The 144179-nt window shown below is 37.7% G+C and overlaps 1 protein-coding gene across 12 annotated transcripts; it reads right to left on the reverse strand.

Annotated features, from left to right (window-relative positions):
• Positions 1 to 1180: 1180 nt before the first annotated feature.
• On the reverse strand, positions 1181 to 88095 carry LCORL (ligand dependent nuclear receptor corepressor like). Of its 12 annotated transcripts, none has more exons than XM_087736681.1 (10): positions 87866 to 88095; positions 57372 to 57437; positions 57025 to 57084; positions 50634 to 50713; positions 50253 to 50382; positions 40861 to 41115; positions 30723 to 30813; positions 16755 to 21640; positions 2313 to 2381; positions 1240 to 1372 (listed from the first exon to the last, which is right to left on the reverse strand). In XM_087736681.1, the coding sequence occupies exons 1-9, from the start codon at positions 88011 to 88013 to the stop codon at positions 2344 to 2346; spliced, it is 5754 nt and encodes a 1917-aa protein (XP_087592807.1). In that variant the 5' UTR covers positions 88014 to 88095; the 3' UTR covers positions 1240 to 1372; positions 2313 to 2343. The 12 variants fall into 12 exon arrangements, with proteins under 12 accessions (XP_087592818.1, XP_087592809.1, XP_087592807.1 ...); XM_087736689.1 differs by having other exon boundaries at positions 87870 to 87983; XM_087736683.1 differs by lacking the exon at positions 2313 to 2381 and having other exon boundaries at positions 1224 to 1372.
• Between the last annotated feature and the right edge of the window lie 56084 nt (positions 88096 to 144179).

Genomic DNA, 144179 nt, shown 5'->3' on the forward strand with positions numbered 1-144179 from the left:
CAGGCTTTTTATTTCAGTTACTGGCTTGGACTTGCAAACCAACAAACTTCTGTAAAGAAGAACTGCATCTTCATTTCATTAAGTAAGATGATAATTTAAAGTTTAAAACCTTTGTTTTATAAAATACAGCGTCTTCTAAGGAAATGTCCTTCTGGAAAATTAGTCCTTGGCAAGTATGGGACAGACACCTTCTTAAGAAGTTGAATTAAGAAACCTCTACTCTAGCTATTGAATGTATGACTCCAGAAAAGAGAAATGTGTCATATGGTTTTATTCTAACACTTTTGTTTATAGCTCTGTTAATAATAAAGTTTTTATGAATGAAGTACATGAACCTTGCTAAAGCTGATCTAAGCATGGAATGTCTACAATGTAGTCAGCTACAACCATTTACTACTTCTTTGAGTAGAGCTTAAAATTTTGATGTTTACATTGAATTTCCAAAGTACACAGAAAAAAAATGAAATAGGAAGAGCATTTACATCCATTTTAATTGGTGGCAGGCATATATTCATAAAAACAAAAGGGGAAGAAAGACCATTTAGCAGAAACCTCAAAAAGTGCAGATACAGCTTCGTTGAATGACAATCTTTCAAGAGATTCTCCTGCAGGCTTGGCCTTTCTTTTCGACATTACGGTCATTAAACACTGTCACACAAAAGTTCTCAAGATAAATGAAGATGAAAGCATACTGCAGGAACAAACTGGCTCTTCGATACGTTTCAATCCGTTTGTGAAGGAGATCTCCTTAGATAATTTACCTTTTCTTTTTACTGCTTTGCTTCGAGGTAGTCGGTCTCCACCTGTTACAGATTTGTTTGAATTGTTATTACCATAAATCTTTACATGGTGACCTATGCCACAAATTACATAATATATTAGCTTTCGTGCACAAAAATAAAATTGGCAAATAATAATTAAACTTAAAGAACATAGAAAAATCACAATACTATTAAAGGGGAACATCTGATTCTGATATAAATTTGTACTGCAAGAATTTCATGATGGTCAGATGTGAAACTTTATATTTAAAAAAAGAAAAAGTACATCGAAATGAATAATGCTAGTAGTAATATAAAGCCAAATCACACAAGATCATTTCAAGATCAATGTAATAAATGCTTATTATTCAGCAGAAAAAAAAATCAGGAACAATGTACAAAATAATAGTGCAAGAACAGCTGCAACCTATTTGTTCTCATCAGTTTTGAGATTTTGGTTAAAAACTTTACAGCTGGCGAGAGATGCTGCTGAAAAACTCAGATTCCACTCAGTGGGCTGATTAAGGCACATCTTTATGGACTTCAAATGTTCATTTTCTGTGTTCATGTCTATTGAATTCTGCGGCTCCGAGACTTTCACTTGTAGTGTGCTGTGAGAAAAGAAGTGGGGGTGGGAGAGGGGAAAAAAATGAGAAACAGTTTAGTATGCTTTCCTCTTCCCCCGCAAACAAGCAAACTGGTAAGAGGCAAGATGAGGTGGTGGCAGATTGCGTATACTGTTGGGGTTTTTTTGTTGTTTTACTGCACTATGTTCCAGAAACACCGAGATCTAACCTGACCGTGCTGTGCTCTCCGTGTCGTAAAAGCAGATTGGGCTTGTTTGTTTGTGTTGAAATAGCTGAGGTCCCGTTAATTCGCAGAGACTGGCCTAGGTCAGCCTGCTGCCCTGCGCAGGCTGAGGTGTGGTCGGCAGGCTGGCCTTTCCTAAGCCGTGTCCAGCTGACTACTGTAAAAACATAGAGCAGGAACTGGGCAAGAATTTGGGGTTTGGTTTTTTGCTGACATTGTTAATTTAGTACAGCCATGAAAGGACTGATATAGAGACAGTTTTTGTTTTGTTTCAAATCTAGGAAAATAAGTAATACAAGAAGGGAAAGAAACCAGTGTGCGGATTGCTAAGCAAACTAGGACATAAGTGTGGATTGAATCACGCTCTCGTTGTTGCCATATAGAGTCATACAATAGAATCGTAGAATGCTTTGGGATGGAAGGGACCTTTAAAGGTCATCTAGTCCTACCCTTCTGCAATTGGCAGGGACATCTTCAACGAGATCAGGTTGCTCAGAGCCCCATCCAGCCTGGCCTTGAATGTTTCCAGGGATGGGACATCTACCACCTCTCTGGGCAACCTGATCCAGTGCCTCACCACCCTCATCGTAAAAAAATTTCTTCCTTAATATATAAAGCGCTGTAATTGTGCCCACTCAGAAGACAAGAAGGTAGAGTTTGGAAATCCTAATTTCAAACCTCTCCATCCCTAGTATTTTTCTTTCTTTTTTTTTTTCTTTTTTTTTTTTTTTTACTGCCTACCTCCTGCAGTGATCTGTGTCCTAAGTGCAATTCATTGCTTCGCACCATCCTTTTCAAAGATTTCAAGAACTGCAAGAATGATACAAAGTTGGAAATATTTCTAATTACTGAGATAAAAAACCCAAAGTTCTATGTATGTAATCAAGGCTAGGAGGTAACGATCATGCTATAAACTATCTGCACACAGTTTCTTCTGTCAAAAGGATCCGTAAGTAACAAGAATATATCTTAATGGCTCTTACTTGCTGCATTTCAGGAAACCAGGTCCACCACAGGACTTAGGTGCAAATTGTCAAGGACTGAATCTGCTGGAGTACAGTGTTCACACAGGTGAACAGTCTAGCTGAGGGCATTCAGGAATTGCAAGACTATAACCTAAAACATATCAGCTTCTGTTACTGAACTACTATTGACTGACTTTGATTAAACTTTTTCCTGCATCATGGCAAGAGGGAAAGACCGCTTGTGTTAACAGCTAAAGTGACAATTCATTGTTATTCTTCACAGATCATCTGAAACACAATTTTCGTTCTTTTACATTTTTATGCAAGCTCTCTAGAAGGCTGTGTGCCTTTCTGACATGGAAATGAAACCGGCATTTCTAATTCACTAACCCTAGTTCCTAATCCTCCGTAACTGGGGTACTGGTCCCATGACCTGCATTTCCTTGTGTCCTTATTCTTCTGCCTCTACCTTTTGTCTTGTTTTTGCCTTGTACGCTTTTCCTTCATTCTGTTCTGGTTTGCACACGCTCTTGTTGCTCTGATCTTTTCCTTCCCATGGGAAACATGCAGTGTGAGTGTAGGTGACAGAGAAGACTTTAGCCAGCAAGGTTACTTTCTTGAATTTACAACCTCTTCAGACTCGAACCTTTGCCCTCTCTTGCTTTGAGGAAAGTCAAAGCCTTTTCTTGTGACCACGGGATTAAGTGTACATACGCGAGGGTGCTAGGGCTGACTGCTGAAGTCTTGCAGCTTTCCTCACCCCTACTGCTTATGTGCTTTCCAGGCCTGGCCAGGTAGCAAAACTTAAACTCTTAGCGATGAACAGAAATAATCACCAGCTAAATGAGGAGAGAGGGCTGGGACGTTGTTTGTTTTAGGGTTTGATGTTTGGGTTTTTTTGTTGTTGTTACCTGAAAGAAACATAAATGCCTTGAGAATCAAGAAATTGCAAACTATGCACAGTGCTTTAAAGAACAGTATTTCTACTGTCTTTAGAGCAGTAGATACATGAGCCTTATTTAATGCTGGGCCAGTGCCAGGCAGAAAAAGCTAAAGGTTCAGTCTTCTCAAATGATTTGGCATGTTACTTCTGTGTATAAACTAGGAATTGTACTAAAGCGTTATGGCCCGTTCTCCAAACACCACTGCTGGCAATATTTGGGTTTATTCATTTGGGATTGCTGCAGTTAATCAGCTTCCGTGCATGTGATTTGTGGAAGTCAGCTACAGGTGCTTCGGTAGCATGGAACATAAATTCCAGGCATGGCATTCAATAGTTCTGCTTTCACTAGTGAATTCAAAGATAGGCCAACAGTGCTAAAAGCCCAGTGAAAAAGATGAAAAGAGTCTTTATTTTTTTAAAATTCTTTGTATGATAAACTAGTGATATTTCTTGAAAATTCAGATGCTTTTCTTCATCTTTAATTACACTACCCTCTACCAGCCCTTGCCCTCAACTACTCTTGAAGTGCTGGTTACTTATTTACTGCTTAATTTAAAAGATTTCATATTTCAGAGTGTACAATAACTGATCCTGATCACTCTTGTCTCCTCTTAGAAAGTAAAAATAAAAAAAAAGTCTATGGAAATGAACTATACCTTTTTCATCTGAAAAAATTTAAAAAAAAATAGCTCCCTGAGATGTAAGTTGTGTGTTTCTGCAGTCCTTCAGCACATGCTGTATCACTGCTCTGTGTAAGGAGCATGTTCAGTCTTACACAGATTTTTGACTCTTCTCTGTAAGTGAGCATATGTGAACTAGTGGAGAGGCAGAAGGCACCAGGTGCTGTGCTGAGGATGTGGACCCACGAGGGTCGTGTACGGTGCCAGGACGCACTGGTTTGGCCGTCCAAGCTGAGGCTGCCTTCACCTGCTCTTGGCTTTCTGTGGATGCTGCTGCGCACAGAACCAATGGGTCTAGAAAACGGCCAGTGATGACTCCGGGATTTTTTTTTTTTTCACATGTTGCAACTCTCAGTTCCCAAACCACCATTACTGAATCATCTCTGAATTTACTAGCTTTCAACAGCGTTGGAAAAAGAGCAATTGCCTATGTTATTCTGACAAATCGCAGCAGCCACATCGGAATAATGCTGATGGACTCTGAAGTCCAATCTAGTCTCCCCTGGCTAAGCAGACAGCCCTGTGCGTTGTGAAGGCTCCAAGCCTGCTATGACCTAAAAGGATCATCTCTCTCCACAAAAATTTCCTCCTATCATTAAAGCAAAATGAATTAGATAGATAGATAGAAAGGTCTTTGAATTCAACCTTCTACTAAAGCAAGCAACAAGGGGCCTCCCCATGCTCCTAAGAGCTATAGAAAACCCTGCTCTTTCCCACACTTCCAGTTAAAACTGCCTGAATACAAGTATTTCTTTGTGAAATTTTGTGTTTATTTCTTTAGTTTTACCCAAATCATTGTTATGATAACAGAAGTACTGATTTTCAATGGGAGCACGTGAGAGCGCTACTGTATAAGTTGATAGGCTGCCAAGCACAAAAAGAAAATAATATTCTTTCTTTGAGCTTATTTGCTGTGCAGTTTGGAACTGCGTTCTTCAGAAAAAAGAGGAATTTGATGCCTGTTGTATGAAAATGACAAAGTTAACAAAAATCTAGCTAGGCTAGCTCAAGTCTGTACATTTGCTGAGGTAATCTGTGTCTACAACATGTCAAGGCCATGCACAAGAAGTAGGAATAAGGATAAATGTTTCTTATCTGTTAGGTGACTCCTCAGCATTTCCTATCAAAGAGATTACCATCAAATGCTGTGTGGTTGTATGCTGTAAAATGACTATGAAAGCATTACTGTGGGGCTACGTTTCTCCAAATCTTTTGCAACACTTATTTCATAGATAAAAACATCTCCTTCCCAAGCAGCTGAGAGCAAACTGGTTTTTACCCTATAGTCTGACAAAAATTCTGCAAACTGCGCTTGTTAGACACCACCATCGATGATGTGCAAACTGATAGCTTGGAAAGCGTAAGAGCATTCATGATATATAGCACTGATTTGAGGCTTTTACAGAAAGGTTTCAAAAATACTGAGTAGAAATAGTAAAACTTAAGCGGCGTAAAAAAATTTTCTCTGTACAAACTACTCAAACGCTTCCCAGAAAAGGAAATAGTGGAATATATTAGGTTAAAATCTACAATAATAGCCTCAGCATCCTTTCCAACAGAAGTTCATATTTTAATGCAACATACATTGAAATTAAAGTAAACCAAGCATGCACAGTCAGATTTATTGTCTCTAAAATTTAAACTCATCTTTCCACAATGCCAAAATGCAACAACAAAGAAATCTACAAAGAAATTTTTTAATGTCTCATTTCCATTTATCAAATGGATTCTCGTTGTAATAAGAAATAATATTTTTCAGCTGAGTGGATGAAATCCCATTTGGGAATCAGAGAGAGAGAAAGAAATGCCCTGGAAATAGATGGCATACTCAACTAGATCAAAGCAAGCTGGGGAGATAGGCAAGAGCCAGGGAGTCTTTTAAAAATTAAACATAAGGGCTGGGTTTAACACAGCTGGAGTACTAAGACAAATAAAACAGTACACAAGACAGAACCAAGTCTGGAGGTGAACTGAATGGAGACAAAAAGAGAGGGTAAGAAGTCAGAAGCAGCCATAGGGCCAGACTGAAATTATGGTGGAAAATTTTCTTTTGCTCTTCACACTAACTCAGAAATGTTTTCTTGGTTTGAGGAAAAAAAAAGGGCAGGAAGAAGAAAGGAAATAGGAATGAAATATATGCGAAATATATGAGAAAGATAACTAAAAGAGGCTAGTAGGAATTTGCTGAGCACTTGTGGCACATCAGTGAAAGAGGATTACTTACTGGTAGCTATTTCCTGAAGCTATACCTTGAAAAATCCACACACTGTTCAGGCTTTAAATTTAACTTGCAGAGAGATAAAATTATATAGCAGTGGATGTTTTTACATCACTAATTCATCTTTCAAGAACACAGCACAATAGTAAAACCAAACAGCATATTGTATGCGTTTTCAGGTAAAAATTTGGCAAGTGGAATAGATGACAACAGTTTCCGAGTGCAGTGACAGAAATAACATGACTTTCTCCCCAAAACCAGTCAGCTACAGAAAATGTTCTCACTCCCTTAAACATAACGGATCATAGGCAACATAAAAGGTTTAAATTGCAACTTCATTGCAGAAATTGGGAACTGAAACAAGTATTAAAAAATAAATTAATTAATCAGACTTGTGCGGCCATGGAAGTACAGAGCTCAGTCCCGATGGCTCCCCGAAATACGGGACAGATCTGAATGTATGTTGACAATTTTAAATACAGACAACATTCCTGCCCCCTGTTTAAGCTATAATTATTTAAAGCAGCCTGACGTAGAAAGTTATTTAGAACTGTGATCTTTTTGACAAGACTCACTGTGTTTTGTGGTAAAACAGATTATTTAGCAGTCCACAGAAGGCACTGGGTTCTTAAAGAATGGGGAAGCAAAATATTAATGTAAGCTGTCACTGAAATGGGCATGAAGAAGTGATGATGTTTTAGGGCATAATTTACTAGTGATGATAGTATTAAACCTGTTACAGAAAAAAATAGTCCTATGATCTCAAATTGTTCATAGCATACTGTCTTCAAAGATCTTGGAAACAAAAAGCAGCTAAGAAGCTAACAGTTGCAAGAAAGCATCATTAATTTTATGATGAACGTAGTTAATTCTTAGCATCTAGGCACTGCCGTGAAACAAGTCTGCCTCTGATCATCAGTTCCGTGAAAGAAAGCTGCGGAATTTCTAGGCATTATTAGAAGTTAGTAGCATGCAAATAAATTAAACAACGCCTAAACACCTGTTGTGCAGATGAGTACTGTTGCATTTGCCTTAGAAACATACTATAGCAGATAAAAGTTTTTGCTATTTTTATTCTACTTAATCATAATTGAAAATGGTTTTGAATGAGGTACAATAAGGCTAAGGCTTGGAGGTTCAGAACTACGTATGCTGGTTTGGGCTGTTCTCAGAGGGAACAGAATGCCGCCGTCTCAATGCTGTGATGAACGCAGCTATGTAAATCTTGTCATTTGAGCTGGATTAATCGCAAATCTTTAATTCATAAGAGTTTTTTGGCATTACAAATGCAATTATGTTATGGAGGGAGATCATCTCAGAAATACGATGAGACGGTCCCTGGGTGGTTTATAACCCAGCAGACTTCTGAATTAAGGAAGGTCAAACAATAATTTGCAAATAAGTCATTTCCTTTTCTGCAATTTCTACTACTTAAATATAATTTAAAAACAGCTGTGAGTAGTAAACTGATAAATATGAAACGTCTCAGCAACAAATACGATATACAAAAGAACTTCTTCAAACACACATCTCTAGAACTTTAAACTAGAAAGACAGGTAACAGCAACCACTACAATTTTAAGAATAGATACCTTCAGTATAGCTCTTAAATCTTTACTTGCATTGTAAATAAATTTCTTAAATTTTAAACATAAACTATTGTAACTGTTTTGAAATTTATGATAAGTGCCCCAGTGAAAACACTGAAACCTAACTTAAAGTACTTTTGTTTTTTCCAAAATTTAGCCTCCATTCCAAATGGAAAATATGATCCATAGATAAAAGAGCACCATCTAAATGAGAATAAGAATATTTTTTTGTATTAAGAAAAATATCACATGGCATTCTTACAGCGTCTAGACGAGAATTTTTAGCTAGGCTTCCATTTTATGTACAGGAAAATAATCCATTATTTGAAGAAAATAATCAAGATTTCAATAGTTTGAAATAGACAACTTTGAGGGCAAGCCTGTGTCCGTAAAATATCAAGTATAATCTCTGCATATTTGTGAAACCCACACCTTAGATAATAGGAGCCTGTGACAAGATCCATCTGAAAAGACTGATTTCCCTAAGCATCTTAATTTTTATGTGTGCATGTATTTTAATATTAAATGTGAAAGCCGTCTTATTCTAATTCCTAGCAGGACCACAATTTAGAAATATTCTACCCTGACCTGCAAAGTGAAAACAAAGAATAAGAATACCTACATAAGACCTGCTTGGAAAAACATGAATGTAGTCACATCACTCGCTAACGGCCTGACAACTGATATAAAACATTCAAAACCAAGTAGAAATGCATAGGCTTATGCTTTTGAAAGGATTTTAAGTCCTAAGCTAATGTTAAATTAAGGCCATTTCTACTGGTAGGCATGCAGTGAGAAAAGCGGGTCTAAAGCCAATCATCACTGAAGAAAGAGCTACAGCCAAGTTAAGATACCTGCCCCACTTACGGATAAACCATGACAGAAGAGAGAAGCACAGGTTCCTTTTATGTATGCCTAGAAGTGGAGACAGTCAGGAGCACGTGGCAGTAAGTAGAGGACAGAGAGTAGGTGAGCTGGCACAGCCATTGAAAGAAAAGTTTGTGAAACTCCTGTTTAAATTTAATTTGTGGTAAGGAACCAATAAAGCTGAATGCAGACATAAGTCAGGTGAGTTTCTGCTGTTGAAAGACCAAATCAGACAGTAAAATCTGTCAGATTGACAAAACCAAACAAAAGAATACAGAAAAAAGGCCTAGGTCTCCATAAAGCATGACGTTTCTCACTAAAGATTTATATCCTCTTAATAGAGCAAGAGATGCCATTATCTGTACTCCAAAGAACACTGAAGAACAACCTAAGCAGCCTTTACTGATGTCCAGAATATGAGAGGAATCAGCATCAGAAAAAGGTCCCCTTCCTTCAGTTATGAAAACATGGAAAGAGAAATATAAATTGCTCGACCTGTTCCACATGAACAGAATGTGCAATTTGCCACGAGAATGGGAGCAGAAACAGTAACTTTTCTAGAATTATAGAGCGTCCAGAGCTGTTGGCCCAAAAGCGTGGAGCTAGGAAGACAAAGCCTGTTTGCACATCCTGATTTTGGAAAAGACATTTACACTGCAGCGAAAAAAATAAAAGTTGCCTGGTCTTCAGTAAGAAAAAGTGGATTAAAAAGTAGGCATAGCTATTTAGAAAAGATTTTCCACACCTGGGTTTGAAGAAATCTATGACAAAGGCTGACTGACATCTTCCTCATATGATATTCTAAATCTCTTATCGGGTGTAAGAGATAGTATGGACCAGCAGAAGCACACAATGCCACATATGCGTTAAAAATAAAACAGGGAGTGCAACTGGGCTACACTTATTTGGCAGTGCTCCTGAGAGTATGCTTTGGCACTCACAAACATCCAGCTTGGCAAAAAAGAAGCCAATGCATGATCTGAGAATCAGTTAAAGTTTGGTACTAAAGCAGAGCAAAGTATAAAGAGAGAATGCAGGTGAATGTGGAACAACCAGAGTGGAATGGTCCGAATGGCCTGAACGAGGGTCCAGACATGGGTCTGAATAAAAGAAACGAATAAAAGCAATGGTGTGAAATAAACAACGGTTCAGCAGGGCCCATGGCAAATGCGGGTTAGGCAGTTCTTTAACAAAGGTATAGGCAGGATCACATATGAAGCACAAGTTGACGCTATATTACTGTAAAAATACAAGTAAGTATCATGACAAAGAAAAAGCAGTGGGATAGCTAACATTGGAAGAGAGTGCCAGTGACCATGGTGTAATTTTCACGATGGGAGCTGAGCCGTTATGAGGAGCGGTTAGACGTTCTGTCGGGGCTCATCAGCCTCCCGGGGAAAGTGTGCACACTTTCTATGCCTCTGTGAGAGAGGGGAAGAAAGGTAGAAAGCTGCAAGGAAAACACAGGTAGTCTGACTTATTAAAGTGAGTAATATAATGTGGACAAAAATCACACATTGAGGGAAAAAAATGAAGTGAGCATTTAGATGAGAAAACAAGTCAGTGAGCTGAAAGCTGGCAATCCAATAAGGAAGAAAAAGAAATAACAGATGGAGGACATATGAGAACTGAAGTAATTCAAGATGGTACCTTATGCATTGAAAGGAGATGGTGGAGAGAGGTGTGTCTCAAGAACAGCGTTATTTTACCAAGGTACACTGCAACCAATCAAAACATTATTTTGAGTTGTAACCTGTTTAGGAACCTGATAAAAATGTGTGGAGTACATTTTAATTATTGCTCGATTACAATAACTTCAATATTTTATTTGACTATCGGTGAAAGAATTTCTATTTTCTTTTCTAGCTTTTAAATAAAGCACTGTTAAAAAAATCCTTGCAAACAACAAAGTAATTAAAAATGCCAATTAACTTCTAAATTGGGACCTCAATCTAGGTTCTGTTTGCAGTATTTCAAAGAAGTGATTTTCTCTTAAAATGGTACATTGGAAATGTTCTCAGTTCATAGGTAGCACATATCAACTGCACAAAACACTGCTCTTAAAATCTTGGGCTTCCCATATAAAACAATTTCCATTCAGGTACATCCATCTAATTAGTTGTTGGTCATTGTAAAAATATCTGGCTTAATTAGAACCTGAAGGCTGTCAACAGCTTTCAGAAACACTCAGTATGCTAGGGAACACTCAAGATTCAAGGCCATTTTAAAGGGCAGGGTCTTTCTTTTTCATGTTGACCATAGGAAACACCAGAGAAAAAAAGCTTCATGGTAAGAAAATGCTGTCCTTAAAATATGGCAAAAATCTTATTTGTATTAAATAATATCCAGTTACCAAATGAATACAAGGAAGAAGGAACATAAAAAAATGAAATATAATTTCTAACAGCTACCAAATGTTTACCTACATTCAAAACAAAATTTTGGATAAGTTCATAAGATTTAGCACCACTCTGTAAAGCCCTGCAAACAAATGTTTAGGCTTTCTCCTGAAATATATTAAAATAATGAAAACATTTCTATTAGTCTCAAATCTTGCTTAAACAATGTCTTTAAGGCACAACTGTGTAATTATAGCAAAACAAAAGGACACCGCTAGCAAAAGGATAAAGAGTGAATAAATGCAGCACTATATTTGCCTTGAAAAGCTGAAGGAGGTGTTGAATCATCAAAGGACAGACTACAACTATCTTTTGATTGAGTGAAAGAGGAATTAGGGAAGGAAAAGCTACCCAAGAATACATACAAATAACAGCCCAGTCATCTCACACCGTTTTAAATCTTCCCCTCGATTCTGGAACCAGAATCTGCACTTTTTGAATGTAACTAAGTGAAGATTCCAGTAAAAGACACTTTACAAAAATTTGGTGAACCCCCCCCCCCACACTAGCTTTAGCATAGAAACAATAGAGGAATGCAACCTAAGACACAGTACACATGCATGACCTAAAGCATCTTTCTTGAGCAGAAGTATTTTCCCAGAGCTCAACACCAACATATGGAATTGTCTCAGTATAATTAACCTGCTTTGTGATGGGTCAGACTACATAAATACTTTATTTACAAGTTACATCATCACAGGCTGTGTTGATTCACCTTTATCCTTTTCTATCATCAGCCGAAGCTCTGCTTTAAGGTAGTAAACTCTTAAGAGAAGAGAGGATTTTAAAAAGGATACGTACTTGTCATATTTTCAAAAGCATTAGGCAGGCCTGGGAAAACCACTATTTTCTCTTCTAGAGAAAGGCTTAAGCAGACAGGCAGAAGCCTGCCTGTATTTATATAGCGTTATCAGTTCACTAAAGAAAGCTGAAAAATTTAACCATTTCCTCAGGGCTGAGAACAATAGGAAAGCATGAGTATGAGTTTCTCGGGTTTTGAGGAAATAAAATTTCAAAGAGATAACAAAACAATACTGAATAAAATGATTAAACTCCCCACCACCACCACTTACGTATAAAACTGGGTATATAAATCCTACACAAAGGCTTAATGATCATGACACTAAACTACAGAAATTTCCTTGCAGGTAAAGGAAATGAAAGACTTCAGAGTTGAGTTCTTCGAAAGAAGTCTACTATTCAAATAAGCAAAAGTAAAAATCCTTAGCTCAGAACCCTCAAAAGAACGTGAGGAACAGCATACCCCAAGGCAAGGAACAGCACCCAAAATTTATATACGTCACACTAGATCACATGATGACAGAGAAAGACACGGGAAGGACAGACTATATAATTGCATTTGGCAAGTGGAATTCCAGAGTGTAGAACAAGACGGAGTATTGCCCTGTGGTATTAGAGCTGCTGTTGTTGCATTTAGGGGAATGAGGCAGAGACCATTAAGTTCATTAAATGAGTCAGGATTTATTACACATGTATAATCAACTATATATCAAGTCTACCTTTCTGCTTTCATACTTCTGCATTAAAAATGGCCCACTTACTGAGAACAGTCATTCATCTCAATATTGTTTCTACATTTTCTATTAACTTTCTTACTTTGTTTTATGGCTGTCTGTGAAAAAGTAACTTCTTGTCTGGCAATTACAGTTATGAAAATTTCTATCTACTTAGTCTGCATCACAGGTGAAACTTATTCTGAAGCCAAGTAACCTGCTGATGAAAAGCCTTTGCGGAAAGAGCTAAGACGTGGCTGTTGAAAAGGATTTCTCAAAATCAACAGATATAATGACTGTTACGCTATGTCTCTTTTGCGTTTTACATAACCCAGTATTTCAAATTTTTTCCGCATTAGGAGTGTAGAACGTGCTCCTTCATGAAAGCAAAAGCTGAAGAGACTTGCTAAAAACAATCTTTTTTGTCACTACATCATTGGTGTGAGACTAATGTCTTCCACAGTAGTAGGAAAGTGAGTCATACTGCGTAACCTTATCGCTACTGGATTGCACTACCATAAGACAATTAAGCAACAATACTGGAATATTAATCCCATACTAATATAGATGTGTAAAAAGAGTTCATAAAATTCTCCCTCCCAATTTTAAAAAAATGTATGGTAACGGAAGTCAAGTTTAAGAAGAGTTTTGTCTGTTGTCATATTAATATAGGTGTTATTTTACATGCACAATCAAGAGACCAATTAGACTCATAAAAATACCAAGTTTTCATAGTTAGATTCCTCACTCTTGTAGTCAACTTTCAAATGCTTACAAAGATTAGCAAATTCTCATTTTAAATACTGCACTAACTTGATCTCATTAAGATAGAATTTAAAAACAGCATTCAAATATAATAAAAATTAGAACTGAAAATTTATATTCTCTGCCAACAAATACAATAGATTTTCTTCTAAAACTCCAGACTACTTGAAGAAAACCCAAATTATGAGGGAGAAAATGAAAAAAGTTCACTTCAGATGAAGAAAATATCCTAGCTTCAAGTGATCGGAATTGATTTTTAAAAGCTTTTCTATGTGACCTCCCACCCTGATAAGAAGGGTAAGTAGACAGGTATGTCATGTCATCACAGTACTGCCTGCTGCTGTAGTAGGTCCACAGCCTCCTTTGCATCTGTGATAAATCCACACCCTCTGAAGTAGATTTTTAAAATATTCAGTACATTGCAAGTTCCTAAAATGGGGTCTTTTATTGTGTCCCATTTAATTGCTGGATGATAGTTTCTCTTATTTTAGCTTGGCTCTCTTGAAGCCTTTTTGGATCTAGTTTGGCCAAGTCCAAAGCACGTGAATGTGGTCTTCAGTGTTATAAAGAAACACACTGAACCACCTCATGGAAAGAAACATAAATATTTTCCTAAAAACATGCTTATGTAATTTTCTTTGCCACCACAGACAGTAATAATGTTTCAGTGCTGCTAAAGAAATTAAAATGGTCAGAACATAGATATACAGTAAAAGGGAACTGCCCCTCAACACATCAAATGCATTGTTGAAGCAACAGTTCAGAAATCAAGTAGTAACAAACAGCATATGGACCAATGTATCTACCATCCACCTTATCTTGAATAAAACAGGCAATATGAAATAGCGATCAACTCTCTTCTGTTGCTACAATGAGCACATGGCTAGTTATAGTTGCTTGATACTACCTTCAGCTGTAAGAACTCAATTGCTTTATTCTCACTTGCACATTCTAACAAAAATTGAGTATACATGAAAATCCAATAACAACATTCTGCCTACCTGCCACAATGCTTCACAACAAAACAGCATCACAACACCTCTCTCTTTCAAGAATATTCGGTAAGACACCAAGATCAGTAAAACTTGAAGAAAAACTTTAAATATTGACCATAAATGCGTGTATAAGAACATTTCAAGCATGACAATAGAACGATGATATAATTTATGATACCACATCAACAAAAATACAGTCTAAAGAACATATGAATGAATAATGATGCTTTCATGTGCATTAAACTTCCAGATGCAGGAATTATGTTTGAAAACACATGCATGCACAGCTAGAAATCATGTTCCTTCTTTTTAGCCAGTAGCTATACTCTAGACTAAAAATGTTTCTATGATTTCCTTGGGTAGTACAGACAGTACACAATGTTGAATCGACATGCCAAAACAAGACATCCTTTTCTATATCAGACAATCCTCTGATACTGCAACAGTACCCCTAAAAAAGAATTGGGGTTACAAGTGTGGAGAAAATTCCAGAATCGTAATTCTTTGTCTTTTACCATTCCCTTTATCAATGAACTTTCTGTCATATCCTTTCTAAAGACAACGATTGATATGAGAAACTATGAGTAAAAGGGAAAATAACAAAAATTGTAAATGAAATAATGTAAAATATCAAAACAGTTATCAGATTTCCTAAAGATCCAAAACTAAAGGAGGAAAGTTATCAGGTAAATAAAATTGAGTCCCAATTAAAACTAACATGAGACCATATCACAGTAATAGGTCTTACATTATCATAGCAAGAAAAAGCTTAAAGATAAATATAATTCGAATGCAAAATTTTCTCAACTACAGTCAAAACTATGAAAGAAAAGTGTGAGAGAGCTCTTTCTTCATTTGCAAAAAAGAAACAGATAGATGTTACCCTTTCCTTTTCTAGTTTGGGCTTTTTTACAACAACCTTGTCTCAAGGTTTGAAGTTCTTAAAACCAAGTTTTTTATGTTGAGTTTGGCCCCAAATCAGTGAATTAAAATACAAAATAATAGCCTACAGATAAAAAATGCTGTACTTTGGAAAAGCAAGGTTACACTGAATGAGCTTAATATGAAGAATTTTATATATCACATAAAGCACAAAAGAAATAAAGTATACAAGAGCCATAATTCTGTTTATATTACAACTTAAATTAACTTTTCAGTTTATTATCAGGGATAGTTTTCTACAATATAGAATACAAAGAGGGACATTAGATCTTGCTCTGATATTTTGAATAGTTTTTTTTATTCTTTGGGCAATATAATCAGATTAGCTAATACAATATTGTTTCTACAAATGAATACTTCTGCAGTAATTCAATTCCTATTGCAGAACTCTTTTTTTTACTTGGCTAGTATTTCACACCTTAGTCATTTTATTGAAACGAGTTGAGACTTCTGTCTAAGGAGATCTCTTCACCCAACAGAAGAAATAATTTCACAAGTGTACCCTTTTTGTAAGTGATATAATGGCTTTTCTGAGATTACAGTTGTATTACAATGTATTATAAATATCTAGCTTTAAAAATGGATTTTAATTTTACACTAGCCTAAAAAGATTCCAATCCAATGCATTTAGCATAGTAACTGTATAGCGTACTTGTCTAGAGTAATTCTGCATTTTAAATTGTTCTGTAAGGATTCAATGCGCAAACCCTTTAGAGTCAGCAGATTTCATTTGGCATTGAATGGATACTAAAACGGATCTCTGAATGAATACTTCTCAGAAGTACATAGTACTGGTTTTTACTGTATAATTATAAAACCGTTACAGATTTATATTAGAAATCATTCAATGACCCTTTTTTTAAACAACTATATGTTAATATACTGAATTTCTGCTTCATTTTATAATTTACCCTTCCTCACAATATGAGAAACTACACAGTGGAATGAAATTCTGTTTCTTTTGAAATCAATAACCAGTTGAGACTGACTTCAGACATGTCAGAACTTGATTTGCTTCTGTTTGAACACATTAGTTAGCTCTTTTTCTTTTACCTTGGTGTGTTATAGCCGTAATAGAATGTAACACACCTATTAGAGCTGAAAGATTTGTGTAAAACATTACATACATTTTAAAATTGCGCTTTCGGCATTATTCTGATGCTGTATAATGTTTAATTTCATGACTTCTCTGAAATTAAAATGAATATCATGCAAGAAAAAAAAAAAATCCAAAGTGCTTAGTTGTTTGACTTCTCCAATTCTTTAAGATTGCAATTTTAAGATGAAGCGGGGAACAGGAACTTACCTACTTGGTACTTTGGGTAATAAGTTGCCATTTGTCCACTACTGCATGATTGTCTCTTATGCCTTTTTCTTATATTTGTATCAGTGGTCTCCCATTGTGGACTTTTTCTTTTGTTTATTCTGATAAGAACTTCAGAACTACCAGCAGGATTATCATCATGGTTTACACCACTACTTAATTTTCTGCTGTGAAACTGGTCATCCAGCCTTTCAGTCACTTTAGAAGAATTAGATCCTTTAGATGTTTCCATTTCATTTTCTTGTTTCTTTAACGCATTTTGCTTAGTAGAATGGGACCTTAAAAGAGGATGTCTTTTTTCTTCCATATAGGCCTGATTGGTTTTACTTTCAACAGCTTCAGGAGAATAAATGACATTATTTAATTTAAATGAATTGTGCTGCTCAATATGGTTGATTTTTCTCAAAAATATCCTACAATCTTTAAAGGTTTTGGCTTTCCAAGTATTTTGAAACAGTTTATCTTGGCCTTGTTCTTTTCTACCATTTTGTTGGCAACAAATTGTTCCATTTGTCTCTGCATGTGACTTAAGTATATTTGCTAAACCAGGATGTGGATTAAAGTCAGAAGATCCCATCATCTGTTGAACAAATGCATCTCTGGCTTCATTTTCAGTTGGCAAGAGGCTACTCTGAGATTCTACCAAAGTCTGAGTGGGCTGGATTTCTACTGTATTTTTTTCCTGGAGCTTGGGCATTTCATCATTGGTTTCCCCACTTGTACTTTTAAACAACTGGCTTTGGCAAAAGAACTGCAAATTTTTCTTTTTTGATTTCCAGCCTCCGGGAGCCTGATTATAGAGCTTTTTCGTTTGTCCCCACCTATCACGCTGTAACTTCTTAAATTCATTTCTTTTTAATCTGGCTAATGTGAAATTACTTTTCATGCTTAAGACTGGAGACCTCACCATGTTATGTAATATTTGTAATTTCCCTGCTGGTTTTGAAGGAGAGGATAGTGCAAACTTTTTAAAGTGCTTTCTGAAAGGGCAAGTACTAAGATCAGATTGTTTAGTTTCCATCTTTATCTCTCTAGTACTAACTACTTCTAAAGGATTGCGAGCATTTGCCTTTCTCACTAGAGAGAGAGACTGTGTTTCTGTAGTTTGCATAAACCAGGTGCAGAGTTCATTCATATTACACTTTTTCTGAAAAAGCATTTTTATAGGTGATGTTTCAAGTTCTACAAGGCAGGAGTCTAAAGGGTTTGACATTTCAGTATTACAGTCTTGTTCAATGGGATCCCTTTTTTCACATACACATTTATCAAACTCATTTCCCCCCACTCGCAACCAGGTATTAGTTATCTGTTCAAATCTATTATTTAGTTCTTCCAACAAAGTGTCACTTGACGTGGAAGTAGCCCACCACCTGAGAGAGGGATTCGATGAAAAAATGGGATCCGATGATACTTCATTAATGGGCCCAAATTCACCATCCTTAAGATCCTTTTTTGCATTTCCTGAATTTCTCAGTTCTGAGGTATCTTTGGATGCTGTGCTCTGATTTGATTGCCTACGTTTTTCCTTTCGATCTTTAGCTTTTTTCAAATGGAGTTTGTAAGATTTATGTAGTAAGGCACTTCTACAAGTAAATGCACTGGAAGATGCTAATGAATGTAAAAAATGCAGCGACGGCTTTCTGTCTCTAGCAGAATGTCTCAATGGAATTTCACGTTTTCTTGACACTGTTGTAATAACGTTGTTTGATCCTTCCTCTCTAGAATCTTTCTGCATGCTCTTTACTTGACCCATATTATTGCACAGTTGATTTTTTCTCTCCTGTGGTATGTTTTTTTCTAACACATTCTGCTGTTGTAAAGGAGGCAAGCAGTTGCTAATACTCACTTTTCTTTCCTGAGGTGAAACTCTATTAACAGTCACTGATATGCCGGAGATTTTTACTTTTGCTGGCCTACCAGGTTTTCGAATGGTGGTTAACGGTTTCTTAACTGGCCGTATAATATTGCTGCAAGGATGTGGTGATGCTAGGTTACTCTTGATAGGTCTGACATAGTCATAACCAGAGACCTCGTTTTCAGTAGAAGAATTCTGTAAGGCTTTTACTATTTCAGTCAAAGCATTTTCAGTTTCTGCACTGTGCCTCACTTTGCTGTGGTCCTTGGCAAAATTAGAATCGATGTGTTGTGTGGGCAGAATGCTGATTACGTTTAGATTACCTTCAGAAACATGTCTCTTAGTTCTTCTTGACCTCCCAAAAACAACTGTCACAGTAATATTTTTGTTGCTCTTAACTTCTTCCATTACTGCTGCATCAGATTTGGCACTTTTACCATCACTGCTAAGTTCAGGTCTAGGTTCTGTGCTTTCAGTCACATCTATTTTTGGTTTTGGAGGCCGTCCAATAGGTCTCTTAACCTGCTTAACAACTTGAGGACCTATTTTCTTTGGTCTACCAGGTTTTCTTTTTAAAACTGATTCACTGCTACTGCTTGATTTCTCCACAACTTCGTCATTTTGTTTCAAGTCATTTAAGTTAGTTTGACCAGCTGGACAAGAGCTTGTAATTGCTTCCGCATAAACACTACTTGACTCCTCCTTGGTATCATTTTCACTGTAATCACAATCCTTGACACAGATTGCATGAGAAAGGTCTCGGGTGGCCTGTTTGTCTAACAAAGTGTTTGTGTGCCCCTGAAACAAACAAATATCCGTGCTTCCTTTAGAAGATGCAGCTGCAGATGTCAAAGTATATTTGACTCCTTCACTACTATTAACCTCTGAGACAAACATAAGCTTAATAGGACTAGAGTAGTTTAAGGGAGATGAGATCTCCCCAGCTTCAGAAGTTGTATTCAAGTCCCCGTTACTGGAAGTTGAACTGGATGAATCAAAGGTCAGAGATTTCAAAAGGCTGTCATCAATTTCTTGATCTATAAGCATTTCTTGTTTGTTTGTTGTCACACACATCGTTTTGATTTTACTGCTGCTTGGCACGTGCGAATGTGGAGGGAAGCTTTGTCCTGTGCATCCCATTTCACTCAGAGTGAAAGGTAAGCCTCTTCTAGCAGCTGGGTTCATAACCTGTTCATAAGTATTATCTTTTAATTTTTGGCTTATTTTGTAACTATCCAGCAATGAGCTGTTAGTCTTTCTGGCTAAGTTTATTGTATCTTCTAAACGTTCTACAACAACTTGCAGATTTGTGTCTCTCACAATTTTGCTTATATTTATGTCACTGCATCTTTCAGCATGAACATCTTTATTTATTTTCATTTTTTCCAAACTTTCTAAAGACTTTTTTGCATTGGATGACTTTCTAAACACAATATTGTTTGTTACATACACGGAGTACCATCCAGGAGGCACAACGTTACGTTTAGTTCTGCCCAAGATTCCATTACTGTCATCTTTCAGAGGAATCTGATTAGTCTCCTTTAAGGCTGTGCAATCTCCGTGTGTTTTTGCGAGTTTTGCCTGGCTGGCTGCAATAGCACTGTTTTCTGAAAGAACTAGAAAGCCGGAGCTGGTTTGAAAATTAGTAAGAGGTAGTTTGAAAGCCTCTGTTTGGTGTACTGGAAAGCACATTGTTTTGGTTTGACAATTCATGCATGGATTACTTTCAAGATGTTGCAAAGCCTCGTCTTCTGTCACAGTAAAACTGTGTCTTTTATTTGGATACATTCTATCGATTTTTTTTGTAGATTTCTTTGCATTTCTCTCAGAAATTGACTTTTTTCTTACAAGAGTTTCATCAAGGCTTGCAAGCTCCCTCTTGATTTGCAAAGACTGTCGTCGAATGAATGGTGAATCAGGAGAATTATACATTGCAAATAAAGTTTCCTGACGCTTGCGAAATCTTGTTTGGATAATTTTATTTTCCACTTGTTTATCATGTTGGCGAAGTAATTCCATAAAGCTGTAATCACTTGCCTTAGCATTATGTAAAAGAGAGGTTATGAAGTCTCCTAATTTGACATCATTTTCTGGTGCCCTGTCACTGCTAGAAAGTTTTACAAGATTTGTTGCTATATCTGTAGTGTCTATTGATTTTAACTTTTCATTAATACGGTCCATTAAATCTTGAAAAATAGCAGAATGTTCACCTTTCTCAGCCTTCTCAGAATTTATATAATAATCGTTGCTTTCTTGGTCTGTTGATAGCAACGTTCCATCTGAATATTCAGTCTCTTTTCCTCTGCATGTTTTACCTTCATATTCAAATTCTCCTTTGCTTCCTTCAGCTGGCAAGAGAGACGGAGGCTGGTTGATGGATATTTCAAGCTTGTTATCATCTAAAGTTGGAAAATCTATAACCAATCCTTCCGATGATTCAAATTCTTTACACTGTACAGGTGACAGTGGAGGCGGTGATGGGCTGCGAGATCTACTAGAATTTTTAATGCTGTTCAAGAGATCACAGTCCTTAGTTGAATATGTACATGCTGCTGCTTTCACAGAATGCCTGTTATAATTTTGCAATTGTTCAGCACAATACTTATGAGAACTACATGCTTTGTTCACCATTGTCTTAAGGCATCCAATTGCTACAGCTTGGCACGACAAAGGATGGAAATCTTTAATACAGACAGACAGAGGTGGTAAACAAGTGTTTGGTCTTTGATTTTGTAAACAGCACCTTTTTGTCAGCATATGTCCATTGCAATTGCAAAATGAAATGTGAACATCCTCTTCAGTAAGGGAACTGGGAGTTTCAGAGTGGACCAAATGTGTTTGCTTGCAACTGCAAACTATAGGAACATTTTCATCTTGTATTAAAAATTTTAACATAGCCAAAGTCTGTTGCCAGTGATATGAACAAAAAGACTCCAAAACTTTGTTTAATGTTGATTTTCCTTTTTCCAAATAAGCTGTTTCCTCTGAATTTGCATCAGCTGTTGAGCTTGAACTGAAAATGAAAACAAATCAAAACAAAATATAAATTACTGTAAAACACCATATCTAATGTTTGTTATAATGGTTAAACTCAAGCCTAAAAACCTGATGTTTGCAAAACAGTTCTGTTGTATTTGCACTATTCAGTCATACTTGCAACTGTCACTAGCAATGATGTGCATCTTATCTATAGCAGTGATAGCCCTACCATAAGAAAAATAATCAGGAAGAAATTAAGGGACAAAAATAGTTTGAAACATAGCTTCTCGTATCTAAATGTAATTACAATAATATTGACTTTCTGATATTTCAAACTACCTTAGTCATTAATGAAGAAAAACCTCACCAAGAACCTGGGGAGCTTCATATTACTCCCAGTTCACAAACTGAGACACAAAGAAGGTAAATGACTTGCCTAAGGTCACAATTCAAGGTTGTGGCAGAGGCAAAAATGGATCTGCCTCTCCTGAATCCCAGCCTAAGGTATTCAGATACCAAAGTGTATCGAATGCTCTTCAGGATACTCTTAAAGATCCTTCTAAAGACATTTTAATATTTATTTTTAAAGAACACTTAATAGGCTAACAGAAAATGGAAAAAATAGCCACTTGCTATTGTTACTGTTGTTTGCAGATAAAAGTTTCCCTTCTAGTTTTTAAATAAATTGCAGTGGTGTATCACAGGCTCTTCATTGCAATATATTAGACACAGATATACACACATGTGCGTGTGCACACACACGTGCGCATGCACACACACGCGGATTCCTTCATTAAACAGAAACAGAGATATTCACCACTGGAATAAATAACTTCTGTGATAAAGGTTAATATCCTTTAAATCTCAAATACAGGGTAGGCCTATATCTAAATAAGACTTCTGAGCAGTTGTTCTCAAGTGTATTAGTTCAAAATAAAATCACTTATAAAATACTACCTTAACTATTTAATTTATTTCTTATAAATTATTAAAACTAATGTCACTACTTACCTAATCAATCATTTATATTGAAAAGCTGAAAATTTTCCATGGCAGAAATTAATACAGATATTTCTTCAATTAAATACAAAATCCTTATGCTGGATAGCAACTATCAGCAGATAGTTAACACCTAATTCAAATGTTTTACTGAAACCAATTGCATGAGCAGAAAATGTTAGAAGAATTCTGTTTTAGAAAAGTATGTATTCTTTAAACATATCACCAAACTCTGAACATGACACTAACTTTTTGACCTACTATTACCTCCTTTAATTTTTTGCATTTAGGCCTGTACGTTGGAAAAATTTCATTTTGATTGGGTTTACAACTGTATTGGTCAAGGAACAAGCATATTTAAAATTTAATGTGTTATATTTATATAAAGTTACCTATTCATTAATTAGCTCATACCCATTGTTATTAGCATCAATAATAACTTTCAGCTTCAGGTTTCTTACTGGAAGTTATACATACAAATGTGTATTTTTATTGTTCCACTCGGATTTTAAAGTTTAGAGCTTAAAAATAGCCAACTATGCTTAATAATTCCTCATGTTGTTTCCTTCTCCTGTAATATTTAGTATGAATAACTGAAGTCTTAAAAGAAAAAAACCCTCTTTGCACTTGCAATCTAAAGTAAAAACAGCATTATTCAAGGGCATGTCATTGTCAGGATTTAACTGGTTTTGAAACGCCACTTCACTGAGAAGAGTCTGAGTGTTACTCAGTCCAACAAACTCAGCACAAGGTGTTGAAATGTATCACTACACTTGTGAACTATGGATAAAAACTAATTGCCCTCCCTACCACCATGACTTTAATTAAATAATGTCTGAAACGCCAGATAGAAAAAAGAACGAACATGGCACTAGGTCTTCAATATTTTGTTTGCAAATCACAGTAAATTTGTTAAGTACTACTTTGCTAAAAAGATGGCTGTAGTACAGTCTTTTTAGACTGAATCTCTAGACATATATTTCTGTCTGTCTAGGCTTGCAAGGTATGTCTAATGGAGTTTCACTGGAGAGCTTTAACTGTAGAGGACCTGTATCCATAACTGCTATTTAAAATATGCTCACTGGTGGAAGAAACTTCCAGAGCCTTAAAGCCTTCTCAAAGTCAGTCATCAAAATTTCCAAAGGCCTCAAAACCGCTTTGAAATTGCTATGTGGAGATCAACCTGTTGTATCAAGTAATATCCTGGTTATCACAGACACATTGGACATTCTTCGAATACGATTTCTTTCCTGGTTATCTACCCTTGTGTAACGCCTATAACCTGCTTTCCCTTAGCGTGTGTTAGTTTCTAAAGTTAAGACAACTTAACTTCATCTATTCTATTGTAATAGTACCACACTCCAAATGATTTTCCAAATTTGTGAAAACACATCGACCCCTTACTCGGTCGCCATTTGGGAACAGAGCTTACTACGCAAACAAATTAAAGCATTAAAGCAACACATTTTCTTTAAAGTGTCTCTCTGTAGAGATGTCCATATATTTAAACAAACTCATTTTTAGTAGCCTTTCAATACAATTATGGAATTATATTTTAGTTTCCTGTAATTCCTTCCTATAGTCCTTTAAATTTGTCTTGTCACACAGTAGTTCAGACTATCCTCAAGATAAAAGGCTTAAACAATAATTTCATAGAAGGAAGAGCTATCACTGTCACAATTGCATACTCCTTCACAGAACAGCCTTACACTTCCTACAAATCACACACAAAAAGACTGCAAGAGAGCGGGTAGGAAATGTAGGGCTTGAGAGGATCAATGCACGCTGCTCCCCCAGTACCTCTCTGCGCAATACCTCTGAAGACAAAAGTTAAGCATAGAATCACATTATTTCCTTGCTGAAGGGCAGGGGCAGTTAATACCATGGAGTGGGGACTGACTGGAGTCCAAAATTGGCACAAAGGCAGAGATGTGATAGGGCTAAGTACTAGCCTTTCAGCATATTATTTTATGTATAAAAAAGTAAACCTTTGCCTCCTCTACAAATCCAAAAAACTATCAGGAAAGACTATCAGAGGACTCCCAAAAATGTCCCTCCCTAGCGTTCTATCCTCTGTTGCCTGAGCCACAGACAAGATACCAATCTACCAACTTCTTTGCAGACTGGGAAGAGGAATAAAACTGGGAACAGAACGTACTTTCAAGTACTCATATAAAAAGCATAGAACTATTATAGAAATATAAATTTGTCTTACAGGAATGTTTGTTTTCTGACTTTACTAAGTAAATAAATCCCTCAAAAAAGCTATATATTATCTGTAATATATAATTTTTAGCTGCAAACTGAAGGATGTAACTGCTATAAAATTAGTTTTCTGAATTTCGTCTCATTTATGAGTAACGCATCAGTTCTGAGAAATCATCCTTCCTTAAGGCTACTATTTCTGATACATAAAATTCTCATAGTACATTAGTCATTATGTGCTTAATTTGTGAAGTTCTTGATCTTATGCCACTGCTAATAAACTTGTGCCTCAGGAGTAAGTCAAATGAGTCAGTGTACAGGTTTTTGTTTCTTTCTTTTTTTTTTTACTGAATGAGCAAATCAATCACACATCAGTGTTGTAAATTTATGTGCAAAAGCATTGAAGTGCTTTACTACAAATTACAACGTAGAAACACGTTAACTAAACAATTAAATTCATACAATCAGATTTAGGAATATAACAACACAAAGAAGAAACAGAATTACAGTACATTTACAACACAAGACAAATACATGGAATTCATTAGAAAATATTGTAATAAATAATTAATGAATTATAGTGCAATTGATTTATGCATAAATATAACTAATTGCCTAAAAATCAGTTGTTAACAAAAATCTGTCAAAAATCAAGGCAGCCACAGAGTTTTACTAAATTACTGCGACAATGGAAATACTGCAATTAAAAAACAAATACAAGTATTTGTACTGTAAACAACTAAAAAATCAGTCTCACTAAAGTTAATATACAATTTAATATAAAATTGTCATTAGCTACCAGAAATGGTTTAAACAGCTTTACTGAGCAGTAGTTCTAAAAACAGAGGCACTGTTTTTTAATATAAAATACTTGAGAAACATTCAAATAAGTAGAAAGCATGTAGGGCTTGCTTTCGCCTTCATTTAAAATTCTGCTGAAACAGGAATTTTCAGAAATTGTCAATTACTAAGTAGTGACTGGTAACTGAATTTATAAAACAGTTCAAAATGTGTAATTTAAATGACATTTAATGGAATACATAGGGGTTGGGGAAGGAGAATCTACACATTTCCCTGCCTTTCCTTATTTGTGTAATCAAAGGTTAGCCTAATAATTAGAAACAAATAATTCTGTTCCTTTAAACACTTACAGGTTGAGTATCATCTATAAACTATCAAAAAATATTTTAATATACTATTTCTGACCAAAAAATAAATACAAGTACTAAAATGTTGAAAATTAATTATAATATTACATACAAAACTACTGAGTACTGTTAAGTCAATAGTAAAATGATCCCTGATTTTATGAATCCTGTTAATTTTTTGGTCAGGTCATCTTTTAAATGATACAAAAAGAGTACTGTAACTTGCCTTCAATATAAACTTCTGACTCAAATTTTTAACATTGTCTGAGGAGTAGAAAACATCAGTATGGTACAAATACTAGGCAATGTATTGAAGCCAAAAATTTTTGCAAGTAAAACTGTATAAAGACAGATCTTGAAACATTTAAGGTTTTTCAACTTCATTTTTCAGTGGGGAAATATTCACAAATTAATCCTTCTGGCCCTCACAAAATATGGCTTAATTCTTTTAAAATGAAAGATGACCCTGACATCTGCTTTTTCGTGACCTCCTTGTTATCAGGTACAGTTCTGCTTAAAAAAAGGATTCATTCTGTAATATGCAAGTAAACCTTAATCACTGAAGAAGATTCAGTATAGATCTGAGAGACCAAAGAACTGAGCCACTGGTTGTGCAGTTTCAAAATGGAAGTTGTTATTTTTTAGTAGCATTAATATGGGCCAGACTTTGCCATCAATATTGCAGTATGCTCTCCACTGAGTTTAATGGCAAGTTTATCTATAAATCAAATTACCTGATGTGGCCCATATGTATTTAATGTCCCGTTTCATTTGTATAATTAAACCTATACACATGCAAATTTAAGTGGGGGAAAAAATGTATGCATGTGCCCCAAATGTATAAGAGTTGGAGAAAAGTCTTTTTCTATGCCAAATTAGATGCATACAGAAAAAAAATACATTTTGAGAGGAAAAGGGCACTGATGTTCAGTATTAAATGTATGAAGCAAGCCCCCATTCTTCATATGTAGACAGATACTTTGCGATATTACACAAAAAAATCAAGTATGATATAAAGTCCAATGTGAATACTCTGAAATTCATGTAAAAACTGCAATATGAATGCAATTGGTCTCCCCTAAATTCTATTAAAAGTTACGTATTTAAAGTGAACTGCCTAACTTCTAACTACCAAATTTATAAAGAATTTATATTATTGAAAGTTCAAAACAGCTTCACTGTTTAATATTTGTATTTCTATCAAGACCCTGAACTGCAAATTTGGTTATTAGCAAAATGATAATGTAACTTGGTATTCATTTTGATAAACTGAAAATGTTTTGAAATGTCACAGCAGCAAATACATTACAGTTACAGTGAGGTTTTTCAATAGGAGTGTGACACAATCCTTAAATAAATTTTAAGTAGTCATATAACATCAACTAACCAGCACGTTTAAACAAAAAACCCAAACAAACCCAAACCATTCTCAAGCTCATTCTGTGCACATTATGAACATGCTCTAAGTTGCATTCCCACTTTCTTTTTAAACCTTACAAGTTACCTTATTTGTCAAACTAAAAAGGAAAATTATGTTAAAGTTTAAATTATTTTATGCTCTTAGTATTCCATCTTATTTCATATTTAATAATTCTATAACTACAGTAATTTCTCAGGTTTCATAAGTGTACACTTTGTAAACACCAATTTCTTTCTAAACCAACAACAAAATTTTCTTAAAATGATAAAAAAATGCAGTTTATGCCTGCTAAACACACATTTTTAGTAATGAAATATTTTTCTTACTTGTATTGGATATTTAAGTAACGATGAACTTTTTTCTTTCACAGAATGTACTATATCCTACTAATACTTCACAAATCCACTTCCTTGTAAGGAACTAGCTTTTTAAAAAAATCCCTTGATTTGTATAATCTGAGTTACTTACAATTTATTGCAAGTATTCTGTGAAGTATAAAAGTCTGCTAACCCTTGGTTGTGTATTTCCGTAATAAGATGGATTATTGAATGGGTAGAGTGGTTCTTCACCAATTAAAAATTATGCTTCACATGACAAATACTTGTTTTCCCAAAACATCTTTATGCTATTGACTACTAAATAAAACCTGAATCTTTTCACCTATTTATACAAGGATTATATTAAATACACACTATCAGAATTAAGTGAGCAACTCTATAATTCTGTCCACAGTGAAAACCCTGAATAAAACTATTTTTCAAAAGGCATGTATGTGGTGTTTGAACTGTATAATTTCACGTCTTCTGTCAGAGTGAGCATATGTATTTCTCACACAGTGTGTGTATACAGACATACATACACACACACAAAACAATTCGCTAACAATTATTCTACACAGGCTTGCTACTATTTTTGCAGCTGCCAGTCCCTGAATCTGTCATATTAAATAAGCCAGTATCTGGTAATCGGAGTTTCTTCTTCGGCGGAGTCTTCAATGTTCCAGATCTTTCTTTTACTTTATATTCTAAAGTGCTGTGAGGTACCCCATAAATTCCTTGTGCTTTGGAAACACTCATTTTCCCACTCATTACCATTGCAATTGCTTCTTCCATTATTTCATGATCGTACTGCCGATAGCGGCCACGTTTTTTTCTTGGTTGCTTATTATCTTTACGATCCAAACTATCTTCTGTATTTTCTGAGGTTCCATCTACTGTCCCATTCTTAGCATTAAGACACAAAGGAGAGAGGTCCCCATGCAGAAAGTAGGAGTCAACACTTGAGTGAGTTACAGGTCCAGAACATTCAATTTTGTTCTGTTTAGGGAGTATATTTTTCAATTTTTGAAGAGCTGATCCTTCTAAGACTGAGGAGGTTTTAGAAACGTGGTACATAACATCCAGAAGACCAGCAGTATCAGACTGTGGTTTGGACACAGAACTTATTCTTAGCTGAGGAATTTTTAATTGTACAGTAGGACTTGAAGTTTCATATTGTAGATTTTCACTTTTTTCTTTAAATTGAGTGACCATTCTCTGTAGAGTTAACTGGTGGAGGTAACTGGAAGCTGTTGGGAATTTTAATTCTGAGGTTTCAAGTAGACTGAGCTTACTTTTTTCTGTGCGCTCTGCTTGAGCTCTTGCCCACAAGGCTACTTTTTGTAGGACTGCACAAGTTTCTTTACTGTCTTTAAATGAATAACTATCATTGAAATCTCGAGTTTTGTTTTTAAAAGGTGCAGGCTTTCCTGCTGGTAAGGCTTCTAAGTGGAGAAGTAAAGTTTTTTGAGGTATGCCATAAAGTATGCCTGCTTTATTTATGTCCAGTGCTCCAGACTGAATGTCTTTCAAAGCTTTTGAGAGCAAACCATCTGCAAACTCAGCACTTCTTTCCACATAGTCCTCTCTGTGTCTGTGTAGTCTCCTGGATGGATGGAATGAAACGATGGTAAACTGATGTATGAGAGACTCTCACACAGCTATGGAAGGGAAGGGTCCACTCCTTTATTATACTCCTTGCTTCGGTAACATCACTGCTTCTGATACTTTTAAGCCTTTGAGATGTGGTAGTTAAATGATTATCCTAGCAAAATGTTACAGTTCTGGTAGGACAGTGAGTCAAAAATCATACGGTGGCTTCTACAGCAGCCCTTCCAAGAACTTTATATCCTAGCTCAGTATTTGATAATATTCTCATGTGCTTGCTATATTCCCTTGTTCGCATGCTTGCAGAGCAACACTGTTATAATTTTAATTATACAATTAACGTTCCGTTAAATACCCAAATCCTGAAGGAGTTTTTGTTAGTAGAAACGTGACGTTACCGCTAAACAAGTAATAAAAGAGTCAACCCCCTCATAGAAAATTTGCAGCAATAAGTACATAACTACACACAAACATCCCAGACTTACACAAAACTAGGCTTTCTACAACAATAAGATAAAGTGCTGTAGTTAACAATCAAGTCCATTTTGGTAAAATAAAACACACTGTTAAAAACTTCTAGCCACTATTTACAGCTCTCTAATTACAAAGTCATATTCATTTTAAAACTTCTTCATATCAGCAAATTAATAAAATGCAATTTTACATCATTCAACAAATACTGCTATTGTAGTCCTATTTGTAATAAGTTATTTGGTAAGACGTACAGGTGACAAAAAGGGTCCTGCTATGGCTAGTGGATGGGAGGATGCCAAGATCATAACAAAATCCAACAAAACAATGTGTTTCACTAGTTTTGTGGTAGCTTTCAGCAGATGCAATAACGTTTTTCTTGCTGAATAAAGAAATTTAACCATTTGCCACCACACACCATAGTCAGAACCATGATGTAAGTAGAAGTACGATGATTAAGAGCTCTCTCTCGCGCGCTTGCTCTCTCTCTCTCTTATTGAGGAATATTATAGATAATAGTCATTTAATTTGTTCATGTTAGTTGAAGAATATTTTAAATCTAAATATTAACATGGTCATTTTTGTCCAAAATTGAAGTTTCCTAAATAAACTCTGAAAGAATATATTTACATTTTCTTCTACTATCCTGTTATTTTTAATGTGTTATGGAATCAATTTTCAGTTCATTTTTAGTAACATGAACTAAAGTTTGGTGATTGTTCTGATAACTTTTCTTTAAACAGAAAAAAAGGAAAAAGACAAATGAAACATATGATATATACATAGACACACACTTATGAGTGACAAGAATTCTTCTGAAAGCAAAATAGGAACCACATGTGTGTGTCAGTATATACAAATATGTTATGAACATAAAACCTGACTTCAGAGAAAAGAAACCTGGATTGCCTTTTATAAAAGCCAAAGAGAATCCTAAACGTTGCTTACCCAGACACTGAGTTTTCAGAACACAATGGATCATATTTTGGTTCTTCCAACCTTGCGCTTTTCTTTGTAGAGAGATCTAGCACTCCATCCCCTGCAAAGAACAAGTAGTGATGATAGCAGTTGTTTAAGGATGATCTCAGAAATTTTGTTAGCAAATGTTTGTACCTATGGCACAATTTTTAAGCAGTTACTTTATCTTGTAAAATTTCTGACATCTTATTCCTTTAACAATGTCAGCCATCAGCAAATGGTTTTATATATTTGATTTGTAACAAAACTTTTTAAAATTAAGAAGAAATAAAAAATAAACCCATTCAGAAATAATAAAATTTAAAAGAAGAATCTGTCTTAAAAAGAAACATGTGACTGCTTTCCTAAAAATCACGTATGCATATATACTGCACTGTTGACTTTCAAGGCAACCAAAGCAATACGCTTGATATTATTATTATTATTCATATATTCATATTTACATACTGTAAACAAACAAGCCTGATACTGAAGTTAAAATTGATATAACTAAATCATAGGCTTACAGGATAATTCAGGCTACTAGGGATCTCAGGAGGTCTCTAGACCAACCTGCTGCTCAGAGCAGGGTCAACTGTGAGACCAGACCAGGTTACTGGATGAGAAAGTAGTACCCCAGTAACTGGGAAGAGAGCTCGAGCCCAATATAGAGTTTTAAGCATATGAGACCTATGTCATTAAAGGTTCTAACAGTTTGTTTATACATATTCCTCTTGCCACTCCCACATATATGTAATAATGAAACTAAAGAAACGGAAAGACCTAAACTGGGGTGGGAGTCTGCTCTGTTAAGTCAGTGACAAATGTTAAATTCAAGATTTATAGTTGGCTATTGAAGCCTATGAAGTATTGAAATAGAAAACCACATTTTTTTAAAATCAATATTTAAGAACATTGAAAATTAACAAAATTAATTAGCACCTGAAATACTCCTCCTAGTTTAAGTTTTTTGTTTTTAAAAAAATCACATTTAAATTATAGATAAATCCTCTAAATATATTTAATTTCATACCTTTCTTCCTTGGTTCTCTGTTTCAAACTTGGGCTGTTTTGTGTGCCTGAGCTCTGCAAATTCTATTTTGAGTTTCAATGTGTAGCTCAACATTCAACTCTAGAACAACCTTACGCTAGCCCTTTTTACATTAGTGTCATTTTCATGTTACTGCACATTATTTCTAACACATCAATCAACTGTATATATTTTCCCATGGCTTCACACAGACACGAAGCATTGGCTGAATAGTCCAAATGCCAACACTCAAATAAGAAGTCAAAAAAATTGTTAGGGTAACTGTGCTTTACAGCAATACTGCAAAGAAAGAGAGTTTCACGTAATAATCAAATCCAGGTATTAGTTCTGGACTGTTTTTAACAATTTTTGACTGTTTTTCCCCAACTATTTTGTATTATTTGAAAAAGGGTAAAGAGAGAAAAAAAGTAGCATTGTAAGTCAGCATAAGGAGAAAAAATTTTTATAAATATGCCACTTGTCAAAGATGCTCCTCTTCTCCTGAATATATTCCTTTCAAAGTCTTCCTTAACCCGAAGAAAGTTCAATGAAGGACTAGTTAAATTAATTAACCTTTCTGAGGCAGTGATATTCCAGAAGGAAAAGACAATTAAAAACACCACAGAAATATTCTACAGGGACTATTTGGCCTACCCAGCTGTAAAGTATCCCGAATATCTGAGCTCGCAATGTCCCTGAGCCCTGTGCAACAGACAGATTTCATCTGTTGTGTTCTGTCAGTCGTACAAAGTACGTCTCCCTTTCTTAAGTGTTTGTGTGTTCCCTTTCACAACAGTTTCTCCATCTTCAGTTGATATTCATAGGCACTATGATAAAAAAAGTTTAGAAGAGATCACTGGACACAGTCACTGGAGAAAAAACTACTTCAAAAGTTCACAGCTAACCAAATTATAAAGAGCTAATAATCTCTCTCTATTCAATCTACAAAAAAATTGAAGCTAACTAGATTTTTTGGGGAAAAAAAGTAAACAAAACCCAAAGACTCTTACAAGATTCCACAATGAAATCTAACCAAAAGAATTTTCACTTCCAATCTTTCAGAATTGGCTTTGATAACACAAGGCCACCAATAAGTTGAAAAATTACTAAAAAGACACAGTACTGAAAATGCAGACTCCTGAAACAAAAAATTAGATACATTTTGGGGCTCTAATGGGTAAGCAGAACTGAAGATTCATTTCAGGTTCAAGATAGTTGGTTCCTCCAACACAGCAAATGTATTAATTAAGTATATGACACCTCCCTGAAGACAATGCTTTATAGGAAGATGATTCTCAGTAAAAAGAGCGTAAGAGAACCATGCAAGAAATTTGATATACGTACAAAACGCTAGATAAAGTCACCACACACCAGGCTTTTATTCAATTATTTAACTCCAATTTAAAAAAAAACAAACAAAAACGAACAAAACAACAAACCAAACAACACAAGCCCCCCCAGATTGATGCAGAAAGGGCTGATAAGTCAAAAAGATTCATTAAAAATACATGGTAGCTCCCAGTTTTGGTAGATCTTCCTGCTTTGTAGTAGTGTCAATTATTATTGTTATAACAAAGGAGCACCTACAATTAGTAGGAAAGTGAGAGCATTTGATATAAAGCTTTAAGACATATGAAACGCTACCTAATGAAATGAATGCATGCATAAATCCACAGTAGAAATGTTCACTTTGGTTCATTAGGTACAAGACCAAGAAGTTTTCAGAGGCATCCTACAGGTAGACAATGAACCTTGAAAAACCGTTACTTGCAAGGTAGGAAGAGGGTTTTTTTAAACTGAGCCAGAGCTTTCTATTATTTCTATCAAATCACTCAAAACAGGTATTTAAGCAAGAATTCAGGACAAGAAATGAATGACATCAGGAAGAGAAAAACCACTCTGTAAAGTGGTTTTAATAAAAGACATGGAATTACTTCCGCTCTTGAGCTGAAGCCATGACTACCAAGACAACAGTCTTCATAAACAATACTACGGAACACTGAATAATATAGAAAAAAAATTAGTAGAAGTTTTTCGGGTCTGCTGTTCATGGTCTTCTGATTAAGTTACTTCTGTGCAAATTAAATGATTTTGATCTTCAAAGAAACGGCTCAACCTCTAGCCTTTGCTTCTCAGCACCAGATCATCAGGGCTGCAGGGAGATCTTATTGCAGCCTTTTAATACTTAAAGGGGGCTTATAAGAAAGATGGGGACAGACTTTTTAGCAGGGCCAGTAGCGATAGGACAAGGGGTAATGGTTTTAAACTAAAAGAGGATAGATTCAGACTAGATATAAAGAAGAAATTTTTTACCATGAGGGTAGTGAAACACTGGAACAGGTTGCCCAGAGAGGTGGTAGATGCCCCATCCTTGGAAACATTCAAGGCCAGGCTGGATGGGGCTCTGAGCAACCTGATCTCGTTGAAGATGTCCCTGCCAATTGCAGGGGGGCTGGACTAGATGACCTTTAAAGGTCCCTTCCATCCCAAAGCATTCTATGATCAGGTGCAGCAATACCGAGATATAACTAAGTGTGATCAAATGTCATCTTCAAAATAATCAGGACCGCAATCAGTTGAAACTGCTCCAGACTAGTGATGTTAGAGAAATGGGGGGGTAGGGGGTAAAAGCAAGTAACAGAAACTGTATGGGTCACCCTTGAGTTCCTACAACTGGTATTGCTGTATTGATTCTAGCAAACTTCTCTTGTTTTTTTCTGGGTTTCAGAAAACCTTTCACTAGGTATTATGAACTGCCTTACTAGGTCAAACAACCTACTCTACCCAGTCTTCAGTCTCCAGGCATGGGAAAAACTCCACTCCTAGCGTAGAAGAGCATATGAGCCTGGCCACTACCTGCAGCTCATTCCTCTCCTGCTCTCCCAGTAGCTGCTACCATTGGATTAGGGATCCAAGAGATACATCCCCGCCTACTCTAGCTTTAGTTTCTGGCCTTGGTTCTGTTAGCTGGGAAGCTGCCTAAGGCCTTTTTTGAACCCAGTGACACTGTCCATCTCCACAACCTCCTGTCACAGCAGTTCCTGATGTTCACAAACTGCTGTGCAGAAGCTGCCCCTTATCTGTTTTTCCCTTCTTAGAAGTTTCAGCGAGCCCTGCTTAGTTCTCATATTGTGAGATTCAGTAATTAACAACTCTCTCTTTACCTTATCCATCATACTGTGGTAAACCTCGATAAGGTTTTTCATACCAACATCATGACACTGTCTTGTCTTCAGTACCTTTCCTGATGATGCCTTGCCTTTTGCAATGTGCAGCAGCACAGAAAATAACCAGCAAAACAATGTTTTCAGAGAACTGTCAGTAAGTAATTCTTAACTACTGCTTTGACTAGCCCCTTTTTGCTGACCTGATGCGCCACTCTGTAAAATGGAAAATTGCCAGATGAAAAGTATATGGCTATATATTGGGTGTCCATGGCAAGGTCTTGCCAGCATCTGTGGGGAGAGGCCAGGGGCTGCCCTGTGCTAGACACAGACGGTTCTAGCCAGTTCCAACAGACCCACTGCAGGACACAGCTGAGCCCAGCAGCCATTTGGGCAAACCTCTGGGAAACCATATTTAAGAAAGGGCAAAAAGTGCTGGAGGGAGAGAGAAAAAGGGAACAAAAAGAATGATGAAACAGCAGAGGGAAGCCCAATGGCAGAGAGAAACCATTAGGCACAGACTGTGGACACCCCACGCCCATGACCCTTGTACCACAGGGGTGGTGGTGGTCACAAGGGAATCTGGAGTGAAGCTGAGCCTGGAAAAGGGGGAAGGAAAGGTGGTGTTCTAATGTGTCTTTTTGTTTCCACTACCTGAATTAATAAGTGTTTATTTTAATAGGCAATAATTTAAGTTGATTTTCCCCAAGCAAAGTTTGTTTTGCCTATGATGGCAAGTGGTAAACGATGACCATGTCCTTATCTCAACTCTCGAGCTTTCCCGTTCTTCCCATTTTCTCCCTGTGCCATTGAGAGGGAAGCAAGCAAGCGAGTGTCTGACAAGGAGCTTAGCTGTTAGCCACTATGGCTGCCAAGGAAGAAATAAACACCTACTCCCCCTTTAGGGTGACCTTTTTATTAAGCAAGTTGTTTCTTTAATATATTTACAGTTCATACAATCTATCTTTGGGAACATAGCATGTGTACCTTCAAAAAGCATAGTATTTTCCCCAATGCATATGGTAAGAACAGTATATTAAGAAAATAAAAGGTTATTTTCAGTAATGTTTGGAATTCTTTCAACAGCCCTGAACACACCAATCAAGAGGCCACACGTGCTGTGATCCCAGATGCCATACTAACTTCAGCGTGGATTTTTCAAGAAATATGAAACCACTTTTCAAAAATTAAGAATAGTTTCCAAATTCTGGTCCATTATTCAGAAATCTTTATTTTGCTACATATTTTGGTAAAATCACATGCACATTGTAGACTGGATAATAAAATGCTATTTAAAATAATTTAAACAGAATTTTTGACTTGGATTATCCTTATTTTTCCTACTTCTTCAATAATAGCCAACAACAATGACAAAGCTCAGGATAGCTGTAAAAAGTTCATGCAGCAAAATGTCACACATTGCCAGCTACCTTCTGATGTCTTCCAGTCTATGATGGATCAATGAAACAAGGAAATCTATGCAAATTCTCTTGCATTTTTCTGCTATGTTTCCACACTATCATTGCTCCTAGAAGATACAGCAACAAGAATATGCTTGTGTAGCTAAACTAACAGATTATTTATTTGTACAGCTTATACTTCTGCCTCTTGTAAGTCACTTTGCTTAGCAGCTTGAGAGTGATCAACTCTCCCATACCTACCAATGGAAAGAAGCCTTTGCATCAAAGTAGAGCTGCTGCTGGGAACACTCCCCAAAGAGCTCAACATCAGGGCTGCACAAGAAAACAGTGAGTTGCTGCAGGATATTCCAAGACTGTTCCTCACTCAATGTTTTACTCTGCAAGGGTGCTGCTTTTTCATTGGCTTAGTTTGGAGGACAAATAATATTGCAAAAATACACAATACCACCTTATTTTTGTTAGATGCAGTGCACGCAAAACAGATTTTCTTTCACTATACGGAGTATTTTTTTCAAGGCCTGGACAGTCTTCGAGTTACATGGATTAGGAAAAAAAAAGCAAGATACAGGTATTTCTGCTTCTAATTGACTGACAGTGAAGTAATTGCCTGATTAGTTACCAGCAAGGAGCACAGGAATTAAAGCACTCTTAAGTTACTACACTGCCACAAGTAGAAGAAAGCTATCTGCTTTCAGATAGAACTCTGCTATCAGTCAGGCACCAGCTGGACATACCTGGATCCCCGTGCTTAAATACTCAGTACTGAATGATTCAGTTCCAGGGGTGCAATGGGTTGGCCTTGGCCAGTAGCTAGATCCCCACCCAGCCTCTCTCCCCCCCTCCTCAATGAGGGGGCAGGGAGAAATAAGATGAAAAGTGTCATCAAGATAAATACAGGGAGATCACTTACCACCACAGGCAAAACAGACTTGGGGAAAATTAATCTATTGCAGATTAAAATAGATTTGGAAAATGAGAAAAAGACAAATATTAAAGCACCTCCCCACCCCACCTTTTCCCAGACTCAACTTCACTCCCAGCTCCTCCACCTCTCTCCCCCGTCCCCAGGTGGCACAGGCAGGATTGGGAACAGGGGTTACAGTCAGTACAATTCCCCGCTACAGCTCCTTCCTCCTCACACCTTTCCCCTGCTCCATTGTGGGTTCTCCACAGGCCACAGTTCCTTCAGGAAATATCCAGCTGCTCCAATGTGGGGTGTTTCATGGGCTGCAGTGGAATATCTGTTCCAGAGTGGTCTCTTCCATGAGTTGCAGGGGAACACCTGCTCCACCGTGGTCCTCTCCATGAGTTGCAGGGGAACACCTCCTCTGGTGCCTAGAGCGCCTCCTCCCCCTCCTTCTCCGACCTTGTTCACCCTGCTGTTTCTCACTCCTCTGCCTGCCAAGCATTTTTGCTCTTCCTTAAATACGTTTTCACAGAGGCACCACAAACCTCACTGATGCGCTCCACTTCAGCCTGTTGCGAGTCTGTTGCAGAGTTGGCTGTGCCTAGCACAGGGCAGCCCCTGACCTATTCTCATAGATGCCACCCTTGCAGCCCTCCCCAACTAGCAAAACCTTGCCATGTAAACCCGATACACGAGGGTACCAGGTCTGGAAGTGTCAGACCTGAATATTTTGGAAGTACTTCAGAGATGGCCTGCAGATATTGGAGGAAAGTAAGAAGCTTTCTTAAATGAAGATAAGATCATCCAGACATCTTCAGTGGCAGAATCTTTTTTCTGTATTGAGCTAGCACTTAGCTTGGATCTGCTCAGCGCAAAAACAATGCTTCTAGTGATCCGGAAAATAAACCCTACTCCTTCCTCTCAACTTAAGACCAAGAATCATTGACACAGTAAAGGAACAAAACTGTCTGTTTTGTTATTCAGATCATTCATTTTAAAGAGTATTGTAAATACAAAGCACTTGCCTAAACAGAAAATGAACCTGAAGGATTTATATTTAGGTCATTATCTGCTTCACAGGACTTGAATTAAAAGGATTTCAACTTTGAAGATCCATCAGAGCAATGTACAAATTTGAACTTCCTATTCTGTTACTGCCACTTCATGTGGCAGTATTCCTGTACAGGAATTACAAATAACAAATAATAAAAAGAGTTGCATGACAAGTAAAAGACTACTAAGAAGGAAACCATGGTATAGCTTTTACAAGTCTCCAGACTGAAGTAGTATACTATGTTAGACACAGAATAACACATTTTTAAAAACAATCCAATTAAAAAATTTCAAAATTCCCTCCTGTAAGCATGTAACACTTCAATATATCCAAGCTTTCTTCAGGAAAAGGACAGAAGTGAGGGGTAGGTAGAATAATACATAGTCCCTGACAATAGCTAATTGAAAGAACTTTTCAAGAATCATTGCACCTAGAACACAATGCAAATAAAAAGAGCAAGCTGCCTTTTCCCATCTTGATCTTATTTGCTTGCATTGCTACCACTCCAGTGGAAAGCTAAGATAGCTCAAAATTTATATGTTCATGGGAAACGGGAAGTGCAATACAATTTCCCTGATAGATAAGATAAGATGGCTTGAAACCTTTCTCCAGCTACAGTCTTGTTTCAGTACTTCCTCTCATTTCAGTAGCTCTGCACTTCACAGCAAGACTAGTATCGTTAACATCTGCAAAGCACTCCAGCAAACATGACAGTGTAAGTTCTGAGAATCTACAATATCTTACACAGTATGCAAGTTTTACATAGTAAACTATGTATGCTGAGCAACTATTTTAGCCTCAGATATTTTGCTGAAGATGCACAATTCTAAACTTGCTGTTTAACGTCATTATAAGAAAAATTCAAGTGATATAAAAAGAGATTTAAATACCTCAATCTCTCTATGTATTTCTTGGACAAAAGATCAATGGATTTGCAAATAGTTGAGGGTCGCAGCAGAACTTTCTTCACATCCCTGCCCTGTTCACCCTCTGCCTTCCCTTTCATTCCTCAAAGAGTTGAGTGCAGTGAGGACCAGAACCTGCCTTTGGAACTTTGCTCCCTCATGGACATTTTAAACTAGTTATTCTTTATAACCAGCTGTTGAAGGAAGCAACAGGCTATAGTGTTGATATCAGGAAAGTACTTTTTATTGCCCTCACAAAATAAACATGCTTCGACCTGGCCAATTATAAATCTCTAAAATCTGTAATTCATCCATAGCAGAGGTACATATCAAAGCACACCAGATATTTTCTCAGGATTTAATCTGCACAAGGCATTTGCTAAACCCAGACGTGAATTGGTTTCTGCTGACCATGCAGAATAAAAGCAGGAATTCCACAATTTCTTAATGCTTCTGCTGTCAAAGAGAAAGAATGCTTGAAATTTAATCTGGAATAGTTATGTTTAGCAAGGCATATCCACGTGAGAGTTCTCCCTCCTAAAGGATGAGTCATCTAATTAAGACTGCATCATTAAGCACACACATATGAAATCTGCTTTCATTCTGACCAATCTATATTTTTTAAAAAACTTAATTCTGCAGTTCTACCTTCTTTTTAACTTTTTTAGTATGGCACGTGACATACAGGTAAACTTCTCCCTTTGGTCTGCAGTATTATTGGATTAACATGGACCCTGTATCTGTAAAAGACAAAAGTTGCTTTTGCCACTGCTTTCAGTTGCACATGACAGTCACAACCCTTCCTGAAAACTGCTGTTAATCCAAATCAAATTCAAAGCCCAAAATGCTCTTGTGATTATATTGTTATCAGTTTTGGATAGCAATATTTCTTGAGGCAAAGAAGTTATTTCCTTTTTGTAAATGATAGTGAGACAGACTTTAGTTTTCTTTTTCTAGCTTTACACTCAATTAAGAAAGTTGCACTGACGTATAATGATTAAGGCATGAAGTATGGAAATTTCATCCCAAATTAATCTTCTCTTTCCATCATTCTAACCAGTCTGTATTTAAAGAATCAAAGTGTCCAAGGGCTGACACAGACAGAATGACCTTTGCTCTCTGAAATTCCAGTATCTTTCTCTCTTTTCTCACAAGGCTTCTTAGCAGCCATTTCTTCAACAAAATCTTGAACCACTGTTACCTGTGACAGCCACAGGTGAGCTGACTTAGATTCCGTATTCTAAAACTGAGAAATTCCAATACCACTTATTTAACACAGGCACTCAGAAATGAGAAAATTTATCTGCTAACACACAATATAAAAAAATGTTTCTAGAAAGAAGGTGTGGGTTTTTTGGTGGTTTTTTTTTGTTTGTTTGTTTTTTACAGTTCTCTCATAACATTTTTTGCTGGTGTTTAAAGGAAAATGTGTGAGTTTTCTTTAAGTGTTAAGTTGATGCAATGCCAATTTTCCTTCAACCTTATTTTAATCACATAGGAAAATTTTCTTTTTCCTATATACTGATTACTACTTTGGAAAGACAAAACATAGATTGTTGACACAGACACATTTAATTTTTTAAGGGAATAAGACAAAATAAGGTAATAAATGACAGCGAAACACAGATAAGTGGATACAGAAATTTACCTTGCTGAGTATTCTGTTCTTGAGTTCGATTCACAGTGAGGTCTAGAGGGCTATCCTGTTCTTCCTGAAGGGAGTTTTCCGTTTGGTTCATTTGGATACTTTTACATATCAGACTTGGTTCAAATGATGAACCATTTCTGTTCTCTTGAATTTTGCTACTTTTTGAAATGTACTCAATCGCAAACTGACGGATCATTTTTTTCATTAATTCCTGAGCAACTAGGGGAATGTTAGGATCACAGTTCTGAGGAAGATCTAGGAATAAGAAAACAACAACACAGGCAACAGATGTATTAAAAACCCAAACTTAATTGCTTTTCTTTAAATAAATATTTCCTATAAGCACAATAAATGTGTGTAATACATACATGTCTAATGAACACATTAATTCAGATATCTAATAAGTTTTTCTTAAGAGCATTCCTAACCGGAGGTCACTTGGAAGAACACATTTAGCATATATCAGTAATTTTTACCTTATTCCTCTGTCATAGCATGCAAGTAAAACCACGTGGGTAGATAAATAATGCAACTATAGGAGTCAGAATCTCTATTTATTGTTGGTAAATAAGTTGAATTTTCATTTGCAGACTGTTTGTTTTCAGTTTTGAAAATAAAGAATTTTGAATAAAAACAGTGAAAGTTAAATAAAGCTATAAATTAGTACATAAAGAAACTACTTTCAAAAGAACAACTATAACAAAAATAATTAATTTTAAAGTGCAGTTCTATAGATTAGGCCTTTTCATAACATAGAACAGTTGGACTTTCAAGGAGCTGATCTTAAAAAAAATTTGTTTCACCTACACATCAGATTATAATCCCCATTGTAGATTCAGGATTGCAATGTTAAAACTGATATGCTACTTGAAATATCCCATACAAATTGTAGTAATACAAGCAATTGAATTTTACAAAGTTGTCAATTTTTATAGTAAAATCTTACAAGATTATCAGGACATTTCCAGGGCATTTTCAAAGTGCTACCAATGAAAACATTTGTGAGAAAAGCTTTATTTCCTATTTGAAAACTGTATATATGCTATTTTTTGTTTGTGTATGTAACAGTCCCATGGAAAGAAATATTTCCTTTTAAAAACACACAAAAAAATAAAGGGATCAAACATGAGATACCTATGACTTTATTTTAATGTTATCTGTCAGCTAGAAAAAAGTTAAAAGTTCTTATTAATAAACATAGCTGAAACTACATTTGTGAATCACTGAAAAAAGAATCCTAATATAAACAGAAGTACCAGAAAGATGAACAAAATAAACATATGTAACTTAGCATAAATAACAAGGTAATTAAGAAACTCACTTAAAGTAAGCTGTGTTACTTATCAATGCAATACTGCATTGATGACTGCAATACTTCATTTCACAAGACAAGCACAATTGCCCATACTTCAAGATCTATGCTCTTCCTTAAAGTGGCAGCAGTAGTACTCATTTCACTATCCCACTCTATCTTCTTTCCTTCAACTCTACACATACACAAAACAAAAATAGCCTTTTCAATGTTTTAACCACTGCCCATCCTTGAGTTCATAGGTAATGAGTGAAACAGATTTCATCAAGAAGGGACAAGAATTTAAAGATTTAAAGTAAGTGTGAATGTGATACAGAAGAATTAGCTTTTAGGTCAGCCTTGATTGCCTGAAAGAAATGCCAAAGCACATGGTGGCAGTTACTGGGATACTTAAATTAGTCTGAAACAGATAAGACAGATGATAAACTGAGTTTTGTTTTCATGGAAGTGGAGAAACTGAAAGGCCTGGATCAGGTAGATGTTTGCATGCAAGTGTAAATTTCCTAATAGGTAGTTGGAGGATCACACAGCTATTTGCTCAAGCATTTTATGCCAAGGGAGCTTTATCCATCTATTAGCAAGAGCGACCACTGAGACAGATCAAAGAACGGTGCTTAAGTTTAGGATGAATGCATAGGAGATTTTTTTTGTTTTGTTTCGGGTTTATTGAAAACATACTCCATTTTGAGAATTCATTTTCACCAACAGAGTATTGCAAGGAATTACAAACACGCACATATGCAATCTGCTCTCCAAAGCATACGAGAGGGCAGCTGATTGCTCAGATGCTTCTTGTCAATACCTTTGGCTGGTCTTTCAGTAATGCTTTATGAGATAAGGTGAAGCTCCAACATTTTCAAAGACTGAGTATATGCTAGACATCTTGGCTTCAAGAGACCTTATCGAAGGCATGACAAAACAAGTCTGCCTATGGTTGAAGCTCTATCTTCTGACAATCTTTCAACCAGATCTCTACCAAAGGAGTTTCTAGAGGAGAGATATGAGGTGAAACTCTAAATGATGGAGGGCACCTACAGAGAAAAAGATCTCTCCTCATCATGTAACACCCAGACACAGGTATTCTTTGTTTATTGGTACTTCCCGATTCCGAAATAAAGAATCCAATAAATGTTCAACTGGAATTTTATCATCCTAGAGACACGCTTACAAGGAAAGAAAAAATTCAACAAAAGATATTGAAGCAGTAAAGCAACAGGTGAAAAAAATGCTAATGTATGTGCAAAAATAACAAAAGAACAAGAAAAGTTAAGAGATGGAACTGAAAACCCGAATTATCTGAGAACAAAAGTAGGTCTCTGCATGACACGGGAATCATAGCTCTAGACAATGAAAACTACTGATTAATAGCTTAGCTTAAAAAAACAAAACAAAGCAAACCCAAACACAAGCAAACAAAAATCTGACAGCCAGTAATCAAGAAACTCATACAAAATTAAATATTCAAATCAACACTGAATAGTCTACAAGAATAGTCTACCAGATATAAGGTTTGGAACAACCCTGCTTATATAGAGTAATTAGTTTGTTACATGCACCCCAGAAAAACTTCTTCGAAGATTTTTGGATAACAGGTGATCATCAGTGCAAACGAGAAAGATAGTTATTTTACATCCTGGTATGATCTGTGCCTTTAAAAGGAAAATATCATAGAGCACTGAGATGCCTACCATTAGCTGGAAAACACAACAGGCTGGAATAAATTTCTGCTTGTTAATCACCATCCCCAACATCAATTATTATAACACCACAAGACAAAACTCCTTCAGAAGTGCTAAGTTTCTATTGCCTTTCTATTCCATTTCAGACTCTTCACACTGGTAATGTCCAAGCATGAATTACTTTTAGACACTTTCAGGAGAAGCTCGCTTTTCCATTAAGAGCAAAGTCATCTTTTGACCTAGTTGGAGTAACAAAGGATGTATTTTTTTTTTGCTCTTATAATATTTTCTTTAGTATGCGTTTTAATTTTTTTCTAATAATTTCCAAATACTCCCTATGGAAGAGTAAATGCAGCAAAATTTCTCATATATTCAACTGCTACAGCTACTGGCAGTTTACAGATTTTAAGTTAACTTACTCTAAAAAGGTAATACTGGGGGGGGGTGGGGGAGGAAACAGTATCTCAGAGCAATCTGGGAGATGTGCTTCAGGGGTGCATCTGAAGTGCTCTTGTTGCTAATGCACATTCAATCTACAGGGCTAGACCACAGTTAGTCTAAGCTTAACTGCCATAAATGCAAATAGCGTTGCTGTCACATCTTCAGTATCGACTGTTCTATTGTGTAAGTCATTAAATTGTCATTCATGTTGGAAGGACCTTGGGAAGTCTCTAACAAAACTGCCTGCTGAAAGCAGGGTCAGCTACGAGATCAATTCAGGTTGCTCTGGGTTTTATCCAGTTCGGTCTTGAATACTTCCATGGATGGAGACTGTACAACCTCTCTGGGTAGCCTGTTCCACTGCTTGCCTGTCCTCGTTTTTCCTTACATAAAAAAAGAGCCTCTCGTTGCAATTTGTCTGTAATCTTCCATTGTCCTGCTATGCATGATTGTAAAAACTTTGACCCTGTGTTCTCAGTAACCTCAGTGGTACTGGAAAGCTGCTCTTGATCCATTCCTATTAATGCTGCTTTGCTCCCTAATGGAGACTGAAGCTGTGGACGCATAACTTGTATTATGAGGAAGAAGTAATTTAGAATATCTTGAAGGTAGAAGTAATTTCCCACAGCTTTCCAAATGACATAGAACAAAAATGAGAGAGATGTTAGATGTTCAAAGGAAAGAAGAAAAAATTATATGGTTTCATGTACTACTTTCGTTTGGTACACTGTAGATTTTTGAAAGAAAATAGACTTTTAAAGAGTAAATGCAACTTTTATATAATGTTTTATCAATATAAGACTCCTGAGTGATCAGAATAGGGTACACACACTTGAACTGTATATAAAGTCTAATTACTTACATTCAATGGCTGTAAGCCTGTATTATTATACAAGTATGCAATGAAAACATGTGGACACCTGTAATTTTAAGTTCACAGTGCTAAAGTTTCACTACACATGGGAAATTTGTAATTAGTCATATAAAATTTTTAAATGCAATTTAATGTATTTTGGGGTAAGGAAAATATTAGGTCTCTGAGCTTAGTATCACTAGCAAATATTTCTTAATTATTATCAGCAGATGGCACCAGATATACTTTGTGTGACCTAAAAGTTTTTATTCTGAGATGTTTTATTAGGAGTCATGATTATAGCTACTTATGAAACGAAGTTTTAAATCTACATGCCTACATCTGTTTAAACTTCTATTTTTCACATAGCTGATTTAAAACACAAGGCAGCTGTATTTACTCCATGGATCATGTATGTACATACATGCTACTAATCCAGCAGAACAGTCTCTAAGGATTTGGAGTAAAAGGTAACTCTGATGTTCCTTTAGTTTCTCTCGGATCACTGTAGACCTCCTGATATTATTAGGATAAGAGAAAGCTAAATGACACATTTGTATATTATCTGATATTTTCTGCTTGTGGTTGTCAAGATTACAATCAGAATGCAAGAGAAGGCAGTAATAAAGACAATGTGTAATTATGACTAATTGCAATGATTTATTTTCAGCCAAAGCTCACATTTAGGATTAAGACTTCCTCAGTTTATGTACTGCACCACCTTGTAACTATTCAAATCCATATTCTTAACTGTTCTTAACACTAACACTACGTGTGATCATTAGACTGCAATGCACAAAGTAATGACCAATTTAACTGATAGTTTAGACTTACACATGTATTTGGTAGGACAATGGACAAGGAGTTAAAAGCTCCCAAAATAGTGCACCACAATAGTATTCTATTTTTTGAAAAAACAGTATTTTTTCCTTAAAAAGACAAAATAATAACTTAATTTCTCTTCTGATACAATACCAAAAGGCAGTGGAAATCAGCAGGGAATCACAGCCCCCCTTGTACCTTACAATCCTGTTGTGTGAGTAGCAGAACTAAGAACACCTGGTTGCTTATCAGCATGTTTCCTGTATTCACTCCAGCTTTCCCCTTTCCACAAACGCCCCCACCTCAACAGCCACCAAACTGTCCCAGCAATATTCTTAGCTCTACCCATAAACTTGTCCAGCTGTCAGATTACCAGCACATTAAAAACAGAATACAGCAATTTATTCTGATCCGTGCATCATGATTAGTTTAGTTAACTTGTCTGATCAATAAACAGAAGGAATATGGGACAAGTTCACCCTAGTTTTCTGTTCTTGTAAACATTCAACATTTTTCCTTCCTCTGCTCAGATGGTAATTTTCATTACTTTGTATACAGTCATATTTCTAAGGATTTTCTTAAACATGGTTGAAAATGACCAAGAAATTCAGAAGTCAGTGAAGACAGTAACACTGGCAGGCAGACAGTCAACACAAAAAGTATGTTTTACTTCCTTAAGAAAGCAGCTGAAATCCTGCTAAACATTCTTTCCTGATGAACTTGAACAGGGATAACAAGGATGTCATACAAGTTTACTGCACAAGCTGTGACAGTTCTCAGTTCTTACAGAAAACCTTTCAGATTTTGAAAGGACGGATTAGATTTCTTAAAATTCTTAATATAAAAATTATTAATAAACTGCAGGTATTGGATCAAGTAGTGTGTACATCTCAAAACTACACCTTAGAAAGTAACCCTTTTTTTGTAGTCTGAGATTATGTGTGCAAGATTACATTTTCATAGATTTGCCAAATTATATATACGCTGTCCAAGAAGCATAACCAGCTTATGACATCTATCTGTCTCCGAGATTTAACTAAGCAAAAGAACAGGAGAACTCAGAGTTAAATGCAGGTATATGGAATGGTGTAAGAAAGCCATAGTTATGAATGGAAGTATTTTAGAATATAAGACAGATACCTAGAAACAAGGAAGAACTTCAAAAAGCTTACAGGGAAATTTGGCATGGAAAATATGCCACTGAAGATACTTGACAGAGCTGCCCAGAGAATCTGGAAAGATTCAAGTCATCCTGATCATTTTCTCACTCTAATTTTGTGCCTCAATTCCTTAATTTCTACAAAAACTTTTCAGGTTTCTATCTTCTTCTTGTGGATCATGTCCTGAAGATAGAACCTGATTCACAACCATGAATGTATTTAAATGACCTTTTCTTTTTTCTTGGGGTTTTGTTTTTTTTTTTTTAAAAGAGGTCACATTAATATTGCATAGGAAAAAAAGCTTCCTAGAATATACAACATCAGTCACTAGAAACCCAGAAAATTAATAATCCATGGTAAAAATGCCTGATCAAGCTCTTAAACAACTATGGTTCTGCCATGTAATGATGATCACATATGCCACATTCTATAATTTTAATAGTAAAAAAAGAGACTAATGTATTTTTTTAAAGCACATCATGGTTTTTCCTCATAACTGCTTCTTTGGCAAAAAAAAAATGGACGTATTGTAAGTGTAAGATGTGAGTGGAAAAGTAATCACAGTCTACTCTGCTTACAACATCAAGTGGGTAAAGAGACATGTCATACTTTGGAAAAAAGCATCTGGGTTTCAGACATATTGTTTAATGGAAACAATCAATATTTGATGACAAAAATTACTTTGGCTTTACTGAGGCATCTGCCAAGGACAGGACTTTGCTACAGACAACCTACCTAACTGGTCTTTCACTAACACATAGTGAAGATAGGTTCTAATAGGATGACTTTGTTACTTATAGCCTCTCAGGAGTTTACCCATCTTGGCAGTAATTCTATCATCCTCTTAAAAGGAAAGAGGAATCATCTTTGTCTGAGATTCTACAGACAAATCCTCATTTACGAATGCCTGAAGCTTGTATGCTGTAGACAATGATATAACATGGCTGCATGTTTCGAGATCTTCTGAACTAGTTTCCTGATGTCAAAAAAGAAAACCAAACCCCAAAACGAGTCTGCAAATTAAAAAAACCAGCCGTATACTAACTTGTAAAATAAACAGATGAGACCAATAAACACAACTCTCAAATTTGCTCACTAGTCTTAAAAGTTGTTCACAGAGGCCCTAAATGAAACTGTGCTAATTACCATAGTAAGAGACAGTATATGATCTTCAGGAGTTTGCAATCAAAACAAGTGAAACAAGTGTTACTTCCATTTTAAAGACAGCCAACCAATAATTCCACATTTTTTTTTGACAATGAAAAGGCATCTGTTTTAGTAGCAGGTATAAGAACTGTTACTTAGCTAAACAATGACTTGAAATTTTTTTATTCCTTTTTTCCTAAGTTGATAACTGAGCTCAAAAACCTACAAAAATTCAGAAAGCAGACTTGGGATTTTCCTAGTAAAACTCTTCATCTTCCTCCTACAAAGCTAAAACAATTACTTAAATACCTCATAAATTGGTTTCACATGCCCTTTGCAGATATAAAATTTTTTTTCCTTTTCACTTCCCATAATTTGAACAACTTAAGAGACTTTGCTGGAACATGAACTGAAGCAATATTCTTAGAAAACTCTTCAGCAAAGTACCTCTTACCCAAGAATACACAAGTCCTTCAGAGAATCACAAAAACAAATTGGAAAAGACTTTGGTTTTGTTTTTCAACAGACAAAACCTTTTTAATCTAGCATTACTGATCTGGCAGATCAAAAAACTTAAGGAAGATGCTAAAAGCCAAATGGTCTTTGTGAAGAACTTCACAAAGTCACTCACTTTGGTAAGGTAAGGTCATGCCAAGTTTCACTTCTCCTATGATAAAAGTTCCTCTCAAGGAGTATCAAAAGACAGCATCTCCAGCAGAAGCATAAAGCAAGTGAATGTTGAAAAACACAGTACATCAAGTCCAAGCAAAGATCTGAGAAAGCAGCAATTTGAAGGAATTAAAATACCTGCCTAGGGAGATGCCATGCAACTGGGCCTGTAATGAAAATATAGTAAAAATTTCAGAAGTAATGAGGTGGCAACTTCACCACACATTTTATTTCAAATGGAATATAGTTGGTTTTACAGAAAGCCAAGGAATGAAGATGGACTCAAAAAGCTGTTGCATTCCATTTAAAGTTCTTTAAAGCCCTAAGCAAAACGTAGGCTGAACAGACAGATGCCCCATACAGAAAAAGATTCCACCCACCCCAGGTTCAAGGGCATAGAAAATTAACTTTGTTTTTCTCTCCCACCTATGTGAAGGAAGAGAATGTGTCTGACTCTCTCTAATTCTTTGTTTGAGCAAGAGAGGGCTGTCACCCTAGTCGTACTCAGCTATTTTGACATCCAAGTACACCTACTAAACCCAAGACAGACCTGTAAAAGTTGTAGTTACTGAGTAGAGCTGCATTCACATTCCTTATACAGAAATTTAAGGAAGAAAATGAGGGGGGTTTTTTGCTGCTGTTGACAGTGACTAGCTAAGTAACTTACATGAACAAAGCTGACTTGTCAGTCACTCATGTACTGCTATAACTTGCTGAGTGCCAAAGAACAAGGACAGTCAAAGAATTAATGAGTTACTAAATACTATATTTTGACAAGAAGTTTCAACCTCTGACTTGGGTGTATTTGAAGTAGCAGCTTTTGTGCAAGAAAATACCAAATGACATTTTGTAATCTGTAAGACACATTCTCTAACATAAAACGGTCTTCCTGCTGAAAACTAGAAGTGAAAGTTTAGGAACAGAAAATGTTTAAATGCTTAAAATTCCAGAGAACGGCATCTGAAGTTGGCATGAAAACAAAGTAACAGCTCATGGTTAAAAAAAAAAAACAAAGAACAACAAACAAAAAAAACAATCAACCCAAAAAACCAATAAAATATAATGAGCATGGATTCAAGAGGATAACACACAACGCAACAGGACTAACAGCAATTGCAAAGAGGAAGAGGAGTGCTTCATTTGGTGATTCAAGTAAGCAAAGAAAAAGATTAAGGAAAACCAAAGGAATAAAGGGAAACAGCATTCAGTAGATAAATGAAAACTACGTAAGAATCAAAATCAACCCTAAATAATTTGATTCTTTTAGATTTGTGTCATATCTCTTAATATAAAAGACATGCTTTTATTACCTTTCTTTCGAAAGAGTGCATTTAGATAGTTTTCTGCTTGGCATTCAATCTTATCAGTGTTGGACTGTCCCTGAGATGACAGTTCCTCTGTAGGCGTTGACTGTGAAGAACCGATAACTGATGCACGATCCTAGAAGACATATCAGGATTATAACATCTTTCAGAAATTAGTCCACTGGTAGTAAAATATACTATTAAACTATTGAGCTATTGAGTGAAAAAGAACCACTAAAAAGATATTTATTATAAAGCCAAACCACCTCACTCCCTCACATAGCCAAACTATCTTGAGCCAAAATGCAGTATCAATTCTCCAATTTTTACTTTCATACAAAAAATTGGGTGTTGGGGAGTCATGCTTGATATCATGTTAATACTTACACTGACTGTTTCTTTGTGTAAATTACAAAAGGAACATTTCTCATCCATAGACCAGTCAGTTAGCTCTTCTGGCTCACAGTCTTAAAAGAAGAAAAAAAGCTAGATGTTTTAAACAAGTAAAAATGGATTTTGAGAACAAAATACACATCCTACAATTATCTTAAATAAATTCCATTATAACGTAATATACATTTATTGGTACAATGTAGTCAGTAGTATTCAATTCTTCAGATATTTCCAGTCTTGTCTGGCTCACATGGCTCAACTTTCAAATAGCAGAGGGCACCTTTCTTAGAAGGAAAGGTAAACTCATACATTTCAATTGATTACCTATCACAGTTACTGGAGGTATCTGAACACTGTAAATGAAGCCCTGAATTCCAGCCATCATTGCCTTTAACAAAAGTGTGTGAACTTGTAGTAAACTAAGCTAGGAATTAGGATATGGACTTCTCGCCATTTGAGCTACATCTGTTGTACTTACAATATTTTAATTGATTTGACACCATCACTATAGGTAAACTAAAACCCTATATTCACTTGTAGCACTTGATTTATTTAGAAAACTTTAAAGTAACTTTATACATTTTATCAGAAGACATACTTTGGTTTTGAAGGAACACAGAACTTAAAACAGATCACCTATATCAAGTCTAGTCTTCTCTGAATGCAGACACGCCATCTATTTTCTTTAAACAAGTTATTAAGCTCCATTTCAAAGTTAAGAGTTTTCTACCACATACTCTTCTCTTCCCAAACTACCAATTGCTTTAAAGCTCTTCCCAGACCAACTGTGCTAATAGTTAAAATTAATCCTCTAATTTCTTGTTTAAATTTACTCATGGCAAGTTATTCCAGTTTGCTTTTGTGGCAACAATGTTCTTATACCCACGAACAATAACTGTTTAGGTATTTAGCACCTTGATGTATTTACAGAGAATATCATTATCCCCGCTTTACACTTCATTTTGCTAGGCTAATCTAGTCCACCCGGTTTTCTCTCATGAGGTTCAACCCCATCTTTTCTGCACCATTCTCACTTGAACACCACCTGCTTCCTGAACACAGGTGACCAAGATCTCAAGACGATGCCTTTCTTTTACATTTACACCAGACTTCCTTAAACTTTAGACAGCACTTTTCCTACGGTATCCTAGTTGTGCAAGAGTCTTTATCACAGCTGCAGCACTTTGGCAGGTGAATATGAATCTGATTAACTACAACACCAAGGCCCTCTCCATCCCATTCATTTCCAGTTCATGCACTTACAACCTAAACAACTCCCCCCCCCTCCCCCCAATTAATTATCAAATATTTTTCCTCCTTTCCTCCATACTACTAAATTACAATCACAGTTCTGTTAGGGAGGTTCTTGACATTATCTCATTTCAGTAACACCCTGTGGTAGGTTGAACTTGGCTGGCTGCCATCCCCCACCCAGTTGCTCTCTCACTCCCCTTCCTCAACAGGGCAGCGGGAGAAAATAAGATGGAAAAACTTGTGGGTCAAGATAAAGACAGGGAGATCACTTACCAGTTACTGTCACAGGCAAGCCAGACTCAACTTGGGGAAAATTAATTTCACTTATTGCCAATAAAAATAGATTTGCATAATGAGAAATGCAAACTAAAACCAGTTTACCCCCCCTTCTTCCCAGGCTTCAACTTCACGCCTGCATTCCTGACTCTTCTACCTCCTCCCCCACCCCGAACACCACAAGGAGAATGGGGAACATGGCCTGTCCTCAGTTCATAACAGTTCCTCTCTGCCACTCCTTCCTCCTCACATTTTTCCCCTGTTCCAGTGTGGGGTCCTTCATGGGCTGCAGTGCAGGTATCTGTTCCAACACAGAACCTGCAGCCTGTGGAGGACTACCTGCTTCACCATGGTCTTCTCCATGGGCTGCAAGGGAATCTCTGCTCCGGTGCCTGGAGCGCCTCCTCTCCCCTCTTCCTTCTCTGACCTTGCTGTCTGCAGGGTTGTTTCCCACTTCGCCTCCCCCCCTTGCCACTGCAAACTGCTGAGCTTTTACTCTTTCTTAAATACATTGTCACAGAGACACCATCAGAAATAAAATGGATCTGAAAAAATGAGGTTCTTAAGCTCAGTGTGAACATAACCCAAGAGACCCTGTATTATTATTTAAATCTAGTTTACTCAGCTCTAAAATGCTAATTTAGAACAGAATTCTGTATTAACAATGTGTTACATGCTTCCAGGGATGCAAACCAGCAGTTTTGATCATCAGCTGTCCAACCTGTCAAAAACAGACACAGGATTTTTCTTGACTGGACAGTAACAAAAGATAATGAGTTATTTTTGCTGAATTAATTAGCTGTCCCAGCCTGTTAGAGCTATTCCTTTAAGATGTCCACAGAGGAAAAAACCCACACTATTCTTTCATAACAAGTTCATGTTTTCATAGTTTTCCTTACAACTACAATAAATCTACTTGTGAATGTCGGGATCTGCGCATAACTCCAAGACAGCTTTTATATTTTCAGAGAAATTCTTCTGCCTTGGAATCCTGAAAGTCCACTGTTAAAAGTCTAACTAGAGAGCAATCCCTGTGTGTCACCAAAAAAGCAAACCTTGAGAAACATCAGCTCTACATAACACTACATTTATTCAAAGAAGTATAAACCACGTACAACATAACACATTAGGTATGCCAGTGAGATAAGCAAAACTGCCATCAGGTAGCAGATACACACCAGACACATCAAATGCCAGGCATGCAACAATCTCAGGTCACCACCACAGGAAACATACTGAGACCAGCATTAGTTTTTAACTACAGACAGACAACCATACTCTCGGAAAGATCAGAGGCACAGATGGCACTTTAAGCAGAACAAACTTTCTCTTAGCTGCATTCAATTTAGGACCATGATCATCCTCCTCCCCCATTTTATCTGCTTGGGGTACAGCTGATAAAAGATTTGCTGACAACATACAACACTAGCCAGCCCATGAGAAAAAGTTGTTAAGATTGTGCAAAGAGCATTTTAATACTAAGCATGGTACAGATTATTACTGGAAACCAAAGTCATTTAGTACAAAGCTGTTAAACTTATTTCCATTTTTTAAGAATAAAATTGTGAACTTTGACAAAAACTACTACCTTTTTTCATTTCTTAAGCCATTCAAATCTTTGTTTCCCCAAACCATTTTTCCCAAGGAGTCATGCCGAATTAAACAGACATCTGTAGTACTGAACAGATGCAATGTTTACCTCTTGAAATATGAAATAATAGTCTAGTAAATCGAAATATGATAGCTTAAAAAATTCAACCCTTACTTTCCAAGTATTTTCTGCATTATTATAATGTTCCCATAAATTTTTCAGCTATTTGTCACAATTCTGAACAAATCATCCCCTTCTTTTTTATATGGCACTACTGTTTCCTAATAAGTACATTAGAATATTTGAGGTGTTTATCATGTTCCTTCATCTTTTTAATGTCATAAAAACTTGAATATTAGAGATTCGTGTTTCTAATATAATTTTTCAGTCCATTACTTTATATATGAAGAAATATTCCACAGCTATCTAAGGAAAAATAAAACATACCCTCAAATAAACCTTTCATCCTGCATAAAGAGGTTTTTTTCCTGGCAGAGAAAGAATGACAAGAGACCTGCTTTTCTCCCACAAGACACCGTTTTTCCTCTGTCCAGAGACTAGAACCCCAGCACATAATCCCAAAAAAGAAAATACACACATACCAGATGATTAGAGGAAAAGCTTTCTAACAGTCTAGCTAAATATCCATAAGTAGAATGTAAAGAATAACAATTTACATGTGAATCTACTTGGCTGAAAATGGGTATAAGCAAAGGATTAGAAAGCCCTAAGGGTTCAGTGATACAAGAAGCCGTGAGCTCGATCAGAGCATGACCAAGGTCAGATGCCAAGATATAGAACTTGACACCTTTGCAAGCAGAAGCTGCACTATCAAAGCAGTCAGGAAAAAAAATGGTGCTGAATAACAGAGGTGACAAGAACCATTTAAGCAAGCCCAAGGTAAGTCCTACATATACATCATAAGAATTTCAAGATAACAGAAAAAAAAAAATTGTCATCTTCAGGTAACTATCTGTTGTTATGGGTGGCTATTTCAGTTTAATTAGTTTGGCTTCTCAGCAAGATTATTTCTGAGGTTTACAAGATATTTTCTTTGAAAAGTAAAAAAACGTAGTAAAACTGAAGTGTGCCTTTTATCATTTAAATTTGTCGTTACAATTTATTCTCTCAGGTAACTTTGAGAGAATACAATACAATAATCTATAGATCAAATACTATTTCAAGACAGAAATAAGGAGGAAATCTATCAATTAACACACTCATGTTACATTTTATGCATGTTATTAATTTTTTTCCATGTTATAAACAATACATAAAACGAACAACGTAAGAGAAAAAATGCTGTTGTAGCTAAGCAGCATGTATTTCAGGCGATTATCACACATTTCTGTGTAAGAAAGCCATATAATATCTTGAGGTTTGTTCAAGGGAACATACACTTGCTAACCAGGCATAATGCTGCAATGTTGACAGTACTGGTTCAGTGGTTATGATGAGAAAAACGTACACTTTACAAGATGCAGTGATTTAGGCATGTTGCTAAGAGTCTAAAAACTTCTGATTCTGATTCTACCAACCGTATATTCTGTTAACTAAGGCAAATTATTTACTTTGTATCTTAGTTTCATTACCTGTAAAGTGAAACGTGGCACTTAAATTATGACAATGGAAAGTTTCACAGCAAATTTTACTCAATAGTTCTGTATTAATCATCATAATGCAATTCAGACCTCAAATTAGAAATAGCCTTGTATCCTATACTATAAGGTCTACCTCTACTATGTTTGTACAAAACATGGCAATTTCCAACGGGATTACTGAAGTTACAGATACTATAAAAAATGAACCAAAAATAGTAAAGTAAGGTGGGGATCCCAACCTAACACTCCTTCATCTCTTCTGCAGTGGTTCCAGAAGTAAAATCAACTTTACAGATATGTCAAACGTAGGAACAGGCTTTAACTGTTGAAAAATTCAGGCACATTATTGACAGACATTCTTGCAAATTGGAAAAAAAATAGTTTTGAAACTTTACATTTTAGATAAACATTAATTTAATTTGCAGGACAAAGTCATTGGGGCATCAAATATCAAAAACCCTCTGCAAGCAATGGAAATAGCAGATCTTAAATAGGTTACAAGAAATCTTCAACAGCACGAGGCAAATAAGCTAAAACTTTTCCCATAAGACAGCTCAAATATATTCACGCAGGAATGCTAAAGGAGCAATGTAACACCTTATTGTGTCCTATCAGACTCCTTTAACTGTAACACTTATATTCTGGTTATTAGCTCAGTACTTTCTGCCTTCTTACACAAAAAAAAAAGTCCTGAATTTTCTTTCAAAATGCAAGCCCTTTGATGCAAAAGAATAATAAAGCTTTATTCACTAATCAATGTAAATCCCAATACATAGCAACCCATTGGAATTACAACCAGAAAAAAAAAATACACTATTATAACAATGCCCTGTTCCCTTTTCAAAGCAGTAATGTGCTTGTTCATCACAGGAGATGGGAGTACTACTCATGAAAATAAGCTTTAACCCAAATTTACACATTTCTTACGTGTTTTTAAGTCTGACTAGTGGCACACTTAGCTCTGTAAGTGGCAAAAAATATTCTTAAAACAACAGTAAAGTAGTATTTCAGGTTCTCCCCCTTTCCCTTGAAAATATTGTGTTATGCCTATGATACAGGCCAAGGAACTTGCACATTATGAAGAGGACAAAACCATAACCAAGTTAAAGCAATCATTCCAAACCTATTCTAAGCAAATATAAACAGCATATGCCACTCTGCCTCATGTACTAGCAGTATATAAGTTACATGCTTTACAAATTACACTATTAGATAATAAATTGTAAAGAAATGAAATGGAACATTTTGAAGGGTCAATAACAGAAGGAACATTTTTTTTTTTAAAGCCATGAAAATGAACTTGACAGACACTTCTTTCAACACTTCAAAGCAATTTTGTGCTGGATTTTCGTCCTCTGCTTTTGTTAAAGACAGATAAATTATTTCATACTTAACTAACTGAAGACTCAGGTATTATTGACAGCTATTCCAGCAAAACCAAACCCATTTGGAATAAGGCTAGGTCTTATAAGGGTAATGGAAAAAAAAAAAATTTTACATACATATACACACACTCTTAAATATAGATACACTCTTTATATATACACACAGAAATATATAAAAATAAAAAGCTTAGTTTTTGTATATATAAAGATGTAAAAAATATATAAAAACCTTAAAACTTTCTTGACCACTACAAGAAAACCAAACTAGCATTCATTACCTTCCTTTTCCCAATTAATGTTGATAGGAAGCTGAGCAGCTTGTCTTCCTTTTCTAAAAGCTGTCCAAAAAACGAAGTAGGAGTTGCAGTATTCCAGAAAAGTAAATCTTTCTCATGAGAGCTTCTTAGGAAAGCTTAGCTAATCCAAAATTTCCCTGCATAGGAACAAAACCTAGGTACCATTTTACCTAGGGTTTTGCCTCTGCACAGTATTGACAAGAACATGATGAAATCAACATTAGAAAGATAAACAATTTAAAATTTCCTTTTTAGTATTCAATATATACTTTAAACTACAAGAAAAACTAATAAATTAAAGTAATTCCATTAAAAACTGGCTCATTTACCTTCAAATAAACTGAGGTCTCTTCGTAGCCTTGGTCCATAAAGCCCTTCTAAAATACTTTCAAAACCTGGAGACAAAAGAAACATTTAAAATAGTAAATCAAAAGTTTCTTAAAAGGAAGCAAATTCGAGAACACTGGCAACAAGCATTATCAAATTCTGATAGCAATTGCAAAAATTGTTCCATTTATCACACAAATATTTACTCCTTCCACTATAGTACTATTCAACAGAATTAGAAGATAAAAATAAGACAAGGCAACTGCCATCTGCACACAATCAGCCTATTAAGCCATGCCCCAACAACCTCATTAGACTTAAAATAACTACCACAGAATCTTAAAGGTGGGAGGATTAGCCTCATAGCTCTACACAAGTGAAGTAGTCTCTCTCTTACACTGAGAATTAGAATCATGTACAGAGAGGAAAAAAAAAGGAAACCCTCAAAATCAGAAACTTCTTATTTATGATCACCTGAAATTACATAATCTGAGTAGGCTAACATTTCTACAAATATAAAAAAGAAAGTTTATTTTGCTTCTGTAACCGTTCTCTCTAGTCCTCTGTATCTGTACAAACACATTTTAAAATTGAGGATTAGATAAATCCAATTATTTTCCAGATTTACCAGCTAGTCTGTTTAGGTATCTGGTAAAATCGCATACTGTAACAAGGGAGAAGAGACAGAGCAAACCAAGTGATTAAAAAAAAAAACAAACCCAAAAAACCCCAAACAAAAACCAAACAAAAAACCCCAAACAAAAAAAACAGAAGAGGAGATGCATGACAACTGATGAAATATGGTGAGAATTTACATCATCATCAACATAACAGAAGTTTTGTTTAATATAGAAAGTTTCCAAGTACCCCCTCTTTTCTCCTTCCAAATAATAAGCTTATTTTCAACTAAGAGGATAATTCAAAGCAGCATTTGAAGGTTCTCATTCTTTATACTCAAGACCTGTCTATATTAAAGTTGTAGCATTTTACAGACTATTTTATCATCAGACCACATAAAAGATACCAATAACTTCAGGAAACAACTACCTACCATCAACAAAAACATTTAGAAACACAAAATTTGCTCATGAGCTGTGATGACCTCTAAGACAACGCAACATACTGTTCTCTCATCAAAAATGACATTTACTTTTTGGTTTAGATTGTATGTACACTAGTATAAGGAAGAATAAATATGTACCATATCTTAAGTAGCACATTAAATAATATATTAAAATCCTAATGTAGACAAGAGAAGCTATCTTAACACATAGGAGCTGTTCAGCTTGACAGGTCACATTTTGTCAAAATTTACCTTTATATTTTGTATTATTCTATAACTTTAATATATGGATTATATTTATATTATTAAAGTCAACTGATTATAATTATACTTGCTATAAATCTATGATTTGTGCTATAAATGTATTTATTTCTATTTTAATTTTCCACTTTTCTCTGTAATATAGTCCTATGCAAGAACACAAATTAAGTGACAAAACCACTGTCCTCTCACAAATATAGATACACACACTTTTTAAAATCTACAAAAACTAGAAAGCAAAAATCCAAGGCCCAAGCATACACTGAAATTTACCTTAAAGCATTATCCACCGACTCTTAGATTCAATGTAATATAAATTCACATCATATTAGCATTGCACAAATTCTTCTGGCTTCAAAGGGTTATGGACAAAAGTGCAAGAGAGATGAAGTCTGAAGTTAAGATAGCAATTCCCCAAACACAACAGTCTGGAAATATAAAACACACTATGTGTATTATTATGATCATTAACATTATAAACTGCAAGCCACTTTAGCTCAGCAGCTAGCCAATAATTAGGTTCTTGCAAGTTACTATCACTGGGTAAAGACATGAATGAAGTATCTCTCGGAGACAGTTGTACTTATTCCAAAAGAATAAACACTAACTCCTATTTCTTAGCACTTTGTAAATCAAGCAGCAGGAAGCTTGTTTACCATTCCCCTCAGCAGCCAAAACCTCCTTGTTTTTGGACACCTACCTTCTCCTCCCGCCCCCCCCCCCCCCCCCCACCGGTCCCCCTCGCCATGGAGGGTGTTACTTGTTTCTGCCTTTACTTTTGTACTCACACATATCTGCTTGCCCTACTGCCTGCTCCTGCCTATGCAAAAACATGAGCACAGAAAAAACAGCTCTGTGAAACAGCAGTTTGTTAAGGAAGGATGCGATTTCCAAACAGACTTCCATACAGCTTGTGTTAAAGATGGCAATTAGCACACTGCGGGGTTTTCTTCCTGAGCAAAGAAAACGCCAACCCACTTCTCTGCTAGTTCACCAAACTTAGTTCCATCCCACCCATCCAAAGCGATGCTTCTCTTAAAAGTCCTCCCAGAGCTTCCCCATGGAGCCACAATTTAGACTTAATCAATGTGATCATTTGCTTCCTCACCTTTGGATACCAGATCCTTTCTTTTAAAAGAAAGTTTACTTGTACAACCTAACAAATTAGAGAGAACCTTTTTGCAGCCCTTATTCTAAAGTTTTCCCAGAAAAGATATGTACTACTTCTACCTTGGGCAGTTTTCTACAAAGTTCTTCTCCTGCTTTTCAGCAGGATTGATACAATTTTAATTTAGCCGAAACAGGAAGATACATCTTAGTTTCCAGTACAGCTACTGATTAATATGTGCTGGCACTGTTTCATAAAATGCAACCACCTGAACACAGATATTTCAATAAACCTTTGTTTTACTTAATGAGACAGTATGCATAAGCAAACGGTAGTAGTAGTTTTGGAACTCTTCAGAACCTGAAGAGCCTACAGATACCAGCCAGAAATATCATAGAAACATAGAATGGTTTGGGTTGGAAGGGACCTTTAAAGGTCATCTAGCCCAAACCCCCTGCAATGAGCAGGGACAAATATACTTTGCTTATACCTCTTGTGATTCACCAATAAAAAAAAATTCTGCTCTAAATTAATTTTACAGAATTTTTTGTCTCTTAGCAGCTGCCTGCCTCCTTGATTCCAAACTACCTTTCAAAACTACTGTTACTTGAGCCCTGACACTTTCTAGCTCCAACCTGAAAAGAAACACCCCTGGCTCTATTAACTGGCAATGCCCCAATCTGCCAAACTCCTTTTACCTCTAATAAATTTCTTTTGTTACTTAGTTGTCTTACTTCTTGTATCTTCATGTAAAAAGAATATCAGCTTTCTTTGCTACCCGACACCTTTTATGATTCCAGTCAGGTTCCTTCAACAGTCTTCATAAGCAGAAATTTATGATACAGCTAGTCTCTTAACCCAGTTAAAAGTTTCCACAGTTTGCTTTCCTGAACAAGGTTGCAAACAGTTCTTTTCCCTACATTAACTCTCACCCCGCCCCACGACCACCGTCTACCAACTCTGTTGCTGTCCTCACTCAGGGCTAAGATGAGGACTCCCAGGACAAGGGAGGTTGGAAGTGGTGACCTCCAGCAGCAGGAAGGGGGCTCTCTTTTTCCATCAGTAGCTATTCGGGCGCTGAAAAGGCACAAAGCCCAGGAAAGAGGTGAGGAGGAACAAGTTCTGTCGGGTTTGGCATCTAAGCCTGATCTATGGGTCACAGTAATGTCACTAAAAGGAAGCAATAGGTGACAGTAATTGCAGACTCCCAGGGGGATGAAGGCTCCTACAGAGCAGCCAGACTGGCTGTCTTAAAACCTCTGCTGCTTGCCCGTGGTCCAAATCTGGAACGTTGCAGAGAAACTCTTACAGCTCATCTGCCATCGCAATATTATTATTTGTTGGCCATGCACATGGCCACCATGATACCGTCGAAGGAGCTCTTCAGCAGATCAAAGCTAACTAGAGTCCAGAGACAATGGTGAATGACACCCGAGCCCAGGTGTTGATCCAGGGGAAGGACTTTGACAGGAGCAAACATCCTGTGGATCAACATCTGACTACACGGCTACAGGCGGGACTTCAGCTCTTGAGACATTAAGGTCCTCTGAGAAACAAAAAGTGCTTGACAGAGACAGGATTCATTTGGTAATGCAAATCATCATTGCCAACAGGCTTGCCTCATAAGGAAGGCTTCAAACTAGGTTTGCCAGGGAAGTAGAGACTGAAGCCTAAAAAGTGGGAGAATAGCAGAGAGGGTAAGTGCACAGGGCAACACAACAGTGAGGATCTTACAGTCCCCCTGAAAAAGTGGCACAAGCAGGGACACATCTTAAGTAGCTGTATATGAATGCATTCAGCACAGGAAGCAAGCACAAGGGATTAGAAATCAGAGCACATAACAATCTCATGAGGAGTACGTGGTATGGTGAGATAGTTCACACAACTGGAGGACTGCAGTGGATGGATGCTGGCTTTTAAGAAAGGAGAAGTGAGAAAGTCAAGGAGGACAGCGCTTACACTTTATGCAAAGAACTTGAACAAATGGAGCTTTAGTGTGGAAGAGGCTGCAGGACAGCTGAAAATCCACAGGTCAGGATTCAACCAACAGAACATCATGGTGAACATGTGACAGACTGTCCTATCAACAGTAAGTAGATGAAGCCTTCAAATAAAACCACGAAAAAAGTCTGCACAAGGCCTCGGTTCTCATGAAAAATATCAGTTACCCTGACATATGATGGAAATGCAACATGGTAGCAGGCAAGCAAGCCAGGAAACTTCTGTGGTGCTTGGAGGACAAACCTGACTGAGATGGTGTACGAGCTCAATAGGGGAGGCACTCAGCTAGACCTGCTACTCATTCTTAAGGAAGAACTGATCAGTGATATGACAGTTAACAGTGGTCTTGGCCACAGCAGTCATGAGATAGAATTTAAGATCCCAAAGGAAGTAAGGAACTTGAGTAGCTGAATAACGGCCCTGAGCTTCGCAGTCGCTGATTTACATCTCTCCCCCAGGAGGAGGGGGGGACTGCAAAGAAGCTAGAAATAGGACTGCTGTACTGTCTTGTCTAAACCAGAGAAGTCTTAAACGGGCCAAGGGCCTATGGCAAAGTTTTTAGTGAGCTATCCTACTACCTCTTTATAAAGTCAAAGAAATTAGAAAGGTAAGAGTAATTACCACTACTGAGCAATTCAGAAACCATTACTTTGTGAATTATTTCCAGTATGCTATTTAAGTGTCTCTACAAGTTTACTCAGATTTAAGAGAGTATTAAAACAGGATTACTAAGTCCAAAATAAGTCTTTAGACTGCCTTCACAACTTTTAAGTAAAGTCTTCTTAAAGAGAAACTACCCTTCAATTGCTCATAAAACTTAAATCATAAAGTTTTCCGTAATGTTTTATTACTGTAAACTACTTAGTGTCTGTCACATCTTAAAAGCCTATCTACATTAGAAAGTGTATGTTGCCAAATATGAACAGTACCGGCTGTAAAACTCTTTGTTATGAATAAAACAGAATAATGATTAAATGGATACATTCCATGGAAGCTTCCCAGGTTGCGCACCTTATACAGACTTAGAGGTATTCAAGGAACACATAAGGACTCTTCCTCACTGCATGACCAAATACAGCCATTTTTCATCTACTCTTTAGCAGTAGTGTGGCTATGTATTATGAAGGCCTCTTCCATCCAGAAACTAGTAAATAGCTAAGCTGTACCTGTCGCTGTGGAAGCTATCTACAGAGTAGATTCTATGTTGCATGGAGTCTAGAGGAAATCACGAGGTGCAGACTTCGAATTTTTAATACAAGGTTGGCCTAGGTTAACTTTGGGCAGATGTAATTCATAGAATACCAGGTTGGAAGGGACCTCAAGGATCATCTGGTCCAACCTTTCTAGCACAGTCTAGACAAGATAGCCCAGCACCATGTTCAGCTGAGTCTTAAACGCATTCACTGTAGCAGAGTCAACCACTTCCCTGGGGAGATTATTCCAATGATTGACTGTTCTCATTGTGAAAAATTTACGTCTTGTGTGCAATCGGAATCTCCCTGGGAGTAACTTGTACCCATTACCCCTTGTCCTCACCATGTGACTCCTTGTAAAAAGGGAGTCTCCATCTTCTTTGTGGCTCCCCTTTAAGTATGGTACATGGTGATGAGATCACCTCTAAGCCTCCTTTTCTCAAGGCTGAACAAACCCAGCTCGCTCAGCCTATCCTCATACAGCAGGCTTCCCAGACCCTTGATCATCTTGGTGGCCCTTCTCTGGACCCCCTCCAGCCTGTCCACATCTTTTTTGTACAGCAGGGACCAGAACTGTACACAGTGTTCCAGGTGTGGCCTGACAACCGCTGAGTAGAGTGGGATAATGACTTCTTTGTCTCTGCTGGTGATGCCCTTTTTGATGCAACCCAGCATCCTACTGGCCGCCTTGGCCGCAGCAGCACACTGTTCACTCATGTTGAGCTTCCTGTCCACCAGGAGCCCCAGGTCCCTTTCCACAGAGCTGCTCTCTAGCCAGGTGGATCCCAGTCTGAGCTGCGCTCCTGGATTATGTTTTCCTAGGTGCAAGACCTTACACTTGTCCTTGTTAAACTTCATAAGGTTCTTGTTAGCCCACTCTTGCAGCCTATCCAGATCTTCCTGCAGGGTGGCTCTCCCTTCCAGAGTGTCTACTTCCCCACTCAATTTGGTGTCATCTGCGAATTGAACAATTGAACAATACAAACTGAGGTCAAACAGGTTTAGTTATACATTGGCTATTGTTTTTCCAAAAGCTGTATCTCCATAATGTTTCTGAGAGGAAACAGTTATTTTAGCCTCACAGTTGATCCCAATTCAATACCTTCTTAAACTGTCCCTCTCCTCCTTCCCTCTTTACATCCTCTAGGTAATCACAACTGAGGCTGCAAGTATGTTCTCAACAAACTTGTTTGAATGACTCAGACTTTGCCTTAGGAGAACAGCCAAAAAAGAATAGATATCATGTAATAAATGGAAGCTGACATTTGAGTACTGCTTTCAAATGCGCCACTTGGTGGGTCTGAAGAGAGGAAACATAATTACTATACAGTTGGGAAAGAGAACAGCAGTATATGCACAGGTTATATTAAAATGTTTTTGATAGGTTTGGTACACTCTACATCATACTAATTTCTTGAATCCCCTAGTCTTGTTTATGGCCATATTAACTCCAGTATTTGTATCTTCTTTTCAAAAGAAAGTCCATTTCATAAAAGCAGATATATTTCCAATCACCCTTGACTTTTCATTCCTTCACAAGTAGTCTCTTTTTTTGTTTTTCCATTTACATGTTTCCATTTCAGAAGTAATCCAATTCTAGGGCTTTAGCTACAAGGCTTTGTTGTTATTGTTGTTGTTAAAGTCACTGTATTTGAGGCATTTTACTAAAATTTAATCCTTTTTAGTAAAAAAAAAAACCAAAACACCCCAAAAAAACCCAACCAAAACAAAAAAAATCCAAACTACAAAACAACCCAAAACCTTTTTCTTTGCTCTTCTACTCAGTGTCTGAACACAGTAATACTAAATCTCAAGGAGGGGTCTCACAAGACTTCGGCAAACTATAATAATTACAATTGATGCAGGGGCATATTGAGGGACTTGCTTAGTCACTTGTAACAGGATAACTGGAAATGCATGTAACTAGCTACCATGCTGTAGCCACTGAGTTTAAAAAAAAAAAAAAAAAAAAAGAATTTGTGAAGGAAAACCCTGTAATTCAAATTCTCATCACACCAATGACCTCACAATAAGCCACTAGAAAACCTTTCACTTATACTTGCTCCCCTCTCCCTTGATCCGCTGCAGCTTTTCCCAGTTTAGGAAGGTATGAGCAGATAAAAAGCTTTCAGTTAAAATATTTCTAAATAAATTCACTTTTTGGTTTGATATTTTTCCAAGCCATAAAGACTGTTTTATTCATATCTCTGGATGCATACTAGAAGTGGTAGATTAACGATCCTTGCATAGACTGACAAAATTTAAATGGAAGAGGGAGATGCTTAACAATAGTGCTCATCTGATTCGTATTTACTGCTCTATTTTTCATCTCAGTGCTGAAAGGTTACCCACTAGAAGAGATCATATTGTTCTCTCTAACTATGTGTTAAGGAATTTGGAAAACACCAGGTACATGCAAATTAAGTTCTGCTTTTTTCCCTTCTTCTCCAGCACATCCTCAGTTAGGCACAGGGTAAGACTGCTGCACACTGCTTTGAAGGACAAGGCACGCATGCATATTTTTACTACAATGAAATGAGACTTTTAGCTTGAAACACTACAGCCTCTGCAGGCACTGCAGGAAAAAAGGGATCTTGAGGCTCTATAAAACACACCTTTGTTAACCCACCTAACAAAGTTAGCAGAATCATACGTCTGAATCTTCACAATTCCGTGTGCCTAAAAATTAATCACAGGAAATTCCATCACCCTCCACTTTGTGGCTTACTATACCAAGAAACACTTCTGATTTATGGTAGTTCAAGCTGTTTTACTGAAGTCCAAATTACTTGTTATTTAGCTTCTTAAGTAAAATCAGGCCTCACCCCTCCTCCTATATAAGGAAAAGATGCTGTTAAGTAACATGCATCAGCAAGGAAGATTCATGTCTCCTCCTTGGTTTTTGAGTTTATTTAATATTCTAAGCAGAGTAAATGGAATGAAAAGTTAAAGTAGGAAAAAACTGCACATTCTAAGCAGTGTGGAGTTTGGCCCATTAATGCAGCTTTTTAAAATCAAAACTAATGTGAAAGTAGGTTCGGAATTGCTGATTTCAATTCTTAGAGGACTGTAAAATTCAACAAATGGTCTTTAAAATGTAATTAAGAATCCAAAGAACAGGATTACATTTAATGAGATTGGGCACAGTATCACCAGACACAGCATTAAAATGAAAATTCCTTCTTTTAATTTTTGGTGTTCTGTATGTCCTGGTTTCAGCTGGGATAGAGTTAATTTTCTTCTTAGTAGCTGGTATAGCATTGTGTTTTGGATTTAGTATGAGAACAATGTTGACAGCACACTGATGTTTGGGTTGTTGCTCAGTAGTGCTTACACTAGTCGAGGACTTTTCAGCTTCCCATGCTCTGCCAGGTGCACAAGAAGCTGGGACAGCCAGGACAGCTGACGCAGACTGGCCAAAGGGCTATTCCATACCATATGATGTCGTGCTCAGTATATAAACTGGGGGAGGAAGAAGGAAGTGGGGGGACATTCGGCAAGATGGCATTTGTCTTCCCATGTAACTGTTACATGTGACGGAGCCCTGCCTTCCTGGAGATGGCTGAACACCTGCCTGCTGATGGGAAGTAGTGAATGACTTCCTTGTTTTGCTTGCGTGCGCAGCTTTTGCTTTACTTAAACTGTCTTTATCTCAACCCATGAGTTTTCTCACTTTTACCCTTCCAATTCTCTCCCCCTCCAACTGGGGGCATGGGGGTGAGCAAACAGCTGGGTGGTGCTTAGTTGCTGGCTGGGGTTAAACGACAACACTGTAATAACAGTTCGTGTTACTTTACCTAGCTGTTAAAGACACTTGATTTACTAAGAGTTCAATTCCTGCTTCTGCATTTTCCTTTGGCCACAGGAACACTTATCTAGTTTTTATATAAATTCTGTTCCCATTCTGAAGTCATACAACCCATATTTTGAGGTGGTATTTCTTAAACTGTGAGGACTATTACATAAATTGTATGAGGAGTCTCAGAAACTAAAATCACATTGGAAAGAAATTATGGACAAGTAAGGACCAAAAGAGAGATCCTGCACACCCCAGTTTATTGCCCTAACCAACAGGCTAACCTCCTTAACTGCTAGCCTCCTTTACCCCATACACTTTTACTTAAGTAGCAGTAACTTCATGGCAAGGTACAACACACAAACACGCAGTTCTGAGCTACAACTCACTGACGTAACCGACTTTCCCACGAGAAGTAAAAATTTCCCTTCATATGTGAAAATATATAAGCAGTTAAAAACATTAAGCTTGGTTCTTCCACACCAGAGCAATGACTTAAATGAATCCACACACACACACACACTCCCCCCAGCACTTTGCCCTCTTTCACTCAACTAAAAAGTGATCCCTTCTGAAAACTACATATAATTCAAAAAAATATTTTATATAAGTGACAAACTTCAGTTCTACTTCTCCCCATTCTATACAGTTTCATGACTGCATTATTTAGTTTGGCTCATTACACGAGTATATCTGAAGGAAGTTTTGTGGTTTGCATTACTAAGTCAGCTATCTTGGATTTAAACAATCATACCACAGAATTCAGCTTCATTCGTTTCGTCAAGCATTAAACTGCTTTTAATTTTTTTTAAACAAGTAACCCAGGCAGACAGAGTGCCAAGTCTCTCAGTTTCTCTGAAAGAAAAACTTCTGTTTCTCTTCAAATTCTCTCTCAATAGTGCTTCAATATTTATTTTAAAATACAGGTGCACGAGTAGGAAGCAGTATTTTGTTTTAACTTACTTAAAAAGTCAAAGAAGTAATCTGCATTTCTTACAAGTTATCCCGTTCATAAGAAAGGGACTTGGAGCTCATGTTCAGTCATCTTTTAGTTTCTAATCATATAAACTTACTGCCTTCTGAACTATATGCTCCCATTTCACAGGTGCTGGTTGCACTCTGTGTTCTACCATATTTGACACTGCAGAAGGTCACTGGTTCCCCTGAAAAATTGTTATCTGCTTGTAAGTTTTGCATTTTTTTGTCTCCAAATAAAGAGTCTCCTGCTTCCAAGAGACAGGCAAAAAAATTAAGTGCATCAGAAATTCAAACCCCTTAAGAACATCTGTCTATTACTCAGTCATCACCAAGTCCCTTTGATATGTCAGACCGCTCTCAATTAATTTAGAAAACATTTTACAAGTTTTCTGTAGCACTATTTACAATTTTTGAAAAGCATTAAGTAGTCATCTCAATTTTTTTCTTTATTACACCTAGTTACCTTTATCCTACCATTAGGATACACGCAGCAACTCCCTCACAACTTGTTAAAGGAGAATGTAGAGAAGACAGTTATTTTCATATTTTATAAGAGTAGAGCAGAGTGTTTAACAGAGTAACTTAAATTAGATGTTAACATCCCTGTCTGTTTCTTCTGCCTCTCCCTTCCTTTCACAGGTCAGCAGCTGTCCTCTCTGCTCCCTGCCTCCCCCCAGATGGATTCATAATCTTAGTCTTGTTTATATATTGACATAATTCTCAAAGGCACAGGGTGTTCTGTTGTTGTTTTTTTTAAATCTACTATAACAACAATTTGGAAAGGATCAACCAGGTTATGAAACCACTGAAGCACTGAGTTAAAAACAAACAAACAAACAAACAACAAACAAACACAAAACAAAAAACCCAACAAGCAAACAATCAATCATCTTTTTGCCATTTATACATATGGTAAGAAAAAATAAACTAGCTCACTGGTCAGAATACTCAAGATATTGAACATGACAACAAAAGGAAAAATTAATAAATCTTTATTCAAATGTTATCTTTTTCCCATTTTTAATGTCACTACAGAATATCTATTCAGTAAAATTCACTATTTGATAAAATGCTGGCCAGATTCTCAGGTAAGAAACAGACCATTTTTCTTGCAGAAAAATTCTTGGGACATAATTCAGGACAGATTTTACGTAGAGGTGCAGTACAGAGGGGGCTTCTGTTGAATACCTTGTCTAGCTTGAATCCACTTTTTGCTTACAGCACTTAAAATAAAGTATTGTTATAATAGAAAGTTCTAAACATTTAACTCATTTTCTTTACCATATTGATTCAGATCCCTGAGCAAACAGGAACCAACATACCAGAGATTCCAAAGTGAAAGGGAGGAAATCCTCTATTTAGACTCCAATACAAATTCCAAACCATAGCTAAAAAAGATACTTGTCCTTCTCTAATGCAAGTCTTGACTCCAAGCATCAATGTAGTTGAGGACACTGCTGCTGCCCCTGAGAAGAGATAGCGTGACCAAACGTTGAAATGAGACTATGGAACAGCTTCAGTTCTAACTGGCTACTTTTCACTTAGGATAAAAATCCTTGCTTTCAACTTGCTATGCTGTACCTTATTGAGGGGATGCAGACAGTGATGAAATATAGTTTCCTGAAAGGATATATACATCAAAAGAACTGGCTATAACATTAAGCAGTTATAAGCATTAAGCAGAATACAAAGAGGGAGTAATATTCCAGTGCTAGGGAGACCGACATTGGCCATGCCTCAGAGGCAAAACAAAAAGAGGAAATGTCCTGCCTCCCCCGCAATTGTTCAACGATTTTACAGAAAAGGATGTCAGCCAATAGAAGAAAAAAAAAAAAAAATAAAAATTTGTAGGTTAAGTAAAGACTGAGATTAGCATCAATTCTGAGTTCAGGTCTATTTTTCAGTTTTTTTTTTTATAAATCACAGTAACAAAAATAAGGTTCAATAAAAAAGGAAGCATCTCCACACTCCAAAGTAATCTTTTATGCCACTAAGAATGTGTCCTTGTAGACTTGTAAATAGGAGAGCCCACATGACACCCTTTACTATAGCTTCCAGACACTGTCAAAATTAAAAACAGATTTAATTTCTAATGTAGTAGCAAGATATTTTGAGAGATTTGTGTTTTTTATAATTTAAAAGGCATAAGGAAAACATTTCAGAAGTGACTGTGCTGCTCAGTGGATAGGGGGAGAGAAAAATGCTCCTAAGCGACAGTTACTGGAACTTAATTTCTGTTCTCTCTAAAAACTCTTCTTTCTTTGAACAGTGATGTAATCCCAGCTGTCACACCGGGATGTTTAGATATGGAATTGGTGTGAATGTCATTGTTCAGACACTGAAGCTTATCCTACTGCCTTTCTTTTTTCAAGACGCTACATCAAAGTTATATTATTAATAATCCTATCTAGATACCAACTGTTACTCAGAATAGTGCTGGCGATAATTTGGGCTGGTTAAAAGTTTATAGTTTGTAGCCTTAACGAAGAAAATTGAGAGGGAATAAGTCACTGTAAAAGATAACATCCAGCTTGGAAAAATCCTCACAACTTCCTCATTAGGTATCAATTTAACTATTTTACAACATGAGGAGAATAATGCCCAAAACATGGGAACAACTGTCACTTTCAGAAGACGGCGTGCCTGAAGCATGTTCTTGTTTCTTAACCATAGTTTTAAGATGTACAATAGGATAGAAAAGTTTGGCTATTTTACCTAAAAAGTTTGTGATTGCCAGACAAAAACTTCTTTTCTACATGAAGGCCTAGTCAGATGTTCACTAAATCACCATGGAAAAGAAGTCCACAGCAAATCTGTAACAATGAATAGGTCACAACATTGTTTTACTACTATGCAATATCACACATCTAACCAGCATCTGGGAGAATGTCTAGCAGTCAACTAATGAATAAAAAGGTCTGGCACACTTCCTGAATTATCAGAATCAAAGAACATGAAGCTTTCTGCTAAGAAGGGAGAGTTAGCTGAAAGCTGTTAGAGAAAAATACAGTTATCAGAAAATGCCAGTTCACTGAGCCAAAAAAATATTTAATTCAAAACATTCCTAGCTTGATGGGCTGTTGAGAAACTGAAGCTCAGGATTCGGTACTACACTGTGAGTCTACTGCAAGCTAATGAAGTTGCAAGCGTTCAGGAGCATTCCACGAAACTGATGCCTGACTAAGCTTAACAAGTAAGTGGAATTTCCTAAGGGATTCAGAGTTTCATGGGAATTTTCAGGAGGTTTCTTTTCAATTATCATTTCTGTGTCATTCAAACAACCTGTCTATTCCCTGCAAACTGCAAACCATTTTGAAATGATGAACAAGAGAAAAGTCATTCTTATCTCCCAGTAAAACCAGCTCCCTTATATTCAGAAACTATTTGTTGGTTTCAAGTTTGAAATTGATTGAAATCCTGCAACTAGACCGCACCAATATGGTGGTTCCCTGAAATCAATTGACACTTATCTCTTACCTGCTGAAGCTACAGAATGAAAGGCATCTTGTATCTAGATGCCAAATTATAACACAGTAAGTGAACTATCAACCCTATAAATCTCAGTACTACATCCTTCAAAGTATTTATTTCCAAACATGTTATTAACACAAGTGCTGAAAAGTTTATTAAAAATATATTTTTAATAATCCTAGAGATACCACAATTTTACCAAGAAATGAGTGTAACATAACTTTAAGCTAGCAGTTACTTTAAGTGTGTCATAAGTTTACTTTTCTGCATTTTTTACCTATGTCATGTATTTTCACCTTTAACTTACAGCTTATTTTTATGAATAACTGGTTTTAAAAAAATAACCCAACAAAACCAAAAAACCTCCAACGCCCCCAGACAGTCATAATTTTTGTCTCCAGCCAAAATCTGGCTTGGCAAATCAGACAAAATTTAGAGCTGGCAACATGTCAGCTAGGTCAACAAGAATTGGTCACTCTTATCTATGTAAAAACTTAACTTAAAATAAAAAGTATTAACCATGCCTCCTTTCTCTAAAAGATTTTCTGAATTTTCAAGGTTAAAATTGCAAGTGCCTCACATGCTCCAGTTAGAGTGGAAGAACTCTAAATTCAGCTAAACTGTGATTTCAAATCAGTTCTTAAACATGCTCAGTGAATAAAAGAAGAGATGACATTGTTCAAAGTAGGTAGGTAGTGTATCTCAACATACATGTCATAGACAACCAACCTGTCATCTACATCTAAGTGTACTTCTGTTGAACTTGCATAATATACTGAAAAGAATACACACAAGTTGCTCATCATTTAACATTTTATGAAGAGAACTAAATTCCCTCATTTCACACTGGAGATTGAAAAAACAGAAATACAGAAATGGAGACTTCAAATACAAATTTTAGCTTCACATAGGCACTCTCATCAGATACAAGATGTCAGATATAAGAAGAGAACAGGAAAAAGTCAATTAGTCTCTTGTTTTTGTTTTCAGTATTTGACACAATTCAAAGATTAAGCAGTTGTGTTTGGGTGGGATTTTTTTGTTTGGTTGTTTTTGGGTTTTTTTTGTTGTTGTTTTTTTAAGCAATTAGCACACATCTGTACAAACTTTTGATAAACTTCCTCCCAATCATTAAATGGCACAAGACAAAGCATGAAATGGTAAGATTCAAAGTGTGGGACACTGACTCTCATCTTCTGTGGAACAGAATTGATATAGAACTGAAATGAAGCCATATAGCAGCTCTGAGAATTTATTGGGAGATAATAAATTTTGTAACAATGTCATTAATTTCTGATTACATTCTACAAAACTCACATTACTAACAACTATCCAACCTGACTTGGGGAGCAAGGGGTGGAACACCACAAAGGAAAAACAGATATGTATTTCAAGTACCTAGTGGCAAGATTCTGAATACTTTAAATCATGGGGAGAACAGACAAGAGCTCTTACACAAGGCGGATGGATTTAAACAGTAGGCTATCCTGTCTTCGAAACACTGTGTTCCTTCTGTATTCCAGCACTGGCTCTTCCTTAGCAGAAGTAAACATTCATTACTTCCAGACATCGATTTTCAGTTCTAAATTTGTTAGTCTGCTTTAAAACTAATGAGAAGAGGTACCTCTTCGTTTTATACCGTGCAAAAAAGAAAAGAAAAAAAGTTATGTCCCTATTTTGCTCCTTAAAACAAACAAAAACTCAGCAAATTCTGTCCTAAGTTTAAGCAGATAAAAAATGCATTTGAATCAGACACTTTAAGTAAAATGGCTACTAGTTGTTTTTGGTTTTTTTTCCTCCAGAAGGACCATGAATTTTAAGATAAATAGAGAAGGTAGAATCTTTACCAGAGTTCACTACTCCCTTCACAATCTAGTGCATTTCTTTGACCCAAGACAGCCATATCCTATTGCTTCCCACAAGTCTCAAGCAAGGCAAAACAGGAAACTTCAGTACTTTGAGCTGATCTGTTAGTAGGGTACTTTTCCCTCTTAATTAAACTATTTAGAAAGACAACAGCAACCACTTAGGGAACCCAACGGAACTGCAAGGTCAAGAATACAGGAATAAGATTTCTTTAAAGAAAGGTGTGATTACAGTCTGCATTTCCAGCAAGAGGGAAACTCCTGCAGGAACCAGATAAATCTCAGTTCCAGCATTCTGGAAAACTTCATATGAAGTTTGGTACCAGATAAGTAACTTCTTAATCAGTCTCACAGGTCAAGGTCACTTATATTCCACACAAAGAGCAAAAGAGCCTTTATTACTAATCTGCAAGGTTGAGAATGAAGGAGAAGAAAATGTCAGGGCACCACTAGAGATGTACAACTGACAAAGCTGTTGAGTATCCAGTTCGTAACTGTTCTGTGTGCCACATAATCAGGTCAGTTAGTTGTTAAAGGGCAAGTGGAGAAGTATAGCACCACACAGAATGAAGGACAGTTAACAACTCTTAAAATACAGCATCCAAATCACTACCGAGTAGCTACTCTTGCAGACAACAGTCGAAGAGGCTGCCCTGGCTCTTTTGAGTTTGTGATGGTTTGTTATGCTCGTGGTTGAATGAGGCAGACAAGATGAGCAGAAGGTGTGCAACGTATTGTTCCTACCTAGGAAATTAATAAAAAGGCCTCGAGAAAACAAGCAGTCACTCTACTGCCTTTAAGATGCTCTATTAATATCAGTTTCCTCAAAGTGATTTTATTCCTCAGAAGAGAGATTCTGAAAAGATGCCAAGATCTCCTTAGACGATATGAAAGAGCCAGAAATGACTTCAAGTCACATCAACTACCAGCCCTCAAAATGCTACTATATGTGACAACTTGAAGTAAAGACTATACAATGGCCCAGGCTGTTGGGCTTGGGCCAACAAAACCCCCTCCTGAACCACTGGACAAGTATTCTTAAAGTCACCAATTAAGAGGCATATTCAGCAAGTAAGACCACAGATTTCAATAACCAACATCACACTTAATAAGCAAGTTTCCTCAGGACACACTACAGTGGATTTCTCTCACAGCTTTTTCTCTTGCAGTGTCACTGCAGAAAGCATTGACTAGTTAAATAAGAAATCCATGGTCCATTGAATTTTCAGTTCACTCCCTAAAGGTTTGTGGGACAAAGAGTGCTTGCCAGAGATGACGACAATAATTCAGACATGACTGATTTACAGACAAATACTTCCTTAAAAACTCTGATATTTGTAGGATTTACTAAACAGGTTATGTCTAATGTGAATTCTCCAGTGAAACCCTCATGTTTTGTCAAGAAGCCTTAGTTTTAAGAAAACACCCTGCTCTGTGCAAGTGAAGTACTAAACACAGAAGTATCCAGGACTCAAGTAACCTACTATTGTTTCTGAGGACTGTGCACAAAAGTTGATCTAGGGTCAGTGCTGAAGTGCAGTTCTTCACATCAGCACTAAGCTCAGAGCACTCCGGACACTTCCAACATTTCAAGATAAGAACTCCTGACACCACAAGTTACAGACAGGGCATTTCTTATTAAATCCCATTTCCTTGGGGCAGAGTACATTTGTTCAGGAGTCAGTAGACTCAGACAAGGGTGCAGACAGGAAATAAAACTACTTTCCAATATATCCTAACCAGTCTGATGGTCTTGCTGAAGAAATTCTCTCCAAGAAGATATAACATTTGGCATTCCAACAGAGAAGGCCAGCATCAGTTTGAGAGTTTTTTGTTGTTTCTATTTAAAAAGCAGTAAGGGATTAAAATAAACTATGGTAAGGCACCCAGTGAAACAGGGCAAGGCCAAAATCAAGAGCCACCTCACATTTCTCAGCTCCACATTAGACAGCTGAGAGGACCTGATGACATGGAAGAGGAGTGCATGTTTTCAGAAACCGCTATAGCAGACTGGTGTCAAGTGCCTAAGGCACATACATCAGTTAGAGTTAGGACAGATACATGAATTGGCATCTCAAGACAAAACTTTGTCAAGCCTGAGGTGAATTTGCACAACGCACGTAAAACAGGCATGGAACTGACAAAAAAGGAGGAAGACAACAAGAAGCAGTGCTGAAGGAGATGGTCCAGCCTGGAGAAAGATTACTAGACGATTTCCTTAGGAGTTTTACCTTGCCAAATACGTTTTACCAACAATCAAAAGAAGTGTACAAGTATACCTGAAGTTCCGACTGATTGCATCAGCACAGAATATGATTTGGGCCTCAAAGATGAACACATGACATTTCATTTCACATCTGATTATATGAAGTGCAGGAACATGCACCTGGAAACAAGTAAAGAACCCACTAAGAGTTGCACCGTTGAAATTATTTTGACAAAAGGATCTTGTTTCCTGATAGATCACAGGACAACTATAAGCCATTAACTGAACAACTCCTCAGATGTAGGCATCAACAGGAAAAGGTGTGGCAAGACTTCAATCAGGAGACCTTTGAAACAAAGCCTCCTGAGCCCCTTCCTTATGGCAAAATTCACCAGAAGATCTCTGACCTCAAAAGCCAGGTACCACAACAAAGTGGAACACACAACAGGCAGCAGAATTCCAAAGTAAATAGGTAAGATGGTAAAAGTGAGTTTATAAACCTTATTTCCCCAACAGTCATTGTACTATATCACTTCCAAGCTTGTTTTTAGTCAGCTAAATACTACCTGTGAGTTCTGTACAGCCTCATCTACGTAAGTTTTCATTTTCAACTCCTCAGGTCAAGCCTTCTTTCTCTCCATCCCTTTTTTCCCCTCCCCATCTTCCAGCTTAAGCTGCAAGCTCCCAGCTTGTTGCCATGATGGTCCACTATATAGTCTCTAGTCTATAGGACCTTCCCTCTGCCAGGCAAGTTCAGTTGATGCCAGGGAAGAAGCGGCCTCTCCTGCTCCTCAGAGGGCCTACCTGACCCAGCCATACTATGATCAGTTTGTCTAAGGAGTAAATAAAACATGATTCTTGTAATAACAGCCTCTCATTGACAGGAACAAAATAAGAAAGTAACAACAATAAGAAAAATCGAGAGGAATTTGAGGCTAATACACCTGAACTAGTACTTGCTATGAGGAAAGCAGCAAGCTAATTAGCTCAACACCAGAGGACAGGAAAGGGGTAAAACTTAACACCAATCAACAAAAAAAAATCAGCAACCGTGTATGCCTACCTTGTACTGGCCTGTATACTCCTACCAGACAGACCCCTGCTTAGAATACATACCAGCAAAGGCATACATAGAATCACAGAATCATTTAGGTTGGAAAAGACCCTTAAAGATTAAGTCCAACCGTTAACCTAGCACTGCCAAGTCCACCACCAAACCATGTCCCTAAGCACCACATACACATGCCTTCTAAATACCTCCAGGCGTGGGGACTCAACCACTTCCCTGGGCAGCCTGGTCCAGTGCTTGATAGCCCTTTCGGTGAAGAAATTTTTCCTAAGATCCAATTTAAACCTCCCCTGGTACAACCTGAGGACATTTCATAAACCAGCAAGTCAAATGTTCATAACTGGGCAAATAAAATCGAAAGGACAGAATTACCAGATGCATAAAGAATTATAATGCATTACTGAAGACCCAATACAACTTATGTGAAAGGGAAGTCATACTTCAAACATGACTGAGTTATTTGAAGATATCAGTAGGCATGTAGACGCAGGACACAGAGTGAATCAAGATTTCAAAAAGACATCTATTGACATCCATGTCCAAAAGCTTTAAAAACCTCCCAAGCAACAGTGGTGAAGCCCTTGCATAGATAAGTAACTGGTTAAAAGACAGAAGTAAATGGATAGTTTGCACAGCAAAAGGTCACAAACAAGAGTGTCCCAGGGTTGCCTTTGCTCTTCCATGCAAAGAGATTATCTAATGAAGTGACAATCCACTGCCCGGTACAGTCTAGTATAAGCAGCAAAGAAAATCAAGAGGACAGCAAGGGAACTTCAAAATATTGAGGTGGTAAAACTGAAGATAATTACCAAAATCAATAGTTTTTTCCCTAGCAGTCCACCACTGGCTACAGAAAATAGATCCTAGACTAGACTGACTTGCTCTGATCTAGTAGAGCAGTTCTTATCTGATGACGCAGAGACAGATTATTATGACCCCCATTCAACATGGTCTGGACTGTACTTTGTTTGAAATACTGTTTAGCATGACTCTGTAGAACCCATTCAAACTGGAACAGGAGGAAAGGAAAATACTCAAAAAGAACACAAGAACAGAGAGCTTATTATAGCCTCTACACTGCAACTGGGATTGTACCACAGTGCAGACAGTAAACTTTGGACAATATCCGCTATTAACAGTTTGCAGTAGCTCGTACATTTGTAGCTACATTTTTTCCACTTGTCTGTGAACTACTTGTTTAAAATTCAAGTCCACTACGGCGACTTTTGAGCCATTAGTGCTCATTATCCATTAACACTCAGTTTTTACTATGCTAAATAAGCAATGATATCTGAATAGGAATAAATATGGAAGGGGAAAGGGAAAAAATAGAGGGGGGATCTGTAAGGAAAACCCCTAAATGACAGTGTTGCCACAATACATAAAAACTGGGGATAAATTAAGGTTAAGAGTTAGGACCTTCTAGCCAGGGTGAGTTTGGGATCCATTTCCAAAAAAGGACAATTAAGTCCTTCCAAATGGCTACTGATTAGCATGTGAAAGTCTGATAACAAGGTAGTGGACTTCTTGACCTGGCAAGATGGCCACAGACTGACATTTCCTGAATAAGGTGGTAGGGAGCATACACCCCTTTTCCTCAAGCACCATGAGATGGGACACACAGTAGCAGTACATATAGAAAGAAACAGATGGGATTAAACACTTAAAGGAAGACATCACATAAGCCTCCTGGACTGAAAGATGGAAAGTATAATTTGCCTTGGTGAGCATGTTTGTAGTGTAATGCAAATCAATTGTGAAGACACTCCATATAGAAACATACAAAAATCAAAAGCTGAGAGAAAATTATCTGTGGAGACAGATAAAGTTGTCAAAATTGCTTTAATGTCACTGACAATAAATAAAAGGAAAGGTTCGGAAGCAAAGACAAATGGGTGGTTTTAAGGAGAAGTCAAAGATAGGAAATGACTGGCTTATGAAAGCTGAAGGATGGAGAGGTAGGGTGGTCCAGGAAGAATAAAAAAAATGAAGGAGTATGAACCTGAAGCGCAGCTAAGTCCACAGTCACTGCATTAATCAGCTGGTAGCACAGCAAACTTTTGAGACAGTTTGGCACAGTTAGCACTAGAGGCCTTATACAGAGCAGTCTAAGGCAGCCGTACATCCTAAGTAGATCCTGTTTTTATTCCCCCTCAGACAGCTAACACCAGAATGACCTGCATCTGAACTACAGGTCATGAAGCAGTAGCCATTTGATAATCCTCCCCCCATACTCATATTAGGAGGCTTAATAGCTACACTTTGGTGAAGTCAAATCTTCACATTTAACTGGACCTTGCTGTGGCACACTTGCTGTTCTGTGAGCCAAACTGACAGCTGCAATCACAAACTGGAGTGCTTTAAAGCAGTCTTCCATAATCTACATCATATATGGCAGCACTATTAGTTCACTGTTAATTAAAAGATGTCCAGCAGTTTTGCACCAGTAGTATTTTAACCTGGCACTATAACATTTTGTAGTGCTTTTAGAATGGAAAATAAAAAACTTTCAAGTAAGATGTACAAAGCTTTTTGACACTAGTTATGAAGAGCAGCAGCATATTCAACCCTAGATTAGTTGCACTGCCCTCTGACCTATTAGTGGCTCAGCAGATTAGAAATGCACTAAAGTTAGTTTATAAAGCAGTGGAATTATGACAGTGAGAACTATTATTCATATATAAGATTCTACCTAGCCTTTAATTAAGATGATTTGAAGAAGCTGGGAGCTGTGGAATGAGGAAAATAAATATTTCTAATCTGAAAATTAAGCATTTTTAAAAGCAGTTGGTTTAAAAGCATTTTAGAATAAAACACGTTGCAAAACAACAATTTTTTCTACTGAACAGCTCTTTAAGCATGAATAATCAATCCTCAGGTACCACAGAAGCTAGGATGTCTCATAGTTGGAAAGCAGGACCCTACCAAGCTATTCAGAAACTGAAAGCTGAGGAACATAGTTAAAGAGGTCACAAATTCAGTGAGCTTTCATTTACCAACATATCTTAAAAAAGAAAAATTCACATCTAGTGACATTTACCCAACTCATGCCAATACAACACATGCAGCATGCTATGGAGATGCAAGCCTGGATGGATGTTGAGAACAAACACAATTAGAAGCAGGAGCTGAGACTCCAGAATAATTTTAGAAAAAATAAAACCTTTCTCTAAGAAGAGGTTAATCCAGCTTCTCAAGATACTACACAGGAACCTGGTCTGTGCCAGAAGTGGAAACAACAAGAAAGATGACAACCTGACACATGGTCTTTGATCTCCAGAGTCACATGCTGCTGACCACATCCCATAAAAAGGGATTCAACCTCTACCGCTCAATGCATTTCTGCAGATTCTACCCTTTGTAATACATCTTCTACCCCCTTACAGGCTCAAACAGATGAGCCACTACCATCTACCTTCCCTTTCCTACTCTCTTCTCCCTTCTTCCTGGCTTCTCTATGCCTGTAGTGGATGGAAGGATAAAGTGGTAGATTAGCAGTGAAGAAAAAAAAAAAAAGATATATCACATAATAACTTTACACCCTCAAACAGGTTTGTTTTTTTTTTTTTAATGTATGGTAGCTAAATTTATAATGCCATCCTATTTTTCAGAAGTTTGATACTAGACATGTGAGTTGCAGAAATTCGGTTCTGTTCCAACTTCTATCAGTGTTCCGACCTATCTTATCCAAGTTCCCTCCAAGCACTTGGAAGAGAGCAAGGTTCAGGAATAACATAAAAGACAGTGGTCCTAACTGGGATGAAGAATTTTAAGTAAGTGAAATCTATAAAGCTCTGGCTGACCTCTACACTTTACATAAACACGCTGAACTCTAAAGGTTAGAATAACAACCTTATTTGAAGCCCTGATACTTGAGTCATATTCAAGAAGAAGGAATCCATTGTAACTATCTATTCAAAACACCCATATAATACAGCTGAAAAATAAAAAGGCAAGGGCGGATAAGGGGAAGAGGTACTATTTTTTCCCATTTTAGCTGTAGGCAGTACAAGCCCTGGCTACTTACCAGTAGCTGCAATACAGCTCCTCAACAGCATACACTGATCTGATAATAATAGGAATGTGTCACGCTGATCAATTTATTTCCCTTACACAACTACTAGTACTCAGGAAAGTTCAGGAGACAACTAACAGAAAACCAACCCAAAGCAACAACAACAAAAAAATCACAGTAAGCCCCCAGACTAACTTAAAACAGAAGGGCAGTTGACTGTTACATCAGACAAGTTCCACTACAAAGGGACAACAAGTGGAAAGATGTTATTACTAGTGGTACTGTATTCTTGCTCTTGTCAACAATCTTCTTGATTAGGATGCTGTTCACCCAACTTAGCTGCCAGCTCACTTCAAACCCCCAAAAAACTGTTGCTAAAATAGACAGATACTAAAAATCAGAAGCCTTGTTCTCTCCAGTAAAGCTACTTATAGTTGACTCAGGAGAAAAAGCAGGTAGGGAGTAAACCTGATCAGGAAACTGATCCAAGTTAAACTAGATCTGACCTTTTCTTTCCTATTCTTCCTCCTGCCACGTTTCCCCTCCTGTTTTCTAGGTTAGTTTTAAGCTAGATTATTTTTACAGTCTATTTTGTTGAACTGTTTAATAAATGAATGCTCATACCAATCAACATAAATCATGAAGGGAGGTACAGTGAGTCCAGGAAGAAAAACAATAAAATTGTGTTATGCATCAACAAAAAAACCCAAAAGTTACCAACCTCAACCATCAGTACACAGCTACTGAATGCCAATTCAAGGGAAGAACTGAGACTGAGTTGCAGAGACAGTATCTGTACTCCACGTTCTTGGTTTACACAGGTTCCAGCTTAAGAAACTCTTAGCGCCTACAATGTAGAAAGACTATCAGAGTTTAAATTTCTCAGCTCGCTATCAGCCACATAAAAAGTAAACAGCTACCATATAAGAACATACAATAAGAAAGTTCAAGCTATGCCTAAAAACATTGACAAAGATTACGGTAGTTCCTGGAACACTTAAAACCTGTGATTATGTTTTTGGTGCTCCTTATGTGTAGATACTGGTATAAGGAAGCAGTTCAATTTTTATCAACACTGCTGAGGATACATATATCTACTTGCATGCTCTGCAACACATCTCTTTTCCGAGCGCAAAGAATTCAAACAAAGCATTGCTTGCATCCCGCACACTCCATGGGTTAGTTTGTGTAGCAGGTACAGTTTTGTCCTTCATAAAATTATGCTCCATACATCCTCACAATTGCAGGTTCACAAGAGATCAGTGAACTAGTACTGCATCTGTGCTAAATACACAGAACTTCTTCCCCCTGCCTTTTAAATTGCACCTCTGGGTATCATTGCTCTAACTTTTTTTGTACTGTTTTCCCCAGTAAAAATTTATCTCAAGAGTCAAACATGAGATATCCCTTCAAAACCACATAATGACAGCAGTAGGCAATTACTTCTTTCTGAGAGAAAAGCTGATGAGTTGAAACGGATTGTGAGAAGACATGGAAAAGAAGCCGATTTAACACTACATATTTCAAACAAAGATAGTCCAACACAAGCAAAACAAACCCCATGTGTTTTCTCTTACTTCAATCTAAAGACAGTTAATGTGATAACACACATCGCAGCAACTTCCAATGACATATATACACACACTGACCATTTTTTCCTCTTTTGTTAGCTTGCTTAGTTCAAGGGAAATCAGGATAGTATGTTTAGGGCTGTGTTCCATTCCTGGCAGCTGACAGTGCCATAGGCAGCTAAACCAATCCAATGGCTTATTTCTGCTATTACCCATCCTGCTTCTGTTGCACAGTCGCACTCCCATCCTTGTGCTAGCACCAGCATCCATCAGATTTTTTTTTTTTTGCAAGCCCCTAACTCCTCTCAACAGACAACTGACCAGGTACTGAGTTAAAGCAGATCAGACAGGGGTCTGATGAGTGCTGATGCAAGCATACAAGCAGCAGGAGCATGCAGTCAGAATTGCAATTTCTCTATTCTGGTAATAGTTCCGTGAGACTTGATGCAAGACAGCACTTTACTGTATAAGAACATTGTGGTTTCATAATAAGTGTTCAACACTAATGCCAATTTGCACACCTGCCTCTGTAATACTAGTTTGAGCTATTCCCTTACATGATACCATCTTCCCCCACTGCAACAAAAACTGCCTGTGAACCTGTGCTGTGATTCTGATCTAGATTTAATTCCTGTTTTTCTTCCAACATTTGCAGTAACACTGAGACTACTTCCCTGAGCTGTTTTACACTGGAATCACACTAAGAGTTTCACATCACAGCTCAAAGCATGACAGATCTGCAGGAACACCTTACACCAGTATTACTGCCCATCATATTGGAAGATGCCACTACAGCCACAGCAAGTTTGCTTGCTGTTTAAAGAAGCTGGAGTGCCAAGGAAGTAAAAAAGTTCAAAGCAGGTATCATTTTGAAATCAGTCTTGCATACAGTCTGTTAGTGGCCTGACAGGTAATAGAGCATCGAGCCATCAAAACAATCACTAGCAGATAGACAAGAACATTATAGATGTATAGTAAAAAAACAGGTCTGCCACTACTACTGTGGCAGCTATAGAAAATTGCCTACAGCCGCAGCAGTGTTACAAAAAAAGTGACACTAACCTGCTGCAAAGTACTTACAGCCACAGTGAAAGTGAGAACACTTCTGCCTACTGTGGAAATAAAGACACAAAGTAGCTAATGCAAGAGTGTTGCAAGCGCGGGGCTAATAATAAATGCAGTAGCTACCGGTCTTTTGTTTGGCGGGAGAATTCCTCTTCCTGGAAAGGGCACTTGAGAGACAGCTTGTTCGAAAAGAGTAAGCTAGAGCAGAAGTTCAAACGTTTTAAAGTCTAGATCCATCAAAACAGAATTAGATGCATCAACGTATCCTAGTTTAGAGGGAAAAAGGTCTGAAAAAATACGACGAGTAAAGGAGTACTTGCATGCTAGATTTCACAAGCATACAAAAATGGATTTTCACTTTGATCAAATTTCAGTTTTCATAAGAAAGCAATACCGAGGCTATTTCCTGTCAAATGCCTGCCCTTGAGCTGCAGCAGAGGAGCAGTAGAACTTCTACCCTTCCCCTCCCCCCAAATGGCAACGCACTTACTTTTTGAAAAGTAGTTGAGATAATATTTTAAACTCTCATTTTCACAATGAGAGATTATTCAGAGAGTCTTTTATATTTTCACAATACAATGCAAGACCCTAGCAAGAAGACTTCAACTTCCATGACTGGAGTTACCTGGCACTTTCCATTAAAAAGCCTCAAGTTATTCCTCCAAACTTTACCCACAGGAGACCGTGATAACATGGCAAGGAGCCCCACCTCATGCTGAAGCTTTTTCTTGCACTCCAGCAATTACTAGTTCTCTCCTCTGTGCCTATCCATGAACATTATGGGGACTCAATGTACTTGCCCACATTCTACCTGTAAAGTTCAAAAGAAATCAGTCAGTGAGATCAATGACTGCTTGGAAAAACTGCATAAATCCTGTTTCTTAAGGCTGACCACAGTATGAAGCTAGACTTTTATAGCTCCGTACTACCAAAGCCTCTCAATCCAGTGGAATGCATTTAACCAATGCACGTTACAAAGTTTCAATCAAAGACCAAAGAGTAATGTTTAACCATTCTGATACGCACGTCTATAAAATACCTTGTGATTCAAACCACCACGGAACTCGGTTGCTGGCTGTTAGGTGCTTCAACTCTGAGCTTTCTGGCACTTTTCCATAAACACAGAATTTAGAATTAGGGTATTTTGTTTGTTAGTTATGTCACAAAGACTGTACCTAGGACTAAACACACCACTGAGCGCTGCTATAAACAGTACTTGTTAGCACACATTATGCACGCTGTAAGAACACCGCCAGAATCAAGATCTTCAGGTGCCTTCTAAGACTGTCTAGTTTTGAACTCCAATCAAGTCATGCAAGAGTTGGGTACGTCCATAAGCACAAGTCTAGGCATCTTAGGAATGTTAGTGCTCAACATAACGCACACAAAGATTACCATCTGAACGGCCATTTTGTACTGAACACCTATTTAGAATTTCTGTGAATACATTCCATTAATTTACAATGCGAAGTCTTCGGTAACTTCAAATACATTTAGATACCAGATAAAGAGAATTCTCGGTAATGTCAAATTTTATCACAGTTTTTCTTCTCAAATTCTTTAAATGCTTGAACATTTTGATCTGAGACTTTAAATCATATTCCGCAGGTCATGACTTAACATAATAGGCTGGCGAAACCCAAGCTTTTAATTCTAAAGCCCATGCAAATATTCAAGTCTGCAACCAGGTTTTGACAAACAAACAATTCAGCAATCAAGCCCTCTGAGCAGAGGTCCCTAACCATCACTGACACTCATGCAAACAATATGCTGCAGGCAACTGAGTATTATTTCTGTCTCACTGTTGCGGATATGAACAATCTGTTGACTACGAGCCTCAAGCTGGGCAATCACTGTCTTGGAGGTATTACCTCTGGCTCAGTTTACCATTTCCACAAAGTAAGTGGATGAGGAATCCTTTACAGACAAACGATTTCAAAGTGTTCAAGTAATTATACTACCAAAATGCAAATATCAAATCTAGTATCAATACAGTAAGTGATACAAGACATCAGAATAAAGTTGTTCATCCAAAGGGTTTAGCAGAAACAACGACATGTTCAAGGAGTCTGTACTTTTTTGCTTCACTCTCTGAACATAATGCTTGACAAATGACAGCCCACAGAACCATATCACCTTTCAACATTTTTTTTAATTAAAAAAATGCTAAGGGTAGAACAAACTGAGTTTTTTGTTAGCGGGGTTTTTTTTTGTTGTTTTAGGATTGACAGTAAGCTAGTTCAAGAATTGGGGGGCTACTACTTTACCACATCATTTTCCTCACTTTGCTACAAATGTATGATTCTTGAGAAGGGTGGAGAAAGAAAAAATAAGTTGTAAGTTATACCAAATCCATCATATTCACCACTCCTCCCCCCACCACGTTGCCATTTCAGCCACCAACTGGACAATTGTTCAAACCTTCCAGTTAGTACTACCTTTGTTAGACTCTCCAAATCCTTAAAAATACTTTACCGAGTGAGAACAATTAACCATTTTTACTTTGGAAGTTAATTTGAGATATTGTAGGAGGTTATTTTACAGAAGTTAATGCTATAGAATTTCAAAGGAGTAAAGAAAAAAAAAACCCAACAACCTAAACCTGTTAAGAGTACTCTACCTCCATTATCCTGACTACTCACTTTCTTGCCACTTTGTTTACACTTTCTCTCAGATAAGGGCTGCTCAACAGGCATGCCAAGTAACAGTTCTTGACCGAGATAGCTCTTGACTAACTATTAAAGCATAACCAATGTCCTTCCTCCTTAACAGCTGCTAATCATTTCAGGGTGCCTTTCTATTAACTGAATTTTGCATCATGAACATACAAAAGAAGTCATATCCTAAATAACTTTTATTCCAAGGAAAAGAAAACTGAGCATGAAGCGACACCACAGTGCAATCAGTGTAAAATGTAAGTAATTACATTATGGTTTTACACTTTGCAATTCTCAGTGAAAGAGCAACTCAAAAAAACCCCGACTTCAAACAAGTTCCTTAAACAGAACAGATCTGCCCAGCAGAGGACCCAACATACGGTGAAATTTTGTCTTACGAAGCATTCATTACATTTCTTTGCAGAACTTGTCACTGTTGGTCGTGCTGTGCAATTGTGTTCCCTGAACACGTCTGGCAGCATACCATTACCACCTGAAAGTCCCTTCAGTCATCAGCCATCATGCAGACTCTTAGGATTTTAGTTCAAATTTAAAAATGAAATGCGATTAAATAACAGGCAACCAGAGGAACGGCCACTTATATATTGTGAGAGACATCAGTCCATCAGATTTAACAGTTTATCGCAGCACCTATGCCAACGAACTAGCTCTCCCTATGTATTCTAATTAAACTGCATTCTTTCCACAAGAAGCATTGCATTATGTATTTGTGCATAGACAGACATAAACATTGTTTTCCTGAACAATATTAGAACTCAAAGGATTAAAAAGACAGTGCAAGCATACACAGGTACCATAATATATACACAGGTGTTATAACAGGTGTTTAAAAGTGTTATTGGGGCAACACAGCAAGAACAAGCAGCATGTGTGCACCAAGCAGCTACCAGGTTACTGAAAATATGTAAAAAACCCTCCACAAACCCGGACAAAGCTAATCGCCTGTAATTACGAGTATACCTGCTTGTTAGATATTTACTTCTTACTTTGATCTCGTCTCAAGCACACGCAGAAGCACTGAATGAATTGCTGCTTACCCTCCCAGTTACATCTAGATGTGTTTCCACCGCTCAGCCATCAGGGAGGATCAGTACTGACACTAGCACACTACTTGAAGATCAAGGATGTTATCTGTTTCCCCAAGAAGGGAAATGTCTGTCGAGACGATACAAATAAGCGGTTCCTGGCATCAAAGCGTTCACCCACCCCCCGCCCCCCCAACCAACAAAAACCCAACCAAAGCCCCCGAACCGAGGCGCCCCCCGCCCTGGGCTGGCGGCGGCACGGGTAACACAGCCCCGCGCTCGCCGCCGCCGGGGCAGGAGCAGGAGCAGGGGCAGGGCAGCGGCGCGGGCCCCAGCCCCGCAGGCCGCCGCGGCGCGAGCAGCCGCCCGTGCGGCGCGGCCGGGCCCCTCGCGGGGCTCTCCCGGGGCGGGAACGCCGCCGAGGCGGCCGCCGGGACCGCGCTCCCTCGCCCCGGCGGGTGGGGAAGTCACGTGACCGGGGGGGGACGACCCTGGCGGCACGAGAGCCACCGGGGCAGCCCCGGGGGCGGGAGGGGGGGGGAGCGCGAGGGGAGAACTGCCGTCGCCATGACAACTTCGAGGGGGGAGGGAAAACTTCAAATCCCAACCGTCAGTGCAGGAGCGGCGCCCTCTTAAAGGCGCACACACACACATAACACAGGCGGGCTCCCTCCCCCCCTCCGCCCCCCAGGCACTGGCGATGGAGGAGGAGAGGAGGGGGGCAGCCACCGGCACTCACCGCGCCAACGACGAGAAGCCGAGACAAAAGGACCCGAGCGGAGAAAGGGTCTCGGTCGGCGGCGAAAGGAGGGACGGAGCGGCCCCAGCCGAAGCCCTAACGCCCACCCTCCGCTGCCTGGAGGCGGCTCGGGACCTTCGCTCTCCCCCGCAGACCCCTTCTCCGCTTCCGCCCTCCGAGAAAGCCGCCAGAGCCGCTCCTCCATCCCCGCTCTCCCCCTCCACCCACCCGAGAGCCCCGGGCTCAGGGCGCCTCGCCCGCTCCCCCCGCGGCGCCCCGCTCCCCGACTCGCCGCCTCGCTCCCCTCACGGACCCCGCCGCCGCCGCCGCCTCCCCCGCCCCTCGGTTCCCCCCGCTACGGCCGGGATACCCCGCCGCCCCCCCGCTCTTACCCACACAGTGCATCAGCCGGTGCCGCCAGGAGTCGAGTTCTCGGCGGACTCCCCTGCGCTCCGCCGTGCAGCGGGGGCTCCGGCACTGGGAGGCGGCGGCAGGAGGAGCGGGAGCCGCGGCGGCCATTCTGTCTGTTCCCTTTTCCATCTGCCTCTGACCTCACGCCCGCTCATTTACATACGAGCGCGCGCGCCACCCAGAAGAGCCGCGCGCTCCCCCGGCTCCTCTCCCTCCCCCCCCACCCCCCTTGCCTCGTCGAGCGCGTGCCCGCGGCCCCCCCACCCCCCCCCGCTCAGCATCCGGGGCGGGGAGCGCGCGCGCCGCCTGGCGGGGTGATTGACACGTGTCCCCGCTCCCCGCGGCGCCCCCGCCCCGCCGCGGGCCCGCCCGGGCCCCAGCCTTCCCCCGCGGAGGGCGGCCGCCTCGGTAACCGGGCCGAAACCGGGCACCCCCCTCCCGCCCCACATCGATGTCCCCCCGGCCTACAGCTCCCGCGGGGCAGCGTGCCACCTGCTCCAGCCCAGCCAGGGCAGGCAGCAGCAGTGCACGCCGGGAGTTGTAGTCTGTCGAGGGAGGGGGAACGGCACCCACTCCCGGAGCTTTCCCCGCCGGGAAGGCACCCCGGACGGTCCTTCCAAGGGCTCCACGCTGCCTGAGCCCCAGCACCGCAAGGCGACCCTCGCCCCGCACCTCCCAGCGCCGCAGCGCGGTCGGAGGCAGCTCTGGGACAAGAGGATTTCAAAACCGGCGCAGGTCTCGCCCGCACCCCGCGGTCCGCCCCGGTGCTGCTTGGAGCAGGGCCCGCTCCTGGCCCACGGTCCCCCCGCAGCCCCTTCCAGCCCCTCAGCCCCGCCGCCCCCCCGGGCTGCTGCCCGTCGTGGCAGTCCCTGCCCCGGCCCGTGTTCCACCACCTGCGCGGACGCGGCGTCACTCGAGGGGAGGCACGAAGCCGCGCCCTCCGAATTAACTTGCCAAATTCACTCCGTAGGGAGGTTTTCAAAGTTCTCTAAGCTACCGCTCGGTCCACCAGGCTGTTTTTAACGGCTTTGCCTTCAGCCTACTTTTTATAGAGCGTTGATCGCATAGAGTCAGGCAGGGAGGTGAGCTGGGAGCCGGCATCACACAAAACACAGCATTATCTCCCGCTCCCACCTTGGAAGAGACTCGCATGGAAACGAGAAGCAAGTCAGTTTAGTTCAGTATCTGGGAGCATGCCTGAGAAAGCTTACTATCAACCTACGAATGACTTCAGAACTAAAGTCAGATTAAGATAACTGCAAGAAAGTTAACACACAAACGTCAGATTGGATTACTGGGAGCATTTGACAATCACTGGGACAGCCAGTTTCACTGCTCTGCACACAGTCAGCCTCATGCTGTACCTCCGGACTCCAGCACAAGACAGACATCCCTCAGCACCAGCCTAACGTGACAATTGCTAACCGTGCCTCGCAGGAGAGCAATTAGCAGTCTTGAATTCCCCAGACAAAAAAATCAAGATCTCGCTGTTTTCTCAGATCCTGGTGCATCTTTGAGTGTCGCCTCCTCCCCCACGCCCCCTCCTCTGAACAGTCTTTGTATGCAGCGTTACTTCAGCAAGAAATGGCATTTTCTGTGCCTGTTTGCAGGTTGTGATAGGAAACAGCACTGAATAAGGCCGTAGGAAAGACACCCTTGTTTCTCCCCTCCCTCCCTCATAAGGGTTGAAGGAGCAATGCTGGAAAGAATTGTGTCACCCCTATCTAGACACAATTATTTTTTCTTGTGCTAGAGGATGAGCAGTTAACAACAGCAACACTGCATCAAAGCCGCAGAGGGGCTTCAACTTTGAACAAAGAACGAGAAGATGTTCCCCACTCATTCATCCCTCTCAGTACCTGTGCAGAGCATCAGTGCAACCAGAAGCAGGGTTATTTGGGAATGAAGCCCTTACCACCTTTCAGTGGAGCATTTCAGGAGAATGGCAAGACTGGAAGTGCAGGCGAAAAGGCAACCTATTGCTTCCTCCAGCTTTTCATCACAGCAGCCAGCACTACATAGCAAGCAGCAGCTTCACGGTCTCCTGGCTTCCTCCTTCTTCACCCCAAATCCCTTGCGAGTACCTTGTCTCTCTTCTTTGTACTGGACTTCCAAACAGCAACAAAAATTACCAGCCTTGTCTCAGAGAAACAGCAAAAACCAAGGCAACTCCAGTAAGGTGTTGTCAAAGCCCGCACAAACCAAAATGGAACCTTATTTAGATAGAATGCGTCTGTTTTGAACTGGTAATAACCTCTATTAAAAATATTTTTTTTTCCACAAAATAGGCTTAAAAAAAAAAAATCTGTCATGCATTTGCTTCTCCTGCAAACCTTCCATGTTAGATATTTCCTTCTGAACTTCTTAAAGATGTTCTTTTTTGTGGGTGAAGGACATATTCAGGGATTGCCTGTAGAGCACAGCCCTGAAGATCAATTCTGCTTCCACTGGAATGAGCAAAACTTTGGTAACAGATGACAGGTCACGTCTTTTTTTATAAATAATTTTCATAAAAATAAACTCTGTCTCTTCTGTAAAACAGCTAACTGAGCTTAATAAATTCAACACACAGGAATTTTAAACACTATTCATTTAACTGAATCCCTGAGGTTATCTGACATGAATCAGTTTCATAGGGATATAAATGCCCCACATCTGAAGAGTTTTATTTTGAGATGTCTATCATTAAATAAAAAGTAGAGAAGAAACTCCACTGCCCACCCCCCCACCCCCCCTTTTGTTCATTTAACACACTTTTTGGTGTAGTTTCAAGGTTTCTCCCATTTGAAAGACTTCTCCATGCACAAAAGAAAAGAGAAGTAAACCTGACTAACAAAGTTGGTGGGCAGATTTCAGGCAGCAGGAGGAAGAAAGGGGAAAGAAAGAATTTCAAACTGAATTTTTATAGTTGCCTAGATTTCGAACTCCAAAGCCTTCTGAAAATACTGCCTAGACATCAGATATGCTGTGGGGACTAGGTTTTGAACCGCTCCCTCCCTTTGAGATTTTTTTATTCTTCCAAACTTAAAACTGAACCAGGCAACCCAAGGATCCTGCTTCATCAAACCATCAGGGATGTTATTTTACATTAATGTATTTACATTAGCTGTACTGGTTTTTCTTCCCTATGAAAATGACTTTCCAGCCAAGAGGTCACTTCTTATGTGGATTTGTACTTGATTTTATAGAAGCGATTCCACTTTTCTGAACAAGGGTTGAATCAAAACTCCAAGGCTGATCGAGGGCAGAAGCTGGAGCAGTAAGGGATAACTTCGATTTAGTTAATTTTAGCTACCTATCCTAGCTAATTTTTATGGGATCAGAGAGTCAGTTACTTAAAAATGGCTCTGGAGGCAAAGTCCAGTGCAATTTTGTTTGAAGCTACAGGAATTATTACTGCTGTTCTTTCTGTATGTTTCATCTCATATTAATTTTGGGGTAAAGAGAAATTAAAATAGTCACAGATGCTTACGGTTTGATACCACAACCCCATCAAAATCTGACATTTTGAATTAATTTTTTTGAACGCACATTGGGGAGATTTAACTATCTTATTGAAACATTGCAAAATTGTTCATCACCAAAACCTCTTTATAATTAATCCCCAAAGGTGAAATTCACTCCTGTACAGACAGCTTTGCATGGCTCTTTGTCACATAAGTACTGCTTTGCGGAAACTGGGGGTAAGGATGAAGTGTAATTAAAACAGTCTAACTCGAACAGTCAAAACCCTGTAGTAAGCCTTTTGCAGATAGTATCTTGAAGTGAATACATCCTGAAGTGGTGAGCTCCCATCTCACATGAATGCAATTTGTAAACCTGGAAATTGTCAGTGTTCTTGGTAAAACAGACAGAGTTAAATGATGAATTGTGTGATAGCTTTATGAATAAGTATTGCAGAGAATCATTCATAATAGGAAGATATACCACAGCAGAAAATAGAAGGGTAAAAAAAAAAATAACACTAGAGGAGATCTCTCCATGAACACTGGCATGATCATTTAGATGCAGGATCTAGCCAAACTGAATAAGGGTTATTTAGTAATCAGTGTGAATATTAGATCGCCAATACATGACTGCTTAAACCTACTTGCAATACCTATTTTCTAACAATTTAGTACATTATGAAGAATTCAGAGATGCTCATAAGATATACCACTTTCTTTTGCAGTGTCAGATGTAGGGAAAATGTCATTTTAAGCAATCAATTATATAGGCCATTTTTCCTTTTTTTTTTTTTTTTTTTTTAAATTACCATTTTTTCTTCACTGATCATTGAGGACTTAATCTTAAAAAATGCTAGGGGACTTAGCACATAGCTTTCATAGGAAAAGCTCTGAGAGGCAAACCCTCCAGTTCTGTTCAGTGATCTGCATACGCTTTTATTCGTGCTTTGAAAGCAGAATCCCTGTGGTCACTCCTAAAGGCACATTCATACAAAGTATTTAAGTTGCTCTAGAGTTGCCTACATAAAGCGGAGTTCAAAGTCAGGAGCTGGGAAAGTACACCTATTCAAAACCAACAGGATTTTTCAGGCACAATCTCATCCTTAGATTCAGGCTGTGAGGAGCGGACAGCCAGCACAGATAGCGGTTTTGTGAGTCTGGCAAGATGCAAAAGAGCACAATCTCATCAGCTACAATACAACTAATTTCTGAGATTTAAACTGATACACTATACTGTAAAACGCTGTGGCTGAATAGGTTGGAAACCTCCAAAAGAGAGGTAAGTACAGACAGCTAGGGAATGATAATTATTTTGCCACTGCAACTGGATTTGTATGGTTTGAGGCATTACTGCTCCACCTACTATTTCTCCCACTACCAGTAGATACCTCCGCTATTCCAAGTTTGATATACTCCTGTTCTTTTTCCTCCAGTGGAGAAGGAAGATAACCTCCAGCAGAAGCAGCTGGACCAGCAGCTGTAGTGCAGTACAGCAAAAATGCTGTGAGAGAGGGGCCATCCCCCTATCTACCTCTTCCCTGCCTGTGGTGGCAAGCAACGCAGCCCAGCTGAAAAGATTATGCCTAATCAAATAGTTTAGACTTTGAACTTTCATAACAACCACCATCAGTGTGAAGTTACACAAAAATATCTTTAAAAACCAGAATGATTTTAAAAATGGCTAAAATCCTTCACAGTTAGTTGCAGACATCTGGGTTAGGGGCTCTGTGAGCCTTGAAACTTAAACCCAAAATATTTCCTTGCATTGTCATCGGTTCTAGTAGGGAAAATGAAAGATCAAATAACAATTGGAGAAGCTTCCATTTCACACACAGGTGAAAGAATGATCTTTTTAATAGGGCAGGCAACTTCAGGTCTACTCATTGGCTTTTAGATCACCAGGAAGAAGTAAGATTTGCAAGCGTTCCAGGCTCCTGAGTTTTAGGCTTTTTACCTCCCTGTGCTCCTATAAAATTCAAAAATAGTTTACAAATGGCGATGTGTGAAAAGGCTGTAATTTAACACCAAATATCTTACAGACGAAGAAAGAAATGACACTTGTTTACATCTGAAATATTGGGGTATAATATTTGGTGTTCAGTGACTGCATGTTTCAGCACTATACACAATGAAAAGTACTGATGTCTCTTAATTGCAGGGTCTGCTTTTGTGAATCTCATCAACATTAGCTGATATCACTATCTTCCAACATATGTGCACAACTGTATCTATGCACAGGTTAATAGAAAGCTAGCCAAGGTGAATTTCTAAGTGCACAATAACATTTTCTAGCCAAAACCTGCTCCTTGAATCTCTACCTAGAGAAAAGTACTAGGAAATTCATGAAGTGAAGGTTTCCTCAAGTAGAAAGGCAGCACTAAGCCAATCAAGTCAGCGCTATATTTGCACCCCTGTTATTGACCTAATTCTAAGTACGTGAAACGTGATTATTGCAGGCAGATGACCATTTTCCACAAACGTCTTTATCTGTTGTATAGGAAGGTAAGAGATGGGAAAATGGTTCTCGTCATATGTTCTAGCCGTAGTGCTCTTAAAGCTGCGAGGATCTAAATAGGTAAAACAAAGTTTGTATCTGAGCAGATGTTTTCTTATCAGACCATCTAATTAACTTAGCAAAAAGCAGCCAAGCTTTCAAGAACACCAGTATTCTTCATGTCCTGTCTACATTAACTATACTAGCTGATTTAATAGAGATGTCACTTCCATGTATCAAACTAGCCTTGTTTGTAGCAAGCAAGCATTATAATAAAACTCTACAGTAAATGTTTATAAAATAGATGCACTCAGTTTTACATGGGTAACTAAAACATGAATAGAGCTTTCAGTTTATACCATTTTAGAAAAAACAGTGACATTTTCATAGGTTATTTTCAGATCTTTGTTTATTGCTACTCTTTACAGGCTAAGGCTCTAGTGATACTGTGGCCAAAGGGCCATGGTCTCATCACACACATGCTCTGCTATGCAAGAGCACACATGTTTGAAGGCTGCATTACATTTAGACAAACCCCTAGAGCCAGAAAAAAGTCACACAACTTTTATGGTGAGCTGAGCACATTTGATCAGAGTGGAATCCAAAATGTTGCTTTACAGAATCACTCCTCAAAGCAGAGATACATTTCAGTGCACAGTAAAATAGAAAAAATAGGGCTTAAAACAGGCTTGTAAGGTGAAATCAAATGCTAATATGCAAACTACATGAAAGACTCTATGGTTTTAGCTTATATAAAACAATTAGAACATTTTGCAACTAGAAATATAGCAACTTTAGTTCAGTACTAATTTAAAACATTTATTATTGTTAAAGTGTTCTTATGAAGATGATATATCCTATGTGTCAGTGCTAGCCTGGCAGAAAAAGGTGTGTAAGTGAAAGGAGCCAGCTTGAAATGCCAAAAATAACAAATTAGTCTTCTATAGATTAGTCTGCTGTTTTAACATGTCATTATTGGACTATTAAAATTAAATTTAGAGGGAAGGTAAAATCCGATATATACTCCTAAGTGATGTCTCCATAGCACTATCTATCAAATATGGCTGTTTTTTCCTTCCATTTAAACTGTTATCCTATGTTCCACACAGCTGAGTAATGTCACTCACTCTCTCTAAAGTTTCCCAAGTGGCCAAGTAATTTAAGTATGCCATCACCAGAGCAACTCTGCAGCTGAAAATATACTGCTATTAAACCCAGAGAGAATAGATCACTAATTGCAGCTTAATATTAGAGATAGACATGAAATACCGAGCCAGCCATCGGAGCATGCGCTGGTAATCCAAACTCAAGCTATTATTGAAAAGACAAAGAACTGTTTACTGTCTTCATGAATGACTTTTACAATTACACTAGCTAAGTACTCGCTGAAGCTAAGTAATACAAGGGCTGCTGGTTCTGCTGCAGACCACAGATTAATTATCATTTAAGCTAAGGAGGAAATTTTTTCCCCCAATACTACTCCTTGTGTGGAACGTCACACTGGGTAGGTTTCCCCTGAGTGACAGCAATGCCAACAGAGCATGCGACAAGATACAGCACACGTGGAGCATCAAACAGAGGACGTGGTTCCTTCTCCCAGAAGGACGGTGATCTAAATGGAGGAGGAGAGTACACCCCATTCACCAGCTGGCTGCTCCAATAGAATCCTTGCTGAGGAAGCAGAGCATAGGGTACCAGCTCCTAGGTCTCTAGCATCTCCCCAGGAGTGGATGTGTGCGTGGTTCTGGGAGGAGGAAGGTGTATGCCTGTTACAGGTTTTTGGTTTTTGTTTTTATTGCAGAAATCCGTATTTTGGAGTCCTTTACAGCTGTTTCCAGCTGTGGTTTCCAGCATAGGCTGGAATTTTATAGCCGACCTAACCAGCACCCACCATGGATGGTGCTAGGAAATGAGACTGAATGGCTCATTGGTCACTTGAGTAAAGCAGTTTATTTCCTGGAACATCACTTGCCGAGTTATTGCCTCTTGAAGTAGAGCTCTTCATGGTTTGATTTAGAACAACTATTTTTATTACATCTATAAGCTTCATCTTATCAATTTTATGTATAACCTTTCTTTTAGCTGAATTGTCTATGGTTTAGGTTATCTTCTGAATCCCCCTCTCAACTCCCTTCTCCCTGCTTTCTCACCAATTCCATCTCTTCCATTTTCAAGAAAAAACATCTCAAATTGAAAAAGCAGAAGAAAAAAAAGAAGGAATATTATGTATGAAATTCACCAACCATTTAGCAAAATAAATGGAGAGCAACATGATTTCTCAGACCTAAAATAATTTGAAAATAAGGACTTTGTTATTCTTGAAATGCAACCTTTTCACTAGCTAGATCAGTGCTGTGGGGTTTAGTTTGCTATGGCCTTATATTTTTTCACATAACTGCATTCTTGAAATGTTTGAGTTTTTTTTCTGCCGGTTCTCAATAGGTATCTTTTCATGTGGTTTTAACCAATCTCAGTAGTGCTGCAAAAGGACTGAAAAATAACATTTCTATTTTGCAAAGGCAGTTAATTCAACATAACCAAGATATGTTCTTATTGTACCTTTTTTCATACTTAGATTTTAAAATCAAACACATGGGATGATTTTTTTATTCACGTTATTTCTCAAGTAGCTTTTTTTAAACTTGATTTTATGATTTTCTTACATTAGCTGACCATTTTCACATTAATTTTTAAAGACCATGTTTGTATTAGTTTAATTCAAACAAATTAACAGAACAATTTAGATTCACATTAAATATTCCTTTTTGGGACTATATGAAGTAATCCACTCAGCTAACAAAAAAATGAAGTCACAGTAGACTGAATATGACAGACTGAACAGCTCCTCATTGGATTCCTGCTGAGAAAAGCAGACGGCAGAGTAGATCTACTGCAGATCGTCATAAGACAATGAGTAACATTGCTGTTGTCCTTTCCCATATTTTGATCATCTCTGGAAAGGCCTTTTTCATTCCAAATATTCATGGGTTTGGATGCAAACAGAATTAATCTTTTCCTTCTCTATCTTAAGCACATCCACTTCCTCTAAAACCCCAAACATTTGTTTCTTCCCTTTCCTCCTCTTGTTTAAAATTGAAGTGTTTAAGTTCCTACCATTTGCCTTGAAGGATGTTTTCACAGCTAGATATCTACATTCCCTGGCGATGCCTCCCCACAGCGCAGAGCAAGATAGCTAAGAAACTGGTGTGGACCTGAAAGTGCTATAACCACTTCAGAGCAATGCTGGGATCCTGCTCCTTCAAGTTTGGGCACAGTGCCACAGTGATTCAGATATATTCCTTCTCTATCCAGTCTCTCTATTGTATTACTTTCCATTGTGCAATTTTTCTTGCCTTTCTGCTTAGGGTTGAATCAAAGTACGGTTTCAACCTTTTCCGCCATATTATGTATGTAATTTCTTCCAAAGGGAAGCCAAGGAGCTCCTGTCTTCTCTGATTCTATGGTCTTGGGCTTAAAGAAATAACAGAATTTGTAATGCAAGTGTGAGAGCTGGCAATGTTTTATTCTTTAAGGTAGGGACTCTATATAAACTGTAGTGTTTTACTCTTAAAAATAAAAAAATAACCATAGACTTAAGTGTTACACAAATATTGTTACAAGCCAAGGCTGTACCACCACTCCCTCAGGTTTGGTTGACAAGGTTTTGTACTGAGTACTTTTCATACCCTTGTAACAAGCCCTCCCCATTTAGGTTATTTCTCATATTCTTAGGCTTTTAGGCATTCTCACAATCAGCTTTTCTCAATATTTATCAACCAGGTGTTGCTGCCATAAGATAGATTCCAGTGTGATTCAACTAGTCATTCAGACTGGAGAGTCAAAGGAGGTGCTAGGAATGTCTTAAACCAACTGCATCAGTTCCTGGTGATTAAAGTGGGCTCTAAGCTTTTATCATTATATCTACAGTATTATGAAACTGGAATAGATTTTAGCTACAAACTCATTGTAGAAAGCACATAAGGTTTTAAAATCCAAAGAAACTTTGATCTTGATTTTGGTCTTTTTAAAATTTTATTTGTTTTGAAGATGGCAAATCTCTAGGGATGCTATCTCCAGTCCTCAGGTTCAAAAAAGCTATAAGAGGTCATACACTTCCACTAGTAATTCAGCTATTTCAATCTGGAATTCCTTTAGAACTCAAGTGACCACTCAAGTCTTGGTGATTTATTTTTAGTGTTTATTTTAGCAACTTGTTCCATAGCTCTTGCGTAGCCACTTTGATTTCAGACAACTCCTCTGCCAAATTCCCTCCTCCCAGAAGTAAAGGGTTCAGCATAAGGATCTTCCTAGCTTCTCCCACTTCCAATACTGGTGCAAAGAACTCATTAAGCTCCTCAGCACTGGCCTCGTCCCCAGTGAGTGCTCCTTTTATACATGGAGTGCTACTTCTAAAATAAATCTTAGCTCCATTTCCACATTGACCTTGTACAACTGTTTTGCATGATTATTGGCAACAGATAATTGGAAAGAGCATCTTTTCACTGCTAGGATCAATATTTCTTATCAGTGAAAATATTATATTTTAAAGCCTCTTGCATTTCCTTCGTAGAAAAGGAAAGGATAGGAAGAACATACTATCTGGAATACAAATAGAGTCTGTGACAGAATTTTCACTGTGCTTTCAGGGATATTAGGACTTTTAGTGGAGATGCTTCTCTTTGGCGTAGCCTACAAGACAGGAGCTTGGTCTGCTGCTGGGGTATTCCTGTGTAGCTCTGCACAGTTCTGTAGATTGCTAGACAGAAGCTTGTGCATATGTGAAAAATGATCTCCCCAAAACTACCTGATGAGCTAAGACAGAACTTGGCCTGTCAGGTAGAAACCACTCAAGGTCAGTACAACTTGCTATGACACACAAGTAACTTTATGTGTAGAGTGCTACGTAAGCGTACAAATTCACCAGCACAAAATCCCCACTCCCTGGTATTGTAGTGCTTATCAGGTTTCCCTTACCAGAGCTATCATGTTTTCACCCTGATTATCACCATCCTCCCCACAAAGGGTCCCTGGCTAGATATGTCAGAGCTTCAACAAGGTTTGCACACTCCAGCAGTGAAAAGTTTGTGCAAGTAGTAACTAAAACTCCTCTCCCCTTATTTTCATATGGGGGCAATCAGGTGTTTAAGTGTAGGGGAAACTGATAAAACATATTATCTCCTGAACATTTAAGCTAATTCAGTGCCCAGTAAGGGGATAACAGTAACAAGTTTCCTACCTCTGTGCAACTACAAAACATTTCTCAAATTTAACCAAACATCCCCATTCTAATCTTGCTATTTCTTGTCTCTGCAGAGCTAAATGCAGTCACAGCAGTCTGTTTTTCTCCTATGACACACACTCTCCCGTTACTCTTAGCTGCTCAAAGCATTTGGTTAAAACAGCCATACTTTCTCTTGTTAAAGATACCCAAGAGCACTGTGCTTAATGTTTAAACAGCTCAATGTGTACCCAATTATGAAAGCAATTAATTTAGTCAAAGACTAGATTAACTGCCATCTGTGGCCTGATTGTTAAATTTGAGTACTTCTGATCAAAATTGTAATAAACAAAGTCTTATCCAGCATATGACCCAGTGACAAATCAATGTTGCCCAAAGATGCCTTGATATAAAGAGAGTTCACATTAATTGTTAAATATTATTATACCACTTCTATCACCAATTTGTACAGCGTATATTACTTGGGATGCATTTTATTTGTTTCACAGAAGTGAAACCTTGGAGTTTGCTAACAAAATAATGCTTCTGTTAGTGATGTAATAGATGATACAAGAACCACGTCTAGGATAAGATGATAAACATATACATAGTAGAGGACAAAAAACCAAGGGGCAGTTATGGAACAAAACCAAGCTGGAGAAACAAATGAAGCAGAAGCTTGAACTAAGATCCGCCCTCATGATAGGACCCTACATGGATATACAGCTAGTCACCAAATAGGAAACGTGACTGTTTAGCTAATCCACAGAAAGTGGGCAGCTGTAAAAAGAAAGAGCCAGCAGACAAGCAAGCCTTGCCCTGAGCCCTCGGTGGTATGATAGCTATCAGGCTCTTCTCAGTACTCAGAGATGCCTATTCTAATTTCCTAGGGCAGAGGATAATGTGCTGCGTGTCTCCCACTATCTGGGTGAACATCACAGAGTATTTAGGAAGGAAAACACGACCAACTGGCAGAGCTGCCCTTTCCCCTCCTACCCCCATGCACCAGCCTTTGTTAAAGTGCATGAAGGCATCACTTCAGGAGCACCATCACTCTCGGGCCAAAAATACTCTATGGATATGATCAACATTTGTGAGATTTTTCAGACAGTCCTCAAAACTGTACTTTTTAAACAATGACAAGTTTCTTTTAAGAAATACGCTTCACCGTGAAATATATTGATTTATATTTTGGAGTCATGTTTATTATGTGCATGAGAGGAAAAAAGTCAAGTTTGATATGGTGCCTCAGAAATATTTTGAGTACAATACTAAGCCTCACATAAGTGAGAGAGGAAGCAAAGAGATATTTCTACGTTGCAGTCACAAAGCAAGCCATATTCTAGAGTTCATTTTTTTTTTTTTCTTTTAATGATCCTTGCTAGGCTATTTTCTAGCTTCTCAATGTACTTAAAAAGGAAGAATAAGAACAGACAGCAGAATTTTAAAAAAATCTCAGAAGTGAGATACTGGAAGTAAAATTACTTCAGTTAAAGGATACTCATTACTTCCCTGCTAGAATATAACTGTCTGAATCACATTAGCCTTTCTAGAGGAACTCGTTGGGTCTGTGCTATCGTCCCTGGATTTTTTTGACCATTGCTGCCTAGAATATGGTTCTTCATTGTGTAAGAAATGCCTGTTTCTTTTTTCCTATAAATGTTTAGTCTTCCACTTGGCTATACTGAGACCTAAGTTTTATTTAATAAGCTGGGTGCAATGCAATAAGCTCATTCTCACCATCCTTGACAATCGCAACAATTTTTGCATCAGATGCAAGTTTTCATCTTCGGGATTTTCTGTTTACTTTCAGATCATTAAAGAAAAAAAAATGGATTGCTATTTTGAAGTTAAGTATCAAATAGTGTTGGAGCCTTCTGTCAACCTTTACTGAGGCCCGCTAAACAAAATTGTTCAGTAAGGATTCCCTATTACCTGCTACATTGTCAGATGCTTCACATCTTCTAATGAGGATTAAAAATATTGTGCTATATTTCTAATAAAACAACGTCACTCAAGACAAAGTCAAATACAAAAGCACAGAATGTCACAATTTATAAATTTTTCCCTCATTATTTCAACAGTCAATAACTTTACATGTAGTTTAATGTAGAGAGAATGGTAATTAAGTAGAGCATTAAATAATTTCCAAAATGTAAAAGACAGGTCGAAAATGCTTTAGTGTAAAACACAGGAAATTTCACTCACCATTGAAAGTCTGGGCTTCTGGACTTAATAATACTATGAGGTAAATAAATTCAATATCTGTTAAGACCTTCTCCTCTAAAGGGATGTAAAGTTTCTTCTCCCCTTTATTTCATCTCTTGTCAAAAACTTTTGATATACTTGAGATGTTTAAGGCATCACATCTAATTTGATTTTGTTTTTCTCATGTACACTTCACAGTGACCCTTCATACAGTGTCTGATGCAACTGTTCTAGCCAACACGGGAATTGGCTATACCATCTACAGCTAGAATTTACTCTTGCAAACACAGCTGTGCTCCCACTAGAAGCAGAAAAGATAATGGAGTAGGCCTATTTAAAGATATAAACTTAAGTGACAGTGGTGATTCTAAGACGTGGGAAAACAGTCATCCTTTTGGTCATCTGGAAAGACATTTCCTTTTAGTTACAGAGGTATTCAGTCAAGCAATAACATGCCTTGGAGCAGTGAAATGCATTTAAAACAAGTCTTCCGGAGCCAATATTCTTCCTTAAGATGCCAGTTTGTAACATTAAAAACAAACATACAAACCTTAAAGGTGAAGAAACAGTTCAATTCCATGCAGAATCCGGATGACCTGTAACACGTTCTTCTCGCTCAGAAACAAAGCCATATGCATATATGCACACACACACATATCCCTACGTACACACACATAAACCAGTAGCAATCCTTCATTGTGCAAGCAAAGCTCAATATGAAAATGGAAGCAAAAAGAAAGGAATATTGAAACATATTATTAAACATTTTTTCCTCCTTCACACTGCTTCTTATAAATACAACAGAATTAGAGAGAGGTGAGTATAGTCTTACCAATTCAGCAAAAATATAAAAAGAAAGGGTCATTATGACAAGTGTTTTTTCTTCTGTATATCCAGAACAAATTTTGCTTCTTTGTGTAAGTGACAGGCAAGAGTAGCTAGAGGAAGATGTTGTGAGGAAATCCTCTTGGTACAAGCTACACAAACCTCCAAGCTATGTAAGCTTCTTGAGGTATCATTTTAGTGAACTTTTAATCTCATTTTGAAATAGCTTGCTTGAGAAATGACAACTTAGAAATCACCTTTCCTCAAAATATTAAGTGATCTGGTAGTCATCTTGCTTCTCTCCCTGAGGAGAAGTAAGGATCCTGGAGTTTATGGAAAGGTTGCTTGAGGATCTGCTAACTTACCTCTGACATAACCAGTGCTCCTATCTGCAGCACATACTGTCTGCTTTTTATGCAATATCAGCAGATCTTTGTTAAAACAAAAGAAAACAAAAAAAAAACCAGATTCAAAAAACTTTAACGTGCTATCATCAAAAGAATCAGAGCAAAGGAAAAACTATTAAGATACTCACCCAGTATGAGCACTGAATAATGTTAAACACAAGCTGATCACTCCCCAAACAAGGGCTAAAAATCAGCACCTCTTTTTTTTCTGAGAGACACATTTCACATTAGAAGAAAAGACATGTTATTTTTATCTAACCTGATCACCTAAGCTTAGAGTTATAACCAGCCCTATTATGAGAGTCAATTGAACTTTTTGTTTGCAGTTTATTCTATTTTATGTTTTGTTAATAAGTCTGTGACTGGACACAGAGAGAACAGCTGCCTACCTGTACTGCTCTGGCTATTGCACTCTGGTCAGGTGAAGTCCATAAGGGAGAGGGAGATAGTTACCCTGGGAGCACTTAACCATGTTCACCTGGGAGAAGGTTTGGGTGTGAAAGAACAGGATCATTACAATAAGTGATTTCTTTACTACATGATGAGAAAAAAAATCTCGAGATTTTAGGAGGGTGAGAAAGAGTCTGAGGAAGAGGACACAGTAAATTTGCAACTGGAAACAAATTTGTAAGAGAGTTAGGGTTAAGTTACAGTAGTGTGAACACTCAAAGAGTTAAATCTCAGAGGAAATAGAAAGAGGTTGGCTTTCTTGAGGAGATTATGCAGAGTGTGCTCAGTTTGGGAAACTTCTGGGTATGAAAAATGGCCTGCAAAGAAGGTCATAGCCTCTAGGGGCTAAGTAGGTAGGGGACAGATTTGTTCTCAAACCATTTTTTAAATATATGTCTCAATATGTCTGAATTTGCTCTAGTTACAGGATTAGTTTGTTCTACTTCATTATTATGCGTCCAATGGAGCCTCTTTTTAGGGATTATAAATCCATAGCATCTTTGGGTGGATTTATCTTTAAAAAAGGTGAAACTGAGCTAATGTCAAGCTTCTGGCTGAATTTGCATTCTTTTTTGAATAAGTTTAGGCCTTGATCGTACAAGACAATTTATGTGGATAAGTGTTTGCACTTGTAGCAATCTTCAGAAAATTTCATCCTAGCTTACCTGACTACAAATAAATGGATATACATATAGCTAAAAAATAAAGATATTTGTGTTCTTGTTTCATTACTCAGATCTATATCTGGAAAATAATTATTTCTTTTGTCATCCTGTAGCCATTTTTTATGACTTTTTCACAGGTGAAATTTTAGTAAAGCTTAGTTTAAAATATGTAAGACTGAGGCTATATATGGTATCTTTTGTTCTGGAGAAAAGAGTAACACCAAATCTGAAATATAATCTGCACAGGGATGCTTGTCCTACGCCTGAAATGAAATGCAGTGAGTATTTAACAACCTGAACAACGCTTTCAGAGAATGAAGATTAACTTTTGGGCTAATAGGCGCCCTTGCTGATGTTATAACTGCATCTGGCTCGATTCTGGTGTGAGCAGAATAAACTGCATGTACTGAAACCTAGTTTTTCAGAATAGCTACACAATATTGTTTCCACTTTTTAAGACGTATGTTGGGGAATGTTTAGCAAGATTAAATGTTCTGTTGTTTACAATGATCAATAAGATTATACTGACTCTAGCTGGTGTTTTCTTTTTTGTTTTGTTTTTTTCATTTGATTTAATCAGATCATCTTTATGTATTTCTCATTCTTTAAAAATTAACATTTTAATTAAACTGTACTGAAATTATTTCTTTGTAAATATTTACTCAGAAAGCTGCTTCACCAGGGTGAGAGACAGGAAACAGCTCTCTGCCATATACACTGAACAGTTATGACTGGAATTACTGCAAACCTAACAACTGTATCTATTTAGCAATAGAAGTAAGAAATGGTACAAATTGTTATAATATGAGGAAAAACAAAAAGCAGAAAGGAAAGGAAGAAATGTTTTTCCTTCCAGAAATAATCTACTGCTTAGAAACATATTAATCTCAAATGACAAAAATCAGATTTCTAAATAAAGGTCAAACTGGGATGCCAGCATTAAGAAAGCCAACAAAACTAGCATGCATAGAATTTACTCAGCTTCATTCCCCTTCCTTTAAGCTGAACACTTCTGCTTCTCTGTGTAGAATTATAAAATGGAGTCTAGGTAAAGATGTAGTTATCGGTTATACCAGCGTATGGCTGTAATTCAGGAAAGCACTTAAGTAGGTGATTAACTTCAAGCATCCACTTACCCACTTTCCTAATTAGAAATGAACTTAAGCACATACCAAAAGTTCTTTCCTGGATTGGTTTTATGCTATGCCTGTTGACTGCAGCAGAGCACAGAGCTAGCTGAGCTAGTTTGAAAGCAGCTTGCTCAGGGGCTGGAAACAGTCTATAACCACAGCTGCCTGGCGCTCGGGGTGATTTCACTGACTTGCTTCCAGTGCTCAAGCTGCCTTGGTAAAGCCTGTTAAGTTATGCAGCTTGCAGTATACACCTCCTTCTGTTAGTCTGCTCTAGTTTCTGCAGAGCAGTTGCCTCCCTTTATTTTCTCAAGGGCCTGCTATTTCTTTTGTAGGTAAAGTACTAATAGACCTCAAAATCAGAGGAATCACAGTAGCTCAGATAAAGGGCTTATGATCATGAACCCTAATATATGATCCAAAAAGACCTTGCTTAGTAGCAGTTTCATTCTAGACACACTTGAGTGTCTTTGTTTCTTTGCCTTTAAAGGTGCAAATGTATCTAGACTTTTGTTTTTGTGCATGTTCATGGCTGCTGGGGGCTTGCCTATGTTCTACCTCAGTCTGGCAGCGATCTGGGAATGTTTCTTTACCAAATCCTCTAAGCGGCTTGATCTGGGAGGCATTCTCAGAGCATATCTAATACTTACTACAGGATTAGGCCCCTTACAAAATGCAGTTGTAATGTTTTTTCAAAACCAGTGCTAGGGATCACTTTCTGTAATGGCAGCTACAAATACCTGCAGACTGTCACCAAGTATTCCCATCTTTAACAGAAATGTCCTATTTGGTAAATTAGAGTTGAGCTCTCTCTTTCCTATCCAATTTATTGCAAATTCCTTTCTGCATGAGGTCACAGTGTTAGTAGGATGGATAGAGAGCACCTTCTCCCCCAAATTACCCACAGGTTTGTGGTTATATGTATTTCTTGAGAGGGAGAGGTTTAAATCCCAGCAGATGAAGGCAGGAGTGGAGTTTGGATCACCTTGTTGGGTTTGTTATTTAAGAGGCGAAGATGCATTGACAAGAAGGATTTGTCAGAGATAACCTGGAAGCTTAAGTCTCAGGGATGGCTTATCACTCGATATTTTGGGAAACCCGTAGAGTTTGAAGCTGAACCATTGGCAAGGGAGGACATGATATTGCACTGAATTATTATATGCCTCATAAGAAGAGAAAAATTTGCTGCCATCTGTTTCAGTCACCATAGTGCATATGATTTCTCTTTAAAAATCTTTTTTTTCAGTGATTTGTACATTTAAGCATCAAATCTCTCGTGGCACTTTTCTGGACAGAATGGCTACATTCACATCAGCAAGTGGCTTCGCCTATTGAACCTGTAGATTTATGCACTGGTGATCAGGTTTATGTCCCCATTATTTATGGTTTTGGAGGTTTACTTTGGACTTGCTGTAGTCTGGCCCCATGGACTAGTTGTCTGGCCAGGAGCGGACACTGGTGTGCTTCTGGAGCATACCTTCTAGCTTAGTTTCATCTGAAAATAATGCAGCTTTTACACTCTGAAACAGCTCTGTGATGTGAAGTGGGGCATAGTACGTGGCAATGAGTGAGAGACATGCTTGAAAACACTAACTTTTGATTGAACTAAAATGCTAATGTAGGTGGTCCCAATATAATTTTTGTTCAGTAAAGATAATGATCCAGTTCCAATTTATTAATAGAGAAATACCTTGTCTGACAGTGTTGAAAATGAGCGTGATATTACTCATGATACTTTCAGATATATCACTTTGATATATCTGAAAGAACTATGTAAGTAAATGTATGATGGTATCTCATCTCCGAGATGAGATGAGACACTATCTCAGAGCAAGTCATGAATGACTACAGCATTAAGGTTTTTTTGTTAGATGGGTGCTTATTTTATAACAAAGTGAAGAGATGGTCTTTTAGCATCTTTCAACACACAAACACAAAAACATTTTTTTTCTAGTAGATAGTCCTGCAAAAAAAATCTCATAATACTTTTGGAAAGCCTTTTTAAAGGCTTGCTTCTGGCATTTAACAGTTCTTTGGTTTATTCTTTGGTTTTTAATGCTACCCCACAATGGAGTACCATGTCAGCTGATTATATTTCAAATTAAAAAACTCTGTCCCCTCAGATTTTGTATCTGAAAAAGAACAGTTGAATAAGCTGTTCTGGATAATCTTTTCCCAGTTCCAGTGATCTGTCACCATCTTCATGCTTGACAATACTTACAAGTAGAAGGGAAAGCAAATTCAGGGCCGTGTATTACCATACTCATTATAAGCGGGTGCTTAAGTCTACGTTGAGTTCAGCTGCACAAAGCACGTACTTAAATACTCTGTTGAATGGGGATGCACGTAGCATGGTTAGTTGAGATGTCTGGCCAAACAGCAGCTAAAATGAAGTAGTAGGGCTTTTGACTTCAATAGGGTCAGTAGGGTTGAGGACACTTGCACCAATCTTGTAACATATTAAAAAATGATTCAGAACTGGAGTGAAATAAGGTCAGTGCTGATCTGCTCCTGGCTATAAATGCAGACAGAGTTTATGTGAGCTTAATTTTACCCATGTTATTTGTAATCTCTTATTTCTTGGTTCCGTATTCTTGCTGTTCTGCAAGAGAGCTAGTTTCATTTAAGTTAACAGGATATTTGTTCAAATATCCTGTTACTGCAAACCCTATGGCTGTTAAAACCCACATCCGCTGTTTGGAATTGTAATTAACTAACTCATTTGAAGTGTTTTAAAGACATATAAAAAGTGGAGACATGATTTCAACAAAAAAAAGACTCTCAAGTCTGCATAGAAGTTTGATGTGAGGACGGAGTGTCAGCATTAAATGTCAGCTGGGTTATTGAAGATTTTGATCATATAATTGGGATTGTTTCAGTGCATTTTATTGTAGTAAATACGCTAGGGCATGCTCAAGTCAATATGAATCATCAGTATACCATCAGAAAGATATAAAGTAAATAAGTACTCATATAAGTAAAGCTATAACTCATAGAAGAGACAGGTAATCGTATACATAAAAGTAACATCCTTGCTGCAGATTTGTCCCCTAGTCATAACTCCATTATCTCTCTCTCCAGGTTCTCACTAAAGTTATGATGGACATTAATTTTGCACACACTGCACTGGTAATACTGTCATTTTCTTCACTTGTATCAGATAATTGATTTGATTTAGAAGTTTTTGCTGCATTGTGCCTAAGAAATAGAAAGAACTTTACTTTCTATATTCTTGCTATCAAACTGATGTCAACATAGTATGGGGCTGTTTACTGTTGCTTCCTTGCTTCTAGTTTCAGTTCTGATAACTAGCAACTACTGTCTTTCCGTACAAGCTATAAAGGCTTGATTCTGTCACTCATCTTGCATGGACCATGTCTTGGTCACTCAATAGCCCAATATATTTTTGTACAAACATACGTGATGACATTTAAGATTTTTGGAATATTACTTCAGCGTTACAGTGTTGCCTTTATGTCTAATTCTTATTATAGGAAAATTCAGACAATCTTTTGAAATTTAATTGATTAATATTATAGACTAACTAAATTTGCAGTTAAGATTAAAAAGTCATTATTTAGGCCTTGAAATGTGAGAATATGAATTGAGGATTTTGTTTGAATTTTGGGGGTATGAGTGCTAAGTATAAATGAAACATTAAGTATACATTAAAACATTGACTCGCTCTTTAAAAGTATATTTAATAAACAGGCACAATTTCTGTCTTAGAGCCACACTCTCACATGGGGAAGTGAAGTGGCAGGTTATGTCTCTGTGGTTTTCTAGCTTGACCGTAGTGCAATTTAATATAGCGCTGTGCACAGGCCAGCATATGAGTCTTTAGGGACCAGGTACTAACTGGAGATTGCCAGTCTGCAATATCACTCTTCATCAGTCTCCTGACTTCTCTTTCTATCCCTGCCAAGACCTACAAATTTCTGCATCAGTGGTGGTAGAGACAGAAGGGGCTGGACCAGAGGGCTGAACGGAGCTGACCTTATTGGCTCTGTGGTTCCCAAAACCTCTTCCATGCTCTCCTAGCACATACCAGGAAACTTCCAATCCATTTGCAAAACAGGGCTGAAAAGAACAAGACACGGAAATGGCTGTTTATTATGTAAATTTATCTTATTCTTAGGTATTCTTGCACCTTGTTAGGACCTAATTCACAAAATTTTATTTGACATATGTCATTCTCGTTGTTTAATCCATTAAACAATTAATATTTGCAGAAATGTAGCCTAATCTGGAAGTCAAAGCATTTTATACTGTGTTATAAACAATTTTTGTGGCACGTAAAAATTTTTGAAGATGTACAGTATTTCACAACCATTGTTGTGAAATAATAGAATAAATTGTTTATTTTATTTTATAAAATAAGTGTAGCATTCACCAAAAATTAAGCTTTGTAGATAGGATTTCATAGGTAATATTCTTTCATAGCTACTTAAAAACCACCAAAACAAAACACCATATTAATGCAGTATTTTGAGCTCCATAGTTACTCATTATATTCTAATAACATTTTACGATTTTAAAGATGAAAACTGACATAAGATGTAAGTTGTTAAATACTTTAATTTTATCTGCATTTTTTGTGTCAAAAATAATTTTAATATTAAAGGACAACTGTAGACTCCTAATGACTTGAATACAGTTTGACTGTTTTCATGAAGTGCTCTGTGGGATGTCAGAATATTTAATTCAGGTTGTTAAAAACATCCCAAAATGTCACAATAATTATATCACAGCAGGCAATTAAAACACTGGAAAATGCCAACTGACTAAGTGAGTTCTCTGTTATTTAGGAAACTAATGAGAGAGTGATACATAAAGTAGAAAATACAAATTATAACCACAGAATCCAATATACATTATAATTAATTTTAATTTAAAATGTATATTAAAATAAAGCAACCTGTCTTAACAAAAGCAAAGAAATACTTATTTAAAGCTGCCATTTGAGCCTTAGGCTCTATAATTCCCCAGGCATAAGAAACTGTTTTTATGTTTCCCCTTCATTATTTAGTTAATTAGTTATATGTTTGTATTATGACACTGTAATATGGGCTTGCTCATGAAGCCTTTACTAACTACAGTGGTTCCATTCACTGCGCTGTAATAGTCTCTGCCAAATTCTCCATGTGTCCTTAAATTAGTCTAAGGGCAGCTAGGGAAGATCTGTGTGCTTGCGGGGTGGAAAATACAACTCCCTTCACAGTAGGTCCGAGACACTGTAAAATCTGCATTGACTCAGGGAAGTTACAGCTCAAGTAAGGATGCTGATTCCTAGACAGAAAACAATGGAGGCTCAGAGTTCTTCTAGCAGAATTCTTGCATTTGAATGGCAATGAGTTAATCAAAGACACAATGTGATAAGAGAGAGATGCTTTTGATTTAATTTGGACAGGGATTTAATCCATAATTATTAGCCAACATCCTATTCTAGCAGAGACTATGGAAATCAACTTGTCCTATTCAACTTAGGGGAAAGAAGTACTGTAAGAAGCATGACTATTTAAGAAAAAAAAGAAGAAGGAGGGATTTAATAAAGATGATAATAGGCAATTATTCTCATTAGTTAATGGGGCTGGAATAACTATTATTACTGCAACTGAATAGCTTAAATAACAGAAAAATATATGAAGTGTCAGGCAGAAAAAGAAACTGCAAGAGGTGGCTGAGGAATCTCCATCACTGATCCTATGCAAAGCTACAGTAGGCAACCGTTTGTTTGCGCCATGTTAAGGTTTTCTGTGGCAACCATTACCTGGGGATCCAACAGCAATTTAACTGACATAAATCATCGTCGCTACTGAAGGGCACAGCCTTAGTTGTTTATTCTTGCCCCTTCCCTTGAGCACACATGAACATTCATGCAGCTGCAAGGTGAACTGGATCTGGCACTGATCTGGTTAGAAACTAACCCCCTAAATGTAATTTTCATGGCGATGAGATCTCTTTCTGGTGCACCGTGTGTCGTCCCGTGTCTTGCTAGCAGCACAAGAGAGGGAACAGGAATTGGGAAGGGGGGAAGGAGACAGGCTCAACCCCTTCAGCAGTAGTGTGGATCTCTACTGAATTAAACTAATTAGGGAATCATGACATAAAGCGTCATGTTGCATTCCTGATTGCAACAGTTCAGACAGAATGAATTATTGCTGCATTGACCCGAGCATTGGAAATGTCTGTATTTAGCACTCTTTTGAAATTAGTACCCTTTTACAGTTCCTTGACGTGAAATAATCCTCAGATTTCTGTAAGAGCTGCATGCACTGAATGTCTTAAAGCCATCTCAGGAAAAAGAGTAACAGTTAATTTGTTTTTTGTAGTCCCCATTACTTGTACTTAAAATCTTAAGCAGTATTTTGCACTTCCTTGGTTGTTTTTTACGTATCCAGAGTTTCGGCTCTGGTTGGGGATGATCCATTTGCATCTGAGTTTCCTATTTGTTTCTGGCAACATGTAGTGGTCAGTGATCACTCAGCCCTTAGATTGCTTGCGTTGTGTGTTATTTTGAGGTGTGTTGTTTTGCTCCTGGCTCTATATTCATGTCATTCCTTGGGCAGGTTGTTGAGAGCTGATGTCTGGCTCATCGCACAGCCTTTGAGCACCACTTGTTGCTGGTAGGCCTTCAAAAGCAAGAGTTTTGGGCCAACTGATTACCTGTGCTACTATTGGAAAAAAAAATGCTATTCTCTTGTCTAGTTTTGAGTCAGGCTGAAGTGAAGAGATTGAAATCTTGTCTTTCCTCATGTGGTTGCTGTTAGATAAGTGCACATACCCCACCTACCTGAAGAGTGATTCCTATTCTCATTGAAGTCTGACCCAGTGCCCTGAAAGAGACCCTGGTACCCTGGGGGTCTAAGGGCTAAGTAGCTGAGGCATAAAAATTTATGTTCTTCCATGTCTTCACATACAGACTAAATGAACTGTTTTCAGTGTGTCAGCTCAAATAAAACTGAGGCTTCTAATTCTGTCGCTTTTACCCATATAGGTCCTTTCTTCCATTATAATCACCTTCAAGAGTGTTCTTTTTGAGTCATCAAGAAAGGTCTGGGAGTAGTTTGTCTTCTGGTGATAGTTACCTTAAGTAAGAACATGGGAGATATATATATATATATATCTGAGATATATAGAAAACGCTTAGAGATATTTATACGTATATCTCAAAGAATTTTTGCTTTGCAGGAAAGCCAAGGTAGAGTGAGATAGCCAGTAAGACTACTGGCTAGTTCCATCCCAGTACACCTTTTTGTTCCACAAAGGTCAATATATTTCTCTCTCTGCTAGTTGCCAGGAAATAAATAACATTTTTACACTCCAGATTAAGAAATGGATGATAATTAAAAAACCTCAAACAACTCCAAACCCTAAATGTTGGGAATTCTTTTATTTAGCATGGACCTTACTCTGGTTTACTCAGTTCCATATTTCAGTGTCTTGTTTGGATTATTGCATTAAGGGGAGCACTAAATAAACAGAGAAAGACGTACTTAATGAGATCTCTTAAAACAGCAGACAAGATGCACTTGCACGAGAACTCTGCAATGTCTTCAACTTTACTACCTGTTCATATTATTTTAGATTTCATCTAAAAAAATGCTGAAGACTGTAATTTTGAAAGGGACGTCAGTAGCTTCGTTTGCCTTTCAGGACTTAATTTACATCTGTTCTGGTGTTGGGAACAACTATGGGTGAGGCCCATCTAAGGAAACAATGAAAACAGCAATCCTACTTGTTAATCTGCTTTTTCTGTGTTTTTCTATATTTATCAAGAAATGTTTCACATACACTGAAGCAGAACTGATTTTTTTTTCCCTGAAGTCTCTTCTTGAAGTCTTTTTTTTTTTTCCTGAAGATAGTCTTTCAGTCTACTTCGCAATGATGCCAGCTACTCCTTTTAAACAGGTTTATTTTTTTTCTCCTTTGCTATGAAAGGATGAATCTTGCAGAGCACCTGTAAAGAAGAGTGTTAAAGAAACCAATTTAACAGGTAGAAGTTACCACTTTGTGATTTCATTGAAAAAGAAAATCTGGACAGACAAAGATTATACTCATTATTATGAAGCTCTTTTCAGTCGCAAAGGCATTAGAAAAGGTATTTATATCTGACCTTTGAAGATTCATAATTCCTTTCAGTGAAGAACGATAGAATTTTATACTAAATGTTTTATTACATTCTTATAGTTAAAAATGACACATACTTTTTATAAAAGAAGTTCTAAAACAATTTTTAGAAGACCATTGAAGCAATATTATAATACATGAACAATTTCTATTGTTTAACAAGGTAAAAGAACTCTGAGGATATTTGTAGTCCATATAAGGTAGAAGGTAAAATATTATAAATAAATAAATATCTATCATATGTTTCTGAGCTTGAACTTTGTACTTTTGCTACACAACAGAAATTTCTTCCTGTTGTCCTGAGGGAAGAAACATGTTTTCTTCTCTTACAAAAGCATGGCTTGAAAGGTTTAAAATAAAAAGTATGGAAGCAGAAAACTATAAAATAATTATTGTTTCTGAATAACAGTAAAAAATTATAGCCTCTTTGGTTTAAGAAGCACCATGAAAAACTTTTTTCAAAAGTGAACTTTCTTTCCTTTATATTCATTTCATGTTTTTCTGTAGTTGAACCTGCTTTTCTAAAAACACTTTTGAAGTAAAGCACCATGCTGCAAGCTAGTATTCTGCAAATGTGTATGAACAACTATACTCACAGTAACTAAACCCCTTTTACTATCAACTGTGTTACTCAACATAGATAAAATTGTGGCCATTAGGCTAAAATAATATTTTATCAATATCCCACACACTTTTACCTCTCAGTTGAGGTGGCTATAATGTAAAAAAAGAAAAAAGCAAAACCCCACAAACATTAAATTAGATTTACTACATGCCTTAGGGAGTTTCAGTATCTAAAGGATTGGTACTTTACTATATTTTTAAGTGTATTAATCTTCTATGGTATAAAGAACTAATATTAAAAAAAAATTAAAACAGTCCTAAAATGTTTTATAGTAGAATGTCCACTTCCTGTTAATTATTTTTAACATAAATTCTCCAAATTATTTCCAGTTATTTTTACTTTATTTTCTGCCAAAATATCTATTAAAAAGAAAATCTATAGCAGCATTAGACAATACAAAAAATGGCTTCAGTTTTTGAATTCAAAAAATATATTTTATTAGCAATCTTGAAACTGAAAGTTGCAGTGAACTCCCCTGTTTCCTTTTCTGTGTGGCCAGAACACTCCAGAATAAAGCATCTATATTTTAAAATTGTAGATTAAATTAAAAATTGTATATCTAGTTCTGTCATCTTCTGAAGAATTATTTTTTTTCAAATTTGTGATTATTAAATTGTGAAACCAACTGTGTTTAATGTAGGTAAAGGTCTAACTGTTCATATAACCTTAACCACGGAGCTGAACAATACCTCTGTATTTCTACTGCCTCTTTTGTCATCGAGCTGGCTAAAAATGCATCATCACAGTATTTGCCAATTAAAAATCTTCATTGAAATTAGTAATTTCTGTTCCACAGCTTTATTGAAAAAAAAAAGAACTTAATACGTTTTTTTGTTTGTTTTGTTTGTTTTTTGTTTTGCTAAGGGATCGTAAAAGGAATATAGCAAATGAGAGAACAACATTTTGGGAATATTTGTTATTTCCAATACTGACAGCTTTCTGAAAGGGAAATTTGCAGACAAGAACAAACAAATAAAAATTAATTTCTGCAAAACTATAAAGAACAATAGTGCAGGTGCTGTTATTTCATGGTGGTGGGGATCACACAGCTCCCCTAGAAATCTTAGTGTAACAGGGCAGAGCTTAGGACAGTTGGTTGAAACATGTCCTGTAGGTTCCTATGGTCATAACTGAAATGCACAAAATCCACTTAGCTCTTTTAAGGCTGAAAAAATCAACACATTCCTTAAAACAGGATTACATAGGTGTATACACAACATGGGACGAGGAAGACATCTGCATGTTCTTTGACAGAGTTGACACTCCTACCAGTTTTACATCTATCTCAGTCCCAATATAATTTTCAATGAGGAATATACCGTTCATCTCAAAAAGGTAATTAATCCCTATAAGCAGTGTGTTTTGTGTTTATTAGAAGCAAGCACGGAAAGACATGATAGTTGTCTTTAGGAACTGTAGACATGGATCAGTGCAGTTGGCGGCTTGTTTTACACTTGGGCCAAGGTCAGAGGATGCAGATCCTCAGAATCAAGGCAGTATAATTAGATGTTAGGTACCCCTCTTCAAACCCTCCTAATAATTTGAAGTTTAGATCCTGATCTCTTTCAGGTAGCTTGTACCCGAGAGTTTATTACTATTTACCTAGGAGTGTGCAAATAGTGACTACTCCATTTTGGGGGCTAAATTGAAAAACTTGAGGGGAAAAGAAAAGTCATGTGAACAGTAAAACTAGCTTTCCGTTGATCTGTGTCTTAAATCTCTCTCTCTCATCCCACAGAACATCCTGATGTGCTAATGCTCCTGTCCTCTCCTCTTTTTTTTCTAGCTCCTAAATCACTTCTGTGTTTGGCTGGGCACGTAGCAACTCATGCAGGCTGGCGTAGTCCATGTACATGCTGCCTGGCTAGCAGGAAACTGCTGGAGTTACACTGTCATGCTTCAAATAGGGACATGAATTTGGGTCTATTTTCTCCAAACAGCTGTCAATTCTCAGACATATTTATAGAAATTTTTGTCTTTATATAGGCTATTTTAAAGTGGTCAGTGGGATGAAAAGCTATTGGAAGATACGGGGTACAGACGACAATTGTCAGAGCTGTTACATAAACCTCGTTTACTTAGGAAATCAGAATAAAATTGGTGTGGGAGGGCTCAGGATAGAAATCGGGACATACGAAAAGTTTCTTACAGGGAAAAAAAGCAAAATGATATTAGCTTGAAGAGCATTCTTTTATGTTGTTCAGGTCAGGTAAAATAGCTGAATTGAAATGAAATGTATGATTTCTGGGTTATTTCACATCTTATAAATTGCTTCTGTTTCAAAACAAACACATAGTTCTTAAACAAAAATGACAATAATTCTTTTAGAAAATGTCTGATATATCCAAATTCCCCCTCTATTTCTGATGTTTCATTTTTCAACAGATCTATTTATTCAATTTTCTTGATTAAGTTTTTGTAGAATTTAGATTTGATACTGTAAGTGGTATAATAATTGTTTCAGACATTACATTATCCATGCATAGATCATCTACTTGGACACTTTTTGGTGATTTATGAGACACGCTATATTTGTGATAATAATGTCCTTTGACTTCATCCTAATAAGAGTAATTGTCTGCTTATTTAGGGAGTAGGTCTCTGAAATCTTCCAGTCTCTTGTTCGCTATGATTTGCCTTGATCTGGCCTCTTAACCCAACCTGCCTCTTCTGTTCTTCCACTGCTCATCTGTCTGTTGGCAGAGACAGAGAGATATGAAAGGCAAGAAGATCGAATTAGCGATGACCATGGAAAGTAGGTCAGAAAGCAGCGATAGATTTCTAGTGTTTTTTGGTCTGAAAGCTATTCGACTGTAAAAATCTTTGTGTATTAGTTTTTGGGCTAATTAATTTTTTAGTAAAAAATAACCCCTTAATTTAATTACCAATTCTTTCACATTTTGACCCTCATTCATTTCCTGTAACTCTAAGAAATCATCACTGCAGCTGTACATAAACAACAGGGAAAAATACATATATCTGGGATTTCCCCTCCTGTGCACTGATGACGTTATTCCTGAGAGGCTGTTGTGAGTTTGTTACCTGTTAAACCAAATCCCTTTCCATCTTTTCTCTTTAAGTGATTTTAAATATAAAAAAGTAATAATTTTTCTTTCTATGAAGTCCTGGTACAAGTGATGACAATACAAATTTGAAAAGCACTGTTTCATGTGGAAAGGTGAAGATATTAATCTAGCCTTGAGAGGTTTCAACAACCCTCTTCTTCCTTAATGTCCTCTTCTTGTGAACTGAAAGACTTCAGCTGGCTTCGGGAGCCCTATTCTCATGCATGATCTTTCAGGAGGGAATTAGCAGGGTTGCTTAGGAAAACAGCACAAATAAATAACTCTCACAGTTGGAAGACTAATGGCATACAGTGAACAATCATTAGGAAAAAATCTAGTGTCAAGTTAATAGCTGGAAGAAGCAAAGACAGTTTAATCCATAACTTCTGGTTATTTAAAAGGACTGGTGTCCCAAACTTTCCAGCAAATCTACTTAGAACTGGGTATCCAAAGCATTAATTAAGCACTGAAATAAATTCCATGATTTTCTGTGTTAGAAGAACTAGCTCTGATTTTCTGTGCTGAATAACCACTTCAGGCTTGATTTGTTTCCACTGTCACAAGCGATATTTCCTTGGCACTGCAAACTGTAAAACTGGTAAATTGCTGTCATTAAGTAATTGTGCACCCTGTGTGACCAAGGCAGCCGTTTTCTAACCTGCTCCAGTCCCGTGCCCCTTCCCAGCTCTGTGTGACACGTGTTGTGCCAGTTTCAGTGATGGGAGTGTTGTCTGCTAGAATTTGGAGAAAAACCATCACTTGCTTCACTCAGGATAAATAAACAATCATTGATCTGCCCTGGATTCAAAAGGAGAATGCACACAAGGCAATTTCTGCCTCTTTCAAGCTGCCTTTTGAGACAGTGAACGTTTGTGAAATATTTTAAAATGACAGAGCAGCAAAAAAGTGGAATGGCTCCTGCGTTGTTGCTGGCAGGTTTGTGCTCCATTCCTGAGCCTGCGTCCTCGTTACCCAGGGAAGCGAGGCACAAGGCATCTCTGCCGGGCACCCGCTTGGGCTGTCAGGTTGTTAGCAGAGTTTAGGGTGGTGTCTTTTATAGTGATTGAAAAGTTCCATAGCTTATTTCTTTATTTTAATCTGTAAAAGAGATTAAATGCGGCTGCTTTCAAGTAGTTTGCGGTTGAAGAGTACGCTTTGGTGTGCAGTTGGAGAAGGCTGGCAGGGGACGGATGTAGTTTGGGTCGGGTCAGTCACTGTGTGTGCTCAAAAGCACACCAAAGCTTTCCTGACTGCTGCGAAAACTATATAAATACTATGTCCAGAATGCAAGTAGCAATGAAGGAGTAACTGTGGTCTTTAATCCACGTGTTGCTGTGGTATATATTGAAAAATTCCTTTACATTTGCCATCTTATAGGAAGCTTTGAGAACAAGCGATACGGAGTCTTTGTGGTAGTAAGGGTTTTGTTGGGAAGGCGCTGAGTGGCCAAGTGCCCTTTGCTTGTGGTACTCGCTCCCGTGCCATTGCTAATATTTACAGAAGGCGGCACCTACAACTTTCAGAATTTATAGGAGGCAAAGTCTTTGTCTCAAATTTATGAGCCACCTCAGAGGAATTCACCTGTACTGCACATAATCTAATAGTGTAACTAAGAAATACTGTTTAAGGTTTTTTTCAGCTTTGCTGATTTGTTTAGGTAGCACTTTTGTCTTTTCAGTCTGTGAAGCTGTAGTACTTTATCAATGTAATAAACAACAGAATACATATACTGGAATTGGCACAGTAGATCAAACGCGTAGCCAGACTTTTCCAATAGCCAGTGACCAGTAGTATAGATTGAAGAAGACAGTACCAAAAACTCTAATAAGCAGCTACAGTAAAAAATTTTCCCATACATTAAATGCCATCCTAACTTCTAATACAGAGTGATTGATTTAAACCATGAGTTTAGTTTTTTTCCTAGGTCTTTCAGTTAAAAGTTTTAGAGTATCTTTAATTAATATATATTATAAACTCTATCCCCAAATATCTAATCCTTTCTTGGATTTTTTTAAGTTTTACCTGCTGTTGTAATAAGCTCCATGAAAATGTCTGACTTTTTATTCTGTCAGTTTTGGTTTTGTCATTGTTCTGATCAAGAAACCCCTTTTTATTTTGTGACTTATATTTCCTCTTTGAGGGGAGAAGGGAGGGGGGAAGAAAGAAAAAAACACCCTGTAAATCCAAAGTGCACTGTGAAAGAGAGAAACCATCATTCATTATTTCAGAGGAAGACGCAGTGTGTGACAGAAATCTGCTTGCCTACTCTGACCCAAGAAATCCCTAGCAAAATCTGCAGTACAGTTTGGCTGTTTACATTCTGCCATACTAGATCATCCTGTGCTGTCTGTTGTGAAAGGCAAAACTTCAAAATGGATTAAAAGGATTATCTCTAAGAATGCATGTTTTGATTATATGACTGATGACTCTCTAACTAGGAGGTTTATTGCAAATGCTTTAAAAGTTTTGGGAGAGACTGGAATCCCAGTAGTCCAATGTAATAATCTACATGTTTCCAGTTACGCTCTTTTACAAGGCAGTATGTTTAGAACAGCATGACCTAGCAGTGAATATTTCCAGACCTGACCTAAAATATTTTAAAATCTTTTTTCTGATACCTAATGAAGGGATAGGATAAAGAAGGAATTCACATACAATTATATATGTATGGTATGTATATGAAGCTGTTGAAAGCGTCACACAGATACAGAGTAGTGAATAAACTAGGTGAATGACAAACAGGCTCAAACTCTGAAAATGTAATAGAATATGCTTTTCCAAAATATAGCATAAAAATTTCTGCTAGCGTGTATCTGGATGGGAAAGGGTGAGGAAGGAGAGGAATAAAGATTTTATTGGCACTTCTAAGAATGAGTTGTGTAACTTCTTTGTGAGGAACGTACTCTTCCCAGAATCATGGCTATAAAACCTTTTGTCATTATGTGTCCTGTACTTATTTGATGGTCTTTTCATGTCACTGTCTTTAATTGCATAAAATAGAAAAAGGCGGATGCAAAATAGGATGATGTAACTGTTCCACAAGTTACACAAGTTAATAGTTACACACTAGTTATACAAGCTCTGGATTAACAGTTTTATATAATTCATTGCTGGAGCCCGATTTGAGTTTTAACAAAAGACAATCTCAAATCATCCTATAATGTATCTCTTCAGAAGAGCAACTGACAACTTGTCAGCCCAGTAGAAGAGCTAAGAAAACGCAAACCAACTTTGGCTGATACTTTTCAAAGGAATTTGAATGGACAAGGAATTCGCAATGTGCCTTGTCCTACAGGAGCTGGTCTTCAGAAAGCGAGTTTGGGGCTTCCTGAAAGTCGAAAGCACTTGATATACTTCAAGTTGGGCACCTGAAGAAAAGTACACTCAACCAGCTTTTGAACTCGTTTTGGTTTTTTCCTGAGTTTTTTTTTTAGTTTTCTAAGCATTTTGCATTTCTCCTGTTTGCTGTGCCCATTGCCTTTTGGGCAGGACAAAAAAGGTGCAGGTTCCACAAGGTGTCATAGCTGCTGTATTGCACTAGTGAATTCCACATCACTGAAGACAATGATTAATCAGGATTTTGAAATATTGAGCAACATTTTGACTTTGAATTGCCATGTTTCAGGTGTTGCTTGTCAGTTTACAGAGAATATAGGTTATAAGCTATTGGGTGGTCATACTGGTTTTCCAAATCCTCTTCCCTGCTCTGAACATAGTTTTGGACAAAGCCCTGTTCTCCAGAAGGGTGTGAGGACACTCTCTAAAACAAGCATGAACTTGGACAGCATATAAAAGGTTTTCTGGTTCAGGGTCTACAGAGTAACAAAAAGATAATTCTCTGAGAGATCATCAAGTATTAAAAGTGTTGTAAAGACTTACTAGAGATAACTGGAAGCCAAAAAATGAAGTATTTATTATGGGATGTAATTTTGACAACTTTTCTTCTACCCTCTTTTTCTGTGAACAAAACAACAGCCAGGCTTTTCCACCTGGCCCAAACTTTCTAGGAAAAAAGGGCAGAACTGATGCTGAGGAAGGTCTGTGGGGTGATTCAAGCCAGATCTGAAAAGCTGTGATTAGGCAACATCTGGATGAAGTGCAGGCTTAAGTGAAAATGCTTCACCCAGGGAACAGCTGAGCTGAATCAGGATGAATGTAAGAGATCCGGACGACTGAACTAGGGATTAATTTGTAACATTCCTGGAGTAGGACTACGGGTATGAAAGGGCTGATTCTTTTCCTGCAGGGAACAGTGAGATGAGGTGCCCTTAAACATTGTGTTGCTGCTCTGTTGTTGGGGTTTGGCATATTTAATTCTCCACAGATGCTCTCTTCTGTTGCTGCCGCTCTGTGGAACTCATTGGAGGCTTGTTCTTGCTGAACTTATTACAATAAGTTCGGTTTCCAGTTATGCTGGAAAAAGCTATCAATTTATGTGCAGAGTGGTATTTGCTTATGGATTTACTTTGTGCCTGACCTAAAGGTGTTTGCAAGTACAGGTTATGAGCAAGAGTCTTGTCCCAAATATTGGGAGGCATGCTTCCCTTAACCCGTTTCCAGAACACGCCATTTTGCTTGTGGAAGCGTGTAATAACAAGGCCATAATTCTAATTCTACTTGAGAAGATGTAATCTGTAAGGTCTGAATATATGGAGGCTATGAGTTTAAACAATGACTTATGTGTTTTCATAATGTGCTGATTAACATGAACTAACACTTTCTGTGAGTGGTTGGCTGTACCTTATTCTTCTCAAGACTCTTTCACAGGTGTACAGGATGAATATACCATATAAAATTTAGACAAGTGCCATCTGATGTCTGAATATACCTTAAGTAACTACAAGTAGAAATTAAACATCTACATAAAGCAGTAAATCCCTTTTGAACATAAAAATGAGTGCCATTAGCAGCTGGAATTTGCATAGAACCTTTTAAATCTAAAACCACTTTTGCTGCACTCAGAAACTGGCAACATATGGTGGCAGAGCACAGAATCAGGCTATATTTAGTCTTGTATGACAGGTGTAAAAACAAATGTTTAGATGAAAGGGGATGGGCTTTTTGTTGATACCGTATCCTGAAACGTGTATTTTTCCAGAAGTTAAGTGCTTGCATATTTGTCTTTTGGCTAGTGAATATTTTCTTCCTTACAAGCAAAGTAATTCTGTGGCGATACAGAGCTCAGTTTTTGCCTACAGGGTTTAACTATGCTTTTACTGAAGGTAGTTCAAAACTTCCACATTACCAAAAGCATTAGATGGCCCTTATAATTATAATGGAAGAAAGAAGGCAAATTGAAAAAATTGGAACTTTTTAAAAAATGTGTGCTAGCACGGCTTAAATGTATAATTCTGTAGGCAAATACTGTGGAAAATCCATTACATAAAGAAGAAGGAGTAGGCATGAGATAATTTCTGCGCTTTCCTTGAAGTAAAAGTCTTCCTTGTGACATACTTGAGTGGAGTCTGCTAGTCCCTGCTAGACAATGCGCTCGGTGGGTTTAGTCTGACCAGTATGCAATTCCTTATTTTAGTGCTGGATCAAGGCACTATGAAGAATTCAGACTGCAGTTTTATCTAGTAAGGGAGAGAAAAAGGCACTCGAATATATGACACTGGCACTAGCATAGGCAGTTCCAAGCACTCTGCAGCTGCGGAGCAGATCTGTAAATAACTGGTCTATATTTTTGTTTCTAAGCCCACAAGGTGCACCTGAGTCATGCATTCAAGAATGTGCTTGCAACTATGACAGCCTGAAATCATTATTTCAATTACATGAAAGCTGCAAGTCTCATTTCATGGAATCAGTTTGAGAGCTAAGGCCTTAAAAAACCCTTTTGTACTGAAAGTTTGTGACTTGTGGCAAAAGTGGCTGTGAAATTGTCAGCAATGAAGCTCCTGTGCAAGCAGTGTATTGTGATTTCCATTGTATATTAGCAGTGAGGTGCAATCTTGAATCTGGCATTTGTTTTTTGTGTGTTTTTCAGGTAGTCTTGAACAGGGTTCTTCAGCTGAATGGGAAAACTCAGCTGGTCTGAAAAGTAATATCTCTTAATTTCCGTGGGAGCTAGTAGCCATTTTCAGTGTGCAGGTTTGGGCACTCTATTGAGTGTGAAAACTGTAAAAAAAAAAGCCTCCAAAACCATGCAATATAGAACACTAAGATATTTCTTCTAAAAATTCCTTGTGTTTGGTGGTGGGTGGAAAAGAGGGGCTGAATATGTCTGCAGCTGCCACTAAAAAAGCCACTGCAGCTGGCTACCCTGACCTGTCAGGTGCTACAGGGCTCATGGGCTTTTCCAGAGGCTGCTACTCACTGCCCCAGCGTCTACCTCAGATCCCAACTCTCATAGGAACCAGATTTGCTCAGCCTTGTCCAGCCACAAAGACTGACTGAAGTGGCTCAAAACTGACCTGGTTCACCTCTTGGGTTTCTTTATTAAGGCTGTATGGCAACGGAAAAGCATTGAGAGTGTTTTGCGGCTTCATCGTCACCAGCACCATAGCGTCAATTGTCCAGCAACTTGAATCAAACTTACACCTCTCCTTCATAGGTGTCTAATCACTTCCTTAGACAAAATCCTATAGATTATAATTTTCATCATGTGCCTTTTTAATTGGTTAATTAATTTATCACTGTACAAAACGTACACAAAAACTAGTCATTAGTAGCACCACATGTTCAGTACAAGCTATGTACGTTTGAAAGCTATTTCTGGTATTTCCCAAGCTGTATGTCTGTCGCCACACAGTGCCACAAGTAGACTTCCACTTGCCCTTCAAGGGACTATGGACATCTTTCCTGCCAGTCTCTACTTCAGCTGCACAGCTATGATAATTAAAGTTTGAATTTTTCATATTTTCATATCATTGTGTTAACGACCTTTGCCCAGTGTCACCTGAGCATTCATCTGGTCAATGGGAATCTTTTTATGCTTGGGATGTAAACTGGCTGAGATAGAGACCTTTCGTTACATATGCGTACAGTGCTTAGCACAGTGCTCAATCTGGAGCCACCAGAACTCTACTGTTGAAGTGTTTCAAACCATCTGAAACTGGCAGCAGAATTTAACACTTCCAGTTTGTATCCAGTTGGCATTATCAATCTGTTTCAGTATGTGCCTGAGTGCTGTTTAAAGATCTGTAATAATCAACAAATTTCTATCATTAGAGAGCTGAAACTATGGCATTTAATATCAAAATAGCAGTATAGGCTCATAATTTAAACAGGAATCACTTACAAATAAGAATACAGTTTCTGATTCCTTTTCTAGAATATGCCCATCTATTCTGATTTGCATTAAATAAATTATTTGTAAGCTAGGGATTCTTTATGTTATAATATCTGTTAGTGCGATATATTCACTGTGTGCAATTAAAAGTTGAGAGTGACATACAGTCACCAGAAATACTAGAAATAAATAAAAAGTCCGGTTCTGCACAATAAAGGACCCAGTCCTGCTCTGCAAGCCACACAAGACCTCACTGTTGTGAATCGGGCATTTCTTTATTTGCATATCACAGTGAAAATCAAGGTCCTAATGACAACTGATTATTATTGTATGTACTATAATTAAATTATAGACAGCTTCCATTTTCTACTTGTCTCTCACTGCACGTGGGAATAGAGTTGTATTTAATAATTCAAGCATCAATTTCTGCAAAATGCATGCCCTGATCCCAGGTTTTTTCCATTATTAAAAAAAGAGCTCAGGTCACAAAATGATCTGTAGTTAAAAAAGAAAAAAAGCCATAGTAGCAAAAAGTCAAAGATGCTGCACAGGAATGAATAAGGATGGCTATAATAAGATATTTTGAATTAGAGTAATTTATGACATACATATGGGAGAAAAAGGAGAGGAAAACGGAGCAAATACACTAGAGCAATGAATTACAGCATTTAATGACAGCCTTGATTACTAAAGCATCTTACAATCCTGATGGTATTCAGGGCATTGGAATGAACTCTGTAGTGATCTAAAATAGCAATATTTTTAAGGAAAGATACCTTTACTAGTCCAACCACAGTATGATAAAAAGAGGAGAGCCTTCAGGTGCATACCTTTATTTTCCACACAGACTTTCAACACCATCCTCTGTTTTGAAGCGTTATTTCCCCGAGTTGAATCTTTTCCAGCAGTTCGTCAACATATTCCAGAAAACAAATGATCTGCCTCTTTGAAGAACTGTATATTTGTCAGAAAATCGAGTGCTACTACTAACTTTCAATGTACAATTAGATTTAATTTGGATCAGCTTGTATCACAAAAATATAAAAAATATCCTACAATTATTCAGGAGTATTTTGTTATTACCTCCAAAGGTAATACAAGAGGCTTTCCTCACCAAGAGCCTTGCATAATATATTTGTGTTCCCTCATATTTAAATTTAATCAAATTTCTGAATCAAGCACTGCAGGGGGTTTACTTGGTGAGGTGTTGGCAGTGAGGGGGCTGCAGGGCGGCCTCTGTGAGGAGCGGCCGGGGCTGCCCCATGCTGGACACAGCCGGTTCCAGCCGGCTCCCGCAGACCCACCACAGGGCACAGCTGAGCCCCTCAGCCGTGGGTGGGGAGCCTCTAGATAAACATATTTAAGAAAATAAAGAAAACACTGGACAGATTGGGGTGGGGGGTAAGAGCGTGAGGAACAGCCCTGTGGACACCAAGGCCAGAGAAGAAGGAGAGGAAGAGGTGCTGGAGCAGGTATTTCCCTGCAGGCCATGGAGGACCCCATGCCAGAGTAGGTGGATATTCCCTGCCGGAGCTGTGGCCTGTGGAGGACCCATGCTGGGGCAGGGGAAAAGTGTGAGGAGGAAAGAGCGGCAGGGAACCATTACAGACCGACCACGACCCCTCATTCCCCACCCTGGTCTGCACCACTCAGGGCTGGGGGAAGGTAAGAAGAGGTGGGAGTGAAGGAGTGAAGTGGAGCGTGGGAAAAAGGGGGGGAAGGTGTTGCTTCAATTTTTGTCTTTGTTTCTCACTACCCAAATCTATTTTAATTGGTACTGAATGACATTAATTTTTCCCAAGTCGAGCCTGTTTTGCCCCTGATGATAACTGGTAAGCCATCTCCCTGTCTTTATCCCAGCCCGTGAGCATTGCCATCTTATTTTCTTCCCCTGTCCTGTTGAAGATGGGGAGTGACAGAGTGGCTGGGTGGGAGATATTGTTCCTTGGCCAGGGGTAACCTGCTACAAACACATTTATTTTCCTTAAGACAAGTGCAGTGTAATTAAATTTTCCATAAACTGGAATCCAAATGTACATATAATTCCTAATTTTTTATATTTCTACATTTTTACCTTTTAGTAAGAGAAAGCCGTCATAAAGTACTTTATTACTGTATTTTATCTTTTCTTCTAGAGTGGAAGCTCAGAAAGAGCTGAGCAAACGTATCTTCAGATTCAGTGATCCAGTTCTTAAAAATGTTTTCATCTTAGTCCTATTTTTCCCATTTGCTACACTGCAGAGGTTGGTTTCTGTGTGTAAACAGAATCTTTGATCTACTTTTTTATTTATGATCTATTGTTATTTTATTAACATTCTATTATTCAAAGAACAACACTGGGAACAAAAAAAAAGAGGCAAAAATGTGTTCTGAGGATTGCAAACACCTGCAAGAAGGCACAGCTATTTCCTGAAGAGCATTTAGCCATTATCCGTTTGCCCTCTGTACACCCTTACGGTCATTGGAAGAAGACACCCTCCTTGCTTCTTAATTGCTGAAAGCCCTTTAAAAGGCTTTCCCTTTCCACCTTTTTCATTATTATAACCGCTACTAAATGGGATTAGTTAAAATAAATACACGGCTCCTCAGTAACATTTTTGAATAGGAGCGTAGCCTGATCCACTGCCCTGTGAAGGGAACGTCCGCTGCCTCCAGCGGGCTGTGGCGAGGCGCATTGTGCATCACGCTCTAAAACCCTGCTTGGTCGCTTTCCCAGATCGCCCTCCATTCAGATCTGAGTTCTGAATGGTTTTCAATTAATGTAACAAGACTAATTAACTGTATCAGAATAGGGATTTTCTTAGAGTTACTGACAATGCATCTATTTAATACTACCTTGGAAATTCACTGCTTCTCGTTCTAAAAGAAAAGTACACAAAGCCGGTGGGTTACAGGGGGTGAAAATAAGGAACACTAATTTCTTTCTTTGCCTCTGAACCTGAACAAATTACGAAGTTACTAGAAACAAGTAGTCTAATCAGAATGAGACACCTTTCCGACTGGTTCACAACAATTTTACCAGACAGCTTCTGCTGAAATCGGTATCATACAGCATTGCTGTTTTGATTTCATAGCTGAAGATTATCCCTGTACTGATACCTAGCACTCAAGAGTAGGAACTGTTAAAAATAATAGCCATCATGTACAAGAAAAGACTATCCCCTGGGCTCTTTTTCATGGTAATGTAATATTTTTGTAATCAAGTTCCAATACCAGACAGTGTTAATGAAAAGTTCCCTGTATCATTTTGCCTAAACCCTGGTTCGGGGTAGCACCATGAATGTTGAGAGCTCATTTAAGCCTCTATTATTCAAGATCCTTACCTTGAGGTTGTCACCAAGTGTGCCAGTTAGTACCTCTTTTTGTTGTGGGGGGAACATCACTTGCTGCAAGAAAGTGGAGTGTGACCTGGATTATATAAGCTATTAAACACCATCAGATGGTAACAAGTTCTGATAACCACAACCTTTTGACACTTGAATCATGTACCTAAAACTGAAAGTATAGGCATCGATTTGCTAATCCTCTGAGACATCTGATTGCAGGTTTTATGGAAATGTATTTTAAGAAAGATATGTGAAGTATTACCTTATCTGTATAAGAAAGGCATTTTAGTAACATACTGTACTGGATACTTCATATATGATTCTGTGGCTATGATAAGTATAATATATGGTATTGTAGTAAGTATACTATCCAATTCATGATTCCTTACTATCATATTTATGCATATTTCTGGGTTAGAAAAGACTTATTATGAGAGCTAGTTGCTAATTGGTGAATAGAACTTCAAGGATTTTTTTCTTTTTTGTCTGTTAAAGAATGCTCATTATTTTTTTCATATGAAATCTGAAAGTCAGTAGCAAAAGAAGGAATGAGGAGATGAAAGAAAACACAAACACTTGTTTGTTTCATCTTATTGAATAGTAAACATCAAGATCCAGAAGGAACCCACTTTACTAAGAAGAAAATTTATTAATATGCAATAATATGTATCTTTCTAAAAATATTAGTCTTAGCTATAGCGCTAGCATGTTATACTAGTATTTTATGTTAAGAGCATTCTACTTAATACATGAGTATTTTCAGTCTGCAAACAAAGAATGATGCCCAAATTATAAGTAGCCCCTGCAGTCCAGACTGTTTAAGCATGAGGAGGGAAATTCTCCCAGGAGTCTGGACACATACAAACTACATCCTCACTGTGGTGTTGGGATTTTTTTTTTTTTTTCAGTTGAGCTGAATCTTGAATTTTGTGGTCAGCAGCTAAGACGTAAACTGTGGTAATGGTATTTTCAATTATTTCTTTGTTATTCTGCACTTTCTCTTTACAGTTTTCTGCTTTTCAAAAACAACATTAGAAGTCACTAGGGAGTCACTTCTGCCTCTTAGAGGAAAGAGATTTCTTTGACTATAATATAAGCCATGGCTATTCAGAAGCTAATCTGAACTTTATTCAATTAAATAGAAAGATTCCCACTGATTTTACTGAGGTTTGAGTCAGACTTTTAAGTGGTGCACTGTGATCCCATGTGTTTTTAGTGGCATTTATCTGAAGGAAAAGGTCCTGACTGTTTTCTGATGTGGACAATAGGTAGTTACTTCCGTCTCAGCAAAACAGACGCAAAATATTACTGTTTTGATTCTCCTCTTCGTGCTGAAGTAAATATTCTACAAGATTCAAGGCAATGAAACATCAAACAAAGGTTGGACCAGAGAATAGTTTAGGAATAATAAACTGGCCAATAAAGCCATATCTACTGAAGAGCAGAGCTCCTACTGATAATTAATGGAAACCCAATCAATAAATCACCTCTGAAATGTAGCAAATAGCTCATTAGGAGCCACCTACTGAAACTTCTTACCTGATTAAAGATGTATATGTAGTGTGTTGTATATAGAATGAGGCTGTTACTAATTCTCCATTCATGTACAGTATAGGAAAACTTCAATTTCTTTTCAAACCACTTCTGAGGAGAAGCTCATAGAAACAAACCAAACCATTCATTGCTGACCTATGTCATTCTTTTTTATTTTCATTTTGGAAAATCAGTTAGACAAAGATCAACAAATGCATTTTGCAATCTGTTACTATAAGTTAAAAAGCGTTGGCACAGGAGCCAAAAATTAGAAAAGTGGTATCAGCAGCTTTGCCATTACTGCCTTCAAAAACACAGCAAGCCATCAACAGTACAGGGGAATGACAGCTTAGGGACAAGAATGGGAAATATTAAAAAAAAAAAAAAATTGATAAATGTTTATGTTGTTGTCTTTCTAACAGCATTTCATCTTTCATATTAATCTCAAGTTGTCTATGCATTTGTTTTCCATCTTCCTCCCATTTGCATGTGACAAGAGCTGTACCTTTTGTCATATAAAAATGAAACTCTTCCAACCGTAACTTCTAATTCTTCTAACTTCCCCAAATTCCTATAATTCAAAATCCTATAATCACCAAAATTGTTGTTAGAATATTAGACCTATTTAATACCAATGTCATAGTTACTAATCTCTATTTTTTATTTAGTAATATCCTCAAAAGCACTTACACTTTAAACTTTCAAATGATATAAATTAACCTAGAAAAGTATTACATTTGTGAAACAGCATTTTTACATGTGCTGGTGCCTCCTTACATGAATCGTAGACTTTTTCTAGTTCTCTCAGTAATCTGCATTTAGCCAGTTTCCCAACTATTACACACCTCACAGAATCCCAGAGTCACAGAACAGCAGAAATTGGATGGGACCTCTGAAGATCTAGTGCAACCCCCTTGCTCAGAGCAGGTTGCCCAGCACTGTCTGCAGTTGGGTTTTGAATATCTCCAAGGATGGAAACTGTGCGACCTCTTCGACCAACCTGTTCTAGTGTTCAACCACCCTCACAGTAAAAATGTTTTTTCTTATATTCATTTTTTATGCTGTTTAGCTAAGACTTGCTTCAGTTAAGTGTCTGCATATCTTCCAAACACAAAAGGGCTCTTCAAGAACAGGAGCAAAAGAGCAAATCTACTGACAAGTTTCTTTCTAGGGCAGGACAGATGCAAAAAAATAAGGGTCAGTGAAGGCTACTTCTAAAAAATAGTTTTCTTTAAACGTAAAAAAACCTATAAATTTAAATATAAATTTAAATTCTCAAGTAGTTAAGGAGCATATCCATTACTTCAGATTAAAAATGAGCAGGCTCAAGCCATTAACTCATAAAACACGTTATTTTGGTATTTACTGCCAATGGGGTGAAGGGATGAGGAACTACTGTACAAAATATTACCAGGTGCATTATTATGACAGCATTACAATTATACTTACACAAAGCTACTAGAAAACACGTAATTCTTACTGGCCTTGTTTTTATTTGCTAATATTACACGTCAAGTGGGTAACCCCTTTCTTTGTAACTACCATGCAACAAAACTCTAGAAAGGAAGCATCCTTGCAAGTCAGAGTTCATAACTTGAAATTCCCATCCTGAGGATAATAAGTGTGCTTTTCTTCTGTTAAACTTCCAGGTTTACCCTGGAGACCCTAAATGGTTCTGAACTTGTCCTTTCATCATATCATGATTTAATTTATACCCAGTCATAATTATTTCACTTGATTTCCAGTGAGACTTCACTTGCTTTAAGTTTGGTTTTGTTTTGTTGATTGAGGAGAAAATTTGGGATTTTTTCACTCCAAGTTTGAGAGGTTTGTGTTCCATTTTAGACCCCCTCAAACCCTTTCCTACTGACACAAACACGAGTGCTTTCAAAGGGGTTACTAAGGAAACCAGAAACTATGGTAACCTAGACTAGAAGCACTCTTATTTGTCCAAGGAGAGGGAAAGGAAAATTCAGGCAATGCACACTGCAGTCACAGTGAAGGTCCTGATCTTTCCTTTTCCCTTCAGATGCAGCAGATCTTCTGTTTCTCATATTCCCCTTCCAGCAAAGCTATCAAACCAGAATTCTGACTTAAATAAAAGGAGAGAAACATGACTGCAGTAATGTAGATGAACGTAAATGAGGTTAAATGGATTTGGGCAGTATTACTACACCAAAGTGGTAAATTTATTTAATTTTTCTTTTTACCATTAGGTCAAAAACGCCTTTAACTTCAATTACTCTTCTAGTATTAACATAGCAACTTAGTCAGCAATGCACCACATTGCCCGCCTTTGCTCTGAGGAGTAAGTTGTTGTGTTAGCAATACTCTTTGCAGAGCCTCTTGTGAAAGCCATCATGTTGCACATGCTTATACTCACTTTTAGTTCTGCTGTCATAAATAGTCTCACTGAATAAAAGCTATCGAGGGCTAGTAAATGCTCTATCATTGCTAAGTAATGGTGCTTCATTAGAAGTGGAGGGAGCTCAGAAGCTCGTCAAACTGGTCAGGAGATATTTCAGTTGTGCCTTGTAGAAACAATCCTTTTACCACTGAACTTGGCAACAAAACATTCTCTGATTGCAGGGGACCCAACAAAATTTAGTAATGGATAATGAAAAAATAACAGATATCATAATAAAGGAAGAGTTTAATCTTGACCATGCTCATTCCTTTAAAGCTTTGTGGAAAATAGAAGCTGTTTATGCTGCAGGATAAGCTCATTAATTTAGAAACAGGGAAATACAAGATGCCTATGGCTGAATACATTTGTATATCTTTGCTAATGATCTGATTCAGCAAGCTGGAGTAGAATATTGAATGGCACCAATGCAAATAGATTTACTTAAATTATTCCCATGAGGTCACTTGAATCAGGGTTACAGAACTGGACCTTGTGTTAGTAAAAAGGATAAGTTATGTCAGAAAAAATTGGCTACAATGTTCAACGTAATGTGTAATGTATTGGTGCAAGAGATTGCTAGCATCAAGTATTTTTCTAAAAGTGAAGCATTCAGAGAAGAATGTGGCTTTCTTATTGAAGCAAGAATAGCAAGTAGATTTGTAAAAGTTCATGCTCTTTAAGCATGGCTTCTGGAAAATTAAAAAATTGGGAAAATAATATCTGTATATATCATACATTACTTTATTAGGAAAGAACATGAAACGGACTAGTTATATTACTGATGTATTTTTATTACTGAGTAGATGTGGTCATCAATAGCAAACCGATTAGCATCCCACACAAAATGGTTGTTGCTGAAAAAAACATTCTGAGCAGAACTGTGGCATTTTGTGCATGTACGCTAGAGAGACAAGAGATGATGTGAAATCCCTCCCATTTAGCGTATCCACTTCAGAGGTAGCCAGGATTTTGTTGCTATGAGAGAGGGAGGAAGCTGACCTGTGCTGAATGTTACACAGAGCTTTTTAGTCACACAAGCAAAACCACAAGAGCTAGAGAAAAAAATGTCTGATACTAACAGATTAAAGGAGTTAATTAAATGGGGAAGTCATGTTATAAGATGGCACGAAGTCCTCTTTGCTATCTGCATGAATTATGACTTGAGGCTAGCAGTACATATTTTGTTAGATTAGCAAATATTTACAAAGTAAACTATGGTTCAGAGGACATGAAATGTGTGAATTTGGTATTAAAAACATACCTGAAATTTTACTGCTATAATTTGCTAATTAATATTTTAATGGGAGGGTTGATCCTATCATACGAACTATTTTGCATAATCACAATTTGGATGAATGTTATTCTTGCTTTGACAAATACTTTTGACTTGAGGAAAAAAAAAGAAAGCTAATGCATCTATTGGCTAAAACAAATTATTTTATTGTATGTCCGTTTGTAGTACATGTGATATGCTAATATGGATCATTTGAATCAACAGTGTCACTCCCTGTTTGCATTTGCAGGTTAAAAGTCTTGTTTATGCAACTGTGGGGCACAGATTACAAAGGAGATGTTGCTCAGTTTTTGTGCTGGAAGCACTGCAGAAACCCCACAAACTCCTCTTCCCTGGGGAGCCCATGGGTCTTGATGGGAGCGACATTTAAGACAGAGAGCAGGAAGTGGAGAAAGCAAATTAAAAGCAGGAACATTTCTCTCCTCCAGAATCCAGAGGTACCAAAGAAGGACGAAAATCTTGCTTGAGAACTCCAGAGAGGAAGGAAACCTGCTTTGCTACTCAGCAAAGGGAGAGAATGTGAGGAATGGGGACATGAAGGGAAATAGTTAAAGTGCTGTTTCCCTGCCTGCTCACAAACCTGCAGACAGAGCTGTAGAAAAGTGGCTAATAGTCTGCTTGATGACTTGTCAGGCTTTACTTACTTATCTGTCCTCTTTCCTGTAAGTGGAAGGGAAGAAACATGATACAGATACAGAAAATAATGGGTTTCCTTCCTATCTTCCTTCTTTATTAAACCACTGTACTATTATACTGTATGTCTCCTATAGCAGCATGATAGGACCTGCAAGTCCTGCTTAAGTTTTGTTACCTATTATGACCGATGTTAACCATACCTTCTGGTTCTGTCTTACTCCATGTTTATGGTATTGTGCTTTTGCTCTGTCATACATGGTAGCTGTATTTTCTCAGGGCAAATTGTTAGAGTAGCTAATCTGAAAACTGAGGGGGCACAACTTACTGCTGGAGACTTGCTTTTGTTGTTTTATGACTAACTCAGTACTTTAAACTTTTAGGAGCAGTGAAATACGATGGGTTGTAGGGACATATTATATCCTTGGAAAGAAAGGCAATGCTGTCTTTTGCTTTAGTCCAGCCTATTAGTATGGCATCACCACATTTTCATAACAAATTTGGCTCTATAAGCAGATATATGTCCATGCCAAAAAATAAAATAATTATTTGATTCCTTGTTTTGGCTGTATCAGTCCACTTCAATTCCATTAACTTTGGTATCTGACTGATTTATCTCAATATTTTAAACCAGGCCTATTACCTAACTCATTGCCATAATTTAGGTGGCCCATTGCACAATACATAGATTTCATCTTCTAAATTTAGCTATTTGATTTTTCAATATGAAACTCTGAAAAAAAAAATGGGGAAGGGGGGGGAAATAAAAACTGATGTCAAGGATGCGTACACCTTTTTCATTTCTAGCATACAGAAAATCCAGTCTCTTTCCTGGGGAATAACAGGAAGATTTAAGAGCCCAGTTTATGACTGTTAAATGGACTTTTGCTGCCTATTGGTATTCATGTGTCCAGACATATTTTTCACTTTATATTCCCTATTGCTTCTGGCTACAACTACAGATGGTGATGAGTCTACCAGCCAGTCAAGTGTGGATAACTCCAGTTCCTGGAGCATCTAAAATTTTCACCTGTGTTTAGGCAGCTGAATCCTTCTCAATCTGCCTACTGTATAGAATAAAGCTTACCTGTTGACTTAGTTTTTCTATTGCATATCTGCTGTTAGTGATCCAGTGGTCCATGAAATTCATTCTATGGAGTACTCACTCTGCCTCTGAGCCCATGACTCCATCACAGCTGGGTCTGTATTTCTGTTTTATTTTTCTTCTGTGTTCAAGTTCTTGGCTGTTTCTTTAAGTAGAAAATATGCAAATCATATTTTTCAGCAGATTAGACTTTCTCTATGTCAAAGGCTGTTACATTGCATACTGATCTCGCCCTATAATCCGAAGATTTCTGTTAGCAAAATCATTCCAAATGTCAGGAGACTAAACAGTGGCATATTCGTTGTCCTGGATGATCTGTTGCAAGCAGCAGCAGAAGTTCACACTTTCCAAATCTAGTGATGGAGATATGGTCATGTGAGCTGAATACTTCAGTCAGACATGCTAAGGAAGTGGACTGCAGCAAAGAAAGCAAAGAAAGCAGATTGACCTTCTCTGTTGTTGACCAATATCATGTCTTAAAAAAAAAGCTGTCCCTCTGAATGCATCTCTCAGTTGTGTGTTGCAGAGGAAAGGAAGGGAAATCTTCCTTATGTAATTAAGGGACTGACTGAATCCCTGAAGCATGAGTTTTGATAAAATACTACATGAATGCCAGACCAGCATACTGTTCTACGTTTCTTTTTAAAATTGGCAGGTGGAGATATACCAGGGGCTACAGTGACCCCAGGCCCTCATTCAGGTCACTCTCCCTCCTGACTGTTCCTATCACAGATCCATGCACACTGCTTCGTCTTTTTTCTGTCTCCTGGGACACTGACTTTGTGGAGGAATGTCCTTTGCTGGAGAGAGCTCCTGAAGCACGTGAGAAGCTGGAGCACAGCATCGCAACAGAGGCATCTGTACCACTCCCAGGGGCAGTTTGTACCTGCAAACCCCTGCTTACACATCGCTGGCAATGTGAGCCATTGTACAGCTGAGCATGGGAGCCCTTGTCTGCTGCAGGGGGTGATTGGTGGCCTGGAGTCCCTGATTCACCCTTGAGCTTGCTGATGTCTGACATTGGAACTACACCAAGAGCCCCCCAGTCCTTCACTGTTCCAGTGAGCTCCCTAGCGTGTTACTGTGAGGATCTTGGATATAAGATCACAGAATAATTTAGGTTGGAAAAGACCTTTAAGATCATCGAGTCCAACTGTTAACCTAACGCTGCCAAGTCCACCACTAAACTATGTCTCTATGTGCCACATCCACGCGTCTTTTAAATACCTCCAGGGATGGTGACTCAACCACTTCCCTGGGCAGCCGGTTGCAATGTTTGATAACCCTTTCAGTGAAAAAATTTTTCCTAATACCCAGTCTAAACCTCCCCTGGCACAACTTGAGGCCATTTCCTCTTGTCCTATCTCAGCTTTAATGGAAATAATTAATTTTAGCAAATGCTCTTTCACATCTTTCTTTGTCAACAGATGGTAAACTTTTATTGCATCCTTAACATCATATGGGATATAACATCTCCTTCTGCTTCATTACAAATACAGAATAGAAATAAATAGTGGATAGTTCTGTCAAATATACATCACTACTTCTGACTTTAATGTCTACATCTAGCAACAAACATAGTAATGAACTTTGCTTTTTTTTGGTGTTTTGACCATAGTCAACTCTGGAGAAAGGTGATTAGGAAGCTTGGGGCTAGTGGAAAAATCTGAATGTTATGAATATTACGAATCTGGCTGAAAAGCAAAATGTTTTTGTAGTTACTTGGAACTTACTTTGGGCTCAATAAAGCTTATTTAGCTCCAAAGCTCAACATTGGCTTTTCCAGGTACGTGCTGGCTTTTGTGCATTGGGTGTCTTTTGATCATATCCCTGGGTAACTTGGGTGCTGGGCTTAAGCCTGCTCACATTCTGCTATTCACATGCTGCTGTGCCCATCTAAGAAGGTCTCCTGGAATTAGGGTGCTGAGAATTGCAGTCCTGAGGCCCTGAGATGAATCTCCAGGAGCAAAATTAGGGCTGCTGAGTTTACAACCTCAGCCTTTATATCACATGAAAGCAGCTGAACTGTTTCTGGGCCAGGGTTGTCCTGGGATTAATGTATCTCTGTTTTGTCATTTCTGAGGTTGAGCCAGCAAGCTGTGTCAGACGCAGCATGTTCTGCATCCATAGCAATAATAATTCACAATCTCAGTACATGTCAGTTGACTGTGTGTTTAAATAAGTAGTTCCATGAACAGTGGAACTAATGAAGTCTGGTTTGCTATGAGTTTGTATCTTGTAGTTAATTGACTTTTTAACTATATTATACTAAACCACAGCATGATACTACCCTTCTTTGACGTCAAATAGCATAAGTGGAATTTGTATAATCATGTTTAAAATGTGAAGTACGGAAGTTTATATTTTTGGATCCCTTTCACTACAAAGCCAGCTTTTTTTTTCAATCAACTGCAACCTTTAATACGCTTACAAGGATCTGTAATCAAAAGCTGATGAAATGTCCAGAAAATATGACAACAAACACAATTTTTCTTTTTAGCCAGGTTCTCCTAACACTAGAGTTTGGAATGGGAACGATTAAAAGAGTTTGCAGAGGAAGGAAAGCGCAGCATAATTAAGCTTAGATTTTGTTTACCTGATTGCCTGGGGTGAGAGGAGAAGACATGCCATTTATTTATAAATCTAAATAACTAATTGAAATAAAATGTGAGTATGCAAGAGCAGAGAAGCATTAGAACCAGATCATAGAGTTTAATTGTGTGTTGTATTTGCCAAAGACATGCTGTTTCATTGAGATCAAATTAACAGCTGAAATCAGGCAGGTGAAAACAAGTGTGTATGGGGCCTTCATCATACCTTTTATCAGAGCTTTCAGTTTTTAATAAACAAGAAGAAAACTGTACACAATATCCACTTTTGTTAAAAACAAATTGAGGTTCTGGTCTTCCGTGAGATCATCATTTTTGGCAGAGGCCAAAAGGTGAAGAAAGAATAAAAACTCTGTACTCTCCTGCAAATGATGAACAAACTCTGACCTCAGTATGAGCTCTCAGAACGATTTCTCAAAAATACAAACCAGAAACAGAAGTGTAATGAACATCAGTATATTCTATTTTTGTACAAGATCTGTTAATAGGGTATCTGATTCTCCTTATACTTGTTTTACATCAGTTTTACAGTCAGTGAAGCGACACGCACTTTTTTTTTCTTGCTTTTCTCTGCCTAAGAAGGAGCATAGTTCTTGTGAGTTGCTATTCTGTACGAGATTTGTAACTTAAGTTGTATTTAAAATTAATGACAAATAGCCATTGGGTAGGTGCAAGCTGTGATAAAGCTTCCTAAACTGTACTGAGAATGTATTTAAAAATATGGAGCCACTGCCTCCACCCCCCAGATTTGAGAAAGGGGCATTGCCGAATTAAAAACATATTTACCCCTTTTCTGAGTAGAGATATTTTTTTCCCTTAAAATTCCCTTCAGTACTCCATAGAATTAAGTTGTCCCTATATTAAGAAACCAGAATAATTAGAGTTGAGGTCAAAACCTAACAAAGGCAATGCTTTTGAGAAGGATGTAGGACAACACGTGGGATGATGTGGGATTTCCAGTCCATCGACGTTACGAGTTTTCATTTTCCCTTAGGAAACAACATGCAATACTTACAAGCCCTTGTCAAATTTTAGTCTTGAAGTGAACAGTTTAATAATGATTGCATACAATTTTCAGTCTAATATTCTAAAAAATAAGCATTGAAAACCATATTTAAGCACCTGAAAAAATAAGACCCCTCTGTTGCTGATCAGTGCCTCTAAGAAAACCATGTTGCTTGTGCTTAGCTCATTTTAAATCCTTTATTCTGGTGCCTAACTTTAGGCATCCATGTCTGAAAACTGTGATATGGTAACACAGTTTTCAGTAATAGACACATTCGAGAGTGTCTACTCAGTTCTGCACACAACCCCTTTCCCTCCGCTTACCACTTGAATTACTATTTGAATTCAAATAGGCACACTTTGGTGTATCTCTAGCATAGTATTGAGAACTCCATGTAAGGGCTAACAAATACAGCTACAGAAGGGAACCTATTAAAGATCATTTAATAAAAATAGAAAGCATCTGACTGTAAAGTGTGGAGAGGAAAAAGTATAATTACTTTTGAAAGTAAGTGTAGAAGAATTTATGGAGCAAGAACCTCTAATCACTGTTAGAGGTTTTAAAATCAAATGCAGTAATTTTATAATACATAAATTCACCATGAAGCAACAAGATTTTGAACCTTATTGTAATGGATAAATTTGAGTGAACTGGAAGTTCAAGAAATTTGGCTACTTTCGAAAGAGTTATTAGAAAGTAGGCATTCTGATTAAATCTAGAGAATTATCAAGATCTTCAAAGTCATGATTCCATATCAGGAAAGAGATTAATTTTCTTAAAAGCTCACCCTAATTCAGTGACGCAATGAAGATAACAGAAATAGAAAAACAGCCTATGAAATTGAAGAAAAGCAAAAGAGAGAGAAATGAACTTCAATCTAGAGCATAGAAAATTGGTAATAAAATAGGAATTGCAAAAAAGTCATGGCTGCCAGTGAAAAGGGTAATAGAATTTTTTTTTCAATTACATTGGGAACAAAGGAGATCTTACTAATGGGATAGGCCTTTATGAAATTGGACATGGCTAAAGTGAAGGTAATTACTCAGGAAATGTTCAACAACTGTTCCTATTCCCTATTTGGAAAGGCTGATGTACAGGAGTTACATAAGAACAAGGAAGAACTTTCTAGCCTGCTCACAGAAGTAGAGCTGATACCACTGCTGACGTCAATAACTGGAGTCTAGAGTTTGAAAAGAGTTGGCTAAGACATCTGGTCTGCTAGTGATAATTTTAATAAACATTTGAATACTGGGGAAGTTCCATACCGTTGAAAACTAGCCCAATTTGTGCCAGTAATTCAAAAGGACAAAACAGATAGCTAGCTATGTAAATATATTCTGGTTATCCTGAAATCAAAACCAAGTGAAATAATTTGAAGAGTGTTATCTGATAAAAACATTAAAGAACAGGAATACAATTTTATTGTAGTTAATGAGACTTTAAGGAAATAGATAATTTCAAACAGGCCTGATTTTTTTATTACATTGAAGGTGAAGTTTGGTGCATAAAATTTACTGTAGATATAGAGATATATTTTTTTTTGTAATAAGTACAGTGAATAATGTTCTGGTGAAAAATTAGATTTATAGCATAGCAAAAAAACACTTGATAAATGGACTAAGGCTTAGATATATGACAGATTTCAAGTGCTTGCCAATGGTGAATCATCATCAAATGGTGGATTTCCTAGTGAGGTACTACTCAGAATGATATTAGGCTCAATGTTTTTCCAACATTTCAGCAATGACATGAGGAAGTCAATATGAAATCAGTGATGACAAAATGTGTGGATGGAGATGTAAATAACACTGAAGATTTGGCAGTCATTTAGAGGAATCTGGATTGCTTGATTAGCTGGACCTATTCAAGGAATACTCCTATTCAGGAGTACTGTATGTAAAAGTGTTCATCAGTGAGCTGAGACTTTAAGCGAGACTTTAGGAGACTTCAGCCTGGAAAATGCTGTATATAGGTGATAGTTTCAGTCTTACCTATGTCTTTCGCTGTGTGAGTTTTTTCTCTAACACAGTCTACATTTCTGTATCTATAAGTTTAGCCCAGCAATTCTGGTCCTTTTCATAGATGTTCAGATCTTTTGGCCATACTTTTCTTCCACTTTTCATGCATGAAAATATTTCTTGTGAGGATGTTAGTATCATCTGTATGATAAAATATACTCACTGCCCCCCCCCCCCCCCCCCCCATGTGTGTGTGTCTCGAATTTTTAACATGTTGGCTATGGAATGTAATGGGAATAGCAGTGCAAGAGTCACCTAAAATATAAATTGAACATACACAGGTGTACACAGTATTTTTGGAAGGGTAACTACCAATACATATGCAATGTATTTCTTACATTAAAAAAAAATTAACCTTAGCCTTCTCTCATAAAATCTCTCTGAAGTACTGGAAAATATCCCTAATTTATGCATTCTACTATTTAACTTAAACAATACATTTTCTTGTTTTTTTTTTTTTTTTTTTTTCCCTCTAGCAGTGGTCAGCACATGAACTATTCTACTGGTTCTTTTGTTTTCTTTTTGATTCCCAGAGTGATGAGTGTCTTCTGATATGCATCCTTTCCCTTGCAACAAAGTGAAAGTTTGTGCTCCATTACCTATTTCTATACTCTGATGAGACAAATATCTACCTGGAAAGTCGCCTTAAACTCTCGCTCAGTTGTTTTAGCCCCCTTCTTTTCCTTCAGTAGACATACTCATTCATTTAAAAATATACTAATAGATACTTTCCCCTGAAGTACTACTGCAAATTCCATCTTTTCCAGTTTATTTACTCTCAGATTAAGTTCACATTGTTTATTAACCTGGACAATATTTTTTATAACCCTGAGTGCTATCACTATAAGTTTTAAAACATGAGGCTTTTTTGAAACTAATGTAACTGCTTTTGGCACCATACCGCCAATGCACTATTTGAAAAATAACACATCTTTTGCAACAAGGCTCTTAGCATTATCACCTGCTGCTGCAGTTCTGTGCCTCATGCCTATGAAGTGATCTTTGAGCTAAAGGGCTTTCTTCTCTTTGCTTTTACTGCCTTACGTCTTCTTTCAAATATTGGATCATAATTTGGTTTGTGTTGTTTGGCCAAGTGGCTTTAGTGCAGCTCTTGAAGACTCATTTGAAGTATGTCTGCTTCTTTGCTTCCAGATTCATTTCTTGTAGTATTTTGTGTTCTCCATAACATCAGAATATCATCTAGCTTGCATAAACCTTACTTTGATTTGGATGACTTTGCTTGGCAAGTTCTAATTAGTATTTTAGGATAAATCTCACTCCACAGATTTTACATCCCAGATCCTAATTACGATTTTTTTACTTTAGCGGAAGCTCAATCTCCCACAATTGCAATATTAGCTTTTCAGTTTTATATCAGTCAAAAAAATGGTTTCCTCATTCTTTGAACTGTTACATAAAACATATAAATAATGCTTTATTTTTAATGTGACAATGCAGAACTTCTCACATTTCAAAATCACAGCTTCATAGCTATCCTCCTCTGCCTGAATTAACTGAAATCTGTTAAAAACAAGTACATTAGAATAATTGCTTATCAAATTATAGCTGCTCCTGATTCTTCCTTTTAGCTGGCAACTGTCTAATATTATGGGAATTTTTAGGAAAAACACAATGCTAGTTTAAGGCATACTCAGAAAGTAATTGAGGTTATTGGCTTAGAATTCTCTAGAAGAAAATGTGAGCTACACCAAGCTAACTGTGGCTTTTATATTGATAAGAATCATGTATGTGCAAGTGCAGGCAAATTAAAAAAAAATAGAGGACAGTTAAAATGTTGAAATGTGAATGACTCAATTTTTCAAAATGTTGAATATTAGAAGCAAATTAATATGGTATCCATCCTCATAAAGACAAGCTCTTCATCAAGTAACAGCAAACAATGTTTGCATGGATTTAAAATAAACACAGAATCTCAGTTTTAATTGAAAAACAATCTGTGTGCCTGAAAGCTTCTTGGTTTTTTCCCACTGTATCAGTAGATATAATAGCAGATATATCCTTGCTTCATTTTAATTGACTGCATCCTCCATATTGGCTTTCTATAACATTTCCAGGTTTGAAGTTACTTTGGCAGGTACTGTCAGTGAGTTATTGTGCAGGTCCTGAGAGACAAACGGATGCTACAGGGTAGGGTAGGGTAGAGTAGGGTATTGTTGGGCTCCCAATGGCTTCCCTTCTTGCTGCAGGGGATGCTCAGATGCAGGAGGGATGGTCGGTGAGGGTATGGGGCTCTGAGAGATTTCCCACATGGACCTAAGGCCTTGATAATTTCTAACGAGGGAGAGCAACCATGAAAAAAAGGAGAGACACAGTAGGGTGGCTCTTAGCTTCTGTGATTTTTAAGATGACTGAAAAATAAGACGTTGCTCTGCTGCAGATTATGTGAAGCCCCTATTATTAATCGTTCAGAGTCTCTGGAGGTTCAGTGCAGACAAACTTACGGGTTCCACCTTGAAATACTGCCAGGTTTGGCTCCGAGTTCACAGCAATTGAGATATTGCCTAAGGCTCATAAGGGAATGCAAACTATATGTCAGACTGTTTAATTAGTGGCCTTATTGCTTCAGTGAGCCCTTATGTGGATGGTGTTCCACAGACTAAGAGGTGGAGGTAAAAAATGGAAAGAACCCATGAATATCTGTAAAAAGATCTGACCAGCAGAAACCTGATGCAGGTCCTGCAGTCCAGCATAGAAGCTCCGGAGAAAATTCAAAGACTTTATATTGAGGACATTGACCAATAGATTTTAAGAAACAGCAGGTGCAGAACTCCGTGCATGAAGAAGGGTATTACCTCATGTTTCTGTATGATCAGGGGATGGAAAAGTTAGAAAGCATTTATTTACTTGCTGTGATTTATGAAAGAAATGGTTTCTGACAATTTCAGATTCATAAGAAGGACATAAAGAAGTTTTTCAGCTCCAAACACTAAGCCTTGGGTTGTGATACGATTGCAAGCACATGCCTGCAACCCCTCTCCCAGCTTGGATCTCAGACAATGAGGAAAATCATTGCTCAAAGAATTCTTTAGAGCTGCTCCTCCCTTGTGTCTGAACTAATCTGAATTAGTTGTCTAAAGGGAGAGAAGGTGGAGCTAAACAATTTTTTATATATATTTGTCTTAAATCTGCTGACCTTAAGTTTACGTATGGAGTTTATAAATACAATGGAAAAATCTAAAAAGAAGCAAGCAAAAGTGAAAGACCAGCACATAACTGGCTTTTGATGAATGCTAAAGCTAATGACTTCTTTGGGTCTGTAATAATTTAAAACTTAATGACTTATTTTATTAAAAACCGTGTTTGTGGGAAAAATGGGCAGGCAAAAGTGTGAAGAGATATGTTGTTTCTGTAAAAGACAAGTAGAAGGAGAAAGAGAGAAAATTTTATATAAAGCTTAACAGAGAAGCTGAGAGAATATCATTAAAGACAGTGGTGTTTTCTGTGATTAGTAAGTTTGTTTCAAACTTTTATATGTGTTAAAATCACAGGAAGTAATTTTCCACCTGACACAGGACAGTTGGTTGTTGTTTATCGTTATGTAGTCATGTCTGCAGAAATATTGGCCTTTGTGTACACTTGACTAAAAAAGTGACTGGTTCAGGATTGTTTGGTAATTGGGTCCATAAACTTTTTAAGGCTTTGTGTGACGGACTTTTAAGATACTGACTTCAGTGCTTTTGAAGGATTTGGCTTATGATTTAAAAAAGGCATAAGTAAGTGTATTATATTAGATATTTTTACAGTTGCATTTTATGGAACATTTAATACCAAATTATTGAGTGTCTATATTATGAGACATATTTTCTTCTTCACCAAAAATCATTCACAAGTGGAGATTTCTGGAGCTATACAGTTATTGCTGTCATTTCACTTAGAAAGGGTGAATTGCTTTATTCTCAAGGGTTACATAAATTTATGCAGAGGACTTTCCCCTTTAAAAGCATTTTAATTTTTATGACATATGCTTACATTTATTTTTCCCTTAGATGTTTTATGTTATAATTGAGCTGAACATGAAACTTGCAGTTACAAATTCTACATATTTCTGTCAAAAGTAGTTCTCTTGAGGATGACGTGAATTATTTGCAAAGATATTTCATAGGTAACAAGCAATTTCCATCTTTAAGGAAGCTAATAATACAATTTAGATTGGAAACTTAATATAGTGATACAAATCATTGGGGACACACCAGACAAAATAGCCTGCATAACACTGATAGCATTTGCTCTAACCATGCATAAACATCTTTTACTAGTTTCTGATCATCACTCTAACACATTTCCTACACTTTCAAACAGACTGTGTACCATGAAGTTCACACAAATTTGGGTTAAAGGGTCAGAGCTTTCTCTCTAGGATGCAGAGGAAGCTTTCTTTGTTTATAGCTAGCACATATTTTTTAATCTGATGGATGGAAGAGATTATGTGTGCCCTGGGAAAAGTGCTAC

Source organism: Nipponia nippon, unplaced genomic scaffold (assembly GCF_047370975.1).
Source record: "Nipponia nippon isolate SJK-2023a ecotype South Korea unplaced genomic scaffold, ASM4737097v1 scaffold_6, whole genome shotgun sequence".
NCBI lineage: Eukaryota > Metazoa > Chordata > Aves > Pelecaniformes > Threskiornithidae > Nipponia > Nipponia nippon.

Bases quoted from the DNA above. Each gene is read 5' to 3' on its own strand.
- LCORL (XM_087736681.1), bottom strand. From the start codon at position 88,013: ATGGAAAAGGGAACAGACAGAATGGCCGCCGCGGCTCCCGCTCCTCCT. The intron at 50,714-57,024 runs GTAATGAATGCT...TCTTCTTTTAAG, and splicing joins CATTAATTGGGAAAAGGAAG to ACTGTGAGCCAGAAGAGCTA. The intron at 41,116-50,252 runs GTAATAAAAGCA...TCTTATTCCTAG, and splicing joins TGCACTCTTTCGAAAGAAAG to ATCTTCCTCAGAACTGTGAT.